We start from the raw sequence: 141,037 nt of genomic DNA on the forward strand, positions 1-141,037 counted from the left end.
CCAGAACAGAATATCGGAATTTATGGCCACCAAGCCAGTCTACAGAGGTCACCGGAAGGACTGGAGAAAAGGATAAATGTACCCAAGAGCCACAGGGGAGAAACAGCACTGGGACTATAGAAAGAGGTCTGAGAAAACACTGAAAACTCAACAAATGACAGAAATTAAGGCCCAGCTTTCAGCAATAACTCTGAATGTCAATCGTCTTAACGACCCAGTTGGTTCTTTTTGTCAAGGACAGTCACAGCAATAAAACCCCAGAGCTTGGGCTGGGGAAATGGCTCAGCATTAGGGGCACATTCTGTCCTAGGGTTTGATTGTCGGCAACACATCGGGCAACTCACAGCCACCTCTAACTCCAGCTCCATGTGAACCAACACCCTTTGTTTGCACACACACACACCACAATATTCCTAAGTCTACCTTCTCAGAGCCTGACAACCACAGGCCTACTCTGATCTCCTGGGAGATCCATTGTTTGTTAGTTTGTTTTTTGGTTTTTGGTTTTTTGTTTGTTTGTTTTATAGCTTTTCAAGTCATGGTTTCTCTGTGTAGTCCTGGCTGTCTTAGAACTCACTGTGTAGACAAGGCTGACCTTGAACTCACAGAGATCTGCCTGTCTCTGCCTCCTGAGTGCTGGGATTAAAGGCCTATGCTGTCACTGCCCATAGATTCCTTTCTTAATTACCCTCGTGTGGGATGGAACAGATTTTGTTCCGTGCCTGACTTATTACACGTGACATGATGTCCTCCAGTTCTAGCCCACATTGCCCCAAATTACACAACTTGCCTTCACCTCGAACAGTAATGTGTAAGCAATGTTGGAAATGGTATCACTGGATGATAAACACATATCTCACAACAGACTTGCCTCAAAATATGCAGTTATTATATGCCAGTCAAGACAGTGTTTGACATAAATATAACTATTACAATTTAGCCAATGTAAGATGTTAACATCTGTCTTCGACTTCTTGTATATCCTAGGTTGCTGCATCCCAGATGAAGATGTTCCTCAGAGGAGGAGACATTTTGTCCACGGGACAAGGATCCGCTTGTGGCCACCCAGCAGGGTGGAGCCCACCTATCCCAATGATGGTCTGTGAAAAGTTCAGTCCTTGAATCAATGATGACTCTATGTAGTCAGGGTCCCTGCCTTTCAGAGAAAAACTGTGACATTTCTGTATTGGACATTTGCAAATGTACGTTCAGTCAGCTGCAGGCAACCTCGGGAAGAGCCCCTATTCAGCACGGGGTGCACCCTGGGCTGGCCTCCAACCTGCAGACAACCCCCTGCCTCAGCTTCTCTCAGCTTCTCAAGGGCGGAGATTACTTGTGTGCTCCACCACAGCTGAGTTTTAACATGGAATTTTTTCCCCCATGGCGTAATTTGACGACAGCACGCTGTTGAGTTCAACTGTGCCGGCCTCTTTGCTGTGGCTGGGTCAGTTGGGGCAGTGAGGTGTTCCTCTTGGACAGTGCGACCATTTGCATCGCTCGGCAGTGCTTTCTAGAACCCCCACCCCCACCCTCTGAGGAGAGCGCCCCAGCAGCAGCAGAGACTGCGCGTTAACGGGGTCACCCCCACCCATCCCAGCTCTGCGTCCGCGCCACACAAGTTCTTATGTCTTTCATCAAGGAAGTCCAGCGGACTGACAGTACCCTGCTTCCTTCCAGTGTCCAACAGAGTCATAATGGAGGTGGTCCCCTGTGCCTTCCCGGAGGAGGAGGAACTGTCTGTCGGGAAGGTAAGACCAGTCCTCCTTTGTCTGAGGTAGACATGCTGTTGTGCTAAACTCCATACACAAAATTCCCTTGCTGGAGGAATGTCAAGAGCAAGTGTATTGCCAACTGATGCCCGATTCCAGATGATCTTCATAAGAATCAGTGTCAGCTACCAACGGGAGGCTCCTGTGTTGTCCTCAAGTGCAGTGACTTCATTTTAGGGACATCGTTGAGATCACTGTTCCCCGTGCAATATTCTCTTCCTTCCTTCCTTTCTTCCTACCTTTCTTCCCTCCTTCCTTCCTTTTTAAAGACAGGGTTTCTCTGTGGCTTTAGAGGCTGTCCTGGATCTCGCTCTGCAGACCAGGCTGGCCTCGAACTCACAGAGATCCTCCTGCCTCTGCCTCCTGTGCTGGGACTAAAGGCATGCGCCACCCCTGCCCGACTTCCCATGGAGTTTTCTAATGCCACCACAGTGAAGGAGAGACCCAAGCAAACGGGACTGGGTGTGATCTGATCCTCTCATTATTTTTCTTCCTATAACCACAGGTGGAACCTTCAGACAAGGAAAACAGTAAGTGTCCCAAACGCATACGCTGAGGGTAATTTTAAATGCTGAAAAGGGATAGGTTTCCCTGCCTTTTTTATGTTGAGAAATCCATCCTGATTCTAGTGCCCAGCTGGTAAGGAGACATGGACGGTAGTGATCCAATGAAAAGTTAGGGCCATCTGCAACTGCTGGAAGCACCTACATTATTTTGGTTTTGTGGGTTTGTGTACATGAAGGTTTGGAAGGTAGCTGTGGGTGAGTCCAAAAGGAATAAAACCCCCACCCTCCAAAACAAACAAAGTAGACACTTCACTTAAGTTTTTATTTCTTCAACCCAAGCATAGCTTAATGTCAAGACCAGTTTCATACACGCAGAGACATTGCAGAGCTGACTGGCCCATGCTCACGGCTCTGCACCATCAGGGGCAAAGGAGGAGTCCCAAGGTTGATGATCCGAGCTTCAGAGCCAAGTTCTAGTCCCAGTCATGGGATTGGCTGTCACCACGACGACAGGGCAAACACCTGGTGTGACTCTACCCTACGGAGTTCCCATTACCGCCCATCATTGGAAAGCAGCCTCGTGTTCACACAATGCAGGCTGCATTTAAAAACACACAAGGAGGCCGGGCAGTGGTGGCGCACACCTTTAATCCCAGCACTTGGGAGGCAGAGGCAGGCGGACCTCTGGGAGTTCAAGTTAGTTCTAAGACAGCCAAGGCTACACAAAGATACCCTGTCTCAACAATCAACCAATCAAACAAACACACAAACAATCAAACCAAAAGAACACACAAACATTTAAACCAAAAGAAGCACACAGAAGTTGTTATGTGAGATTGGAATAGGCCCCGTGGTGAGGTGCCTGTACCCCAGTGTGAGACAGTGTCTGTCAAGGCTGTGTGAGCTCATGGGGTTGTTTGACTGCACATAAGGCGATAATCATCTAAACCCTCACAGACACTCAAATCCCCTAGCAAGCGCATCTGAAAGACCGTGTAACAAAATGCTCTAACTGGCTGATACTCTTGAGTCCAGCTCCTCCCTCAGTGCACACCTGTGCTATTTACCTCAGATAGGGAGCAGAGGCCCCATATGCTAACTAAGCTGCATGTCCCACTGTGGGAGCCTCGCGTGAGCTGGTCAGCCACCAACCCTATGGGTTGTACAGAAGGATGATGAGGAAAACTGTCACACCTTGGAGGTGGTTGTTTGGAAACCACAGCCTTTCATTGTTTCCATAGTTATACATTATCTTTTAAAAAATTAACAGCTAGAGTGTTTTTCTAGAATTTAACCCACTCTCTTAAGAAAGGGCATTTTTTTTTTAAATGAGACAGGGTTATCACTTTGTAGTCCTGGCTAGCATGGGACTATATAAACCAGACTGGCCTCAGACACACAATGTGCCTGCCTCTGCCTCCTGAGTGGTAGCGTTAAAGGCATGCACCACCATAGCTGGCAAAGGTCACATTTTTTTTTCTTTTCCTTGTAAACAAATAAGAAGAGAATGGGTAGCCGCATGTGGAAATCCGGGGAAGGGGAAGGAAAGGTCTCGGAAGTTACCCACAAGACAATGGCAGTTGAGGTCAACTTCTTATGAGAGAGGGAGGCATGGGACTGGGTCCTGGGGTGTGGCTTCATGTTCATCCCATGTAGACAGTTTTGCAAGCTAGGATGCCTTCAACTGGAGAGCTGAATTCCCTGCCTCCCCCCACCCCCCACCCCCGGCCCTGCCCTTTGCCCCCTGTGGGTCCTGCACAACCCACAAACAGTAGTGCCAGAATACTAACAGCGCCTTCCTCTCTTCCTAGTAATCCTGGAGACCTTGAGGGATAACTTCCATCATCACAGAAGATCAGAAGAATCCATCGAATACCCTGAATACCCTAGTAGGTTGATTGCATCTCCGTAGGACACAGAAAGTTGCTTTCTGGCAGGTGTTGTTTCCGACGGCGTCGTGATGTGACCCTGAGAACACAGACATGTGGCGTGGCATAGACAGACGTGGTGAATGGAATCTTAAGGGACCGACATTTCATAGCAGCTTAGTCCTGATACAGTTCTTTCCCCGATAGAAGATAATTTTGCATTAGTCAACAGTAACATGCTTGATGCAGGCACCATTCACGGACACCTAAGGGTTCTTTTCTTTTTTTTTTTCAATTTTGTTTTTCTGTGTATTAGCGTTTTGCATGCATGTATTTCTATTACAGACAGTTATGAGCCATCGCGTGGGTGCTGGGAGCTGAACCTGGGTCCTCTGGAAGAGCTAAGCACCGAGCCATCTCTCCAGTACCACCCAGTGTTTCTTAACAGATGTAGACTGCTCCCCTCCTTTGGATTCCTGTGAGCCTAAGCTTCCTGTGGTCAGGACAGAGACAGACGGCTTCCACTGCTCACTTGCTGTAGGAAATCACCTTCCAACTGGTCTTGTGTCAACCCCACTGATGGACACTTATCTGGCACATTGAAAGTGGATTGAGCCTCCAAGGGCACAGCTCATACGGCTGGAAGGCATTGTTCTTTCAGGGAGGGTAGGAGCAGGAAGGCACATGATTCCAGTAGAGGATGAGCTAGCCTAGTGTACTGATGGGGGACCCCACACCCCAGGTTATTCCATCAGCCCATATGTGGCCCTCAGAACAGAACTTTGAAAGCCTCTGTTACATCCTTACATTTCCACTTCCAAAAACTATCAGTGTCTTCCTCTTCACACTGACAGACTTCCGATCATGACTCTGGCAGCAGGAACAGAGTATCTTCTCCTCCCTTGGCTCAGCCCTAGACAGCTCTCACACTCTTCGTGAGCATCTCCTGAGCTGGGGCGTGGCTCAGGTGTGGACAGCAGACAGCTTCATCCTCAGCCTGTCCAGTGTACTGTGCCCTACACAGGCCCGAATGTCTACTGACGATGCCAGCTCAGGGGGTGAGGATGGCTCCTGAAGTGAGCACCCTGACCCAATTATCTGTTTCCAATGGCTCCTGAACGGGATGCCCCGGGCCTTGCTGGAGTCCAGCTGGCCCTCAAGGTTAATTAAACTTGCTGATTTAGCATCCAGAGGACTTTACAGTCCTTTTGTGTGTGCCCAGGGAGCCTTGCCATGTATGATGAGGTGGTGTGGCAAACTGCTCCTCAAGAGACTGTGAAGGGAAGGGGAGGGGTTGGGTCTCCCTCTTTGCCCTCGCTTTGACATTCAACCTCATAGCCACCAAACCAATGTCTTCTCCGAATTATATCAGTTCAAATGCAAACACTGAGGATCCCCAGCTGCCGCTCATGTCTCCAATGGACAGATATAATAGCATAGGGGAAAATAACACCATAATCTCATGAGCACTTGGCCTATAGTCTGTTCTCTGATCATAGATACTTCAACACACACACACACACACACAGGTACACACACAGAGGCACACACAGGTACACACACACAGGTACACACGTGCACACACAGGTGCACACACACACACACAGAGGCACACACAGGCACACACACAGGTACACACAGGCACGCACACACACACAGGCACGCACACACAGGCACACACAGGTGCACACACACACACAGAGCCACACACACAGGTACACACTACACATGTGCACACACACACAGGCACGCACACACAGGTACACACATACACACACATGCACACACGCACACACACAGTGTATGGGGGGCTTGTTATGTTTGGAAGTAGGAGCGGCATTGGGTGAGGAGAACTGAAATCTGATCCTTCAGCTTCTCTCTCCTACTTGAAGGGTTACAAGACCCCACAGGCTCATACTGGAGGCCTCAGAGTCCACAGAAGCCAGGAAATGTCTGAGAGCCCAGAGAATGGGTCCATAATGAACTAGCAGTCAGTTTCCCATGACCACCACGAAATGCTTGACCTTGATACTGTACAGAGGGAAGTTTAGCTACAAGTCTAGATGCCCACGGTACAGCAACAGTGTCTCCTGGCGTTTGCGAGCATCACCTTGGTTCACTTTCACACTAATCCACATGAAAGAAAGGGGCTGCGAGAGGTAAGGCATGAAGTACAAGGAATTCAGGGTCTGCGGTTCTCTTTTTGGCAGTGCACCGCCCAGACAGGAACTAAGCAGGGCCTGAGCAAACCACAGTAACTCCTCCTCGGCGTGGTGGCCCGATGACCCATTTTCAATGTTCGTTTGTTTACAGTGTGTGAGCGTGGGTGGGTGTGGGTGAGCACACGCGTTGAGGTCAGAGGGCAACTTGTGGGAGTCAGTTTTCTCCTCGCACCGTGTGGATTCCCAAGATCAAACGCGGGTCATCGGGCTTGGCAGCAAGCACCTTTTACCTGCTGAGCCAGCTTGCCAGCTTCCAATAGTCTAATTTCACCCCGCCTGAGGCTACTTCCAAAAGGGTTTACCTCCTCTCAACATGGCTGCACTCAACATTGGAGGGCACACCATACCTCCAAGCCATGCCCCGATGTCACCCATAGCTCCAAACCATACCCCGATGTCACCCATACCTCCAAGCCATGCCCCAATGTCACCCATAGCTCCAAGCCATGCCCCGATGTCACTAAAGAGACACAGAAGGAACGGGGAAGGGCCGTCCACCGTTTGTCTCCCTGGTATGTCTCTAAAGGTTGGAAGGGCCACAGGCAGTGGGACTGGAGCAGCGATGAGGAAGACTTTGAAGGTACGAGACCTCCCGGGGTAGAACTGTGGCGGGGGCGTGGGGTGGGAGGGGTGGTCCCCGGGAGGAGCAGGGGACTCTGGGAATAAAGTATAAAGAGGCAGAAAACAGAACCCGACAGCAGAGATGTTTTACGGTGCAAGTTTCAGTGCTCTGTTGGAGCGTCCTGTCCGCTTTTCTAGTTGACGATGGCCGTCCCCACAAGCCCCGCCTCTCATGGTTCTGCGTCACACTCCTCCACGGTGGACAGTGGCTGTGGGCCATCTGCTGGAGACTGTGCATAAGATATTTGGTCTGGGGTCCATGCCCCCCACAGCTTGAGGACTCTGGAGACACAGGTCTCAGGGTCAGTGAGAAGTCCACCCTCCTTCCCTGCTCTCACTGGACATCTATCTCTACGGACACTTCTGGGAGGGATGAGCTACTAACCAGGCCACCAGGAGGCCACTGCACGCTTCCGAGTCCTGGAGAAGGCTGCCGAGATCATCTTCAATCACACGCCTGACCTCCACTCTGACTCTGTTTCTCATACTGTGGGACTAGGAGCGAACCCTGAAGATATCTCCATCAGGGACTCCTATGTCCAGCGGCCCCTTGAGTCTCCTGAAGGCAGTAGTAACAGAGTGTGCATTGGAAGAGTCAGCGCACACAGGCACTCAAGCCACCACTAACCTTGTCTGGGCAACCACAGACTAAGGATGGAGGCCCTGCCCCGCAGGTTCAAGGGGCCCCATCCGATCCGATTCTAGTACTCTACAGACAGTGGTTCCTTGTCTTCTAATCTTATCCCTGATGCTCTGGCCTGCTGTTCACCTTCTCAGCATGGTGCAAAAACCGTCTGTCCCCTCTTCTTTGGGTCACCACCCATCTGTTTTCTCTACGATGGGTGAGGGACGAGGGGAATTTGGCCCTTTCGTTCAACCTGTCAGCTTGTGTTTACCAAATCCTGTCGGCAATGGAATTGTTGTGACATCCTAACACCCAACTAGGTTCCTCAGGTCATCACAGGCCCAGAACGTTCACCAGCGTGTGTGCTGGGTTGTCATTCTACTGCACAAGACAAACACAACTCCTGGCCCCTGGCAGGGCACTTGTGTGTAAAGGCCACAGTTAATTGAGTAGTTAGGGAGGCGGTAATATACTCCTGATGCTTTCCCCGGTCTTTGGAGAAGTCTATGGGAGCGATGGCAGAGGGGACAGGGGGCACAGGGTAGCACACAAGGAGGGAGGTCACCGCCACGCATGCAAGGAGGGAGGTCACCGCCACACACGCGCCGAGACTCACGGAGGCGTGGCATGGCAGCCCCTAGGAAGAACAGAGCACGGGCACTGCCCCTTGGCGTTATGGTAGAGCCCTGGCTGGATAAAGATCCCCAGATCCTGTCCTGGGTGGCTGGGTAGGGGACAGAGACCCGGGACAGGAGGAGAGGCTGGGGACCTGCAGTCAGGTAGTCCAGCAGAGGCCGGGATGCTGACCGGGATGCTGACCCTCCGCCTTTGCCCCAGGTCACTCCGTCTCTGTCACCGCCCTAGTGCACACCGAAGCATGTTCCTCTGACGCCAAGGAGAAGGCAGAACCAGCCATCATCCGTAAGTAGCCCCCTCCTTGTGCGTCTGATTTTCTCTCAACTCTTTCTCTGTGGCTTTCCTTGCCCCCACCCCACCCCCGCCCGCCCGCTCTCTCACATCCCCGGGCCCTGGGCTCATGCATACACGTGTGGTCCTTGAAGCTGAACTTCACCCTCTTTCTTAGCCCAGCCTCAGTTTCCTTTTGTCTGGTGTGGTGACAGCATACACAGGTAGGACCCAAAGCCTCATTCCCGCCACTGATCTCCAGTTCTAGTCCCTACGGTTTCTGAACGTCACGGGATGGACAAGGTGGCGGTACTCGGCAGTCAGGCATGAAAGGAGAAACTCGGCCCAGGCAGCTGTCCTTGTTAACCTTGGGGGTCTCAGGAAGGACCGCGGAGAGGGAAAGGGTCGTGGTGCCACTCTCTTATCAGGACTGACGGCCTCCATTGAACCCGGTGTGTGGGATTCAGCCTGCCTCTTCCACTATCCCAGAGACATCCTGGCCTCAGGTTCAGGGTTACTGTGTTTCAGGATCCTGGGATGACATCTGCAAGGAGGCAGAACTGTGACCGTGAAGATGGAGGCTGCCGCCGCTCCTACCCTTCCCCGTGGTGGAGTGGGTTACTCTACTAGTTTGGATTTAGGATTTTTGTACATATGTCTACTCCTTTTCCTTGTTACAAATGCTCTGTTTTTACTGTTGGCTATTTAACACTGTAAATACGTTTCCTCTACATTGGTGCATATTGAATATTAAATGAAAATTGATTCCTGCCAGTCTGTAGTAAAAACCTTTCTTGTAGTGTAAGCATTGCTAGAGGAAACCCTGGAAAGAGAAGCCAGTCTTCAGCTTAGTGTCCCGCCCACTCACTGGGCGCCACAGCCACGGCCACACTGTGTCACCGCCCCAGGAGCACCTGTCACCTGTCCTTATGCCCTGTTGCTCTAGGCTTGTGGCTGACTCTGCTTTCTGACTCCTCAGGCAAGCTTTAATAAAGCGTAAATAGTATGTCACTACATCCAGCCTGTCCCGAGGAGGCCAGGAAGTTCTCAGAACTGTGCGAACTCACTTCTTAGGAGGCAAGTTCTAACCCCGGCTGATACCATCTGGGTTCCAAAGCCTTTCCATCCCCTAGTGTGTTTGGTGGCCATAGTCTCGCAGATGGCTCTCTTTAGAAAAGCTCCTCTTGAGGCAGGAGTCTGGGCAGGGCACCATTTCAGGGTGCTAGCTGCTCTTCCAGAGGATCTGGGTTTAGTTACCAGCGCAGTTACCTGTAACTCCAGTTACTTCTTACAGCAACCAAGCCCACCAGCCAGGCACATGGCCTGCAGTGAGCTGGGCCCTCCCACATTAATCATTAACCAAGACAATCCAGTATCTGCACAGACTTGCCTATAGGCCACTCCCAGGGGGCATTTTTAAAATTAAGAATCTCTGTCGGCAGATCTGCCGAGGTTTGTGAAGTTGACAGAGAACAACCCGCCCGGTGTCTCACGTCAGAGAAGCTTGCACATCTGTGGTCTTTGCTGCTCTTTTCAGAGCAAGAAGGAAATGGAATCGGCCTCGATGTCCACCAGCAGTAAAACATATACACACGCTAGAGTTGTATTTGGCTGTTAAGAAATTAAATCTGCCAGGAAAAAGAAATAGAACCGTAAGACTCAGAAAGCAAACACACCTTCTTGCACACATGGGGACCCTTGCGTCTAATCATCACGAGTGTGCAGAGGCTAGGAAACAAGTGAGGGCCTGTGACGACACGGGAAAAGCAGAAATGTATCACAGTTGAAGGGTGAATACTGGTGACGTAAGGACGCGGCAGAGACTCGAGCAAGGGCCAGGAAAGGCATGAGGGTCAGCTAAAACTACAGAACAAGCAAGCTACAGAACAGCAGCCTTCGGGAGCTGGGAACTCAGAGGGTGGATGCTGAGTAATGACCCTCAGCGGAACAACACGCAACAGACACTTTTAGTAATTAAGACAAACAAAAGGGTTTGCCTTTGCCAGATCACCAGGGCAGACGCGATTATCTGGCCAATCGCTGCCACTGGACCGACCGCTGAAAAGACACATTCAGTGTGCACAAAGAGCCTGCCCGGGTGGGGCACTGCTCCTTCCAGACTGGAGGAAGGGAACTTGTTGCCCCTGCAGATTCACTTTCAATTCTCGGGAAAGCCTGGTTTCGGTTTCCAGACTGGCTGGCTGCAGAGCTGAGAAGCAGAGCGTTCGTTGCCTGGAGACACCTTCTTTCAGTCTGTCTATCCCTCGCTCATCTTCCCCAGCGTTTATTTGGAGAAAGGCTGAAAACTTCTCCCCGAGCAAAAGCACCGAGAATTCACTCCAAGGGACGGGGTGATCGCGCAGAGATGGATCTAACCCCTGACCTGTACCAGACCCCTGGGGACAGTCTGGAGCACTTTGTGCAGCACAGCCTTCAGCCCCAGAGGGACTGGAAAGAGAAAGGGAAGGACGCCTGGGGGAGAGTTGAGAGGTTCTTTCGGGACCAATGTTTCCGGGATGAGCTGCTTCTGGACCAAGAAGTCAAGGTGCTTAAAGTGGTGAAGGTGAGCACAAAGGGTCCTGGGTTCAAATCCCATCTCTGTCCTGTGGGATCTGTGACCTTGGGAGATGGGCCACTTCACCCCTCTGAGCCCCCACGCTCCTCCTCTTATTGGGTTTATTATAAGCAGTGAGTGGATAGGACATAGAAAACGCTTTTGTACATAAAATTAGTCTTGCAAAGGTGAAGGACAGCTGGGTGTGGTAGTAAGAATTTGGGATTCTGATCTCCGGATGGACCATAATCACCAGTTTCCATAAAATGTGTGCCTTTGCTTCTTGTTTAAGAAATACTACTTTACCTCTGAAGCCATGAAGGAAGCCCGTTGATCTCCTAAGTTAGTGCCAGTGGCCATGTCAGAAACTACCTAGCAAAAACAGTCCTTGGTGAGCTCAATGGGACTCCAGGGGTACCCGGGTAAGAAATTCAGCATCTACTTAGAAACTGTCTTTTCTGCCGGAAAAGTACAAACTTAAAACACATCCCCTTCGATCAAGATTTGTCTGGATCAGAAATCTGGGTGTCCTTCATTTTCCTAAAATGAAAGACATCTTACCTTAACTGGAGTACATCAGACTTTATCCGGGAACCCTGAGTCACACTTGGGCCACAGAGATAAGAACTGGAGAGAAGGGACCTCAACAGTTGACACCAAAGATTAGGGAGAGCTGTTAGCAAAATGTGTTTCAAGAAAGAAAGTGAAGCTCCTCCTACACTGGCCTCAATGGCTACAACTCACCCGTTTGTATTCCGGCCCCCCAGACCTCTGACTCCACCCCACCCAGGAGCCGGCAGCTCCCAGGTCTACAGCTCCATCAGCCTCTCTTTGCTCTGGGTCCTGAAAAACAAACAAACAAACAAACAAACAACAACAACAACAATAGGAAGTCCAGAGCTGGATGTGGCAGCTCCCACCTGTAACCCCAGCACCCACAACGTTGAAGCAGGAGGATTGCCAGTTTAAGGCTGTCAAGTCTGGGCTGTGTAGCAAGTTCCAGGCTAGTCTTGGCCACCTGGTGAGGCACTGTCTAGAGGGAGAAGGAGATGCTGAGACTCACGGCCTCTCATCTTGTTTGTTTTGAAACACAGCACTGTGTTTCATTATGGCATACCATTTTTCAAACAGCAATTGGTTTGGGGTTGAGGATGTAGCTCTGAGGTTGATATGTTGTTACCCTACTATTGTGGCTCACACCCACCTGTAACTCTAGTTCCAGAGGACCCACACCCCTCTCTGGCCTCTGGGGACAATAGCACACATGTGATGCACAAACATACACACAGGCAAAAACCCACACATACGAGGAGTGTTTGTTTTTCTTTCTTTCTTTTCTTTTTTTTTTTCTAAGTTTAAGGTTTCAGAACATTTGGATTTCTCAATTTGAGACTAGGGATGCTGAGCCTACACTGCCCACAGCAAGGTCCCTTTCATGATGGGGACTGATGGCTTCTCTTTTGTGTGTGGTTTTTCAAGACAGGGTTTCTCTGCTTAACTTTGCCTGTCCTGGAACTTATTCTGTAGACCTGGGTGGCCTTAAACTCATGTACATCCACAGGCCTCTGCCTCCTGAGCGCTGGGATCAAAGGCATGAGCCACCGCCTCCAGCCCAACTGCTCCTTTTAAGGGTTTTATAGGGAGCTTACTGCCGATGCCTTGGACTTACCTCTCAACCTAAAAGCACCAAATCTCAGGATAGGTCACTTTAGTGCTGTCCCCTCCACAGGGGGGCTCCTCAGGAAAGGGGACAACGTTGAACCACAGATCTGACCAGGACATGACTCTGTTCCTGAGCTGCTTCTCCAGTTTCAGACATCAGGCGACATACAGAGAATTCATCATCAAGTTCATTGAAGCAAAGCTGCTTCACTGCAGGAAAAGCCTGGCCTACAATATCACTGTGGTTCACCACAGAGCAGGGAACAGGACCCCTCGCTCCCTGACCTTAGAGATCCAGCCCAGGAAGAATGACGACGTTATTTGGATGGATGTCCTGCCGGCTTACGATGCTTTGGGTAAATCCAGTATTGGGTCAGCCTCAGAGAAATGGTTCTAGGGTCTCCTCTTTCTGGGCGAAGCTACAGAAAGTAGAGACCACTGGAGTTTGCTCTTTAGCGGGGAGGTGAGCCTAGGGACATGTAGTGCCTGCACTACAATCTGCTATACTAATCAGGCGAAGGCCTAGAGATTGAAATAAGAGACAAACCAGCAAGTCATTCAATGAACAGGAATGCCGAATGCCGTTTACTGAGAGGAAGGAGCGGGCTTATACCCTGACTCACAGCACAACAGAAAACAGCAGGGTCAAGGGTCCAAGTTTTCAGGCTTAGCTCCTGCACAGCAGATGTGTGTTAGCAAAGCAGGAAGAGTACAGGAACAACTCCAGGGGGCAGGATGTTCCAGACAAGGGCTTCAGGCTTGCTCAAGGTGCCTGGGGGGGGGTCCATGCTGGCCCCTACAGGAACATACTGTGAAGATGTGTCCCCCTCCATAAATGCCTGGGTCCCCATGTCCCAGTGTTGCATGGGGAACAAATTCAAATTCATCGAAATGAATTCCTACCCACCCTCTGGAAAACACCCGGTCAAACAACCATCCCAAGGCCTTTAGAGTCAACCAGAACTGGATTGGAGTCATCTGTGAAACAAGGCTCTTGCATCTTCACATTTTATAACTTGTATTACCTTGGGCCCACAACTTAGCGCTACCAGGCTGAGCCCACTAACTCGGTGCTCATGATAACGTTGAGGAGAGTCATGGGAACTGACAATACTTGCCCACATTTGAGTTATAAAAGTGGCAATTTCCCATGGTTGCCTTTGAATTTACCTCCTTTATGGAGCTGATGTGAGGATTCCAGACCCCTGTACCCAGGGAGCAGAGGCAGGAGGATCATAAGCCTGATAGCAGCCTGGAATCCACAGAGACCCAGTCAAGAGAGGACAGGAGGGAGGGGAAGGGGAGGGAAGGGGGGAGGGATGAAAGGAGATGAAGGGAGGGAGGGAGGGGTAATGGAGGGGAGGGAGGGGAGGGAGAGAGGGAAGTTTTTCTAGCTTCCCCATCTCAGAAGTTAGAGTTTCCTGACCAGATAACTTTCTCCTCCCAGGATCCTTTTCCCGAGACTCGAAACCAGACCCAGAAATCTACGAAGATCTGATACTGACTAAGGGCAACCCCGGGGAGTTCTCGCCGAGCTTCACAGAGTTGCAGAGACATTTTGTAAAAAGCCGCCCAGTTAAACTGAAGAACCTCCTCCGACTGGTGAAGTTCTGGTACAAGCAGGTGAGGGCTGGGAGAAGAGAGAGAGGGGTGGGCACAGCCGGTCAGGGCTGGGGAGGTAGCTCGTTGCCAGGAAGCTTGCTTGGGATGCATAAGGACCTGGGTTTGTCCTCAGCACCAAGAGCGATGTTGTGGGGGAGGAGAAAAGCCATGAGAGGCAGACTACAGAGTGAAACCGGGCAGACGGAGTCTACTCATGACCCACAGTGCACTGGACATGGACAGTGTCAGAGCCAGGCATCACTGTGCTCACAGTGTCTGTGTCCTGCTTAGCGACTCCTGCTTCCCGTGACAGCTTCCCCAAGGGCAACCGAGCGCTGACTGCTGAGGACGAGCAGGCATGCCGCATTTTGATAAGAGCAATAGCAAACATAAAGATACCAGTAGGAAGTCCTGTGCCCCTGACCCAGGCTGTGCGTGCCACATGATTTCCCTGTTCGGTCTTCCTGGCTGATTCCTAGCGGCTGCAGCACCACCCTCCTTTTGGAGATGAGAACCCGGAGCTGAAAGGTTGAAGGCAGAGCCGAGGCAGTGCTTGACTCCAGAATCTGTGCCCTTGAGTGGCGACAGGGACTGTCCTTTATAACAGTGTTTCTTTCTGGTTATGTGACTATTGCGAAGGTCTCATCATAAAGAAAAAAATGTGGACAAATGCAAAAGGAAGAAAGTGAACTTCACAAGTGGTCGGTCCCAGGGTGAGCCGGCAACAATGGTGTGGCTGGATTTTCATGTTTCGCTTCTGTCTGTGTCCACACAGCTCACGCTCAGGCAATTGGGCACCTGGAATCTTGCCGTGCCACTGTGGGTTTTGGCCCACCCTTTAAACAAACACACCCGCTGTTGACCTTTGGCATCGAATGTGACAGCATTGTCCTGTTATGTCATTTGCACACTTTACTTTGTTATTTCCTCGTCAGCTGTAAGACCTCATGAGCTGGAGGTATTTGCCGTTTTTCCTAAATGTGACAGACATGTTTTCATGGATACACACACCACTCCCCTACTGGCCCTCCCGAGGCCAGCTTTGAGAATGTAATGGGCTGGAGAGATGGTGCAGCACTTAAGAGCATGTATAGCTCACAACTACCAAACTCCAGCTACAGGGGATCCAATGCCCCCTTCTGGCCTCCAAAGGCACTGCATCAAGTGCACACACCTGATCACAGACACACATTTACACATAATTGACAGAAATCCATGGCAGCCAGGCAGGCTGTGCATACCTGCAGCCCCAACAGGTAGGAGACCGAGGCAGAAGAATTGCAAGCTTCGGGCTAGCCTGGGCTACACAGAAGGACCCTGTCTGGAAAATAAAAGTCCTGGATTTTAAATAGAGACTACTGCTGTCTTACTCAATGGACGTGGTATCAGATTGTCTTCTAAACACATGCCATTAAATCCACGGATTAGTGCAGCTCTCTGCTCTCATCAGTCAGGGTTCCTTCCTCCCCCTCTGCCCCCACCCCCCCCCAGGACACAGTGGCTATCACGGACTCACAGAGAACAAGTGACAGGTGGAGTAGCCAGCCCCACGCGGGACATCCGTGTCATCCTGTGTACAAGGCTAAAGAAACCCTGTGCATGAGGAGACAGGAGGAGCCTGAGCCGGAGGTCGCAGGGGTGACTGTGAAATAGTGTCCTCTGGACAGGACAGACAGACTCCCTGTGCTTGGGCGCTCACCGCGGTGTTAGCCCTCTGCCTGATACCAGAGCAAGATGCCAGTCAGCATCCCAGCGTCAACGGGAGAGAGCAGACAGCCGCTGGCTGTCGATGGCAGCTGGGAGAGGGACGGTCAGTTTTCTCCTCAGAGGTCCGGCTGCTGGATGACCCCACATCCACGGACATAAGGCAGCTCCAGATGGACGCCATGGGTTACTAAAAAAAAAAGAAGAAGAGGATGAGGAGGAAGATATTGGAGGGGTGAGAAGGTGCGGGCGGTGAAGATGGATATGATCAAAATACATCGTGTACAGGTATGGAATTCCCCAAGGATGTACAAATGAATAAAATCAATTAAAAAACTGCCGTAAATGTCTTAATTATTTTAGGAGAAATTAAACACTTGATGAGATTCTTTCCTTTCATTCATCTTATTCCATTTTGAGCTGTCTGTACGTTCCAGATTTTTCCAGTTACTTCCTGCATTTGCTGTATCACATTGCCTTCTCCGTTCTAACTGAAAAAACGTGGATTGATACACACAGACGGTCCACAGGAGACTCCAGACCAAAAGTCCACCCAGGTCCCACCGCTTCATGACTCTGTCACATAAAACAACAGAGGGACCCGAAAATTCTTAAAGCATCAAAAACATATTCTCTTTCTCTCCCTCCTTCCCTCCCTCCCTCCCTCCCTCCCCCTCCCTCCCTCCCCCCTCCTTCCCCTTCCCTCCCTCCCTCCCTCTCCCTCCCTCCCTCTCTCGCTCACTTGCTGGCTTGCTCCTTCCCTCCCCCACCCTTCCTTCTGTTTATACCCCTCCCCTCTCTCCAGTACCTGAGAAGCAAGTATAGAAGAGCAGCATTGCCCCCAAAATATTCTCTGGAGCTACTGACCATCTATGCCTGGGAAATGGGTACAGAGAGCAACAACAACTTCAGTTTGGACAAAGGGTTTGTAGCCTTGATGGAACTCCTCAGAGACTACCAAGACATCTGCGTATTCTGGACCAAGTACTACAATTTCCAAAATGAAGTCGTCAGAAACTTCCTCAAACAACAGCTGAAGGGAAGCCGGTGAGTTCATTAACCCCATTACGTAAGACTTTAAGGGATGGAATCCCTGAGTGAAGCAGCTAGCAGCTTGGAAGAATAAGAGACTCAAGGGACTTTTGCAATTGAAAGCATTCAAGTGTGACCAAGGTCTCTTTCCGTGTGAGCTGGTCAACCCCGCCCGCCCCTGGGCTTTACTCTAAGTTCAGGTTTATCCCTTTGAGGTTGTAGTGGTTCTAGCCTCCTCTAGTACACACCTACTTTCCAGTACAAGAAAGGGTATGTCAGGCAAGATTCAGAGATGCAGTCTCACGAGCTTCCTTAGGCTCCATTCCTAATCAAGGGCTTTATTTGAGGCTTCGCTTCTACCCAAAGGTGCATAAAGCCCTGCTCCAGAATCCTGAAGAATATTCTCTGTTGGCCATGGTTTCAAATGAGTGAGTTAATAAGAAGTACATAGTTGGGCGTTGGTGGCGCACGCCTTTAATCCCAGCACTTGAGAGGCAGAGATAGGTGGATCGCTGTGAGTTTAAAGCCTGCCTGTTCTACAGAGTGAGTTCCAGGACAGGTTCCAAAGCAACATGGAGAAACCCTTTCTCAAAAACAAAAATGAAAAGAAGTATATAGAGATCAGAAGTAAAAGGAAAAAAAATAGCAAGTAGATGATAGAGAGGAGAATATCATCACAGCGGATGCTCACAGATCCAGTAGAGACGACGGGAGTAGCCTGAGTGGGAGAGCAAACGAAAGCAACAGCATCAAACCACTTAGGACGCCCTGCAGATGTCAGCCAGGGAAATGGAGGGGGTGTCGGGTTCCCTGCAGATGAGCTTTCCATGTGTGAGCCACAGCTGGGCTTCCAGCGTTTCCCCCCACTCTAGCATGGGGTTAACAACAGTAGCCCCTGGGTCCAGCCGTTCTCAAGGTCCAGTTCCCATGGTTCCCCTTCCCCCTTACAGGGCGGCAGGTGGGAGGGACTGCAGGGCCCAGGACAAAGAAAGAGTCTTGGAAGAACACTTTGAGTTGCACGTTTAGTGGGGGCTGTGGCTCCAGAGCCAGCTTCTAGTGAGCTTAAACGTCACACAGCAATTTACCGTTATAACGTGCTTTACGATTCCACAGACATGAGTGCCAGAGGCGAGGCCAGCATCCTGACCATAACATTCTCTCCCCAGGCCCATCATCCTAGACCCAGCTGACCCCACCAACAACTTAGGGAGTAGAGACGGATGGGACCTGGTGGCCAGAGAAGCTTCCTACTGCCTGCAGCAGAGCTGTTGCTGGACTGGAGACCCCAGAGGGGGCTGGAATGTACCGGTACAGTGTAGTCTCATATTCAGATCTCATAGCAGCTCTTCCCCCAGCACCTGTAAGTGCCAGGGCAGGCAACACAGTTAGGTACGGTAGCCTGAATCTCACCTATAGACGGCTAGCCATTCCCCAGGCTTCCATAGTCACTACGCTGGAGTGTGCCCACGGTGGGTGGAGATTCTGCATTGTTCCACACAGGAAGTGTATCAGTTAGAGTCCAGTTGTTGCTGTGCTTTGGGTAAATGGAGGGACACAGTGTGGCACCCTAAGCCAAGGGAAGCCAAGGGCAGCCAAGCAGCTCTCCTGATGCCTTATGTATTGTATTTACTCAGCATCCCCCAGTTTGTCTCAGTAGGTGGTAAATCCTACCAGGATCTAGAAGGGAGAAACTCTGTCGACAATAGACTGTTCTTTCCACACAGATGCCCTTTTTCTGTCTTACCTCTCTTGTAGGCAGCAAGGGACGTCCATGTGACCGTGAAACAAACAGGGAGAGAACCCTGGAGGCTCTGGGTAGACCCCTATAGTCCCATCAGGGAGATGAAGGCACAGATCAAAAGTACAAATGGCACCTTCGGGGAGCTACGCATCTCCTTCCAGGATCCACAGGGGGACAGGCAGCTGCTCAGCAGCCACAAGACGCTATCGGATTATGGGATATTCTCTAAGGTGACTGTCCAGGTGCTGGAGACCTTTTTTCCTGAGATCCAAGTCTTTGTGAAGGACTCCAGTGGCCAGAGCAAGCCTTACGCCATCCACCCTGACGCTACCATCTACAAACTGAAGGAGAAGATTGAAGATGCTGGAGGACCTTACAGGGAGAATCAGATGCTGATGTCGGGGAATAAGAAGCTGAAAAACAGTTGCAGCCTTGCAAAGCTACAGATAAAAGACTGTGACACCATCCAGGTCATCAGGTTGACCTAGTTGTAGTCTGCCTAGTGCATGGTGTCAACACTTAACGCCTTCCTGCCTCATCCCTTTACCCAGACACTGCGTTCACTTTCACTCTGTAGCCTAAATATCAACATCTCCTTCTCTTGCTTAAAACCCTGTGTTTCCCCACACATACATACAGAATGAAGTCCGAGCTTTTTTGCTTAATAGCCAGTCTAATCAAGCCGAGCCCTACTTCCTTCTGCATCCCCACCCAAAACTCGCACCGAATGCCGAGTCACACGCCCCCATCACTTTGAGTCAGCTATCCTTACCCCTTGACCCGTGCTTTCACGCTTCCAGACTCGGACTTGTAAGGTACTGGATCTCAAAGTGCAGACCTCAGACTGACAAACTCACCGTTACTCCAGGGACCTCTCAAAAAAGAAAACTAACTGGAATCACATAGCCCAGCGAGGCGACAGTCAGTGCCAGGACAAGCCCTCCAAGTTGTTCTGATGCATGCTCAAGTTTGCAAGCAACTGCTGTATAGCCCTTGCAGCTGGCCAGGTCATCTCCATGCAGCTGGCCAGGTCATCTCCATGCAGCTGGCCAGGTCATCTCCATGCAGCTGGCCAGGTCATCTCCATGCAGCTGGCCAGGTCATCTCCATGCAGCTGGCCAGGTCATTGTGTGCTTGGACTCTCTCTCTTTGTCCATAGTAGCCTTGGGAGAGGAGGTGGGGTGTTAATCATGTTTTGTTAGCTCTATCTAGAACAATGAGACTTGATTTTTCTTGAATGCCTTATACCTTGACCCTTGTGGTCTGGAATGGTACCAATCCAGTGTAAATGTTTGACATGTGCCTGCTGAATAAATAAATGAACTAAAGAACGGCGCTGAATCGTTCAATATTTTTTCTTTCTTTCTTTCTTTCTTTTCTTTTTTTTGAGACAGGGTTTCTCTGTGGCTTTGGAACTCAACTCTGTAGACCAGGCTGGTCTCGAACTCACAGAGATCCACCTGCCTCTGCCTCCTGAGTGCTGGGATTAAAAAGCGTTCATCACCAACACCTGGCTATCTGATGCCATTTTAGAGTCCATGTAGTTTGAGGTGGACTTCTCTAAGGAAGTCATTCTCTAAGGATGCTCCCAAGTGACCTTTACAAACCCCATACTGGTGGGTAGACATGGTCTCCCTCTGTCTAGACCCACTAGGACCAAAAGTGATGAGGGTAGATCCCATCCACTGGCTGTCCTTAGCCTGGCACGTATTTCAATCTTGGAAAGTAGGGCCCGGTACAGTAGCTTCCAGTACAGTAGTCAGGATTGAAAGAAGCTAAACAGTCAAGAACAGATCCACCCTTGCTTAGATACAGACAGAAAACCATTCCCCCACAGAACAGAGCCACGCACAGCAAGAGACGAGGCAGAGGCAGACAGATCTCTGAGTTCGAGGCCAGCCTGGTCTACAGAGTCAGTTCCAAGACAGCCAGGGCTGTTATACAGAGAAACCCTGTGTCAAAAACAAACAAACAAACCAAAGTCACTGCAAAAAGATGGATTTCCCATTGAGAGACAGGGCAAGAATGCTAAAATCAAGTCCCTCCTTCCATGCCCCTCTATCTGGGCTACCACATTTTGGGTGGGTCTTCCATATTCAAATGACCTGATCAGTAATAATAACAGTCCCTCACGAGAGTGCCCAGTGGCTTGCCTTTCGGTTGATTCTAGATTGTCTGGCTGAGAACTAAACACATCCACCCTGGGTTCCTTTAGGGTACAGGTGACAGAAGCCTAAACAAATATAGTCTGAGCTAAACTAACTCAAGTTCAGGTGATGGCTCACACCTGTGACTCCAGGACTCAGGAGTCTGAGGCAGGAATATTACAGTTCAGCTAGAGTCTACAGGGGGCCCCTGCACAGTTTGGGAAGCCCTATTCCTGCCTGCCTGTCTGTCTGTCTGTCTTTCCACACCCCTCCAGCTCAGAGAATCTCTGAACAGAGGAAAGGAGCCAAAGCCCAGCTCGGCATTTTTTTTCAGCTGCTGAAACTTCCTCCCCTGTGACCACGAGTCCCCCTCGTCTCCCTCAGCTTTTGACCATACTTGGACACAAACCCAGCTTGTGATGGACACATCATCGCCCCTCACCTACAACCTATAAAACTTTCCTGCCCTTGCCTGGGAGCTCCACTTCTCTGGCCTCGATCTCTGGGACTGCAGAACCTGCCCAGGAGGTGCTTTTGCAGTCAAGCTCGAGCTTGACTGAATCCTTGTCCCTTTTAAAACTTTCAACCGCCATCCAAAGTCTTAGTGGTGAAATGATTGATGTCGCTTGGCCCTCAGGCATTTGGTCAAGGTGGACAGAGACCTGAGCACTTTTGGTGTGAATAAATTATGTCACTAGAAACACGGTGGATGTTTAGTCTTAGTCTGTGTTGACTAAGTGCTTCTAAGATGTGGTAATAAGGTATGACTTAAGAACTAGGTGCTGGGCTGGAGCGATGGCTCAGCAGTTAAAAGCACTGGCTGCTCTTCCAGAGGGCCAGGGTTCAATTCCCAGCACCCACATGGCAGCTCATAACTGCCTGTAACTCCAGTTCCAGGGGATCTGACACCTTTACATATATGCAGGCAAAACGCAAATGCACATGGCATAAAAATAATTTAAAAAAAAAAAACCACTAGGTGCTGAGGATAGACCAGATGAGGGATGGGGGGAGGGCTAGCTGACACTAAGGATGTCTGAAAAGCTGTATAGATGCCTGCTGTTTCATATGCTCATATACATCCACATAAAGTTTTTAAACTAGCATTATCCTACATGGGGAATAACCCTCTTCACAGAAGGTATACGTTGCCTAGGATAATGCCCATCCAGTTGTCAGTCGGGGGCACCCTGGAGACCTCCAAACAATGTAGGCTATTGCCATTGCTCTTCATGCTTCACCAGAACTCAGCAAGACATCATTGCTTGCTGGGTGTGATGGTACACTCCCTTAATCTCAGCACCCAGGATGCACAGGCAAAAACCTGTGAGTTTTCAGACAACCTGGTCTATAGAGTGAATTCCAGACCATATAGGGGTACGTACTGAGGGCCTATGTTAAAAAAAAAAAAAAAAGTTCTATTTTGGTCACAGGACTTGGGAAAGTCAACATCATGAAGCTCCCCTTGGTGGCTAGCTTTCATAGTACAGGAAGGTGCAATGCCAGCTGCTGAGGGTAAGTCATTAGAAATCTTACACACCTGTATAGCCTGCAAGGTCCAGTAACGACCACCTAGCACGATATGCTCATGGGTGTGATGGTGGATTGAGTGTGATAGGGGTGTGCTTCTTGGTTGCATTTAAGGTCTGTTCCATGGGAGAAAACACATGCCCAGTAAACTGTAAACCTAGCCCAGAATCCATAACTGGGGATCTCAGAGGTCTCAAGGGTGAACCTAGTATGATATTCCTAACAAACTCTAAATTCAGATCTCAGAAAGACAGGGCCTACGCAGATGAAAAAGTACAAAAAGGATAAATAAATTCATATCTCTGTACCCAGACCTTGCCAGAGAATTTACGTTATGAAGTGGTTATGCACAAATTCCCCGGTGGCTAAAGGACTGAGAATAAGTGTGTGTGGCATAAGTTCCTCGACACGGTCCAGGAGCCATCAAAGAAACGGAGACAGAGGTCAGAGAAGAGCATCTTTTGGTCGTGACAGGACCAATGCTCTTGTGAAATCACAGAAGCAGAAGCAGTGGCCGCCTGGGCAAGACCTGAACAAAATCAAGCCTGTTGCAGAACATCATTTACAGTGTGCTGCGTCTGTTTATGCTGTGGAACACGTGTTCTCTGTTGCGTTGGTTGACTCTGTGAGGCTGTGATCCTTTGCCTGTCTAAAACTCCTGATGGTCTAATAAAGAGCTGAACGGCCAATAGCGAGGCAGGAGAAAGGACAGGCGGGGCTGGCAGGTGGAGAATGAATAGGAGAAAGAGGAGCAAGAGAAGGAGAGGTGGACGCCAGGGGCCAGTTCCCCAGCTCAACAGCCAGCCGTGGAGTCAGAGCGACAGTAAGATATACAGAAATAAGAAACAGAAAAATCCCAGAGGCAAAAGGCAGATGGGATCATTTAAGTTAAGTTAAGGAAAAGCTGGCTAGAAACAAGCCAAGCTAAGGCCGGGCATTTACAATAAAGAGTAAGGCTCGGTGTGGGATTTATTTGGGAGCTGGGTGTGAGCCCCCCAAAGAGGAAAAAGAGTAAAACAACAACACAAGCTAGTCACTTGCAGCTTGGAGGATGAGGGGAGCTAGCCCAGCCCTTGGCTGATGAGCCAAGGGCAGCTGATGTCTGCTAGGGGAGGAGTCTGTTTTCTTTACGGGTGTGGTCCCTGGTGTGTTGACCATGGTCAACACCTGTGCATAAGCAGAAACCAGGAACTGGACTGGGAGGGGGAGGGGTCTTTAAAAAGGAAAGCAGAAGAGGGAGGGGGAGATCTGGGAGGCACTGAGGACTGGGAATGACTGCTCAGAGCACATCATATGCATGTACGAGATACCCAAGGGATTCATAAGAATATGTGGTTTTTAGAAGCTACCTAAGTGGAGCTGGAAAGATGGCTCAGAGGTTAAGAACATCTGACTGACCTTCCCGAGGTCGTGAGTTCAATTCCCAGCAATCACATGGTAGCTCATAACAGTAGCAAAAATACAATTATGAAGTAGCAACAAAATAATTACATGTTTTGGGGGTCACCATAGCATTATTAAAGGGTGGCAGCCTTGGGAAGACTGAGGTCTACTGGCAAACAGGAAAGAGTTGAGCCATAACAGGAAGGAGTCAGGGGCCAGGTAGTACCAAGGATGTTGCCCCACATCCTCCAAACAGACCCTGCCTTCTGCAGGACCACTACCCCCTGACAGGCAATTCAAACCTTGAATCCATTAGTGGCTGAGCTCTAGAAACGCCCTCCAGACTCACCCAGAGATGGGCTTCACATTTCACCATCTCATCGCCCTGATCCAAAAAAAACAAAGTAACCACTTTGATCACTAGCCACTTCTTGGGTCCTCTCAGACCTCTTTCTGTCTTTATTTATTTATTTATTTATTTATTTTTTACTGCTGTGGTTTTGGTTTTGGTTTTGGAGTCAGGGTTCTTCTGTGTAGCCCTGGCTTTCCTAGAACTCTCTCTCTCTGTAGACCAGGCTGGCCTTGAACTCAGAGACATGTGTTTTCATAAGCATGCAATGTGGAAGATTTTTAACACTAATTTTGTCTCCACCTCTTAGGACAGTTCATCTAGGACCGCGTGCATTTCTTTCCCTCTTCCCATCACCTAAATTTTAGTGCGATTTATCGTCCCTCAAGGTCCCAGTGACCTTCTGTGTGACAAGGAAACCAAATGTGGTCTTCACACGGAGCTCCCCCTTCTTCGTTCGTGGACACCTCCGAGTCTTCACCGAGAGACTCACCCCTGGTCTCCATCATATCCACGGCCCCTTCTTTTCCTGATAGTGGCCCAAGAACCATATCTAAGACGAAGCAGGCCCTGCTTCCTCCTAGAGAGACCTAGAACCAAGTCCAGTCCTGGCCCAGGCCATTGCCCCCCACCCCACTCATTTCTTTTTTCCGACAGGGTCTCATTATGTAGCCCCAGCTGTCCTGGAACTCACCTAGTAGACCAGGCTGGTCTCAAGCTCACAGAGACCTGCCTGCCTCTGCTTCCCTAGTGCTGGGATGCAAGGCGGGGGCCTCCACCAGCCCAGCCCACCACTGTGTCCTATGTGGTCCACCACACAGAGCCCAGACCTACATCTACTCCTGCGTTTCTGCATCCGTCCTCAGAACAGAACGTGGCAAGGCAATTGCCCTGGACCCTGAATTCACTGCACAGTGTGCTCGTGACTGGCCACCGCCTCTGGGACAGAGTCAGGACAGATTCACCTGGCATGTGACCTAGTGGGCCACTTCCTCTTTCTCAAACAGTATTATCACTCGGCTTCCAGAATGTTCTGCTTTTCTTTCCCAGCCAGCTTTTCCTTGTTCTGCTTTGCTGAGCTCCTCTTGAATCTCCCCATGCTATTAATAGTGTGTGTGATGCATGCATGAGTGCATACACACACATTCAAGTTATTAATTAATGAAACAAAAGGTGTGTTTAAAAATATCAGTCAGGGGCTAGAGCGATGGCTTAGGGGGTTAAGAACACTAGCTGCTCTCCCAAAGTGTCCAGGTTCTGTTCCCAGCACCCACATGGCAGCTCACAGCTGTCTATAACTCCGTGTTTCCAGGAGACCTGATGCCTTCATGCACATAAAATAAAGTTAAATAAATTTTTAAAAAGTATCAGTCAGAGCCAGACAGTGCTGTGCACACCTTTAATCCCAGCACTCGGGAGGCAGAGGCAGGCGGATCTCTGTAAGTTCGAGTCCAGCCTGGTCTACAGAGCAAGTTCCAGAACAGCCAGGGCTACACAGAGAAACCCTGTCTCACAAAACCAAAAGGAAAAAAAAAATCAGTCAGACACTACATCCATCCTCTGCTCAGGACTCTCCTACTGTTCCTCATTTCTTTCCGAATAAAGCCAGTCACAACCGTCATCCTCGAGAGCCTGCGGCGTTCGCCTCTCACACTCTGTGACTCAGTCCTTCTTCCCTTTCCACACCCCACCGTGACCGTTCCACTCTAGGACAGACATCCTGATATTCCTCAGACCCAACAAGCACGTTACCACCACAGGGCCTTTGCAAGTGCTCTTACCTTCCGTCTGCTAAAAATGATCTCTTCAGGCTGCCGTACATGTGGCTCACTCTGCTCTGTTTTCTTGTCTTTGCTCAAGCTCTCCTTCTCAAGTAAGCCTGCCTTGATTATACAAACCAAGTGCCTAAATCATATGCACGCGTGCGCGCGCGCACACACACGTACACACACACACACTCATGCACACTCGACCTATTGGCTCCCTTCTCTGCTTTATTTATTTATTTATTTATTTGGCTTAGTTCTCATCCACCTTTTACCTACTCTCACTTTACTTATTAACCCTGCTTGTTGTCTGTTTCTACCACTGGCATGTGAGCTCTCTGGGGACCGGGATTCTTGTGCCCAGAACATAGTAAGTGCTCAGTAAATGCTTTTGGATGGATGAATACTGGAGAGTGGGGATAAGTGAGCACGTATGTATCCATCCCCAGATGTATCCATCCCCTCCTCACCAAAGGCCAAGTCTATTCACCCTGCGAGTCACCAGGCTTGTTCCCATTCTAGGCTTCCACTCCCTCACGCCCGGGAAACTGCGGAAGGTGTCCAGGTTAATAACACAGGACTCCTGCTTGATATTAAGAAGGCTCTTTATTTCATTTTATTTTACTAGCTTATTTTCCCCAGCACCAGATGGAGGAGGGGGAAGCGGAGGAGGCGGTTAGTCATCTTAGGTTCCAAGGATCAGTTAGGGCACTTTCAGGTCTCTGGAAGCCAAAAGAGCATTAGCATTTTGCATTAGAAAGCATGTCTCCTGTTCTCCAGTGGTTACAGCCACCTGCCCGGAGGGCAGCAGGAAGGGGAGTGAATTCTTCCTGAGGTCTTAATTCCTAATTTGTCTGAGTTTGTTGTTCTTTGGGGTTGAGCCTAGGGCTCTCCACATCCTCTTCAAACCTTCTCCCTCCAAGCTACAACATCCCCTTCACTCCATCCAGTCTTTGAGATTCGTGCTAAGAGGTGTTTGCTGGCACTGCCTGAGACTTTAAACAAATTCTTCCTCCTGACTCCCTACCAGATCTCTGTACCCTGGGGCTTCACGCCGAGACTCCAGGAAACTCTGCTCTGCTTTTCTTATTTTGTCTTTCTAGTACGGTGTCTGCTGGCCACTTAATACATGTTTTGCAAGGAAACATAAATTCTTGACCGCATATTTTCTCTACTCAGTATTCTTATGTTTGGCAGCACTGACTTTATGAGGTGGCTCTTATCACTAAACCCAGCTAGGGGGTTAAGAAAGTGTGGGTTGGGGCTGGCGAGATGGCTCAGCAGTTAAAGGGGCTTGCTGCCAAGCATGATGACCTGAGTTCTTCTCCTGGAACCCACATGATGGAAGCAGAGAACTGACCCCTGCAGGCTGTCCTCTGACCCCCCACGTTTGTACCATTGTGTCCTCCCCCACCCCCTCAAAAAAACCCTAATAAGTAAATATGACTTAAAATTTGAGATTCTTTTAAACAAAATAGGAGGGTACAGGAGTCCTTCCAAGTGTCCTTTCCATTCTAGCATCCTCACCCTTCACCACAACCATGAGTAGGCTCTTTCTGTTTCCAAACCTCAGTTTCCATATGATGGGTGCGGGCAGCCGGCCTGAGTCATCCAGGCTAGGTGTCCCCAGAAGGCCACACTCAAGCCAATTTCGGTTTACACACGTTGCAGAAGGGAAACTCCAAATGCTGAGAATCGAAACTTACTGCACAGAAGTTGGCCAGAAGCCAGCCTTGTTAAGGTGGCCGGGACCTGCCGGCCCAGCCTCCTCTCCTCCAGCACACCTCCTGTGACAATAAATCTCCAAGAAAGGGACCCCCAGTGAGCCCATTACTCCGTGTTCCTCTCTTTTCCTATCCTTTTCACCACAAGGTGCTGAAGGGCCTCAGGAAAGGAACCACCTTAAAAAAAAGAAGGTGTGTGCTGGAGTTGGGTGGGTGCTGGCTATATAACCCTGCAGCCCCTGCAGGAGCCGGGCTCTCAGCAACAACATGGCACTGGCCCAGGAGCTGTACAGCTTCCCAGCCTCCAAGCTGGACTCCTTCGTGGCTCAGTGGCTGCAGCCAACCAGGGAATGGAAGGAAGAGGTTCTGGAGACTGTGAGGACGGTGGAAGGCTTCCTGAGGCAGGAGAACTTCCATGGAGAACGCGGCCTGGCCCGGGACGTGCGTGTGCTGAAGGTGGTCAAGGTAAGGCTGGACATGTCCTTTCCCAGCCAGGATAAGGCCAAACCACCCCCCCAAAACAGGGCCGGGGTCCCCTTAACTGGTAGTCCCCAGTTCATTTTTGACATCAGGACACCCCACTTAGCTGTCCACAGCCACTGCCTTGAAAAGAATAAACTGGTAAAGAAGCCGATGGTGGGCCACCTTGGGGGGCCTAACCCTTGACGTTCTGTCTCTAAGGGTAATGCTCTGTGAGGTAGATACAATTCTTTTCCCACTTTATGGATGAGCCCAACAGACGTGTAAGAGTTATAATGAGCACATGCCATTCGAGGCCTCTGGCTGCACCCTGGTGCATAATCTGTAAAATACAGGAGCTGACCTGGGGGGCCACCCCTGCCACCTCAGTATTCGGGAGATAGAAGCCAGCCTGGGTTACAAGTTTCAGAGAAAGAGGGTGTGTGTATGTGTGTGTGTGTGTGTGTGTGTGTGTGTGTGTGTGTGTTTAGAGGCCATTGGTAAATGTTTAATATGAGGTACATTTTGGTAACAAAACTGGTGTTTGTCACGTCTAATGGAAAATGCTGGTGGAGGGCTCTCTTTTAGGGGACAAAGCTCCTTGCTGCCTGTTGAGATGAAGCGAACATGGGGCTGTAGCTCCTCACCTAGCATGGGCAGACAGACAGATGTCGGTTCTGATGTTGCTGGGTGGCTGGGTGATCTTTGTATTTCTACCTCTTTGTCCATGTTTTAATTTTTTTGGTAAGAGAAAGATCTCTATCCTGGAGGCTGAGGGGGGCCATGTGGCTTGCTCAGGGTTGCACAGCTGGCCTCAGGGCTGGAACCCAAGGTGCTCACTGAGATTTTTTTTTTTCTCTCCTTAAATCCCTCCTCCAGCTGCCTCCTCCACCCCTTATGCTAGCTAGGACCACAGCTCCGGATGGGCAGGGTTCAGCAGATCCTGGAAGGGGGTGGAGTGGGGGGGGGTGAGTGTGGTTGCATACATTTAGAACTCCAGCCCTGGGGAGACAGACAGGAGGGTCACCAGCACCCCCTGACCCACCAGCCTAGCCCAACCAGCAAGCCCCAGGCCACAATAAGACACCCTGTGTCAAAAGCCAAGGCAGACATGCTAAGGAATGGCACTCAAGGGTGGCCTCTGGCCTCCACACGCAGGCACACACAACTTGGGAGAATTAGCCTCAGCCAACAACTGTTCATTTAAACACTAAGGAGACTGACACAGAGAGGGTGGCATAGCCTAATGCCACACACCAAATTAGTGGCCACATCCAGACTAGAATGAGGACTCTGGACCCCCAGCCTAAGGGTTTAACTTTTGCTCTTGGGAAGAATTTCGTAGCCTTGAGCGCCCAAGGCTTTCCCAACTCCCTCACCCCCAGCCCCTGCCTCCCTTGCTCCAATCCTGTCTCCAAGGCCTCAGGCCACACTCTTTACAAGTGGCAGGTCCTGGCTCTGTCACTACACAGCCGTGGATTTGTCTCTGGCCTGCCCCTCTCACCTGCTCTGTGACCCTGATGCTCCCATCTGCGTCTCAGGCCCTTGGGACTGTGCCTCTATGATTGTAGCGTCGCGAGCATCATCTTCCACTGCCCAGCACGGAGGCAGTGCTGCCTATCGGTTATCTCAGGGTGCATTCTTAGCCTTCATTGCCTAGGGACTTCTCTCTTGGGCAAGGCCCTCCTCTAGACATACCTAGGAATAGAAAAGGAAGACAAACAGAAGGATGGCGACAGAGCAAGACCCAGAAAATGTACCTTAGATTCAATGCCTTCATTCCCTGCACCCTTGGAGTTGGGGGGGGGGGCGGGGATGGGAGGGCAGGGCTGTCCACAGGACTGAATGCTCATCTAACCAATCAGGTGTAAATAGCTTTCAACAGATGCAAATCCTGAAGTCTGTTCTAAGCTGTCCAGGGGAGAGAGCAGTGTCCATACAACCTGGAGAGGACGGGAAGAGGGCAGTGTAGACAGGACCTGCAGAAGGACCACCCTTTGCCCACAGCCAGCAGGCCTTTCTCCCAGGGCAGGCATACTGAATCTGCCCACTGGTGGGATCAGAATAGAACCGGACAATAAAGGTGGCGGGTGCCTGCTCCGTGGGAACAGTATGGTTTGTGGGCTTCATCCCGGGGGTGGGGGGGAGAGGAGGGAGAGCCACCGCTCTGTCTCCTGACTTTTCAGCTGGCTGGCTGGCTGGCTGGCTGGGAGACCCTGCAAGCAGGTCACACCCCACTGCCCCTGCATCCCAGCTGGGGAGACGGGGCCCGTGACCCATCTCCATGGTGATTAGAAAGATGACGCGCATTAAATGTTCTTGGTGGTTCCAGATATAGGGCCGTGACAGAATTTTAATTTCTGCAGTGACCCCACTGACCAGGAGAGGTAGCCACCCGGACACAGGCCCAGCCCCAGGTAGGGCTGAGTCAGAGAGACGCAGGGCCTTGTATGGCAGGGAGGCCGAACCTGGAGAGTACGTCAGCTGTGTCTTCAGAATCATCCGGCTCTGGGGTCAGCAAGATGGCTCAGCATGGAAGGTGCCTGCTACCAAGCCTGACAACCTGGGTATAACCCCAGGAACCCACATTAGTTATCCTCTGATCTCCACATGTGTGCCATGGCATGCTCTCGCACACCTACACACACACAAATAAATAAAATGAAAAAAAAATTAAATAGTTCAGTCCTCCCCCCCCCCCACTAAGAGACGGGGAGAATAATGAAGGTCTAGGCAGCAGAGGCACCCACTAGGCGAAAGGGTAGAGACACACCGCTGACATCCGGGACTCGGGGCCCCACACCCAGCCCTTGGCATGCAGGGTTTTAACTGGCCTTCCCTGTATTCTAACGACTCAAATCTCATTGTTTTCCTTTACTCTGGTGGACTTTGGGCTCCTAATGATCACATAGCAGATAAACCAGGAGTAAAGTTCAAGGTCAGCACTAGGCACACAGTTCTAGGGCCAAAGTGCTTGCCCTCCATACCTGGAGGCTCCCTGATCCATCCAAATACAATTGGAGGGAGGGAGGGGGAAGGAGGGAGGAAGGGGAGAGAGGGAGGGAGGGAGGGTGATGGATGAGGCTGACCATCTGTTTCACAGCCTGTGCAGCAGATATTTCCACAGGCTGGGAGCCCTTCATCAGATACTTAAGGCCCCGATGTGTTGCAGGTTTCTATCCCTGAACCAGGCCTCGACCTATTTACATAAACATAACAAGATATCTTAAGATAGGAGAACGCATAAGTTCATGTGTTTTCTCGTAGCCCAAAGGCAGTTTTGTAAGATATTTTTGGTCATGTGGGGTCAGGTGTGGGATTTCCTACTGGTGGCAGCAGGTCAGCCGTTAAAAATGCCGTTGGATCTTGAACATTTTGGAATTGTCAGGTTAGGGACACTCAGCCAGTATTTCCTTGGAGTGGGCATTGTACTGGGTCAGAGAAGTCTTGAGTCTCCAACGGTGTTCGGTGCAGTGGGTAAGCAAGGGATGCTATGGCAGAGCATACCCACACCTGTAACCTCATTGCTTGGGAGGCTGAATCAGTCAGAAGGGTCATGAGTTCAAGGACAGCCTGAGCTACGCAGCAAGTTTCAGGCCAGCCGTGAGCTGCCTAGAGAGAGAACACAAGGAAGTCTGGCACCAGAGATCCTGAGTGCAAAATTCATCCCCCATGTGTCTGTACCTGTGACGTGGCATGGCGGTACTTCTCGCCCAGCCCTTGTGGAGAGACTGTATACGAAAGGGATACATTGTGTGAAGAGCCCCAGGGTTGCCGGGCACAGGGCAGAGGGCCTTGGGGTGACAGAGTCCTGTCTTCCGCAGGTGGGCTCCTTCGGGAATGGTACGGTGCTTAGGAGTACCACGGATGTGGAGCTGGTGGCCTTCCTGAGCTGCTTCCACAGCTTCCAGGAAGAGGCTAGGCACCACCACACTGTACTGAGGCTGCTGCAGAAAAGGATGTCCTATTGCCAAGACCTTCTGGACCTCGGGCTCGATAACCTGGGAGTGACCGAAGGAGTGCCCAATGGTCTCAGCTTCACTATTCGGACAAGGGAGACCTGGGAGCCTCTCACTGTCACCATCATCCCTGCCTACAGAGCCCTGGGTAAGGGGAACACACAAGTCCTAGTGGAGACTGTGGCCCCTTCCTTGCCTCTGGTGGCCGGCCACACGCATTCCTCCATCCTTCCCATGTCCTGGGCTGGGGCTGAGCTGTCACAGGATGCTCAAGGCTAACTCTCGGACTCTGGAAACAGAAACTTATCACAGAGGCACACTAAACACATGACAAAAGGTGGGAAAGAATGAGGCATGCTGGGTAACCACCAAATAATGTTCAGGGAAGAATGTTCTGAAAGGCCTGAGACCCAGCCAGGGGAAGCGCTCAGGTTAGGAACTGATACGAGACGCTTGCTGTGTCCGGACACGCACTTCATTCCCAGAAGAGACTTGTGGCCAGGACAGGACTAGGGACACGACACTTCACTAGGAAATTAAAACAGAAAGGGGAAGGCAATAAATGCCTTACTCGGCTGTGAGTAGCTGGCTTCCTGCCCCTGCAGAACTCAAATTACTATGGAAACACCCTCCACCCCGCCCACTATCCCATCCGTGTTTATCATTAGCTGAGAGCAGGGAGGGTAAGTCACACACACTTTCTTCTTGTCCTCAGGCAGAGACTCCTAAGCCTTCACTCTCCACCAGGTTTTACTCTAAGGCCAGCAATACCGGAATCGATGTCAATAAGCTTCAGAACACTGTGACAAAATACCCAAGTCAAGCTACAAAAAGGAGGGAAGCCGTGGTTGGGTTCACGGTGTAGGAGGTTTTCAATAAGCGATCATGCAGTTCTTCCTGTTGTTTCCAGCCTGCATGCCAAGATAGCGGGGAGTACTGTGGGGAGGAAGAGACTTGCTCATCTTCCGGGAAGACATGGTGGAAGAGGGAGCTGTCTTTAAGAGAAGAGTCTCTGTATTCCTGTCAATGACCCGGCTCCCTTCCGCTAGTCTGCCCCTTAACGGTTTTGCTACCTCCCAATGGCACCCCAGATTGACAACTAGAACTTTAGCACGTGGATCTTCAGAGGCATTTGCTATCCAAACCAAGCCTGGAGAGATGGCTCCGTGGTTAAGGGATATTACTGTTGCAGAGGGCCTGGTTTATGACCACAGGGCACCACGCAGCTCCCTGTACTTCCAGCTCCGTGGGATACAGCGCCCTCTTCTGACCTCCTTGGGCTCCCACATACAAGTTGTGCACACACAAACTTGTGCAGGGCACACACACACACACACACACACACACACACACACATATATATATCTCAAGATCCAAAACATAGTGAGTGCCAACTCCCACTGGTTACAGGCTGTGCAGCATTATTCCATGGGTATCAGAAATGGGGTACAGTCTTAGGAAGATAATCATTCATGGCATGGCAGGGACCCAGTTCTCTCCAATGAATAGCAACAGATTTCAATCAATCACTCAGAAAGAGAAGCCGGAAGTGTTGGGGACATTGGGGAGGACCTGAAACATGGAGAGCCCAAAGCAGGCTCTCCTAAGACTCCCCAGGCTGGGTGTGGTGGAGGATGCCTTTAATCCCAGCATTCAGGAAAGAGTATCACCGGGTGGATCTCAAAGAATTTGAGGCCAGGCCAGTCTGTGTAACAAGTAGCCATGGGTACAGTCACCGAAGTAAAATACAACACTCAAGAGGCAAAGGCTGCCTGGTTTCTGTGAGTTCCAGGACAGCTAGAGTTACACAGGGAAACCCTACCCTGAGAGAGAGAGAGAGAGAGAGAGAGAGAGAGAGAGAGAGAGAGAGAGAGAGAATCTCACTGGAAAGCCCATCACCACCATGCAGTCTCGAGTCTCCATGGAGATGTAGCCCTGGAGTGAGCAGGTCCTCCCCAAATGACTACTTGGTCCCCCAGGGTCTTCATCCAGTCTTTGTTTCCACTCTCCTCAGGGTCTCCCTGTCCCAACTCTCAGTTACCCCCGGATGTCTATGTGAATCTGATCAAAGCTAATGGATACCCTGGAGATTTCTCTCCATCCTTCAGTGAGCTGCAGAGAAACTTCGTGAAGCATCGGCCAACTAAGCTGAAGAGCTTCCTGCGGCTGGTTAAACACTGGTACCAGCAGGTAAGGGGGCTGCCAGGATGGGGGAGGTCGCCAAGAGGAGACAGGGTTAGGGGAAGCACTGGAGAATGCTACCGTGTAGTTGCCATTTTCTTTGGACCACCAACCTGCTCCCAAATGAAGACACAGAGACTTATTATGGATGCTGAGCCTTAGCTTAGGCTCGTCCCACTAGCTCTTTTAATTTAACCTGTACACACACATGCATGCATATGCCACACCCAGAGGAAGAAGAAGAGATTAAAAATTAAATTATATTCCCCTAAATTTGAATTCAGATGCAATTTGAAGTCTACTAACCTAGGCCCTTAATCCTAAAATAGGGAAACCAAGGCCCAAAAAGGGGAAGCGACTTGGCCAAGGTCACACAGCTAGTAGGTAAAAAAACTAAGGTTAAATTTTAGACTTTCTGCCCCTGGACCTGATGCCCTCCTTACACTTACTCTTTACATCCCTCTCTGTCTCTCCCCGCTCTCTCTGCAGTATGTACGAGACAAATGCCCCCGGGCCAACCTGCCCCCTCTCTATGCCCTGGAGCTACTCACTGTCTATGCATGGGAAGCAGGCACCCAGGAAGATGCTAACTTCAGGCTGGATGAAGGGCTCGCCACTGTGATGGAGTTGCTCCAGGATCACGAACTCATCTGCATCTACTGGACCAAGTACTACACGCTGCAGAACCCAGTCATCGAGGACTGTGTCAGGAGACAGCTCAAAGGAGAAAGGTACCGGCCTACTGCTGGCCACCAGGGCTGCCCGAAAAAGCAAAAACAGAGTCTGGCGGCAGGGAATATGGACTCTTACGACTTGACTTTACCAATATGCCCTGAGCCTGCCGATGGGGCGGCATGGGCCGTTCCCTCCTCATCTCGGTCAGAGCCTACCTCAGGCGACCTCCCAAGGGCCACAGAGGCCAGCAGACTCCACTCAAGCCAGTAACATTTAATCATTCAGTGTTTGCATACAGAGGAGACATCTGAGAGGCAGCCTGGGCTGTCCCTGCTGAGGAAGTAGAACAGTCAAGAACCTTCTGCATCAACCGTGAGATTTAAGGTCTATGTCTTCATTCCTTCACCTCTAAAATGAGGGTAACAGTAATAGTAAAAATAACCCCTATAGAACTGTTGGGAGATTAAAGCGGGTTCACTCGGGTTCAAGAACACTCAATAGATGTTGGGGGCGTCGCTGTGATCAAAGGCTATCCAGCAAGTCATGACCCTGAGAGGCCTCCCTTGCGGGAGGGGGCATCTGGGGCAGGCACCCAGCAGCCTTATCTTCTCCCAGACCTCATCAATCAACTCCACACCCTTGCTCTTCAGTGGTTTTTTTTTTTTTTTTTTTTTTTTTTTTTTTAGTTTTATAATTGATTTATTTTTAAACACTCAGACAATTTAAATACAAGTCCAACAGAGCCACTGTAAGTCAGCCATGATGCCATCGGGTGTTCTTGGAGTCCTCCTGGTGAGGAAGAGGCTCTTATACTTTATTCATATATGTCCTTCTTATCTACAATGTAATCTACAATATCTCATGGACACATTAACTTCTCTGCATCTATATCAGGAATTTCAAACCCAAATTCGTCCTCCATGCCATAATAATCTCCACTTGGTCCAAACTGTCTAAGCCCAGGTCCTTCATAAAATGAGAATTTACTGAAAGATTTCCGGGTCAATCTTGTTGTAGAGTTTCAAGACATACAGCACTCTGTCCTTGATTCCCTCTAACGTCAAAGGGGGTGCATCACTGTACTGGCGGCATAAGTGTGTGACCCTTCCAGGAGCCTGCGTGAGCGCTAAGACGGGCTGCAGAGTCCCTGGCCTCCTCCGGGTTCCCTCAGAGCAGAGAGTGGTGCTGAGCGGCCAGGCCAAGGCCAGTGTGGGAAGCCGGGGTAGCTAGCGGTGCGAAGGCCACGGGCAGACGACAGACACAGGCGGAAAGGACATGAGCCGCCATGGCTATGCCAACCCAGAATCTTCAGTGATATTTTGAGGCTTTCCTTGACTGATGGATGGACAGATGCTCAGTGACTGGAAAGGAAGGTGTCTGAGAAGCATCTCCCCAGACAATAGCCTCTAAACGGGTATGAGCCTAAGCATCTTCTCTCTCTCTGTTGCAGACCCATCATCCTGGACCCGGCAGACCCCACCCACAATGTAGCACAAGGTTACAGATGGGACATAGTTGCCCAGCGTGCCAACCAGTGTCTGAAACAGGACTGTTGCTATGACAACAGGGACACCCCGGTACCCAGCTGGACTGTGAAGGTAATGCTTCCTCCCAGGACTGTTAATGGCCTGGCAATCGGAACGAACACTACACTACACCTGCATAGTGTTGGTTCCCCCCAAGTTAGGCGCCTGCGGAGACAACACTTGGGAGGCAAGAAGTCTGTGTTACCACTTTCCAGCCAGCTGTGAACTTGGGGCATTCCTTGGCTTCCTAAGCCTTGAGATGCTAACTTTCACATCATTACACCCCTCCCCTGCTGGAAAATCAGGGTCCCATTGTTAGTCGCAGTGTGCACTGAGTACAGCTGGGTCAAGTCACTCAGTAATTAGGCGCCAGCACTAGCCTTGGGGTTGGGGACAGAGGGAGGAGGAAGAGTAGAAGGTACAGGAATGAATGGGACTTGACCTTGTCCTCAAGGAAGGCACATAACGCTGTCAGAAGCAAGCAGGTTTGCACACACCTGCACGGCAGATTACCAGACGAGGGGAGACTCTCCGGAAGTGAAAAGTGCTAAGAAACGCTGTACGATGCTACACACCTCTGACACAAGCAACAGGCAAAGAGCCTAATAATCTAGTATTTACAATTTGCAAAGTGTCCAGGGGCTGCCTCCACTGATCTCCACAGGCAATTCTTAAAAAAAAAAAAAAAAAAAGGTTGACCATTGTCACTATTTTTTATTGTTACTGTAAGTGTGATTGTTTCCATTTCTCAGAAGAACAAGCTGAGGCTCCTGAAGGTAAAGTCAATGAATCACGTTTATAGTGTTAATAGGCAGCAAAACCTGTTAGCAAAGGCTCAGTTTGGTCTTTAATGAGGCTCTGGAAACAGGCAGTAAACACTAGCTAGAACCACTGGGTAAGACTGCCTACTGGAACGTCAATCTGGAGGTGAGCCCGAAGCACCAGACAAGGATATAAATGCTGGTGAGATGGCTCTGTGGATAAGGGGGATTGCTGCTAAGCCTGAGGACCTGAGTTCAATCCCTGATGCCCACAAAGTGGAAGCATCGGCTCCTGAAAGTTGTCTGCCTTCCACACAGACACACACACACTCTATCTGTCTGTCTGTCTGTCTATCTATCTATCTATCTATCATTTAACATCTATCTACCATCTATCTATCTCCCTGGTACAGCAGGTTGAAGAGAAAGGAACAGGAAGTAGGTATTTTGGGAACAGGAGGCTACAGACGGCAGAAATTAGAACAGAGGCTCTAAAGTCAGGTGCACACAGCAAATGAGGGGCTACAGTCAAATAAAACCAGTGGATGGGGGGAAAGGGGTGTCTCTGGGGTTTGCTTATGAAACCAGGACTATGTCGCCCTGGCTGTCATGGAACTCACTCTGTAGACCAGGCTGGCCTCAAACTCACAGAGGTCTGCCTGCCTCTGCCTCCAGAGTGCTGGGATCACCATCCATCCTGTGCCACTGGGATTTTTGAAGCAAAGCTTCACTGTGTATCCCAGGATACTCTCAGACTCACAACCCTTGCGTGCTGAGTGCTGGAATGACATAGATGTGTCACTCTCCGCAGGGCTAAAATATTTTTTTTCCTTGAAAACTTTACAATCCTAGGCTTAGAGTCCTTCCAAAGCCTGCTGTGCCAGCGCAATGAATACTGAGCTCTCCGTGGGGCACAGAGGAGCCCACCTCACGGGGCTGAAAATGTGCTCATGGGAGATGCCCAGCAAGAGCCTACCGTGATTGGCACTCCCTAAACATTTGCTGCTGCCGCTGCTTTTGCTGCTGACGATATCAACAGCGATGCGGAAGCCGGCTTTGCTATCTGGGAAGGGGATTTACAGGTCATCAGACAGACATGGGAACTAACCTCACCTCTCCTCTCTTGCAGAGAGCACCAGATATCCAGGTGACAGTGGAGCAGTGGGGTCACTCCGATTTAACCGTCTGGGTGAACCCCTATGAACCTATAAAGAAACTTAAGGAGAAAATCCGCCGGAGCCGGGGCTACTCGGGCCTGCAGCGTCTGTCCTTTCAGGAACCGGGTGGCCCGCGGCAGCTCCTCAGAAGCCATTGCTCACTGGCCTACTATGGAATCTTCTCCCACATCCACATCTGCCTGCTGGACACCATCTCCCCCGAGATCCAGGTCTTTGTGAAAAACCCGGATGGGAGGAGCCACGCCTTTGCCATCCACCCACTCGACTTCATCCTGAGCCTCAAACAGCAGATTGAAGACAGGCAGGGCCTTCCAAGCCAGGAGCAGCAGCTGGAGTTCCAGGGCTACGTCTTGCAGGACTGGTTTGACTTCAAATCCTATGACATCCAAGACAGTGCCACCCTCGTCCTGTCCAAGAAGAAGGAGGGGAAAGCTCCGTTTGCACCCAGCTAGTTTCCTCTGTAAGCATCTTGGCATTTCTGCTCACTCTCTTATCCTAGACTCAGCCTAGTGGTCCCTCCTTCCAGTCCTCTGCTGGGGTGATTGAAGTCTTCAGTACCCTTGCCAGGACGGAACCAGAAGGGATGTGCAAAGTCGTGTGCCACCAGGCAATAGCCGGGTGCTCTGTGACAGCGGAATTCTGCAGTCACTGATGCAGTCCTCATAACCACACCGTCAGGACTTGGTCAGTAAGAGGCAGTCTCACTCTTAAGTTGTTCAGGGGAAGCCAGGTAGGCTTCTCAACCAACTACATGGGCCCAGCTTCAGGATGACCCATCTCCAACTTCCCTACACCAGCAACCTCCATCAGGGCATATCTGAAGCCTTCCCTGTCCCCCACCCCCTTTCTGCCGGCCTCTGACTACCAAAGGCAAGGTAGGACATCAGGTTCCTTTTAAACTGAGAATAAACAGCCTTTGCATCTTCCCCTTTTAGTGGTCTTCATTCATTCCCACAGATGCCTGTCAACTCTGGGGACTGATAAAAGTAGAGAAAGTGACGTGAAAAGAGGCAAAGTCTCAGAGACTGAAGATGAGACAATGTCTAACAAAATCCCTCTGGGCATGGTAGCAGGCCTTCATCCCAGAACTTAGGAAGCAGAGGCAGGTAGATCTCTGTGAACCGGAGGCCAGCCTGGTCTACATTGTAAGTTCTAGACCAGCCAGGGCTACATAGTGAAACCCTGACTCAAAGTTTTCTGTCCATAAGAGTCTAGAGACAAAAAACAATCTCTTGTTTTTATTACCAAAGGATATTGTGGTTGGGTTTATGCCAAACAGCCTATCAGAGGCCCCCTTTTGACTTACATATCTTCCAGTTCACTTCATAGCTGGTTTTCAAAAACATCCGGGCAATTTAACAGTAATGTTCTATATATTCCTAGTTCTTTTGCCTGCAGGGACTGGAAAGCATCTTTTTTTCAAAGGGTAAATGGGCTGCTCAACCCATATCTTTGTCTACTTCCTAATACAGTGCCTCAAAAAAGGAAAGAACAGGGCTGAGGCAAATCCATGGGTTGGGCATTCCCAAACCAGGTGTGTGGTGCACGGCTACTCCAGCATCGAGGCAGGAAGATCAAAGGATTCAGTCGCCCCTGGTTACACAGTAGGTCTGAGGCCATCCTGAGCTACATGAGACCCTGCCTCAAGAGAGTTAAGTCGACTAGACGAGTAAGTCACTGTCTTGGTCCATTTAGAGTCCTCTAACAGAACCCCATAAATCCAGTGGCTTATAAATTACAAGCATTCATTTCTTACTGGGGAGTTCAAGGTCACTGGCACCTGGTGAAGAGGCCTTGCTGGTTTATAGATGGCAGCTTTTCATGTGTCCTCATGTGGTAGAGGAGAGAAAGGCAGATCTGTGGGACCATGAACAGCAGTGATAAAGGCTCTGTTCCCTGCCAATCATCTCCAAAGGCCTCATGATGGGGGACGTCCTTCTGTATATGTGTTTCTATTATTGGTTGATGAACAACACACCATTTGGCCAATAGAGACAGGAAGATAGGTGCAGCTAGGAGATGAGGAGAATTCTGGGAAAGGTAGGCAGGGGGAGACCTCGAGGACGCCATCTAAAGACCGGGAAGACAGGATGCTCCAGGTAAGATAAGGCCATGTAGAAATACATAGATTAGTAGTTTGGGTTAATAATTAAGAGAGAGCTAGCCAATAAGAAGCCCTAGCTGTCGGCCAACACTTTAATAATTAATGTAAGTCTTTGTGTGTCTATTTGGAGCTGAAGGGCAGTGGGATCTGGCAGGACAAGAGAATCACCAGCAACAGCCTCATCTCTTACAGCCACCAGCTTGGGAGGTAGGAATTCAACAATGGAGTTTTCAGGGGATTCACACGTTCTGATCATAGCAGTGACTTAAAAAAATTTTAAGGCTTATTTATTTTATTGGGTCTGCATAATCGTTTTGCCTGCGTGTATGTATGCGTACCACATTCGTGCCTGATACTCTCAGAAGTGGATGTTGGATTCCCTAGAATGGGAGTTACAGATGATTGTGAGCCACCATGTGGGTGCTGGGAATAGAACCCAGGTCCCTTGCAAGAGCAACAGGTGCTCGTATCGACTGAGCTGTCTCTCCAGAACCTCCAGCCCATCTTTTAAAATTTTTTCCACTCAAGACTGCTTTCCTCTCAAGAAATTTTTTTTCCACATCACCGCAGACACATAAGTATGTAAAACAAGCATGCAAAACAAACACAGGAAGAAAACCATAAAGAATATATAATTTGAAACAATTGTTTGGGACCAGCAAGATGGCTTGGGAGGTAAAAGTCTTTGCTGCCGAGCGTGACAAACTGAGTCCCGTGGTGGAAGGGAAGAGCTGACATTCTCAGATTGTCCTCTGACCTCCACGTGTTTACACATGCACAAATAATGCAATACAAACCTTTAAAGAAAAGTTATTTGGTGTGTATATAACCTTACCATGGACTAAAGACTAAAGCAACCAGGTGTAATTATAAACACAAACCTATAATTCTAACCTGAGGGAAGCTTAAACAAGAGAGGCAATGTAAGTTCAAGGCCAGCCTGGTAGCAAGTTCCAGGCTAGCTAGCTGGTTATATGCACACCTGTCTCAAAAGGGCAGGTGGGTGGGGATATTGCTCAGTCAGTAAAGCGCCTACCTTTGCAAGGATCTGAGTTCCATGACCTGAGCCGACATAACAAAAGCCAGGCAGGATGATGCACACTTGTAATTCCAGCATCAGCAAAGGAGCCGGGCAAACCCCTAGGGCTTGCTGGCCAGCCAGTCTAGCCAACTCAGGGAGTTTCAAAGCCAGTGAGTGACCCCGACTTGAAAGAAACAAGGGAGACATGTGAAAAAAAAAAGACAAAAGCAAGCCTGTGTGTTAGTGAGAGGGATATGTTTACTTTTGCATAAATCTTGCCTAAATATTTGGTACTGTGGGGCACAGAACTTGAATGTTTGTCAGAGTGGATCGATATTTTGGCTCTATGGTCATCAATGCTGAGAACGCCTCTTCTCAGAAATGCACTGTACAAAGCAGCAGACACGTGTTTAAGGCCATTCCAGAAGCTGTTGGAAACACTGTTCTAAACCCAGGGCAGAAGCCTACCACTTTTATAATGAAAGTCAAGTTAGCAACTTTTACAATCAAATATTCTAGTAGAAAACAATCCAAACATGTACTGATTTGTTATGTGCTATGGAATGCCAGTTAGAAAGAAAGAGGAAGGAAGGAAGGAAGAGAGGAAGGAGGAGTTGTTTCCTGCAATTAAGTTGCGCTATTTCATAACAGCAGAAAACTATACATACAGTACAAACACTGCCATTCATAGAGTGCATTGGTGGTCTCATAGCTAAGCCAGGGAGTTTCAACGTTCCCTGCCTGGCATTATGTGGTGTGAAGACATATGCAGTACAGCGTGGATATCATGTGTTCAAGGCTGCAGGAAAGATATGCAAGCGCCGGAAGCATCACAGGTTCACCACACGCTTGATTTTGAAATGCTCTAGCTCTTCGCACATTCAGAAATCTTTACTATTGCCAAATTCTTCATGACGGTCCACATTCAGTTCCCCACAGTTTAAGATACTGGAGTGGGGGTGGGGGTACAAAATCGCAGTATTTCCCGGACTAAACTGTTCACCGAGTCCACCGTAAGTGTCTCCTCGCGCACTTTTCACAGGAGGAGCTCAGGAAACGACCTGCGTAAGTGTCCATCTGCAGCGTCTTAGGGAGTACGTTGCAACTGGAAAGGCCTCCGCTATTCCAGCAGTCATTATCACCTGATTTGTTTTGTCTGTAAGACCCTGAAAGCCTATAGCTCAGCAATCTTCCTAAGATGAAAATATGAACTAAAAAAGGCGGTGCCTTCACCTCCCTGTTTGACTTTAGGATATTATTGTTACATACATACATACATACACACATATATATATTCCCCATCCAGTAAATACTGGAAGCCAGGTAAGGGGATACATGATGCCTGTAACCGCAGACCCAGTATCAACATAAAATAAGGAAGAAGAGACAATAAATGCTAAAGAAAAGAGAAAAGAAAGAAAGGAAAAAAGGATTGGAGAAGGAACTGATCCTTTGGACCCTTCCAGAGCTTCCCTTTCAGGACGCTCCAGGGCCAATGGTGATCTGAGAACTACAATCCCCATGATGCTCTGAGCGTCCCTGGCTCTCACGTGGGTCATGTGAAACGGAGACGTCCAATCAAAAAAAAGGGCGCTTTCCCCACAATGCTTTGCGGCACCTCAAGATGGTGGCGCCCAGCGGCACCATGAGCGACTCTGAGAGCTGCAGCAGTAGCAACAGCGATGCGGAGGAGCTGGCGCGGTGCCGCGAGGCGGCGATGCCCGCCTGGGGGTTGCAGCAGCTCCCGCAGGGAGCAGAGAAGCCCAGATCCGGTAGGGGGCCGTCCGAAGGGCGGGGTTCTCCCCGGGGGCCTGGGAAGGATGGACGGTGGGGTCGCCGCGTCTTGCGGGAGCTTTCGGAAGCCCGGGGACCAGCCGGTGAGATCCATCCACACCGGGGGCGGAGGGCGCATCCATCGCCCTGAGGGGCTACGGGTCTCCTGACTGCGCCTTCGTCCGTGCGTCCTGTCGCCGTTCTCGGGGAAGGTGACCGTGGCCGAATGAGCCCCTTCCTGTGCTCTGCCTTTCCCGGAGCTCATGCTGTCTGTCATCCAACCGCGATTCCCTAGCAAACGGAAAGTGAATCCCAAGTCTGCCACTACAGGGTTCTTAATCATGGTTAGCGAATCCAACAGGCCCTCCGATTTGAGATAGGTAGCAAAAATACTGCATCTTTACGTTCGTTAACTCCTAGTTGAAATTTAACGTCTCCCCCTCGGGCAACAAGCCACAGTCATTGGATAGTACCTGATACTTTGTTGCAGCAGAAGTCATCCTCCCGTTACAATCTTTCGCAGATAACAGTGAAGTATTTTATCCACAATACAATGTTGGAAAGAAATCATTGACACTCTCCTCTGCTTTAAAATTCCTGTACCTTTTAGACCCATTCCTAGGTCAGTAGATGGCTCAGCAATTGCCACACGAGCCTGCAAACTGAGTTGGACCCCCAGAACTCATGGTGGGAGGAGAGAATTGACCCCCACAAGTGAGTCCATTCTTAAACACACAGCAGTAACAAGCATTTCAAGTCTAGTAAGGGGATGGGCATAAAAACAAAGCATATAGTACTAACTGTGAAAGGTGTTTTGTTTGGTTAGTTGGTTTTTGTTTTGTTTTTGAGACAGTGTCTCTCTATATAGGACTGACTGTCCTGGAATTCACTTTGTACACCAGACTGGCCTTGAACTCACAGAGATCTGTCTGCCTTTGCCTCCTCGGTGCTGGGATTAAAGGCGTGTGCTCCCATATCTTTTAAAAAGTGGTCTTTACATTTTTTATTATGTTTATTCTGTGGGTACATACACGTGTGCACATGCACACAGGTGCCACAGTACACATGTGGGGATCAGAAATCACGTCTCTCCTTTTACCATGTGGGCCCTGGGGATCAAACTCAAGTTGTCGGGCTTTGGTGGCAAGTGTGTGGTGAACCGACCAACCGTCTTGCCATGGATGAAAGGTAAGCTCCTCGGTTTATAGATGGGTCAGGAGTTTGACGCTGTTTTCCCTTTCCTGGAAGGACCTTGCCATTGTCCTGTAGTCCTACTGGGAGCTAATCTACATGACTTTGTGTTCTAGAAGACAGATGCCTCTCATGCAGGGGCAGCAGGCATTTGAGAGTGCCCTGACCTACAGCAGGGTATCAGGCAGACGCAGTGTGAACACATTTATGCCCCACACTCTGCACTGTGTTCTGTGTTTTTATACACTGTTGCTATTGTCCAATTTTACATGGTGTTACTGTGTCATTTAGAGTCTGTTCTCACCAGGGACAGAACACCGACCTTTGTCTGAGTGCAGGTGGGTCACCTGACTATTAGTAGCCACACAGCCTTGCTTTGTTAAGTGGTCTCCACCATCAGTGTCCCCAGTGATGGCACAAAAGCCAGTTTCTTCCCCCACGGCATCAGCCCTGCATAGTAGACGCTCAATAAATGGTAATCACGTCACAGTAGGCTTGCCCGTTAAACATTAAGATGCCTCTGGAAGCAAATGGCCTGTACTCTTTCTAGCTTCAATCCAGTTAGCTATCAGTCATGCATGAGCTCAAGGCTAACCTGGGCTATGTAACTACATCTCATTTCAATAGTTTTTCAGCCCTCGACAAATTATTTTATGCGTCGTTGGTTTTATGGCTTTGGCAGATGGGAACAATGGCCACCTCTCAAATAGAAATGGGGGAGGGTGAGCCGTACATGAAATGTACCTAGCCCACAGCCACTGTTGTTCACCCTGTAAACACCTTGCTTTCAATCTCTCCACAGACGCTGCCGGTAAACAAGTACCCGTACCGTCTCAGCGAAGCCTCAGGTACCCTGTTCTTTGGATGGAGGCTCCTGAGCCGTTGGATGAGTGTTGGTGCCCTGTGTGTCCCAGATGCTAGGCTAGACCGCAAGGGGTCAGCGGGAACAAGACGGGTGGCCCCCTCCCCATGGGAGCAGCTAAGCTGTCAGGAAGTGATGTCCTTGTGTGTTACAGGCGTGAGGTGAACCAGCACGATGAAGACGGCAATGAGCTTCAGACCACTCCAGAGTTCCGAGCCCACGTGGCCAAGAAGCTGGGAGCCATGCTGGACAGGTGAGCGGGGTGCGCTTTGTCTCGCCTCAACCGCCCAGATTCTGGGATTACAACCTTGTGCCCAAACCCAGAAAAAATAATAAATAAATAACATAACATAAGAAATTTTTAGATTTAAAAACAAAGGGTGCTTCTGTTGTTGCGCAAAATGTCATCCTAAGTCTGGCACCTTCTCTCCCTCAGCTCCATCGCCATCTCAGAAGTGTGGAAGCCACACAGGGCGGAGGAGCAGCAGGTGACAGAGGAGGAAGGTGGTAAGTCATTAAAGTACTGACAGGTGCTGCCGTCGGGAGCGGCTGGCAGAGCTGTGCGGCAGGGTTCTTCTTGCATCTGCTCTCGCCACGCTCTGAGGCAGGAATTATGGTACTCATCCCCAGAATGAGCTAGCTCTGAGAACCCTCCCTTGCCCTGGTCCCTGCAGAAGCGTTTTGCCTTCTCATCCCACAGTCTGTCTGACCCTGTCCTACACTTGGGCCTCTTTGGAGGCTGCCACAGATAAGACACCCAACTGCTGGCTTCTGGGGGCTTCTGAGGGCCAGGTGTGGTAGTGCACACTTTTAATCCCTGCACTTGAGGCAGAGGCAGGTGGGTCAGCCAGGTTACATAGCAAGCTGAAGGACAGCCAGAGCTACATAGAGAGATCCTGTCTCAAAACAAAGTCCACCAGAAGCTGCTGAAGTTCGGAAACACACATCACACCACCCCCGGCTCCACAGGAGAGCAAGCAAGCAGTTCCTCAAACAAGCCTCAGTTTACATGCACGTGACAGGTGCCTGAGCCTTCACCACCTGACTGGGATGCCCGAGGACAGGCTGTGGCCTCAGCACCCGGAGGAAGGTTCTGTGCCTGCTTCCCCAATTGCTGACTCTGTCCCCACGATTCCTAGGGTTCCGCCTCTTCTTCACATCCATCCCCGGAAGCCACAAGAAGGAAGTTTCTCCAAAACCCCGCCGAAAGCGCCAGCCCCCAAGCTCCAGGTGAGAGCCCACCTCCCCTTCCCTCCCTCCCCTCTCCTCTCATGGCTAATCCAGTGAAGTAGCTAAGTTGCCCTGGTCAGGTCCAGACCAAGGGAAGAAGCCTATGAGATAACAGGGCCGTGTGCCCCAGCAGGAAGTGTGCAGGGTCATTAGGGGGAGCTAAGGCTCTCCACACATCACGAGCAGCCATCTTGGACCAGATTCCTCCCTGTACCGTCCTTGACTTCTGAGGTGCTCCGTGAGGTTTGGGTGCTGTTAGAGTCCTCGATGCAGGTGACAGCATTGAGGTCGGTGAGTTAAGGTCACGTTGCTGACAAGCAGAGAAGCTGACCTTGGAGCCTGAGTCTACCTCACCAGAGCTACTTGTTGCCTCCACCCCAACTGGAGGGACAAGGCAGCTGTGAGGCCCGTCCAGATGGCCGCTAATCTTGGGACTCTCCCTAGCAGCAGCGAGGACAGTGACGGGGAGTGCCAGCGGTGCCGAGAGGCAGCTGTGTCTGCTTCGGATATTCTCCAGGAGTCAGCCATACACCGTCCTGCCGAGGTGCAGGAGCTGGAGAAGAGAAAGTTGAAAAAGAAAGCCAAGGAGGAGATGGACATCGACTTGGCTGGAGCCGCAGGCCTGAAACAGGTGGAGGAGGCCGGCAGCGTCATTGGGGACCCAGCGCCGCTTGGGGTCAAAAAGAAGAAAAGGAAGAAAAAGGCCAAGAAGGCCAGGGAGGCTTCCCGTGCCCACCCGCAGAGCGTCAGCGGCTGGGCCTGAAGATTGACTCCAGGCCATAGGCGCCGCGGCCACTGGCTCTTGAGGATGAGGCACCCGTTGGGTCGAAGGCCATGCTCCCTCCAGATTCCATGCCTCTGCCCGCATGCACGTGACTTTAGTGTGCAGAGAAGCCTGAGCAGGGCCCTCTGTCACCTCAGAAGGGCAGGTTCTTCCAGCTTCTGAGACTGACTCAGAGCGCCAGTGTCCTGTCCCATGTTGAGGTCCCCACTCACCTGCCCAGCCCGGCGTGACAAGTGGCCTTTAAGAGCGAGGGGGTGGGGTCTCCAAGCTACTGAGGAAAATTGCTGTACCTCTCCCCCAGCCCACACAGACCTAACAACGTTGTCTAGAAAAGTGTCTTCCCCCGCTCCTTCTTTTCCCCAGAATTTTCTTACTCCAAATTGCCAATACACTCTTCGTAATAACGTGTCTAAGTCAGCTCTGTTACTGAAAGTCAGGTCCCAGAGTGCTGGGGACCCGCTTACTGGCCGGGTGCAGGCTTAGCTACAGAGCCCCGAGTTCTGTCTCCAGCACCAAAGAGAAAAGAGGAAAAGTCAGGTGACCCAAGATGTAGACTCGTATTGCGCCTGCTCAGTGCTGACCAAGGCGAACTCTTTGTTTGTTTGTCTGGAAGAGTGTCTGTGTAGCTCAGATTGGCCTAAGACCACCAGTCTCCTGCTCCTGCCTCCCAAGTAGAGTAACAGGGATGAGCCATCGGTGCCGGGGATCAAACCTACAGCATCATGCTTACTAGGCAAGTGTTCTACCACTGAGCCACATCCCCAATGCTGAAAGTTAGGGAACATCTTAAATAAAAACCACATGTGCGCAGCTTCCCCCTGCCTTCCCTCCTGGCCGCTGAGGGATACGCAGGAAGCTCCCACACACGTTTCATTGACTTTACTAAAAGTTAAATAAATGTACAGACTTGTCCATGGCTGGCTAAGCTTCGCAGAACACTGGCTCTCTCCAGGCCCTTGGCCCCAGACAGGAGCCCACCAAGAGCCAGGTCCTCTGTAGTAGGCCCAGGGAGATGAGGTCACCTGCTTGCTCTGGGTTCTCACAGCGCTCTGCCCCTCACAGCCCCACTGGCCTCCTCAGAACGGCTGCCAGTCCCCAGGCTCCAGCCCGGGCTGCGTAGTGGCTTCTCCTGGTCTCCGCATTCTCTCCGCCAGACACAGCTCAGCCTCGCCTCACACCAAGAAGGAAGAGTTGCCAGGGCCCTAAAGCCAGAGGAGCTGATGGCCCGGGACATGGCTTCATGGGAGTCAACACCCTAAGGGACAGGGATGACAACCCCTTGCCCTGAAGTGGCCTTTCTAATGGAGGTGCCAGCATCACCAGCTAACCCCTTTGTCCCAGGTGTCAAGTTTCCTATTCTGTGCAGCAGGATGATCTTCCAACACTGTCCAGAATGGGCTGCCTTCAAGACATTTGTGGTCCCGTCTCAGGCCGGGATACCGCAGAGCCACCCCTCTGTGACGCTGGAGGAGCAGCTGTGGAATGAACGGCCAGCAGCCTATGGCAGGGGACACATGGCAGGCTCAGATGTCCTCCAGCCAGCATGGCCCTGGCCCTTCTCTGTCCCCTATGCAGACAGTACAAAATCTGGGGACCCATCACCGTGGTTACTGGGAGGAGGCCATCTGGGTGGAGATAAAAGTCTCGATGACACCGTGGTTGGATGGCAGCAGATGGCTATGCCCGTTGGTGGAGTCAGAGCTCTGGTACAAAACCAGGCTGCTGGAGGACACTGCAGAAGCAAATGCGGTCACTGGCTGTCGGCCGAGCCCCCTCTGACCTCCACCCCACCTGCCCATCCCTAGGGATGCTCCAGAGGGGAAGGCAGAGCCTCACATCCTGAATCACAAGTCAGCCCTCTCCCCTGCAGGGCCAACAGGGAGCCTCCCAGATGCTGGGCTGAGTCAAACAGTAACGTGGCCATTACCAGAAAAGTTGCTTTGTTTTGCTTTTGCGTTACCGGGGATCGAACCCAGGCCCTCGTGTTTGTATACAGCCCCTCAGAAGGTTATTTTGTACATGTGGTTAACAGTGAATTGCTAACAGTGAAGTTACCCTTGACCACGTGGACAGGCCAAGTCTAATCAGAAGGCTGGGACTAAAGAGAACCCTGAAGCTTCCTAGAGAAACTCTTCTTTGAGGTCAGTTTCCTCCTGCCTGCGCTGGCCCAGTGTGTCCCAGTCTGCTGCTGCCCTGCAGGACGGGTGGCAGACATGCTTCCCCCACAGCTGTGATCCACAGTGTGAATGCTATTGGCGCTGTCTCGAGAGATCCCAAACTGATGAAAGGTGACAGGCCGTGAGCCCTGGGTCCGACCTGTCTACCACCACAGCTGTGGGAATGGTTCCCTCGCCTCCTTGAGTGTGCGTTTGCCCACCTGTACAATGAGGCAGGGTCCCAGTAACTGATGTCAGCCACAAGGGCCAGCTGGGGCATCTGAGGCCCCAGAGGACAGCAGCTTTCCTGAATCACAAAATTGGGGCTAGAGGACACCGCAGACCTCAGCCCTGCAGCCTCCATGACACTGTAGCTGTGAGCTTAGATGGAGGGGCTGAGGGTGCAGGCCGTCTGCTGTGATAGAACGTGAGTCCTCACAGCTTCCCAGACTCCTAGGTGAAGGCTGAGCTCTTTGGTTTTCATTGGTTTGGTTTTTCGAGACAGGGTTTCTCTGTGTAACAGCCCTGGCTGTCCTGGCACTCACTCTGTAGAAACCCCCTGCCTCTGCCTCCTGAGTGCCGGGATCAAAGGTGTATGCCACCACCGCCCAGCAAAAGCTGAATTTCTAATGCTGGCTGCTTGTCCGAAGAATATTAAGCACTGAGCCCTGGGGAGATGGCATGGTGGGGTGAAGGGAAAGAAGCAGATGACCTCAGCTCAATCCTTGGGACCCACCTGCTGGCTAGAGAACCAGCTCCTGAACGTTGCCCTCTGACCTCCATTCAGGAAGCACCGCCCCCCTCATCCGCCCTCAATCCATCATTGAACACACCACCTCATCCTACTGGGAGACAGCAGACCGCTCACCGGTGGGGCTGGTGCTGAGCCGGTGGGCCGGCTGCAGGTGCTGGATGCTCGATGGGTCCTGGCTGGGGATGTGGATGGTGGTGGCTGGAGATGACGGCTCATGAAGCCCGGGCTCACTGGAGGCCTCTGTGTCTGAGGTGAAGACCTAGGGAACCAGGGTAACGCCCTGAGCCAATGGCGTGGAGGTGTGGGGCTCCGGGCTTCAGGAGGCAGGTCCTTACCTGCTTGGTGGGCGTGAGGCTGGCCAGGGCACTGAGGTTGGTGTCCGTGATCAGCATGGTCTGTGGAAGCAGACTTGTGTGCGTGTACTGGGCCACCTCAGGCTTGTGGCTGTAGAGGGCTGGGAGGGGAGGACACGGATGGATAGATGGGGCTTGGAGACCCAGATGGGAGAGATGGATCCCGTCTTCCCATTATAGGGGCCTCAGCTAAGCGGGATGGGGAGCAGCCAGACGACGGCCCAGCATCAACAACAGCTCATCTTGTGTTCGTTCCCCCACTGCCCTAGGTGGAATACAGCCCAGCTACGTAGAACAAAGGAGGAGCCAAGGCAACGGGCCTGTGCCCAGCACGGGGTGTATTAGACACGGGTACTGCTGTACTAAACGTAGGCGGTACTGTTGTACCAAGTGCAGGTGCCGTGCAGTGCTGTGTTCTCTGTTACGCTGAGCAAAGGGACCACAGTAGCAAGCACAGGTGCTGTGGGGGGAGGGGAGCACAGGTGCTGTAGGGGGGAGGGGAGCGCAGGTGCTGTAGGGGGAGGGGAGCACAGGTGCTGTGGAGGGGGAGGGGAGCACAGGTGCTGTGGGGGGAGGGGAGTGCAGGTGCTGTAGGGGGGAGGGGAGCGCAGGTGCTGTAGGGGGAGGGGAGCACAGGTGCTGTGGAGGGGGAGGGGAGCACAGGTGCTGTGGGGGGAGGGGAGTGCAGGTGCTGTAGGGGGGAGGGGAGCGCAGGTGCTGTAGGGGGAGGGGAGCACAGGTGCTGTAGGGGGGAGGGGAGCACAGGTGCTGTAGGGGGGGAGGGGAGCGCAGGTGCTGTAGGGGGGAGGGGAGCGCAGGTGCTGTAGGGGGGAGGGGAGCGCAGGTGCTGTGGAGGGAGGGGAGCGCAGGTGCTGTAGCGGGGGAGGGGAGCGCAGGTGCTGTGGGGGGAGGGGAGCGCAGGTGCTGTAGGGGGGAGGGGAGCGCAGGTGCTGTAGGGGGGAGAGGAGCGCAGGTGCTGTAGCGGGGGAGGGGAGCGCAGGTGCTGTAGCGGGGGAGGGGAGCGCAGGTGCTGTAGGGGGGAGGGGAGCGCAGGTGCTGTAGGGGGAGGGGAGCGCAGGTGCTGTAGGGGGAGGGGAGCACAGGTGCTGTAGGGGGGAGGGGAGCGCAGGTGCTGTAGGGGGAGGGGAGCACAGGTGCTGTGGAGGGGAGGGGAGCGCAGGTGCTGTAGGGGGAGGGGAGCGCAGGTGCTGTAGGGGGGAGGGGAGCGCAGGTGCTGTAGGGGGAGGGGAGCGCAGGTGCTGTGGAGGGGAGGGGAGCACAGGTGCTGTAGGGGGAGGGGAGCGCAGGTGCTGTGGAGGGGAGGGGAGCACAGGTGCTGTGGAGGGGAGGGGAGCGCAGGTGCTGTAGGGGGAGGGGAGCGCAGGTGCTGTAGGGGGGAGGGGAGCGCAGGTGCTGTAGGGGGGAGGGGAGCGCAGGTGCTGTAGGGGGGAGGGGAGCGCAGGTGCTTTAGGGGGAGGGGAGCGCAGGTGCTGTAGGGGGGAGGGGAGCTCAGGTGCTGTAGGGGGAGGGGAGCGCAGGTGCTGTAGGGGGGAGGGGAGCGCAGGTGCTGTAGGGGGGAGGGGAGCTCAGGTGCTGTAGGGGGAGGGGAGCGCAGGTGCTGTGGGGGGAGGGGAGCGCAGGTGCTGTGGGGGGAGGGGAGCACAGGTGCTGTAGGGGGGAGGGGAGCACAGGTGCTGTAGGGGGAGGGGAGCGCAGGTGCTGTAGGGGGGAGGGGAGCTCAGGTGCTGTAGTGGGGAGCACAGGCGGGGAGCACAGGCGTATGCAGCAGACTGCTGGCCCCCAGCTAGCAGGGCAGAGGCTAGCCATACCTCTCTGCAGGACAACTCTGACATGAAACACAGTTTCACCTCTAGACTTGAACTCAGCTAAAAGCAGATTCACTTTCAGCCTCACACAGGTCCCCACTTCCACAGCCCCTGGCTCCACACTAAAGTCCAAAAGGTCTGAAGCCAAAGCGTAGCATAAGGTTGTCCTCCATGGCCCATTTGGTGGGCAATGCAGATCTGGTGTGAGGCTATGTGAGGGTGTGTGGGTGTGTGCGTGCGTGCGTGTGTGTGGTGCCACCCACCCTGTTTTTTGAGACTGTCCTCTCAGTGGCCTGGAGCTCGCCAAGTAGGCTAGACTGGCACCGGCCCCAGGGATTGTTAGTCTCCACCTCGTCAGTTCTGGGTTACAGGAAGTACAGGCTGCCATGTCCCATGCATGCCCCATGGCTTGAGGGATACGTCTTCAGCACTTCACTGACTGAGCTGTTTCTTCCTAACCCTGTGAGGATCTTTAACCTGCTGCGAGTAGTCCCATCTTTTATTGCAGAAATAGCAATGCTCTGTGGACAGGCGCTGCCCATGCTGACTGGGAATAATAAGTAACACGTGATATAGCCACAAGCTACCTTTCTAGAACTGGGAAACTCATAAACCGAAGTGTGCATAGCCCCAGGGTTCAGATGATAGGCTGTGGCCTGCATCCTAGCACCCAGACAAACCTGGGGACATGACGGGTGGACACCAGCATTGCACACATTGAAAAGCTCCTGTGCACACACACAAACAGGTTGGTGGGCCCCCTGTACCACACACAAGCAGACCACAGCACCTGCTACCTGCCCTGTCTTGAGCCTACCCACAGCCAACCTCTAGCCCACCTCCCCTAGGCCAACTCGAGGGTTGCTTACCATGGGGGCTCTGCAGCTGGGCCATGGTGGCCATGAAGGGGCTCTGGGCCACGTGGCTCTGTACAGGGGGTATGAGTGGCTGCTGGTAGGTGGGGTGCAGTGGCTGGGAGAACTGGACCGGCTGCAGGGTGGTCAGGCTGCTGCCCATGCTGTTGATGACCGGCACACTCTGTGCCTGAGTGGAGGCCAGACCTGGTGCAGGACAGGCAGGAGTCAGCCAGACCTCACACCCGACAGTTACCCTGTGTCCTCCCTCCATCCGGCCCAGACCCTCTGAGGGGCACTGTCTTCCCAGTGTGTGGGTTAAAGAGGGAGGGGACGGGTTCACAAACAGCCCTGCAGTAGGACAGGCCACAAACAAGTGGTCATGAAAAGTCATCCGTGCCTTTAGCTCCTCAGCCTGCCTGGCGGGAAAGGCAGGCGGGGAGTAGACTAGAGGCGGCCAGGCCAGCTTCCCTGGAGCCCTGGGCAGTGGCAAAACCCCCCAGCTCACTCTCTGCTCCCTGTGTTTTAGATATTGAGCAGCAGTTTCTGCATATAAAGGGTTTGTGCCTTAAAAAAACAAAACAAAACAAAAACCTAGAAAATGTCACACACATGCACCCTTACCCTGCTGTTTTCCCTATGGTCTTAAGACTATGATTTCAGGTAATTTCTACACTGTATTTGTTTGGTCCACTGTCTGGGATCATGAGTGCCTGGCCATAGGCACTCAGGTGTTGGATGGATGGATAGATGGATGATGATGGGGATGGATGGATGGATGGATGATGATGGGGATGGATGGATGGATGGATGATGGGGATGGATGGATGGATGATGATGGGGATGGATGGATGGATGATGATGGGGATGGATGGATGGATGATGGGGATGGATGGATGGATGGATAGATGGATGATGATGGGGATGGATGGATAGATGGATGATGATGGGGATGGATGGATGATGATGGGGATGGATGGATGGATGGATGATGATGGGGATGGATGGATGGATGGATGATGATGGGGATGGATGGATGGATGGATGATGATGGGGATGGATGGATGATGATGGGGATGGATGGATGGATGATGATGGGGATGGATGGATGGATGGATGATGATGGGGATGGATGGATGGATGATGATGGGGATGGATGGATGGATGGATGAGCCCCTGTGGCTCTTTCCAGATCCCAGGCTGCAGGAGGCCCAGGGGTCCCCTCACCCCCACCTGCTTACCAATAACCAGGGTAGAGGCGCCTGTGTTAGTGAATGTGGGCCCCAGGGAGGCAGGCTCTCCAGGCCCAATGGTCATGACCCCAGGCAGCGAAGCCATGATGAGGTTCTGCGGCTGCTGGTTGAGACCCGGAGATGTCTGTTCCAAGCTGTGCAGGGCTGTCAGGGTGCTGACTGGAGGCAGGGGACCCCCAGTGGCTGAGACCTGTGAGGGTAAGTCCGGTTGAGTCGGAGGGTCCCCACACTGCCTCCTAGCCTTAGAAAATGGGGGTGGAGCAGCTCACTCACCAGCTTGGCCTCGGTGCTCAGTAGGCTGCTGCTGGGCTCCAGGCCTGTGGGGGACACTTGGTGCAAGGCCGCAGACACTGTCACTAAGGGGCCACCGCTGCTTGAGGGCGCCTCGGCTGCCTCACTGGTCGCGGAGTGTCCGTACCGCACACCTAGAGTGGGGAGCAGCGTCTAGCCTCAGCACCCCCCTCCTGCCCCCTCCTGCCCCCCAGACCTCACCGCACCACAGCCCACGGCTTCCAGCTCTTTCAGTTCAGGTCCTGCGGCCCCCACTGCCTGCTGTGTCCCCCTCTGGGTAGGGACAATGGGACTGAGCTGCACAGTGGCTCATAAGAACTAGGTGGAAATTAACCGAGCTGAGCAGAAAGGACTGCAATTGGCCAAATTAAATTAAGTCTCCCTAAAGGGGGCCGGAACTGAGGCGAGCTAGATTGAGCTTTTGCTGAGCGGATCAGAATCCGATTGAAGTGGACTACACTGAATTGAGCTTCACAACCGGCCCCTTATCCACAGGTGCTGCAGCCTCAGATCCGACCAACTGCTGGATGGAAAATTGAAAAAAAATTCCACATTTGCACTAAACACATGTAGTTCTCTCAGCCAATGCAGTATAGTGAACATTGTAATTGCACCTGCATTGGGTATTGTAAGGCGTCTAGAAACGATTCAGTATACAGTAGGATTCACATGGGTGTGAGAGAAAGACCATACGAGATACCTACAAGAGGTTCTGGCCCCAGTTCCCAGTCACCAAGGGGTACACTGTGCATAATGAGCTGGGTCCCGGGAATCAGCTGGTCAGACTGAATGGTCGGGTTGGCCCTGATCTGAACATGAGTGAGCTGAACGGAAACGGCTGGAATGGATAGATCCCGAGTGGTCGTGTTGCTCCGGAGTAACCGGGGGTGGGGTTGGGTGGGGTGGGGGGGTGGGGGGTTAAGGGTGGGGGGGTGAGGTCTAGGTTGACTTACAGAGGGTTGGATGGGAGGGACAGCGGTTTTTAGTGAGTGGGCGGGACGGTGTGAACCAGTGTGGATAAATGAAGTGGTTGGGTTCACAGTGTGAACTGGGGTGAGGAGAGAGGGGGAAGGGAGTGGGAGGGAACAAAGTCCAGGTGGGGACACCGTGGAGGAAGTGAGGGGGTGGGGCGGGGAGGGGAGGGGAGCGCAGAGTACGTGGGGGTGGTTGCCACCGCCGAACCCTCCAGCCCTTCTGCCCACCCCGTTTTGACCTCCTATCCCGGGTCCCCTCCCCCACAGCGCTCACCCTGGACCTTACTGGGGGAGAGGGCGGTCGTGGGCAGGCCGGGGGAGCTGTGAGCGGGCAGAGCAGGGCCCGGGCCTGGCCCTGGCGGGGGTCCGTTGTATGTGTCCATGGCCAGCTTGTGCCGAAAGGCTTCCTCCTTGCGCCGGTTGGCAAACCAGTTGTACACACGCACCTCTGTGACAAGGTTGGAGCCCAGCCCCTGCGCCTGTGATGGTGACACCCCTCTCTGGATGCACTCCGCCCTGCAAAGACGGTACCCATGAGCCTCCAGGCCAGGCTCGGAGGAGGCTGGGGGGCCCCGAGGTGGGGTCTCCCCAAGTGCGGAACCTGACAGGCCTGGGTTACAGTACTAGTCCTGCTGTGTGACCTTGGACGGGGGACCCGGCCCCTCCAGCCCGGGTCACGATGTGAAGGAAACATCCATAGAGGAGATGATAGGTGAGTGGCCCCCAAAAGTGATGCCCACCCGGGTGGGTGGGGGAGGCCGAGACTTCACTGCAAAGCAATGGGGAGGACCGATTCCTCTCCACGCTCAGCCCCCATGGGAACCAAAGACCCCTTCCCTCCCCGGCTTGGCCGTGGCCCTGGCTGGACGCCCGCTATACCTGTTGCACTCCTCCACCAAGGTCTCCCGCTCCTCCTTGCTCGGGTTCTTCTGCCTCTCGTAGGCCTGGAACAGGATCTGCTGGGACGCTGGGCCCCACTTGAACCGGTTCCTCCGCCCCTTTTTGGTCGGCAGCTCATCACCTGCGGGCTCTTCGATCAGCCCGCCCTGTCCCGCGTGGGTGAATTCTGCCGGGACAGAGAGCAGTGAGGGGAATCGTGCCCACCTTCACGGTCAGCTCACCTGACCGCCCCGCCCTCTGTCTCCCATGAGGTGGCTAAGGCTGAAGTCATCTAATCTGGACTGGGAGTCGGTCGGTGGAGAGCCTGCATGAACTCTTGAGGCCAACCCAAAGCCAAGCCCCTCCTTCTGCTAAAAGAGGACTTGGTGCTATAAATCCCAGCCCTCAGGAGGCAGAGGCAGGCAGATCTCTGTTGAGTTCAAGGCCAGCCTGCTCTGCATCCCAAATTCCAGGTCAGCCAGGTCTGCACAGAGAGACCCTGTCTTAACAAACTAACAGAACAACAAACAATTCATTAACTTGGCCCGGAGTACAACATTCTCCATAGCTGTGGCCCATTCACACCCACTCACACTGCCTCTGAGGTCATCATCTCGTGAATGTGTACTTCTTACAGATGAATCCCTGTAACTATGTGAGAAGATCAGTGTAATGAGTTATCCCCCACAAATAAAATTAAACTTAAAACAGCAATACAGCCAGGCGGTGGTGGCGAACACCTTCATCCTGGCACTCAGGAGGCAAAGGCAGGTGGATCTCTGTGAGTTCAAGATCAGCCTGGTCTATAGTATGAGTTCCAGGATAGGGCCCCAAAGCTACAGGGAAATCCTGTCTCGAAAATCAAAAATTAAATAATGTTCCTTAGTAAGTGGCTAGTTAAACCATGGTATCGTCCACTAACCACCAACTATTAGAAACCTTAGAAAAAGGGATACCAAGGTGGATGTAGCAGAACGCACTTACCATCCTAGCACTTGGGAGTCTGAGTCAGCAAGGTCACAGGTTCAAGGCCAACCTGGGCTACATAGTGAGACCCCCCCATCTCAAAAAGTAAACAGAGGGCTGGGAGTTTAGCTCTGTGTATGGTAGAGCACATGCCTAATGTATGAGGCTTTGTGTCCAATCGTGCGTGTGCGTGTGTGTGTGTGTGTGTGTGTGTGTGTGAGAGAGAGAGAGAGAGAGATCAGCTTGTCAGCCGTCCTCAACCCGAGGGACCCAACCCCACAGGGGTTGCATGTCATATATTTACAGTATGATTCATAACAGTAGCAGTTACAGTTATGAAGTAATTTACAGCTGGGGCCTCACCACCACCACACGAGGACTGTGTTAAAGTGTTGCTCAGTTAGAAAGGCACCCTTCTTTACACCTCTATGGGGACACTTTACGACCTAAGTAACGGTCACACACCCCACGGGACCTTCCAGAAGCCTCAGCTCCCTGAGACAGGGGCTTACTGTCCCCTCCACAGATTCTGACCATTTACTCAGCCCTGAACACAGCACACAGCAAGTGCCAATTAATACTATTGCCGGGATTCGTCGTTAGCTTTTGTAACCCACGGCTCACTGTATCGTAGTGGCCTCTCTCAATGTCCTGCAAGGAGAGATCCACTATGCGTGCCCGTAGATTCCCGGACCCACCGACCGACCCTCCTCCCTTCCCTCGCTGCCGTGTGCAGGGTGGGCAGTGAATTTGGGGACGCCCTTGTGGCTTCCCCTCACTTGTCTGCGGACAGGGGTGGCGACGCCCCCCCCATGAGCTGTGGAGAGCTGTGGGCCCTGCCAGGGGGGACGCAGGCTGGGGTCGTTACTTACGCTGAGCCACCTCTCGCTGCTTGCGGACGTACCAGGTGTACAGAGCGGCCCGCTTCTGCGTCTTCATGGGGGTGCCCTTGTTGAGGTGCTGGGACAGGTGTGACTGGTTGAGGCCGGTGGTGTCGACCACCTCCCGCTGCGGGATGTTATGCTGCTGCAAATAGGACTTGACCATCTTTGCCACGCGCCATGGATCGTCTCTGGAAGGGAGCAAGGGCACAGTCTGCTCGCCATCGCAGGTGAGGCTGGGGTCCTGGGGACTAGTGGGTAGGACCTGTGCTCAGGTCCCATACTAGGGCACATGTACACATGACCAGATTCCCCCCAGAAGCTATGCCAGTCAGGTAGGGGAGACCCTCACCTGAGACTCCTCCAAAGTCCCTCCCCTCTTCTGGACCTGCGCACACGTATGGGCGTGCGCGCGCATGCGTGCATGGGCACAGGCGTTAGTGTGTGGAGGTCATTTTCTCTTTCTGTGGGGGCTGCAGATGGAACTCTAGCCGCCAGGTTTCTGCAGCAAGTGCCTTTACCAGCTGGGCCATCTCACAGGCCTTGAAAAGTGAGTTTTAAACGACTGGATGACTGTTAAGGGTAGGAGACCTGTCTGGTTCCCAGAACCCCAAATGGCCTGACACAGAGCAAGCCATGGATGACATGGGAGTGAATGGGTGGGTGGAGGATGGAAGGGGGGTGGGGGATGAGGGATGATTGCTTTGGTAGATGGATGGCAACCTGTTTGGCTGTTTGGTTTCACTTTTTTTTTTTAGACAGCTTAACACAAATTAGAGTTATCTGAGAAGAGGGAGACCACAAATTGGGGAAATGCCTCCATAAGATTGGCCGATGGCTGGGCGGTGGTGGCACACACCTTTGATCCAGCACTCAGGAGGCAGAGGCAGGCAGATCTCTGAGTGCAGGGCCAGCCTGGTCTACATACTGAGTTGCAGGCCAAATGGGGCTGCACAGTGCAATTCTGTCTCAGAAAATAAGAGGAGGGGGCTGGGACCGGCATAGCGCCTGCGCACACTCTCTGTCTACTTTAGTCAGCTCCGATTGTAACAGCGCTCCTACCAAACGGCCGTCTTACCGAGTGTCTAGAAAATAGTGACAAGGGAAAGAAAACAGTCTAGCTGGGTGGTGGTGGTGGCGCACTCCTTTAATCCCAGCTCTTGGGAGGCAGAGGCAGGCGGATCTCAGTGAGTTCGAGGCTAGCCTGGTCTACAGAACGAGTTCTAGGACAGCCAGGGTTCCACAGAGAAACCCTGTCTTGAAAAAAGTAAAACATAATCATTACGGAAGCAATTAAACAAGCTATTTTCAGCCCCCAACTGGTTGGGTTTTCCTGTTTGGTACGCAGTGACATAGAGGACTGGCTGCATCTTACATTTCAAGCTGAACTACAAACCGAAGCCGACAGTTCTCTCCGTCCCAACTTCAGCTCAGCCTCACACCCCACAGCCCGCTTCTCAGAGACAGGGCCTCCTGACCCCTTTCACAGGGATCCCCTAAGACCATGGGGAAACAGAGTTACAAGACTATTCATAGCAGAAGCAAAATCACAGCTATGGAGCAGCAGTGAACATAATGTTATGGTTGGGTCACCCCATGAGGAGCTGTATTAAAGGGCAGCAGCTTTGGGAAGGTGGAGAGGCACTGGCTTAGGCTCTCTGACTCCCCGTTTATCAGCAGTTACCAGACCGGCAGGGGTGCAAAGGAGTAATCTAAACTGACACAGCACATAAAACAGGCAAATGACCCCCAGGGGTCACTGAGAGCTGCCTGAATCTCACAGTAAACCCGGAAGTCCGGAAGTACGTTTCCTTTGGGCTCCTCCTCTGACAAAGCTCTGGTTCAGGAAAGTGAAATCTTGTCCATTGATGATCTAGCCCCCTGCCCGCCCGAGAACATTCCTCATCCCGGGGACCCCCCCTGCAGACCCCTCCCTGCCTTCTCCCCCGCCCGCCCCGTGTTCAGGGCCTCTTGGAACCCCACCCCTCCTCCCTTTCCTGGGTGCCAGGCAGGGCTAGGAGGGAAGCAGGGACAAAGTCCAGCTTGGGCTTCTGCAAACATATTTATCTGGTGGCCTCCCTTCTCCGGCAAGGGCAGCCCTGGGCCTCCCCCCCCCCCCCGTGCCCTCTTCCCCTCCCTCCTCTATGAGGAGAATGGCCACTTAGTTCAGGGCACGGGTGGGGCTTTTCTTATGTCCTGCTCTTCTCAATCTCTCCCTGTAAAATTCTCTCTCCCTTCTTCCCTCCCTTCCTCTCTCCCTCCCTAACCCCTAACCTCAACCCCCCCCCCATTTCTATCTCTCTTGATTTCTCCTGTACTAGGGTCAAATAAGATAATAGACAGAGCCGCCACCGTGCACAAGCACACACCAGGCAAACAGAACAGCTCTGAGCGGAAGTGAAAGTAACCCCGCATGACAAGAACTTTTGTTCTTTTAACATCAGCAAAAAGGGATTATAAACTTCCTGGCAGCAGCCAGGCGAGGTGGCGCAGGTCTGTGATCTCAGCACTGGGAGGCCGGCTCAAAACATAAATAAATAAAAATAAAAACCGCCAGAGATGAAAGGGCTCATTTTCTATCTTTGGGAGAAGTCGTCGTCTGTGCCACTTTTTTTGGGGGGGGGATGTTGCTGGATTAGTCTGTTTCTCCCTCCCTCCCGCATGTGTGCAAGCCTGTGCGCACTCATTCTGACTCTGCTGGAAGAAGAAAAGGAATCCCCAGTGGGAACGAAGGTTTGGAGCACAGCCTGGCCCACAGCAAGGGTCCAGTAAGTGGATGCTATTGTAATAACCAGTGTGCTCCTGTCTCCATGGCAGAGCCCAGAAGAGTGAAGATGGGCCCTCAGCTTCCCCTCTCTGTTCCAGCTTTAGGCCCTTGGTTCTCTGGTACCCAGAGCCATGGAGCCAAGGGACTAGACTGAAGGGCCACTCCCCTGGAGAGGAAGCTGAATTTTCAGGTGGGGCTGGGAGTCAGGCTTAGATCTGCAGAAGATTCCCAGCTCTGCTACCTACTCTCTGAATGGCTTAACATCTATGTCCCCACCCTACCCCACCCCAGCCCACCCCTGTTCCCTCAGATATAAAGTAGAACTAAAGACATTTCCTATTTCTCAGGATAGAGTTCAGTTGGGAAGTCCTTGCCAAGCACAAAGCCTAGGATTCCATCCCAGCATCACATAAAACCAGGAGCCAGTGTTGTGGCACACACCGTTACTCCTAGCCTTCCAGAGGCAGAGAAAGAGGCAGGTGGATCTCTGAGTTTGAAACCAGCCTGGTCTACAAAGTGGGTTCTAAGACAGCCCAGCTACACAAGCAACCCTGTCTCAAAAAGTCAAAACAGGTATAGTGGTATAAGCTTGTAATCTCAGCCCTTGGAGATAGAGGCAGGAGGATTAGGTGTTCAAGGGCACATATACTTTGAGGCTAGTTTGAAATCCTGTTGTGGTGTGTGTGTGTGTGTGTGTTTCAGAAATTGTTCAGAAGGAAACCCAAGTTTAATACATCTTTAAACCCTTTGTGAGTGCTTTCTTATTTTGTTTTGTTTTTTCTTGGGGGGGGAAGGGTTGTTTGTTTTCTTTTTTGTTTTTTGAGGCAGGGTTTCTCTGTATAGTTCTGGCTGTCCTGGAACTTGCTCTGTGGACCAGGCTGGCCTCAAGCTGAGTGATCCTCCTGCCTCTGCCTCCTGAGTGCTGGATTAAAGGTGTGTGCCACCACCACCTGTCTGAGCAATTGATTCTTAATGCTCTAAGCCATGCCGGTTGGATACTGCTCAGCTGTGTGTCATGCTGGTGACCTTGTGGCTGAATATTGTCCTCACTGTTCTGCAGAAGGAGCTGGGACTTGGGGAACAGCCCACCTAGCTGTCTGGAAAGGGACAGAGCTGCGATGGGAACCAAGGCAGGGCACTGTCCCATGAAGCATGCTGCATGCTGCATGCTGCTGTGTTCCGGGCTGGAAGAACCCTGCACTTGACAGGGAGGACCAGGAAACAGCAAGGTTGGGGTTTAAGCAGTTGGCAGCCAGGATGGAGCTCTGGGTCCCCAGTGCTCCCTAGGGAGGAGAGGGGTTGCCCTCAGGGAACTCTCACCCCTGTCTGGTGTCAGGGCTCGGGGGGGGGGGGGGGGGGGGGCCAGAGTGGTGATATCACAGGTTTCTCCCTGGAGACGTTTTCACATCAGGAGGCAAGAAACGGACAGAGACAAAATAACGAAACAAATAAATATCCAGAGGGACTGGCGAAGGAGAGAAAGTGGGGCACAGCCCACCTGCAGACGGGGGCTCAGAGCCAGGGAAGAAGGGAGCGCTCCGGAAGTGGGGGCATGCGGGGTCCTGAGCAGGAAGAACAGGACAGGCAAAGGCTAGGAGGTAGAAATCAGCTTATGCATCCAGGACCAACAAAGTCAGCATCCCATGGACCAAAGGGGGGGGCTGGAAGAGGAGAGGGGAGGAGGGGGAGGGGAGGAGGGGGAGAGGGGAAGAGGAGGGGGAGAGGGGAGGGGAGGAGGGGGAGAGGGGAAGAGGAGGGGGAGAGGGGAGGGGGAGAGGGGAAGAGAGGAGGGGGAGAGGGGAGGGGAGGAGGGGGAGGGGAGGAGGGGGAGAGGGGAAGAGGAGGGGGAGAGGGAGGGGGAAGAGGGAGGGGAGGAGGGGGAGGGGAGGAGGGGGAGAGGGGAAGAGAGGAGGGGGAGAGGAGAGGGGAGGAGGGGGAGAGATTTGCCCCAGGTCACACAGTAGAGACCTGAAGGAGAGCTGGGATGTCCCCTTCTAGGTCTTTGACCCATCGGCTCCCATGGGGAGCTCACCATCACCTCTCCCAGCCTCAGCCTCCCCACTACCCAGGCCTTTATGGGGTCCTCCAGGCATCTCCCCAGCGTCCCCAGCCCCGTCCTGACACGAGAGGCCCCGCTTGCATCCCTGGGACATATTCAGGTCCCCTTTGTTACCTGAACAATAAGTAACCCAGGTAGTTAGTTATAAACTCCGCAGGAACAAGGAGCTGGTTGATAATTTATAGCAACATCTCGAATTTAAATGGAAAGCAAATAGCACGCTGTTAGCATTAAAGAAAACCAACCTGGGAGGGAGGACTCCAGCCTCCTCCCTGCTCGGCCTCTCTCCACTGCCCCTTCTCCCAGCGAGACCCTCTCCCTCCCTGGCTCCTCGCTTTCCCAGCTGCCCCAGCCCTCTCCCTCCTGTCCTCTCCGCTGCCCCTCTCCCTGTCTGTCCCCAGGACTCTGCTGGCCCCCAGGGAGCACTTTGACCTCTCAGCTGCTTTGGACCAAGCCCCACTCCAGCCTCTATCTCCCTCACCATGGGGGCTGCTGACCAAGAGCTCCACCAACCCAGGTAAGAAGGCCCTCGCCAAGCCCTTGCCACCCTGCCCCCTGAGCCCCTGGTCCCGTCTGGGGCCCCTGGACAGGTTAGGCCCAGCCCCACCCTATCCAGGGTTCTTGTGCCCTGGGTCTGGCGGTACCTGGCCCTTTGCCCCTCCCCTGCAGCGAGGCAGCCCTTTGCCCTCTCTTCCTGCCAAGCCAGGGGGCCTGACTGCTTCCCTGCCCCTTGCCCAAGGCCCGGGGAGGTTCCCCAACACTTCCACCAGCCCTCCCCCACCCCAAGCAGGATCAGGACCTTGGACAGAAAAGAGGCTGCTTCCTGACTATCCTCCCAAGACCGCCAGGCAAACTCCCCAGCCCTCGGAGCCTCAGTCTCCCATCTGTGAAGCTGATTTAGTAACAGCTTCCTTCTGGGGACTCAACTCCATATTATGGGAGTTCAGGCACCCTGAAATCCCAACAGAAAGTAGCCAGCAGGGAGATATTTGAATGAAAATGGAGGCTTTGGGGGGGTTCCCCACAGCCCCCAGGTCACCCTCCGCCCCCAGTATCACCTTTCTCCACCCCACCCCCCACTGGGCATCTCCCAACCACATCCCTACAAGTTAATGATCACAGGCCTTATCAGAGCCTTTTGCTATTTATAAATTTATAAAACAAAAGAAATAATAAAGTGCATGGGTAATTAGTAACCAGGTCAGCTCTGCTGAGGAGAGAGGCCGCATCAAGACTGGGACCCACCCAGCACCCCAGGAGATGGGGAGTCAGACCACAGATGAGGGGGTTAGTATGGGGAGGCCGCTAGCCCTGCTACCCCAACGGTGGGTGGGGGGTGTCACGTGGCCACACAGGGACGTGGTCCCTCTGCCTCAGGTAAGAAATCCCCGCCTTACCCAGTTTAAGGCCCTGGTGCATCAGGAAATCCCCTAAAACCCCAACCTCAGCCGCCCTCCTAAGAAGTTGTGGACCCAAACCTGGGACCTGACCACCCAGCCGGGAAAGTGGAGTTTGTGGGCTACAAAGGACCACACGGGCTGGTTGTTCAAGCATTTTGTTGGAGCTCGGTTTCTTTGTCCTTCGTTTCAAAGTGACCTCCCGCCTGCGCCTCCTCCCTAAGGACCGGGCTGCAGACAGTAGCCCACAGAGGAGTAGGTCCAACGAGGGCCCCTTGATCTCTCTCCGCTCGTGACCGCCAGCCTGAAGGTCACAGCTGCCGGGGACTCTAGACGGGAAGTGGGCCGATATGGGGACAGGGTGGGACCTTACTGCAGAAGTGACTCCACCACGGCTTTCTGGTGGGCTGCCTCCTCCGGGCTGAGGTTCTCCAACTCTTTCAGAATGGGTGGCGCGAAGTCTTCCCCATCGTCATCCGTGTCGTCTTCCGAGCCACGCGTCTCCCCCAGGCCATTGGGCAGCTCGGCCAGGTCCCCTCGACTCCCACCGCAGGCCTCCCCCTTGTCCAGGGGAGCATCTCCAACCATCAGGTAGGGCCCCGGCTCCCCCAAGGCCTGAATCAAAGCCTCCTTGCTCAGGCCGGACTCGAGCAGGGCAGCCAGGAGCTCCGTCTGCAGCTGGCTGAGCTTGGAAACCATGGCTCCACCACCACCAGGCCACGCGGCCCAAGGCCACTGAGCTAGCCGCCTCCCCCACCCACAGCCGGTGTCTACTCGCCCGCAGGCTGGCAGTCACGAACCAGGCTTGCTGTACCCACTGCCCCCCCAAATCCCACTAGTCAAGCCCTGTGGGCACCCCCAACCCCCAACCCTGGCCCCAGCGGCCAGTGAATCAGGGCCCCTGCCTGCTCTGTTTACATTGGAGCTGGGGAAATTCTCCAAGGTTCATATTTATCCGTGTGCTTAGCGAAGGGACTGAACTTTGGACTTCAGCCTTGCAAAGTGCAGGCCTCATGGCAGCGAGAGGACCAGAAGCCTCGGCCTGCAATTGGGAGTGAGGAGAAGGCGGGTGGAGGAGGTGGAGCGGGGCCGGGCGCAGGAACAGAGGAGCCAGGAGGCCCTGGAGAGCTGTACTGGGCCCCACTGCCCAGGGGTCTCAGTTGGTTTCCGCCCTGGCTGGAGAACTCTAAAACCGTGGTTTCTTTGGGCGGCTGAAGCAGCTAGAAGCTCTGGCCCCTGGGCCGCTTCTCAAGGATAGAGTGAGGTCACACTCTCTCCAGCCAAGCCCAGCACCAGACAGACACGCGGAGGGGAAGCTTAAGACTGTGTCCCAACAATTCAAACTATGCCCGTCTCATCACTGTATGATCCCGACCAGGAGGGAGGGGTGTGTGTGTGTGAGAGAGAGAGACAGAGAGACACACAGAGAGAGAGACAGAGACAGAGAGAGACAGAGAGAGCGCACTCTGTGTGAGCTCTGTGTGGAGGTCAGAGGACAGCAGCAGGAAGCTGCAGGAATCGGGGTTCTCTTCTACCGTGTGGGATGGTCAGACTTGGCCACAGCACCTTTAGCTGCTGAGCCATCTTGTTGTCTTTTGACATGTTCACTCAGCAGTGTTTAGTGCATCCCAACCCTGCCTCATGCCACAATCAATCCCAAGAGAAAATGCACACCTACAGCAGCTGCTCCCCATGCAGGCCTCCAACCCAGCCTCTGGCAGCCAGGGACCCACCTGCCCTCCTCCCCTCCCTCCCTCCCTCCCCCTCTCCTTCCCTGGGTTTGCCTATTCTTAGCATTCTGTTTTCAAAGCTCACTCATCCAGAATACAAATTTACACCCCCCCCCCAGTGAAGAAAGGGACTGCAGGGAGTCATGGCCCCTCTCCCCCTCTCCATGCAGCCATGGATGACTGATTATGGTCCCCACCTTTAACTAAGGTGAACAATGCTGCTTACGGTACCCACATTCAAGTTTTTATGTGAATGTGTGTTTTCCATTCTTTGGGGCTTTTCAAATATATCACACGGACAAGGAGTTCTAGACCAGCCTGGGCTGGCTGCACACTATAAAGTAATTCAAGCCAGGAGGTAGTGTACACATCTTTAATCCCAGCACTCCGAAGGCAGAGGCAGGTGGATCCCTGTGAACTTGAGGCCAGCCTGGTCTATAGAGAGAGTTCCAGGACAGGTTCCAAAAACTACAGAGAAACCCTGTCTCAAACACACACACACGCGTGCACGTGCATGTGTGCATGTGTGCGTGCACACACACACACACACACACCCCTGTGAATAAAATAGCAATCTTAGTCAGGCCCATCCTTCTATCACCTCGTCCTAGCCAGGCCCCACATTCCTCCCGTGAGGGAGCCAGGCCCCATGTTCCTCCATGGGGCGCTGCCCCCAAACTGGGCTGTTTCCAGAACCTTCTGGGTTCTTTGGAGCCAGGCTCAAGTTTTGCAGTGCAGGAAGAGATAGCCAGAAAGCCTCCAGGCCAGCAGCAGGCAAGAACCTGTGTGGTGAGCCATGTACCAGAGACAGTCAACTGTGTCCCTGTCACCCTACCAGTCACCTGTGAACTCGAGTGGTGGCTAAGACCTCTGGTTGAAATAGTATTATTTTTGATAAACTGGGTTAAATTTTAAAATAAAGATAAGATGAATTGTTAAAAGTGCTGGAGATGTAACTCAGTGGTAAATCTCGTCCCTGGCACGCATGGGCCCCTGAGTTTTACCCCTCCATGGCCTCTGTGTCAGTGGCTGCCTCCAGGTCCCTGCCCTGGCTTCCCTCAGTGGTGGGGGTGACCTGAGAGTTTTAAACAGAAAGAAGACCCTTCCTCCCCAAAGTGCTTTCAGTCATGATGTTTTATCACAGCAGCAGAGACCTTCGACAAGAAGTGTCTTCACGTTCCTTTCTTTCTTTTCTTTCTTTTCCTGAGGACAGGGTTTCTCTGTGTAACAGTCCTGGCTGTCCTGGAACTCACCCTGCAGACCAGGCTGGCCTCGAAGTCTCAGAGATCCACCTGCCTCTGCCTCCCAAGTGCTGCAATTAAAGGCGTGCACCACCACTGCCTGGCCTTAAACACACACACACACCAATATATTCGTCTTTATTTTATGTGCATTGGTGTTTTGCCTGCATGTGTCTCTGTGTGAAAGCATCAGATCTTAGAGTTACAGACAGTTGCAAGTTGCTATGTGGGGGCTGGGAATTGAACCCAAGTCCTTTGGTAGAGTAACCAGTGCTCTTAACCACTGAGCCTAAATTCCATTCCCAACACCCACACGGAAGCTCTCAGTTGTCTGTAACTCCAGTCCCCGGGATCCAGTGGCCCTTCAGGCACGAGGTACATGCACAGAGCACTGTATTTGCTTTTAAAGAGTTTCATTTCTAATTGTGTGTGTGCGTGTGCATGTGTGTACGTGTGCATGTGTGTGCGTGTGCGTGTGCACACGTGCAGGGAGAGGAATGTGCACCTGAGTGCAGGTGTCTGTGGGGACCAGAGGGTTTGGATATCCCTGAAGCTGGAGTTACAGGCAATTATGAGCTGTCTGACATAAGTGCTGGGAATTGAACTCAGGTCCTCTATAAGAACTCATATCCACTGAGCCATCAATCACTCCAGCACCCAATTTTTTTATATTTTACTTGGCACATAATTACTGCACATTTGTTGGGTTTAGTGTGCTGTGTTTTGATTTGTTTTTTGAGACAGTGTGCAGTATGCAGCCCTGGCTGTCCTGGAACTTACTCTGTAGACCAGGCTGGCCTTGAACTCAGAGAGATCCATCTGCCTCTGCCTCCCGAGTGCTGTTTTTTCTCAACCCCTGTACGGATGGCCTAACTGTATGTGAGTGCCTTGTGACTGCTTGGACCTTGTCGTTAGATTAGAGTCTGTCACCTTCCTGTTCCGGCTCTGTGACCATTTCTGCCCACCATTCTTTATCAAAAGGACCATAAAGCTGGTCTCGCGAAGAGGTGATATCGTGGGAAGGAATGAGGATTGCTTCCGGGGTCAGACTGAAGGACCTGGAGTTGGCAGCTTTTAAGGCACACAACAGGTTACCTTCTAGATCTCTCTGAGATCATTCTGTTGTGTCCCAGGGTGCATGGTTTGGGGACTTCAGACCTCCGAGGACATAGTAAGGGTTGGAAAAACATCTGTGAACACAGGAGGGTTAAACACCAAGAGATCTTCCCTTTGACCCAGCAAAGGCAGATCGGGTCAGCCGATCTCAGAGCCGCCTTGGCTTGACCTCACCCTCCTATGTATGGGTCTGCACCTGGCTGTGAGTGCAGATGACAAGAGCCTGTTCCCTGCTGCCCATCGATGCGGATACGAGGCTGAAGAAGTGTTTTCTGAGTAGAGTCCAATCTCTCAAGTTCTGAGTGCTTCCGTGATGCCTTTCTTGTCCCCTGCACTCACAGCTGGGTGCAGGTCCTGAGACCTCCAACAGGAAAGAGAACCCTGGTGTGCCTGGCCCTTGAAAAACGTCGTTTATTATTATTATTATTATTACTATTGTTATTATTGTTTTTTGAGGCAGGGTTTCTCTATGTAGCCCTGGCTGTCCTGGATCTCACTCTATAGACCAGGCTGGCCTTGAACTCACAGAGATCCACCTGCCTCTGTCTCTGGAGTGCTGGGATGAAAAACATTTTTTATTATCGTGCGTCGTGGGGTGAGCGTGTGGAGGTCAAAGGACAATATGTGAGCGTGGGCTCTCTCCTTCCACCATGTTCTCTCCCGGGTTTCCTGAAGGAGTGTTTTCAGTCTGGTTTAGACGTACCTCTAGGCTTTCCTTCACCCCCCTTTCCCAGCTCTGACCTGGCCAGGAAAAGCAGTGTCCTTCCGCGTTGATGCAATGCTCTTCTTTAGCAGCAGAGGGCGCTTGAACTCCATGCTCCAACGCTTCCAGCCATTCGTTAGCCTAAGAATGCCCAGTGGCATCCACACACCTTATTCCTGGATCAGACACACGCCCCCCCCCCCCCCCCACGCTCGCTTCCATCGAAATGGCAGAGAATCTCTTGTCTGAGCGAACGATCTAAGCAGTCTTGCGTGGATCCCGCCTGCTTCCCCGCTCTCCAGGTGCTTTTAGGAGACAATCTGGTCCCCACAAGCAAAAGCCCAAGGACATCTATGCTACAAGATTCCAATCAAAGTGAGCAATAAAGTGAAGCGCGGGCTACGCGAGCTCTGGGGCATGAGTTCGGATCCCTAGCGCTCAGGCAAACACCTGGGTGTGACTTTTCATATCTGTAGCCACAGAGCACAGAGCTGGGTAGCAGAGAAGGATCCCGGGGCTCACAGACCAGGCAGTCTACTAGAAAAGTTCAGTGAGATACCCTGCCCCCAAATACTGGAAAGCATGATAGAAGAAGACACCCACCACCAACCTCTGGCTTAGAGAGAGAGAGACAGAGAGAGAGAGAGAGAGAGAGAGAGAGAGAGAGAGCTAGGGCTTGGGACCTGTGGAAGGCACCCCCTGGGCAGAAAACTGCAGGTCCAGCAGATGCCGTGGCCACTCTGAGCCTCAGTTTCCTTGTCTGTCCAAGAAGGATAGAGGTTGTTGCAGAACTTCTTCAACTTGTAATTCAGAGTGTTGCCTAGCAGAAGTCAGAAACTTCCAGAGCGGGGCTGACGTGAAAGCCTGGCATCAGGACTGCCCACGGCATGGAAGCCTGCCACCATCAAAGCCTGCGGGAGCTGGGACACAGGAACTCGTATGTATCTAGTCCTCTACTCACCACTGGGGTTGAGCCTGCGCCTCCTGCCATGTGTGAAGCTTCTCCCTGCCTCAGGACCTTGACCTATCCAGGTCTGTCTACAGGAGCCACCCCTCCAAATGTCCCTGCCCATCTAGATCTTCCACTACAGGCAGGTATTTATGCCCCGCCCTGATTCCTGATTCCCGATGTAGTGACGTAAGAGGTGGCGCTAGAGAGGGGCAGTTAGCGGATTGAAGAGAGGGCCAGTGAGTTCATGGCTGCCACTCTAGCCCGTCAGCTCAGAAAGTAACAATAATTTGGTAGCCGTGCATAGCAGAAAACTCGGGCACAGTGGTACCCCAAATATGGCTAGTTCCTTCTAGAAGTAGCACCAAAGGCCCCAAATGTCACCATTACCCTTTTACCCTACTTTCTTCAAGGGATGAAGGGATGGCCAGGCTCTAGGTCCCAGGAGACCTGTGGGGCTGCCACCTGCCAAGGGTCTTATTACACTCATTTGCATTTTCTTCCCCTCTGCTTAATATACATAGTAAGCCAGGTGCAATGATAGATACATGGATAGATAGATGATAGATTAGATGATAGATACATAGATGATAGATTAGATGATAGATACATAGATAGATGATAGATAGATTAGATAGATAGATAGATAGATAGATAGATAGATAGATAGATAGATGCCTATAACCCCAGCTACTCAGGAGGTTGAGGCAGAGGGATTGCAAGTTGGGGGCAAAAGTTGGAGCAATTCCCTAGGCAGCCTGGGGCTATGTAATCGAGATTTTGTCTAAAAAGAAGGGGGTAAAATGGCAGGGGTGGCTCTTGAAACAACCAAAAAAAAGTTCAGGTTGTGAGTAACAGGAGGATTTCAGTCTGAGTCAGAAACCTCAGCCTTCAGGCTGGGATGTAGCTCCGTTGGCAGAGTGCCTGCCTGGGGTTACACAGAGCCCAGGGTTCAATCTGCAGAAGGCTAAAACTGGCCACAGTGATGCCCGCCTGTGAACTCGGGCGGTGGAGGCAGGAAGATCACCATTTACTGAGGTCAGCCTTGGGCCTGGGATGCATGCGACCCTGTTTCTAAAACCAAAATAATCCTCAATGCTCTACCCTCTGGGGACAGCCAGCCGCGATCTTTGGGATAAATTCATTGGCTTTTTTTTTTTTTTTTTTTTTTTTTCTTTTTTGAGGCAAGGTCTTGCTATGCGACCCTAGCGATCCCCCTGCCTCAGCCTCCCCAGTGCTTTGACCTAACCCTGCACTCTCCCACAAGTCAGTTGGCCTTGACTTCAATAAGTTTCCCCAGAATCATAAACAAAAACATTACTAAGGTGGGGTGTGGTCCCTACTTTTCTGTGATAAAAGGCCCAGGCCTCTCAGGAGAAATGGCTGATCTGGGGCTTGAGGTTCCAGAGCCGATGATGGTAGAGTGAAGTCAGCAGGACAAGATGCAGAGCGAACGCTAACCGGGAATGGTCCTCGGAAACCTCGGAAACCTTGCTGTCTGCTCCCCAGGGCCACAGTCCCTCCAGCAGGGTCACACCATCTAACCCTCCCCAAACAGCCACGATGTGTTTGAAGGCCCCACAAAGCTTCACAGGGAAACTGCCACCACTAACAGAGGCCACCTACAAAGAGCAAGCCCTCCTGCCTCACATGGGTCCACGGGCCTAACTCTGAACCAGCCACCAGCAAGAGGATGGCTGCCAGGTTTCTCAAGGTGGAGCTTGTTAAACATGCAAATCCTCCAGGCCCAAGTGAAGCCAGATCAGAAACCGTGGACCCGGCCCAGCCCAATTCTAAAGGGGCGCTCCTGTGGGAAACCCCACCTTGTAAAAGCCTATTGCTCCCTTGGTTTACTTTTTGGTTTTTAATTTTCTTTTTTTTTAACAATTTACTTGAGGTAGTGGTTGGGGGAGGCTTGCATGTAGAAGTCAGAAGCCAGCCTCTCCTGTGGGTCCTGGGGATCGAACTCAGGTCCTCATGCTTGACAGCAGGCGCCTGTACCCCTGAGCCATCTCCCCAGCCCTTGTTTTATTTTGCTTGTTTGCCTTTGTTTTTGTTTTGTTTGAGGCAGGGTCTCAGAACGTAGCCCAGGCTGTTCAAGCAACTTGTGACAGCCCCTGTCTCTAACTCCCAGACTTTGGGATGACAGGTGTGTTCCGCCACACCAGGTGATGGCATTTCATCTTGTACTCGTCATGGTGGGCAGGTGTGATTAAATTCCATTTTGAGTAATAAGGAAATGGGTTCAGAGACGCCAAGGCTGCCTAACAGGTCTGGGGGGGCCATTCCTATATCACCAGACATACAGACTCTCCCCCTAGTGACCCACCAATGGCGAGCCAGCGGGGGACACAGCTGCAATGGAGATCATTTCCTCTGGAAAACTAAAAAGCAACTAAAATTAGGCTATCAAGATGGCTCAGAGGATAACGGTGCTTGCTACCAAGCCCGGTGGCCTGGATTTGATCCCTGGGACCCACATGGTGGAAGGAAAAACCATTTGTGTATGCAAGAGCTCCCCCCCATCCCTGTGTAGACTAAATAAAACAAAAAATTTTAAAAGAAAACAAGTAAAAACCAGTTTTGTATTTTATTGCTGCCATACTGTAGAAATGCTATGCCAGTGATAAAACTCTCTATACCTGGTTGGTATGTACCCAAACACTGATGGCAGTGTGTGGATGCCTAAGGATGCCAGAAGGGGGTCTCCCGACACCTGGAGCTGCACTCGGAGGACACCGGATGTGGATGCTGAGGACTGAACTCCAGCAAGCAACCCTAACTGCTGAGCCACCCTTCCAGCGCCTAAAACCAGCCAGTTCTGGTTTTCCGTTTAGTCTGCATGGAATTACCTCTCACACTGCCCCCCTGTCTCAGGGGGAATCAATTATGGACAATTGTCCAAGGCAGGTTTGTAATACTACATAATTGCTGGGCACGGTGTAGGAGTCAGGTCCCCGTATAAAGATGCCTGCACTTAGACTGCACTTAGACTATAGATTTCTCTTTAAGTGATAGTTAAGTTGCTATTTCTCCACCCGAGTCTGTGGGCCCATGTCTGTGAATTCGACCAGTGGCAAGCCAAGAATTGCTGTTTTAAATACAACATCTGTACTATGTGAAGAATTCTGCTGTCATTATACTGTAAGCAGTATGTTAGGAGAGCTGCTTAGACTGTGTGTCCACCGAGGGCACTGGCCTGTAATGCCAGCTACTTGGAAATCTGAGGCAAGAGGACAAGTCTCACCGGGCTACAGAGTGGGTTCAAAGCCAGCTTGGACGACCTAACAACAAACGTTTGTGTTCGTTCATTTGTGCTTAAGCTGGTGGTTGTCAGCGGTAGAATGTTCACCTAGCATGTACGAGGCCCTAGGTTTAAACCTGAGTAGGAAAGGGGATGGGGGAGGGAGAGAGAGAGGGAGGGTGTACGGGCTGTGGGCGCCTCCTGTGTGAATCAGATCAGTCTCTTAGGTTGGTATCTGACCGAATCCAGCCCCCAGAGACCCAAAAGGATGACAGTAGAGTGGCCGCAAAGATGGAGGGAAAGAGCTGAGCCCATTTCAGGCCGACCCTTCTCCACGACTATTCGGGGGGCTCACTTTAGTTTAAAAGTTAAAGCAAGGGGCTGGAGAGACAGCTCCACGGTTCAGAGCACTTGCTGCTCCTGCAGAGGACCTGGGTGGCTCACAAGCACATGTAACCCCAACTCCAGAGAATGTCACATCTGTGTCCTCCTCATCTGCCTGCTCTGTGCCCACATATGCATAATTAAAAATAATAAACGTTTAAAATGTGAAGCAGTGACATCGAGACCAGAAAGATTGGACGGAGTTGGCTTTTATTTTCAGCGCTGTCGTGATTTGTAGTTGTTTGAGACAGCATCTCACTGTGTAGCCCATGCAGGCCTGGAACTCAGGATCCCCCCCCCACCAGATGTTAACACATCTGGCCAGCATAACACTTTCATCTAGTAAAGTTCAGGAATGAACAGGCTTGCTGAGTTTATTTATTTATTTATGTTTTGTTTCTTCAAAACGGGGTTTCTCTGTGCAGCCCTGGCTGTCCTGGAACTCACCCTGTAGACCAGGCTGGCCTGGAACTCACAGAGATCCTCCTGCTTCTGCCTCCCGAGTGCTGGGATTGAAGGCGTGAGTTACCACCTCCTGGCAAGGGAATTGTTTTTTAAATGAAAGAAGGAATGACAATCAAGAATCAGGAACATTACTGATCACTCCATGTGTAATTCCCAAACGTCTTTATCTGCTTACAGGTTGCAGGTGTGTCTAACCTGAGGCCTGGGAACTTTGTGCACCGTGGATTAGGAGGTGAGTCTGTCTGTCTGACTGTGAATGTGTGTGTTTCCTTTTGTGTAGCTCAGTTAACACCGTTCTTCAGCTGGAACTCGGTAGCATCTTCAGCAGGGTTAAGACTACGCCAGAGAGGGTGGAGCTCGGCTGGTAGACAGCTTGTCTGCCGGGAGCAAAGCCTCAGGACTGCATTGAAAACAGAACTGGTGTGGTTCACACCTGTAACCCCAGCACGTGGGTGGCGGAGGCCGGAAGACCACAAGTTCATGGTCACCCTTGACCACACAGCGAGTTCAAGGCCAACCTGTGCTACCTGAGACCCAGTCTCCAAAAAAGTTAAAAACTGAAATCAAATAAATAAAAGTGTGCCCCAAGGGACCCTCGGCCCCTGGAGGCTGCTGACTCAGCAGCAATGTGATGACCCACCTTCCTAACTCGGTGACTTGATCCCTTTGTCCGTCATCTGCTGCCATAGTTCAGATGCTTCACTCGCCACCCCCTGGGGACTCTAGAGCCTTCTGGGGGCCTTCGGAGATCTGAGTGACAGGACCAAGTCAGACGGGCACTCGGGCCTGGGATGGGGCCGGGTTACCTGGCAACTGACTCGGTCATTTCCTCATGGATCCAGCGCTTTTAATCTGGGGTTAATGTGCGCACTGAGTTTCTAGTCTTCCCCACCTTCTGAAGGGACAGGATTCTTGTTCATTCTGCTCCATCCTGGCCTTTATCAATGGCCGTGGGCTGCGTCTTGGGACAAGGAACCGAGTTACAAACCGGAACATCCGGCCTGTGGAGGGAGAGTTGGATTTGGTTGGTTTCAGGGGTTCGTTTGCTTGCTTGGTTTTGTCTTTTGAGACATGTCCTCACAGTCTGGCTTCAGCCCAGACACATAGACTTCCTGCCGCGGCTGTCGGAGTGCCAGGGCAGACAGGTGTGTGGCGATGTCTTTCTTGCGCAAATAAAGCCTGTGTGTGTGTGGGGGGGGGGGGATCAGAGAATGGAGCTTGCCACTAGCTAACCATAGAGGTCTGGAGGTCTGTACAGACAGACAGGAAGTGAGGTAGCTGGGTGGAAACAGGATATAAGCAGGGAGAAACAGGAACGCGCTCTCTTCTCTGCTAACTTGCTAGGAAGGCGATGTGTGCGGTGGCTCTCTCCTTCTCTCCGACCTCTCAGAATTTCCCTCTCTATCTGACTCCAGCTTTTTATTATCTAGACCAATTAAGAACTCCCTTTGCACAGGTGCATGGTACCATGCCTCACCAAAGTATTTTAAAGACGTCTCTCTCGGAGACTCGGTTGCCGAGTGCTTGTCTGGCAGGCCAGAAGCCCTGGATTCCGTCCTCAGCACCACGTAGCGCTGGGTGTGGTGATTGCTGAGTGTGATCCTAGCTCTTGGAAGGTCGAAGTTGGAGGATTTCAGGTTTGAGGTCAGCTTAGGATGTGTGAGAAGACCCTGTGTTCAAAAGAACTTAAATATATAGCTATCATGATCCGACCATTCCATTTGTGGAATGTTCTGAGGAGAAACGAGAGAGCATAACCAGACAGCAGCCGCACACAAAGGTTCTTAGCTGCTAAAAATAGAAACAGCGTACATGGATGAAGATGTCATCAAGGATGGGCATGTTATCTCAGTAACATGTCACACAACACACGTGCAGTGGTCACACACACACACACACTAATACACACCCTTAGACTCACATCGCATACACTCACACACATTTAACACGCACACACATGCACGCACTCGCATGCACTCAAACACACACAGTTGCCTTACACGATGAGATACCACTTAGAAGAGTGTCCGTGTAGGGTAGGCTTTGAGGCCACAATCCATTTCCTGTGTCCTGCAAGATGTAGGACTGTGAGCTCCTCCTCCAGCTCTGTGTCTGCCCGCACGATGCCACGTCCCGCCGTGACAGTGGACAGAAACTCTGAAACTAATTTCACCATAATTAAGTGTTCTCCTTAAGACCGGCTTGGCTGGTTTGCTTCTCTGATCTTCAGCTTGAAGCTTGAACCCCAAAATCAGTCTCTGGGGTTTTAATTATGTTACAATTAAGAGTTGTCATGGTCATGGTGTTTCTCCACAGCACTATAAACCCCAACTAAGATATACAGTGGACGTTGTAGTTGTTGAAAATAGAACTATGCAGGGCTGGAGAGATGGCTCAGTGGTTTAGAGCACTGACTGCTCTTCTAGTGGTCCTGAGTTCAATTCCCAGCACCTATATGGTGACTCACAACCACCTGTAATGAGGTCTGGTGCCCTCTTCTGACCTGCTGTATAAATAATAAATTAAAAAAACTATGCTTTATGGAAAGCCTGACTACAGAAAGCAGGCGAGTGGCCCCTTGGGATTAAAACGGGCAGCAAAAAGTTCACATTAGCCTAGAGGGAAGTTCTGAGAGCTGTACAGCGCTGTACACTGTACACTGAATATGTACACTGCTTCTGTACACTGTGAACATGTGTTGTTCTCATTGGTTAATAATGAAAGCTGTTTGGCCAATAGCCAGGCAGGGTAGGGTTAGGCAGAACAATCAAACTGAGGACTTGGATGAGTCTGGCAGAGTCCCCACATACTTGACAACTGGCTAGGAGCCTACATTACCTCGAGAGGCTGCTATTGTGCAAATATCATAGAACATGCTTGCACGAGCCAAGGTGGCTCCTGCGTCACATTGTCTCACAGGACTCCTGCTGTGTCTGCAGTCTGTCCAGACCGGAGATGTTGTTTCCTGTGACTCCTGTGGTGATGGCATGACAGATGTGTGATTTGGTCGGAAGAACACACAGTGTATTGTAGGACTGTTACACCTCCACAAAGACCTTGGCATTTTATTTACTATCATGATGATTGTGTGTGTGTGCATGCGCATGCGCATGCCTACGCACTCCGGTGAGTGTAGGATGGATCCTCGAGGTTACAGACACGTCAAGCACATATATGGAGAGAGCAGTCTTCAGGGTCCAGTGCCCGCTCTCCTTCCACCATGGATGTGGGGATCAAACCCAGGTTGCTGGGCTGGGTGGCAAGCATGTTCTCCCACGGAGGCAGCTCACCAGCCCCAGAGCTCTTCTTACAAACGTCCCTGTCTAGGGAATAAAGAACTCAGGGTCACTCTCGGCTACATAGTGAATATGAGGCCGGAGGAGGCTTCCAGAAAGTTGACCTTTTAAAAACGTGCTGCACTTGTTGATGAGGGCATGGCTCAGCGGTGGAGCCTTATTCAAGCCTGTGCAGGGTCCCGCCAAAAAGGGAGAGGAAAGAAAACTACTCATCCTGGCATTTTCTGAGAGACTGGGAAAAGGTTTTAATTACTTCCCAATTATATTTTTCTGCCAAATCACTCACCATACTGAGGACAGGCAACGAGAAGCCCTGGTTATATCTGGCTTACATGTATTATGCATGGGGCTTGGTGTCTGTGGAAATAAATAGCCCTGGCTGGGATGATTAATGTGGTCCTCCCAGATGCCATCTGACAAGCAGAGAGGAGAACTCTATCCAAGCCAGAAGTGGAAGCTTGGGAACTCGAGAGGCAGGTGGGGCAGAGCAAGACCAGCTGTGACCCTAGGCGCCACCAGAGACTTCAGCAACAAGGAACTTAGCTCTGTCAGATGCTGGAGTATGTGCGTTAGTGGCCGTGGAGGGGAGCGGGGGGGGGGGGGGCCGGGCAGGTCTCCACGGGGCCACATCAGCAGCCCTGACTACGCATTAATGAGATGCCCTGCGGCCTGGCTGACAACAGCTAACTGGTGCAGGATGCTTTTCTTTGTGCACTCCTGTTCCTGTGTGCTGGGTAAAGAAAGGTTTGTTTTTGTTTTCAAGACAGGGTTTCTCTGGCTCTGGCTGTGCTAGAACTCACTTTGTAGACCAGGTTGGCCTGGAACTCAGAGGTCCTCCTGCCTCTGCCTCCTGAGTTCTCGGATTAAAGGTGTGCACCACCACCTGACTGAAAATGTGTAGTTTTAAAATCATTAAGAGAGAGAGAGAGAGAGAGAGAGTGTGTGTGTGTGTGTGTGTGTGTGTGTTTGTGTGTGTGTGCGCATGCACGCAGTACCTGCAGAGGCCAGAAGAGGGTGTCATGTTCCTGGAACTGGAGTTATAGCAGTGAGCCAAAATATGGGAGCTGGGAACCAAACCTGGCTCCTCTGTAGCAAGTGCCCTTAACCACCCGGGCCATCCCTCTAGCCCCGTTGTTGATTTTATTTGTGGTATGTGTGTGCCATGGAGGTGTGTACGGTGCCTGGGAAGGCCAGAAAAGGGCAGCGACTCCTGGAGCTGGAGTTCCAGGCAGTTATGAGCTGTTCTGCATGGATGACGGGAACTGAACCCAGGTCCACACTGCTCTTAACTGCTGAGCCAACCCTCTAGTCCTTGGAAGTGCTTTCTGTTTTGTTTTGCTTTCTTTGTTTAAGACATTATCACACGTAAGTGCTCTATTGCTGTGAAGAGATGCAATGCAATGTGCACAGCAAGGGTTATAAAGGGAAGCTGGCCTACAGGCTCAGAGGCGTAGTCTGTTATCACCGTGGCGGAGCATGGTGGCATGCAGACAGCCATGGTGCTGGAGAAAGCTGAGATTTCTGCATCCGGATCCACAGGCAGCAGACAGAGCTGGGCCTGGCTCGGGCCCTTGAAACCTCAAAGCCCACCCCAGTGACACACAACAATACCACACCTACTCCAGCAGGGGGTGCCGACTAATAGTGCCGCTCTCTGATGGCGTAGCAGCCAAACAGATGAGCCTGTGGGGTACCGTTCTCATTCAAACTGCCACACATAGCTGTTTTCATGCATGCCTTTTATGATTATTTGACACCAGTCATTAAATCTAGTCGGTTCATTTGTATGGGTGTGTAATGTTCCATGACGACAAAAGTAAGAAGAAAGCCGGTGGGCTGAAGAAATGGCTCGGCCGTGGCTAGGCTCACAACCGCGTTTATGAGAAAGCTGATGGGAGATGTCATTCAGTAAATATGTTTCTTATACTGGTTAATGAATACAGCACTGTTGGCCAATAGGAAAGCAAGATAGGCGGGACTAGGAGACAAGGAGGAGAGAGGAAATAGTGAGGAGTCAGGATGGAGGACAGAGAGAGCAGGACGCCAGCAGGCTCTACAGTAAGACCATGTGTAAATACATAGATTAACAGAAATGGGTTAATACTTAAGACAGAGCTAGCCGATAAGAAACTAGTACCTGGCCAACAGAATTATATCAAATACAGAGTCTCGGTGTATTAATTGGGGCTGGCGCGGCGGTGGGACAAGGAAGCGGATGAGACAGGTCCGAGTCCTGTTTTTGAAGGACTAAAGGTGCGGTGGAAGAGACCATTGACCAAGGTCACACAGTCAGGTCGCTGTGGCTTGGCTCTACTTTGCCCCCAAAAGGCCTCCGCACACCCTGTGGTGTTACGCTCTTCCTTAGGCCTCGGGAATGGATTTCTTCTCACCACAGATAGGGTACTGGCAGCACAAAACCCTGAGGATCCCATCAAAGCCCGACTTGGCGAGCCCTGCGGGGCTCACAGGAGTATAGATGCGCGGTTACTGCAGGAGCACGGTGACTGGGAGGCTTGCTGCTGTCCCTGGGGATCATCCCACAGTCCTGGCATCTCCAATATCCTGGGGACTCTTGCAAATGAGGCTGCATCACCCAAAGCCCGCCCCAGCATGGGTGAAACTCCCAAAAGCTGGAACCCTGGCGCTCACTTGGCAGCTGCAGGAAGCTTGATAGGTGTGGGTGCAGCCTCTGGGCAGTTTGGCTGGCCTCTGCCTCCTCCAGGCACCTAGGCTGGTCTGAAGGCATCTTATAGCCGTCCTTACAGCTTTACACTTGGGATGGGAGGGGCCTAGTGAATACAGTTTGGTTTCAGGGACTTCCTGAGGTTTCTGAGTTGTTTACTTCCTGAGTCTTAGGAGCTTTCCTGGGAATGGAATGTTTCACCTCCTATAGAACACTCTGAGTTGTTTCGTTTTTGAGATAGGGTTTCTCTGTAATTTTGGAGCATGTCCTGGGACTCTCTCTGTAGACCAAGCTGGCCTCGAACTCACAGAGACGTCCTTGTTTCTGCCTCCCTCCTGAGTGCTAGGATTAATGATGTGTAGCACCACGGCCCAGCTAACATCCTGCGTGTTAAGCTTTCCTCCAAGATGGAATTATGAACTCTGAAGGAAACTGCTACTCATCAGCCCCCATGTGACAGTATTGAGAGGGGTGGAGCTACTAAAGGTAGGGTGTAGTGGAAAGTCGTTGGCTCATCAGGGTTGATGTCCTTGGAAGGCATTAATGACGTCTTCACAGGGACCTAGTTAGTTCTGTATCGAGTAAGTTGTTATAAAAGGGAACAAAGCCATCTCTCTCTGGTCTCAGGCTTCCTGTCTTGCAAGGGAGCTGCATTTCCCTTTGCATACACCCCCATCCCAGCCATACCGTGTACCGTGAAGTGACGCAGCAGGGCAGGAAGGTGGCGTCTCACCACAGTCAACCAGGTGCCAGCGGCGTGTTCTCAGACCTTCAGAGCTGCAGACTAAACACACTGCTTTGCTTTGAAAAGTATCCAGCCTCAGGCGTTTTGTTATCACAACTGAAAATGGCCAAATAGGCAAGGGGGGTATGCGGAGGCGCACAGGGAAGTGATTAGGCACTCTTGGTGTGTCCGTCCGTCCATCCACTAGCATTTAATTCCATCATTTCCATTAGCAGGAGCGGGAAAGGAAAGTGCTGGCTAATTCTTGTGTAAGATACTATTCAAATCTGAGTTCCCAGGGGGAATCTTGAGAGAGGATTCCCCGAGGAGTACAAAAGGAAGCAGGAGGGCCCTTGGGGAGGGTCCAAGAAGGGATTTATTTTGTATTATAGTTGTTTATTTAACGGTATGTGTGAGCACACACGTGCCGTAGTGTGGATGTACAGGAGTCTGATAGAATTGGGAAGGCCGCATACCCCCCATCCCTGTGGGTGCTGGGGACTTGGATTTGGGCCTTATGCTTGCACAATAGGTGCTTTACTCCCTGAGCCATCTCCCTAGCCCGCCCCCTTTTCTTGAGCTCAGCCTTGTCCCAAGAACTCCTCAAGGTCACTCTAGGCTCTTGTCTTTGCCAAGTTTAAATCCTGCTTGCCATACCCAAGCAGGTGACATGCTCTGAGACTCCAAGTCTGAGGGCTCAGTGACATTAAAATTCATCAAGAGCTCAGCCGAGAGCTTAGCACATGGGACTGTTAAGTGTTTGTGTGTTTGTGTGTGTGTGTGTGTGTGTGTGTGTGTGTGTGTGCGCGCGCGCGCGTGCATGTGTGGGTTGGTTTTGTTTTTCGAGACAGGGCTTCTCTGTGTAACCCTGGCTGTCCTGGAAAATGCTCTGTAGACCAGGCTGGCCTTGAACTCACAGAGATCTGCCTGCCTCTGCCTCCTGAGTTCTGTGAGTAAAGGCGTGAGCCACCATGCCCAGCTAATTAGATGTCTTTTTAAGTCACTTCGACACAGTGTGTTTCAGGTGTAGTCCTTTAACTCTAAAACAAAGAAGAGTCTCTCTAAAACAAAAAAGTCCAGTTGTGTTAGAGAGGCCTCAGTTGTTAAGAGAAATCACACCCATGCTCTCCCAGAGTACTTTGTACAGGGAGAAATGACCACACGCATTAGAAGTCTGATATTCATCACCTGTCAGGTAATAAGTGTTCCAGGAAAAGAAATCGCCTAGAAAAGTCATGAAGGGAAGTGGTGACAGGGACAGTTTAAACATAAACTGTCATAAAACCGCTGGGGGGGGGGGAGCGGCAGCTCAGTCAGTCATGGCTTGCCGTGCAAGCATGAGGCCCTGAGTTCAGTTCCCCGAAGCCCCTGCCCACAGCTGGGCGTGGTTAGGAGAGCTTGTTGTTCTCCTAGAGGACGGGCTCAGTCACCAGCTCTCCGTCAGGTGGCCTCCAGCCACCTGTTTCTCCAGACTCAGGGCATCTGATATCTTCTTCTGGCCTTCACAGCTACCTGTGTACATGTAAACACATGCACACTCATGCATGTACACACACATACACACACACACATAAAAATAAACTAAATCCTCCACAGGCCAACCATTTTCTGGATGCCACCCTCCTGCAGGAATCTGGATTTTTTTTAAACCTCACTTGTCCCAGAAAAACAAACAGCAACAACAAATATACACAAACCAGGCCAAACCTCAGATTTGTAAGCAGAATTCCTTTCTGAGTCCGTAGACATCTTTTGTTCAGGGGCCAAAGTGTTTGCCTCTTGTAAAGGTCCTGAGTTCAATTCCCAGCAACCACATGGTGGCGCACAACCATCTGTAATGGGATCTGGCGCCCTCTTCTGTCCTGCAGGCACACATGCAGACAGAACACTGTATATGTAGTACATGTATCTTAAAAAGTTTCAGATTTATAAATTTTCACGAAGGAAAAAAATCCAAGCTGACCACCCTGAACGTGATCCTACGCGACAGTGTTTATTTGGAGCCCAGTGGCCTGGACCACCCGACTCGTCATCGTCGTCTCTGTGGGTCTGGGGGCACTTGAGCGGAAAGTTCTGGTGCCTTCCTTATGTCCTGCAGTCTGTCTGTATTTGCTTTTAAGCGCATGAGTGTTTTGCCTGTGTCTGTGTGCTGCTACTCTCTCAGGCCCTGGTGCCCACGGAGGCCAGGAGAGACTTGAATCCCCTGAAAATGGAGCGTGCTAGGAGTCAAACCCGAGTCTTCTGGAGGCCTAGCCTGTGCTCTTAGCTGCTGAGCCATCTCTCCAGCCTCTGTCTGGTTTTCAGTGGCTTCAGTTGAGACAGAAAGTGAAAGCTCTGTAATCACCTCCTGCGTGACCTTTCACTTCAATGAGTTTTGGTTTCCTTAACTGTGAATGGGATACACACGCACACATACACACGCATACACGCACACATGCACTCACACATGCACGCACACATACATATAACACACACATGCATGCACGCACGCACACACGCATACACACACATATAACACACACACACATATTGCAAACTGCAGTCTGGGAGATGGTTTAGTTGGTAGCATGCTCATTTGGCAAAGAAGAGGACTTGAATTCCATCCCTAGCACCCACATTTAAAAGGTGGATTCCTTTGTGTTTGAGACCAGCCTGCTCTGCGTACTGAGTTCCAGCCCAGCCAGGGCCACTCAGGAGACCCGAGTTATACAGTACTTTGCTCCAAGCGATACTGCCATGGCTCTTGGGAGTTCGTGTGGGCCTGTTCACAAAAGCTCACAGTAGCTGGGCCTGTTGACTGTCAACTTTCCTTCACAGAAGGAGGGGGCGGGAAAGTCACGGACGGGGCTCTCACCTGAGGATCCAGCCACTCCTCCCAAACAGTCATGAGCAATTCTGCCCTAATTACATGTGGTCTCAGGAGACGGAGGGGGTTACAGAAGGAGCCATTTACCCAGCCATGGGGAGTCATCATCCTGCTGGGGTAAAGACCTTTCTTTCATTGTGTCTGCTTTAAGTTCACCCACGTTTCTGCCCGTGACCCATTGCCTATAAGTGAGCCTCATGAGCCCACTGGCCCCCAGGGTGAACTTGGTGGGAGAGTACCTTGGTTTGTTGTTGGGATAAGGGGGTGGGAGGTAGATTTGTTTATGTCTTCCCCAGGGAAGGAAGTTTAGCAACACCCTGCCTTTAAACAGAACAGAACAAAACAAAACAAAACTAAACTAAAAACCCAGCCAGACTTAGTGGTGTGTTTCTAACCTCAGCATGGGGAGGGTAGGGACAGGTCACCCAGACTAGCAGAGACAGCAAACTCCGATCAGAAAGAGAGGGGAGAACCTATCTCTGCATAAGGTAGAGGGCTGGTGAGCAGGCTCAGCAGGTAAACGGGCTTGCCAGCTGAGTTCTATCCTTCCAGAACTCCAGGGAAGACACAAGGAGAAAGCTGACCCCACCAAGCTGTCCTTGAACTACAGAAATTCACTGAGACAGGGTCCGTACAGCATGAGACTTTATAGATGTCCAGGAAGTTTGTTGAGGATTTAGGAGATTCTGAGAGTTTAAATTTGGAGGGGCCATCAAGATGTTTGGCTCACAGCAGGGGCTTGGGAAATAAATGTCCACTTTATTTGTTTTCTGGTTGCACGTATTTGTTGCGCCCATGCGGGCATATGTGTGGGAGTCAGAGAGCAACTCTCAGAAGTTGGTTCTTTTTCCTCCTTGTGGGTCCCAGGGATAGAACTCAGGCCGTTAGCAAGCACCTTTGCCTGCTTAGCCTCTCTCCAGCCCTGTTTCTTAAGTGCTGAGTTTTGTTTGGATCTGGGCCAGAGCTGAGTAAGCCAACGATGCAGTGGGCTTGGGAAGGGGCCCTGTGGTCCAGGGGCAGCCAGGTTCCCGGGCATCTATGAAGTATGGACTAGATGAGTGGCGATGGCCCCTCATGGCACACATTCAGTCGCATCCTCTGGTTTACGTGGGCTTTGGGGGACAGGCAGGGCTGCTATGCAGGTATCTGAATTTGGGATTACGACAGGCCCAAACCAGCCCTGTGGGCTTGGCAGAATTGGGTAAAAGCTGGATGAATAGAAGCGAGAGGTCTACGGAGAAAAAACTCAAGAGAATACCGGTCTGAGAGCCTGAAGGAGGGCTGGGCCTAGCTGGGCCTGGCTGGGCCTGCAGAATGGAGTTTTAAGATGTGGTTGTACACACCTGTAATCCCAGGCTGAGGCAGGAGGATCACCTCCAGTGTAATCCAGTGTATATTATACAGTGAACTTCAGAGCAGGCTGGGCCACGGTGTGTGAGACCTTGTCACAAAATGAAACAAAAACAAGCAAACCCTGCCGGGAGCCCAGTGTGGCTGGCTGCCCACACCTCAAGTGAGTTTGAGAGTTCCAGGCCCGTCAGGGTTGCTTAAGAAGACCCCGTCTCAACCCTATTCCCCACCAACAAAACAAAGCAAAAGACCCCACCCCACACCCGCAAACAGTGAAGGAGGAACAAGAGCATGCACAGTACAGGCGTGGGTACCAGCAAGGAAATTCACGACGGCAGTTAAATGGCGGGGGCCAGGCAGCCAGATGATCGTGGGTAGCAGCATGAGATGAGCTGGGAGAGCGGGGAGAGGGGTCACACCGGTGCCATTGGCTTAGGGACCACTACTCTCAGACTTTGTCTTCTGGGGGGCGTCTCTGTGTCACCTGAGGAATCAGATCTGTAGACTGTGTGGCCCCTGCAGGGAGACGGCCCTGGGGAGCGTCCTGCCACAAAAGGAGGCAGAGTGGGCGAATGTTCCTAGTGCCAAGAGCGTCTGGGATGTGCTCCTGCCTGCCCAGGGAGGAGGCACAGGCTCCTGGGAGTGGGCATGGCCTGTGACTCACTGTGAGTGTGAGGTGAGGCAGGCTCCAGGCCCAGCCCAAGGCTGGAGTTGGTGGTTCACTCTTTGTGTGGGAGAGGGGCGTGGTCCTGAGGACATGGCTGACGCCAGCGCTTCTTGGAGGCCGTGGGTTGAGGCCGTTTGGCAGCGTCTAAGACACTTGTTCTGTGGGGTGGATGCTTGACAGCAATCCCATGACATACGTTCACTGCCTTTGCCCGTTCATGCCACAAAACACCATCCTCGACACACGCTCCACTTGCAGCCACGGGATGCTCACGGGAGGAAGACAGGGTGGGGGGTGGGTGGGGGATGGGTGGGGGTGGGGTGGGGGTTCTGAAGTGACTTAGAGAACGTGGTATAATTGACTACAGACACCCCAGGTGATATGTCAGACATTGTGACAGAGGGAGATGCTGTTAAGATTTGCATCCTAGGACTGGAGAGATGGCCTGCTGGATAAGAGCACTGGCTGTTCTTGTAGAATGTCGGCTGGCTCCTAATGGCTTCCTGGGGGTGGGGTGAGAAGGGGAAGGTATGGCCTCACACAACTCCAGTTTCAGGTGATGTGACAGCCTCTTCTGGCTCCCTTGGGCACCCAGCATGAGCATGGTGTACACGCATACATGCAGGCAAAACACTCACACACATACATAACATCTCAAAAGTAAAAATTACAACCTAGTCTGGGCATGTCGATACGCACCTGCAATTCCAGGACTCGGGAGGCAGAGGGAAGCAGATCTCTGAGAGAGAGAGTTCAAGGACAACCTGGCCTACATAGCAAACTTCAGGAGAGCCAGGGCCACTTAGTGAGACCTTGCTTTGAGAGAAATTTCATCCTAGAGGGCTGGAGAGATGGCTCAGTGGTTACGAAGACCAGAGTTGGGTTCCAGGTACCCACGTCAGGTGCCTCGCAACTGTCTGTAACTCTAACTGCAGGGCTATCCGATGCCCTCTTCTGGCCTGCACAGGCAATGCACTGACATGCACAATCGGCCCCACTCCTAACCCTAATCACAAATAATCTTTTTAAAAAAGGATCTAGTATTATGTAGTGTTCTGCCTGCATGTGTGCCTGCGGGCCAGCAGAGGGTGCCAGATCTCGTTACAGATGGTTGTGAGCGGCCATGTGGTTGCTGGGAATTGAACTTGTCATTTCTCCCTTGAGTTATTTCACCACAGACCCGTGAGGTTGGTGCCAGTTTTTAATCTTCACTTTAAGAGGAGAGTCAGGGATCCCAGGAAAAGAGCCACTCTTTCCTGATGCCTCACAAGTAAAGAGACAGGACCTGTCTGCCCCAGGAGTGGTTGTAGAACCGTAGCCCTTGACACCTGTGTGGGTGAAGGGTGATGGGAAGGTCAGGCTCTTGCACAGGTGGGGTTCCCTCCTGGCTGAGCTCTGGAGAGGCAGAACACATCGCTGATTTCCCCCTCTCTCCTGCAAAGTAGATGAAGCATGCTGTCCCTGTCTTGCATGGACTCTCGAATGACTCGTGATTGACAGATCACCTCGCCTTACTCTAAATCAGGGTCTGGAGAGCTCTCGCCTCCTCTCGTCTGACAAGGATCTTCCAGAGGGGTCCAGGCTGCCTTCCAAACTGCTCTGAAGGTGTATCGGGGAAGTGAGGGCAAGGCATGGTGATGAGGCGGGCTTAAACCCTGGCTCCGTCCTGCGGGGGCTGAGCTCGGTGCCCTTGGACGGATAGATGGTTTCACGGCTTCCTTTTCCAGTGCGTCCGTTTCCTCGGCTTAGAAATGGGAGGCAGCTAGCTATCCGAATGCTTAGTGAGCTGGACACAGCGCTGTGTGACTGTGACCTCGGCACTGGGGAGCCGGAGCGAGAGGACAGTGAATGTGTAGCTTGCCTGGGTTACACGGGGAGTTCCAGGCCAGCGTGAGATACACAGTAAGGCCCTGGCTCCGGGTGGGGGCTGGGCTTTCAAGTGAGGTTTCTGGATCTAATAACACTTCCCTTAAAAAGGCGAAACATCAGCAGACCTGTGTTAGAGGAAATAGGGAACCAAGCCAGGCATGCATGCCTTTAATCCCAGCACTTGAGGGGCAAAGGAAGGTGGATCTTTGAGTTTGAGGCCAGCCTGGTCTACAGAGTGAGTTGCAAGACACCAGGGTTGTATAGAGAAACTCAGCCTTTAAAAAAAAAAAAAAAAAGTAGATTGTGGCAAGTCAAAAATCATTCATTCTTACTGTACCAGCCACTATAAAGCAATTTAAAGAACATAAAAGGGACAAAGAGTGAGAAAAAAAACAATTAAAGTAATTAAAATATAATATTAAAATTATTCAAGTCCCACACTAGAAAATTAGGAGAGCAAAACAAAGGGAAAATAACAATTAAAAAAAAGATATAAGATTGGCTCAGCAGATAAGGCATCTGCCACAAAAGTGTGTGGACCATGGAAAACACTTGGTGCATGAACCACCTATAATCCCAGCCCTGGGGAGGCAGAGGCAGGGGGATCTCTGTGAGTTCAAGGCCAGCCTGGTTTACAGAGTGAGTTCCAGAATAGACAAATAGACAAAATATATTAGTACCAGATAAAGAAAATTCAAAGGCGAGATTTAACAGAGACTCTTAAGTGTGTATTACCTAATCGTGTAGTGTCTGGTCTGTGGCTGGAGTACCTGCCTAGCCTGTGTACAGCCCTGGGTTCAATCCCCAGCAACACACACACAATAAAGATGTATTAAATACATAAAGAAAACTGGATAGAATTAAAAGAAGTAGGCAGTCATGATGTGTGTGAGCATGTGGTGTGTGTATGCACGCGTGTGTGTGTTCGCATGTGTACGTGTGTGTGCCTGCGAGTGTGTGTGTGTGTGTGTGTGTGTGTGTGTGTGGTCTGGGTTAGGGGGATTCTCTGCAAGTTCCACTGCTGGCAGACAAATGAAAGACAAAAGGGAACCCTGGTTTGACTCGACTTGGGCCGGGACAAACTTCTGGAGTCTGACCCCAAGCAGTTACGTGTTACATAGTTAAGCACAGTACAACTTTGGAGGAGATTTCCCCATGACAGTCATCATAATAAAGCGTGGGGGCAACTACATCAAAACTGCTTTGTGCAGCACCAGTCACCTCTTCCACAAGAGTGGGTGCTGTTGACTGGGAAACGAAGCTCGGGATACGTGGAATCCCAGCGAAGCCTGGCTCCACCCGCTCCCACCCTTCCGCATGCTAAACAGGTGTGCACATCCCTCCCGCTCAAGAGAAAGCCTGTGTGTGTAGCAGTTCTGGTTTCTCTATGTTTATCTGTGAGCACATGAACCTTGTGCCCTCTACAATAACAAAATTACATTTGCTTTTTAATAGCTGATTTAGGGAGCTAGAGGGATGGCTTTAGCGGTTAAAAGGACTTGCTGTTCTAGCAGAGGACCAGAATTTGATTCCCAGCACCCACATAGTGGCTCACAACCACCTCTAACTCCAGGTTCAGGGGATCTGATGCCCTCTTCTGGCCTTTTCGGGTTCCTGCACCCACATGGTGCACATAAGCTCAATTGCATGTATACATAAATGAACATAAATTAGTCTTTAAATATTGCATTGCTAGAATGTGGCTAAAGCAAAGATCTTCGGATAATGGAACCAGTTCAACTACTACCATCACACACACAAATCAGTGAAGGTAGACTATATGAACATTATTGACCACCTTGAATTAATTTGGATAGAATACCAACCCCCCAAATAATACAATTCTAACTGAACAAAGAGTATTTGCAAAAATAAATCAGATACCGGGTCATAAGCACATCTCAATAAGCTTCAGGACATTACGATCTTACAGAATATGTTAAATTTGAAAAATTCAACAATAAGATATCTGGGAAAGCCATAAGTGTTTGGGAAATTAAACAATATGTTTGCAAAAAACCAAATAAATGGCACATATGCCCAAACAAAGTCTGCTTGTGAATGTTTATCATTATTTTATTCATAATTTCCAACACTTGGAAGCAGCCAAGATATCGTTCGGTAAGAGAACGTATAAACAAGCCCTGGGATTTTCACATATTAGAGGATCTCGTGGCGACTACAGAGGGTCTGTGTCTGGACACTGATGTGTGCTTGTGACGCAGGCACTCAGGCCCCTGACCCGGCACATGTACGTAAACACTTTGACGTGCACATGTGGGAGTCAGGGTCTTTCTGGGGGCTGGAGTTCCAGGATCAAACGCAGGCCGTCAGGCTGGGCAGCTCAGTGCCTTTCCCTGCGGAGCCATCTCACAGGCTTGGTTTTGTCTTGTTGTTTTTGGAGGTAGCTCGGGCTGGCCTCCAATTTTCTGTGTGTGTGTGTGTGTGTGTGTGTGTGTGTGTGTGTGTGTGTAGGGGGATGACATTAAACTTCTGACCCCCCGCCTCCACCTCTCAGATGCTGGGATTACAGCCTTTTATGGGGATCAAACCCTGGACTTTTGTCATACCAGGCAAGGGCTCACACTTTACCACCTGAGCCGTGTTCCCAGGCCGGGCCTGGATTATATAGCAAAAACCTGTCTCAAACTAAATAGAAAATCTGGGGAGGAGAGGGCTCCACTGTTGAGCCCTTTCTGCTCGTTTGGAGGACTCAGGCTCTATTCCCAGCTGTGATGTATAATTTCACCACCAACCTCTGTGGCAATGCATCCCAACCTTCCTGTTAACCCTTTAACGAAGCTGCTCATGCTGTGGTGACCCCAACCATTACTGTTGTTGCTACTTCATAACTGTAATTTTGTTAAATATCTGATATGTGACCCAAAGGGGTCTCAGCCCACACACAGGTTGAGAACCAATGCTCTGTGGGCACCAGGCTTGCACTCGGTACACTCACATTCAAGCAAAACACTCACACAGATTAAAATAATTCATCTTAAAAAATAAGTGTTTTTCAATCTGTGAAGAAGCCATAGCAAGACTTGCAGAGGGCTGGGCATGTAGTGGGGTTGGCAGAGTCCTTGCTGAGCATTCATACAGCCCTGGTTAGATTTCCAAATGACCCGGGTGCGTAGACAAGGAGGCCCCAGCAGGAGGGGTGGGAAACTCAATCCTGCCTAGGATGCATGAGGCACAGAGGAAAGCTACACGTCTGTCCCTAAGTGATACAGGGCTTGAGAAACTACAGGTATGTTTCTTCTAGGAGATGAAGGGCCCATCCGAGGGAGCTCCATCAATGTGTGGTTCTAATCACGTGACGTTCTGGAGGAAGCGAAACTATGGGAACAGTAGGAACATCCCTGGCCAACAGCTGCTGAGGGACAGGCACCACTTGGGGACTTTCAAGACAGCACTGACCCAGACGACACTGTAGTGGCTTTACATACCGTGACAAGCTTTCAAGCCCACAGAACTTACAGTACAGGCGGGAAACGTATGCTGTTACTGGCAGGTCAGTTAGGGAAGTTGTGTGTCAGAGTGCTCTGTACTTTCCCACGATTTTTGCTGTAGCTTCAAACCGTTCCCTTTCCATATGTGTGCGTGCGTGCGCGTACGTGTGTGTATGTATGTGTGTGAGTGTGTGTGTGTGTGTATGTGTGTACCAGTGTATGCATGTGTGCTTGCTTGTTTTTCTTTTGGTACTGGAGATTGGACCCAGGTCCTTGTGTGTGTAAAACACATGCCCTATTACAGAGCTACTACACCCTTCCACCCCGTGGTTAGGGCCGGTGAGGTGGGTCTGTGGGTAAAAACACCTGTTTCCAGGCTTGACGGCCTGTGCTGACGGCCTGAGTCGGGTCCCCAGCATCCACCGGCGCAGAAGGAGAGCAATGACTTCAGGAAGTTGCAGGTGGCTACAACGAGGAGCCCACCTGGCCTTTATCACAGATAATAGAAGCGAAAGAGAATGCAGGCCATTGGGGAAGTGAGGACGGGCTGGAAGGGGCAGGTGGGGCTCACCCCGGCCAGAAGCATGCCTGAGCCAGGCCTGGTAACGCTTGCTCTCTGGAGTCTGTGCCTAAGGCAGATGATGCATCTTGGGAGGCTCTCCAAGTCTCCTTTGAACACACTCAGTGGGTAGAACCATCCTATAATTACCATGGGGATAATTAGAGGCACTTTCATGGTCTCTTTCAACAAATATTACACAAGCTATGGCCCTCTCAACTTGGGGGTAGGGTTGGAGGAGAGTGAAGCACCTCTCCTGGGGGATAGCCAACACCTGAACCCTTGCCAAACACACCTGACTCCCCGGGCGAGGCCCAGAGTTGCGCGGATATGCCTGGGGCGGCTCCAGCTCTAAGTACTGGCACAGGCACTCAAGCTGGGGAGCTTCCAGCCAGTGCTCCGGCTTCTAGTTTATTGCAGAGTGGCCTCCCCAGAGGATTGCAAGCTTGTGGAGATCTTGACGGTTACCCAGAGATGCCATCTACATACTCTTAGCCTTGGGTAGTCTAGGCACAAGACTCCGGGATCTCTTCATCTCCGGGGCCCATGTTCACAGGGCTTCCAGGGTCTGGATGACCTCCCAGCCCTACCGAGTGCTGTCGAGTGCTGTCTGGTACTTGCCATAGACCTCATGTGTTTTCCTAAGATACACTTGGGGAGCCCCTGGTTCAGATCTGTACCCTATACCTCCATCAGGTCCCATTTCCCTCCTTCCTTACACCATCCCCCACTGCGTAACTGGGTAGCGTGGAGTCTTCAAAGGCTTTGACATTTTCTCAGCCACTCCTGTTCCGTTCACCTCATCCTAACTTCTCGCTTGACTTAATCTCTGTGACTCACTGGGAATCAAAGCCTAGGAGAATTGCCCAGAGCACCCGCTTGTCATTTTTGTTTCATTAGCGACATGTCTGGTTTGTTTTGTTCTTAGTTCCCCTGAGAAAGAGCTTTGGCGCCTCCCCCAGCCACTCCTGCTATGGCTTTGGGCCTTTCCCATGGGATCTGAAACCTCACTCGCTGGGCTTGGAGACTCAGAATGACCCTGTGTCACGCTTAAGGTCACAACTGGCTTTTCTGTAGAAGGTACCTAGGAGGACTGTCCGAGTTCCACAAACGTCAACAATTTGGGCTCTTTGCTGTCCCCCACCACCGTGACCCCTGTGGGGGGCGTGGCTGGGCAGACGCTTCAGGGCTGGCTGGTACCTTTCTGAGTGGTTCAAGAGGCCTTGGACTAAACTCTCCCAGACAGCTTTTCTTGGGCTTTCTCTCTGGTGACACTCAGAAGGGGACACATAAGAGGCTGGTTCTGGCGCCTGGCCGTTGACGGAAAGAAGGAAGGCCAAAAGTTTGCAGGAACTGTGTCCTTGGCCATCTCATGAAAGGCTTCCCCTTGGGGACCAGGCAAGCAGTATCTGTATGGGTAATGGCCGACTGATCTTTTTTGGAGATAGCTTTGGGGTGTGGTGTTCCCTGTAAGCCTGGGCAGGCCCTGGGAAACTGGCCTAACACTGGGTGAGCCGCAGAGGATCCTGGGTGTGTAGGTCACCAAGTGTGCAAGCAGTGCTCTCCGTGAAGGGGGAAGAAAGGGGACCTCCAGGAAGAGCCAACCGTGTTTCTGGAACCTGATCATTTTCAATCACAAGCATCATAACTGAGAGGCCTAGGGAGACCCTTCAAAGCCTGGCCTCCACCCTACCCACCCTTTTAGTGTCTTAGGTCAACAGCCTATAGCACAACTCGTCCATCCCCCGCCTGGTTCCAAGCTCAGGCCAGACATTCCCATTTCTGGGTCTCGCTGTGTGCTGCTCTCTTGCCAAAATGATTTTTCTCTTTGTAAGCCTCTTGTGGTTTTAGGCTGTCTTTCTCCTGAGAAAATGTTCTCCAGTGCCTAAGGGGAAGGGTGTGTGTGTGTGTGTGTGTGTGTGTGTGTGTGTGTGTGTGTAGGGGGTTCAGTTCCTTGCACCATGCCTTTTCTACCTAAGGCCTAGGTTCCTGAGGTTGGTCTCTGGTCTATTAGATGACCTTTTTTACTGGTCCCATAGTTACTTTTTCCAGAACTTCATGAAATCAGAGACGTACACTATGTAGCTTTCTCATAGTCTTATATTTAGATGTATGCTTTTCACTTTTCTCCCTGACTTTCTTATTCATTTGCTACAGCGTCTCTCTATGAAGTCTTGGCCTGCCTCTGCCCCTCATCCTCCATCCCCTGTCCCAACCAGCCCCTGCCTCCCGAGTGCAGGAATCAAAGGCCTGGACCACTACACCTGTTCTGTTAGTTTGTTTTTCCTAAGAGGGTCTCACACAGCACCCTACACACTGAGCCATGCGCCCATGCACCCCATCTAAAGCAGCCTGCACCCTTCCTTCCTTTAGCCTCTGTCCCTTTACTCCATAAATAGCTTCATAACTCTGAACCGATCTTCGTGCTCCGGCCGGCCCGAACAACCCACGCCTCTTCCCCCACCCGCACCCCGAAGGAGTCTGCAAGGACCGGGGCCCTTGCAGCTGTCGGAGCGGACGCCTCGCTGTCGCCCAACAAGGACCTGCTTGATCGCTTCTACGAAGACAAGCATGTGGCGCCTGGCTCGGCCGGGGGCCGCCGCGTGGGGCATTTGCAGAAACCCACGCGGGCCCCGCAGCGCGGCGCTCTGGCCCTCCCGATGACCGTTGCCTGGCAGTTGGGGGGGACGCGGGCCAACCGACCCGGGAGGGATGAGTGACAGCCGAGAGCGGCGCGCCGGGCCGGCGGCCTGGAGCGGGGCCGGGCGGAGCGCAGCGCAGCGCGCATGGGCCGCGCGCGAGGGGCGGGGCGGGGCGGGTCACGTGAGCGTGTTTTGGGCACGTGACGCGCGGCCCCGGCTCCCTCCCCTCCCCGCCCCCGCCCGCCCGCCCGCCCGCCCGCCCCCTCCTCCCGCGGCGGGTGCGCTCCGAGCGGCCTCGCCTCCGCCTGGCGCCCCCCGCCGCCGCCGCCGCCGCCGCCATGTCCCCCGGCCGCCGCCGCCGCCGCCCGAGCGCGGCGCTCCCGAGGCCCGGCGCGCACTGAGCGCGGGCCCGAGCCGCCGTCCGCCCGCCCCGGGCCCTTGTTCGCCGCCGCCGCCGCCGCCGCCGCCGCCATGTTGGGTTTGGAGCCGCAGCGGAGCCGCCGCCGCCGCCGCGGCTGACGAGGCCGAGCGCGGAGCCCGGCCCGCGCCGGGGCCCAGGCAGCGGGTTCCCGTCCGAGCCCCGTCGGAGCCCGAGGGCCCGTCCGCCGTGCGAGCGAGCGTCCCGGCCTCCGGGCCCGCGGGCTCCGGCCGCGCCCTCCGCCGCCGGCCGAGCGAGCGAGCGAGCGAGCCAGCCGCGGAGCCCGGGAGAGGCAGCGCCATGGCGGAGCAGACCTATTCGTGGTGAGTGCGGGGCCGGGGCCGGGGCCGGGGCCGGGGCCGGGGCCGGGGCCGGGGCCGGGGCCGGGGCCGGGGCCGGGGCCGGGGCCGGGGCCGGGGCGGCCGGGCCGCAGGTGCGTGCGTGCGTGCGGGGCCCGCGGGGCCCGCGGCCGGGGGAGGGGCGGGCATCGGGCGGCGGGCACCGCGGCCCGGCCCGGGGGAAGGTGCGCCCGGCCTGCCGAGAACAGGCGCGGGAGCACGGCTTGCAAGGGCCGGGCGGCCGGGCGGCAGCCGCAGGCCCCGCGCCCCGGGAGCCTGGCGCGGCGGAGGGCAGCGTGCGCGGATGACCGCATCGCGGGGAGGAGGTGGCTGGTAGCGGTGGGGCACGGCAGTCTTTTGTAAGTGAGGGTCGGCTGCCGACACGGGCGGTGTGCGAGTTTAAGTCCCTTTTCCGTGGCGCCCTCCGGCGTGTTCACGGCCGGGGGCGCTTTTGCTCGTAGTTTACAGGGCGTGACAAATGCGTCCCGGTGAGGGAGTGCCAAGTTTGGGGTGCGGGGGTGGGGTGAGGGGTGCAGAGGTGTGGAGTGTGTGCAGGGGAGGGACGTTGGCCGTGCTCGGGACACAGTGGACGTGGTGTGGCGGGGGTGGGGGGGATGAGCAAACGAGGGATGGGTGGTAGGCTGCAGGTGTGCGGCGGGGAGCCTGTGGTTGCAGTGTGGGGAGGCTGGAAGCACCTGGTTTTTGTGACAGAGCTGCAGACTTTCCCTAGGGTTAGTTAGGGTTGAAGGTCCGCTTGGTTTTGTCATTGGAAAGGTGAGGTCTTGATTCCTTTCCCCTGAATTATAAAAGTACGAGGGTTACCCTTTGAACAGCCTGTGCGGGTTAAGTGGATACCTTCACAGACTGCCGAGCGTCAGAATTATGATGGAGCTACCATCGTCGTCGTGGGGAGACAAGAGAAATGGGTTATCTGTGAACACAGATCAGGAACTCATCGTGGTTGCAGAGAATTCAGTAACGCAAGCTTGAGCGATGTATACACAGCCTCAGAAAGAAGATGACTGAGAGGAAGTAACTAAGAGAAAAGTTAGGTTTTGGTTGACCACGGTTGTGTTTTAAAAGGACAAAGCAATGGATACTTTTGGGCAGCAGTGGGGGCAGGTGGTGTGGGACACGGGGTTATAGTTTGCTTTCCTGAGGTTGGATAGGAAGGGAAGGTGAAGGTGATACTGAGAAAGGGCTGTGGGAAGGTTGAAAACATAACACAGTGCTCAGGAAATGGGGAACCTTCTGTACTTGGTGGTACACAAGCTGGCCTGGGCTACGAAGAGATAACGCTGTCTATTAACACGGAAAGCTAAAGTGTCTTCCGGTGCCACTCGTGGGCCTACCGGTTAAGGGAGACTGTGCCATCCACTAGTAAGGGGGAGCCTGCTTGTGAAGGCTGAGCATTTACAAGACCTGGTCTCTTGAGATGCTTCCTTAGGTCTCAGCTGTTGACTTTAGTCCGGGAAGCAGCTTTGGCATCAGGATGCTCTGCCTGTCCATTCTAGCATGTGTTCAGGGGCAGACAGCCCGAGGCATCCCATCTGGACAGAGGGTGGGGAACTAGGCTCCTTCCCTCGTTCACAGTTCTTCCCAAGCCAACCAGGGAGCGGAAAACTAAACCGTGTTTGCGTGCAGTTGCTTAATCACCACTTGTCTGTAAGGTGGGGAAGTCATCCCCTTTTTCAGAGGAAACACGCTGAGGGGATCAAGAGAAAGGGCCTGACTGTGTGGCCTGTGAGTTCTCTCTCCACTTCACCCACTCTGACAGAAATGCCAGTGAGGAAGGTGTATGCTAGATGTACATTTAGGAAAATGTGTAGTGTGACCCTGAGTCCAGAAGGAATGCAGTATTTAAAAATAGGTTTATGTTATAGAGTGACATGTAAGTTACATACAAAACAAGATTGCTAGGATTGATAAATACTGCGATCTCACATGTTCGTTATTTTACTCTGTTGATTTGTGCATATTTAACTGTTTTATAATAAAATTTAAAAACTTGAACTCTGCCTGTAGGATTGTATGTTCTAGTTTCTTGTAAATGCCTGTTTCCTAGAAGATGCTCGAGTCCCATCCCAGTCACGGTTCTTTCTGCTCGCTCCTGAAGGTGGTCGGTTGTCTCAGTTTAGCAATGGGGCCCTGGCTGCGTCTTCACTCCTTGCATCTCGTGTAAAAACAAGCTCACTAAAGTGACACTAACCTTTGTTCCCTGGTGCCTAATGCACTGGCTGGCACACAGCTTCTGCCCAGCAAACACTGTGATTGACGTGAGTTATCGTCCCTTGAAAGAGCGATGAGTAGGAGGCTGGGCCACTGCAGGACTCCTATCTGCTGGCTTTCCTGATGTCCCTCCGTTCTCACCAGAGCACACACACACTGACCTGGAACTTGAACTCATCTGGATGCTGGGATGGCAAGCCTGCAGCACCCCCACCTTTTAAAGTGGGAGATAAAAGCTGTTGACAGAAGTTAAAGCAGTTGATAGGGACACCAGGGTCTTCTTTATGTAGCTAAGACTGACTTTGAATGGCTGATCCCCCCCTACTCTGTGTAGCTCTGTAGACCAGGCTGGCCTTGACCTCACAGAGATCCGCCTGCCTCTGCCTCCCGATTGCTGAGATTAAAGTGGGTGCCACCTTACCTTTTCCTCTTCGGTGAGCACCGGCACAAGTACCACATTGGTTCACCAGGGGCTGGGATTAGACTCAGAGTTTAGTCATTCATGCTAGGCAGGCAGGTACCCACTGAGCCACATCCCAGCCTCACAAGGGCCTGTCCACAGATTAACTGCAAGGCTGGTTTCCGTCATTTTTACCCACAGGGAGGAAGGAAAAGGACACATGCAAAAGCAAATTGAAAGTTAAAGGACAACGCCTGCCCAGCGTATACTTATGAGCAGTTGCTTCAGTGTCAGGGCTGTGAGAAGCCCCGGCGGAGCTCTTGGGATGAGTGCAGCCCTTGTGCGGGGTTGTACTTGAACCTGCTAACGGTTGCTCGTGCCTGCGCACTGTTTCTGTAGGCCGTCTTCCTGAGACATAAGCGAGTCTCATTACCAAAGAACTAGCATATAATTCATTTTTTTCCCGTGTGTTCATGATTTGAGGATTGCAAAGGCAAAAACTGGGTCCCAAAGACTGTAAGGAAGGGCTGATCAGTCGGTGAAACTGACTGCCTTACAGGCCTGGCTGTCTGTAAATACGGGAGAAGAGAGCCAACTCCACAAAGTTGTCAGTGCCACATCCAGACAAAAGGAAAGATCCTAGAAGTATGTAAGTAACTCACACAAGGATACAAACCATAAAAGGGTTCAGAGTCATGACTGACTGACAGTAATTCAGGCAGAGACATCTGAGCAGAAGGTGAGCCTGGTCTACACAGCCAGTTCTGGGACAGCCAGAGCACATAGAGACCTGAAGAAAAGAGCAGAGCAAGGAAAAGCGAATAATCTGTAAACACAGAGCTTAGGACTCAGGGCAGAGGCAGGAGGAGTTTGTGTTTGTGTGTGTATGAGAGAGAGATGGAAAGCTTTTGCCAGGCAGTTGTGTGTTAAATGGAATAAGGCTTTAATAGGAAATCTGGTTAGTGATTAAAAAACACCGAGTCTGTCTTATATGTTCCCACAGTCATTTTGTAGTAGCTTTTGTCATGGTGCGCCTGTATTGGCCTCCTCTTTGAATGGCTGTTTTCCTGAGTGGCCTTCTAATGATCTAAGTTAGATTATAGCAGTCCTAGGCTAGTGGTTTTCAGCCACATTTGAATAAAATTCCAATTCCTTAGGACATCCCTTCAAGGTCTAGCCTTGTTTCTCTCTGAGAGATGACAAACACCGAAGTAGCTTACAGAAGGCTAAGTTTTTGTGCTCTGTCAGTGAAGAGTGAATGTTGCTGAGCAGACAGATGAGCAAGAGTGCCTTGCAGGCGCTACTGTCTAAACTCAGGTCCAGCTGTGGAGCTGCACCCCTTTGTGGTTTGTGACGGTGGACATTGTCATGTGCAGAGAGTGAAACGGAGGGAGGTCTGCAGAGCTGGAGGTCAGCTTTAGGCTGTCGTATTTGGTCGTCACTGCGTAGCAGCTGCAACTTGTTCAGAACATAGGTTAATTAAAACACATGGGGCTGTGGACTGATTTATTCAAATGTGTTTGCCTGTAGGTTAAAGTGGTAGGATATAACTCGGGTAATACGAGATTTAAACAAAGTTAACACCTTCAATTTGTTTTTAAATCACTTCTCGATTTTATTATGAAGTCTTTGAGGGGAAGAGAAACTGGAGACGGGTGTGTGTGTATGATCATTTCCTTTATAGATAGCAGATGCCGCTGCAGTGTGAGATGTCACACAGTTGCATGTTTCTTCAAACCATTTGATGCAGAATGAAAGGGTGTTTTGTTTTGTAGACCAGGCTGGCTTTGAACTCACAGCTTCACTTGTCCCTGCCTTTGCCTCTGGAGTGTGAGGTTAGAACCCTGTGGGAAAAGTGTTTAGGAGTAACTGACCAGTGTTGCTTTAGTTTGATATTGACATCTGAACACTTATGTAAGTTATTTCCCTGACAATAAGGCTTGAGCGCAATTTGACTTTTAGAGGACTGTAATTTTCTTTTAAATGTTTTTAAGAAGTTTTTTGTTTGTTTGTTTTGGTTTCATTTTGTTTTGAGACAGGATTTCTCTGTGTAGCCCTAGCTGAGGTACTATTGTACCTCGTTTTGTAGACCAGGCTGGCCTCAAACTCCGCTGCCTCCCAAGTGCTGGGGGTTTTAAAGGCAGGAGCCACCACCACTGGCCATGGTCTTGAAGTTTAATGGGTCTTTCTTGGGAGTTAAAATATTGGTTTTATGTGATTCTATAAACTGAGAAGTATCTGTATCACATTTTCTAATCTTAAGGAGTTAGTAGCAGAATGTCTTAAGAGTTTTAACCTTCTAGGTGTCCCAAGGCACTCCCAGGTAACCAAATTCAATTTTAAAGGGAAAAATTTTGCAGTTAGTTCCTAGGACCTTTGGAAAGAATTGTCACCTTTCAGATTTTAGTAATCACTCTCAATAGGGCTGTATCCTTTTTTTTGGGGGGGGTCTCTGAGGCTTTAGAGGGTGTCCTGGAACTAGCTCTTGTAGACCAGGCTGGCCTTGAACTCACAGAGATCTCTGCCTCCCTAGCGATGGGACTAAAGGTGTAAGCCACTACCGCCTGGCTAACTAGGGCAGTATCTTTAAAAAGGAAGGCTACCACCTGGCTAACTAGGGCAGTATCTTTAAAAAGGAAGGAAGGAAGGAAGGAAGGAAGGAAGGAAGGAAGGAAGGAAATCTCCCTTAGTGATGGAGCCCCTATAAAAAACGTTGTAGCTTTAAAAAAAAAAAAAAAAACAAAAACTGTTAGACTAGTCGCTGCTTTAGCCTGCTAGAAGCCTTCAGAAAAATTTTGATTTTTGTTTTTTGTTTTTTTGTTTTTTGTTTTTTTTTCTTGTAGGAGTTATTCTAACCTGTAAAAAAGTTGAAGATCAAGTCTTGTGAAAATCGAGCCACCCCCTCTAGATATGTTGCCTAGTTCTCTCTGCTGTGAGTCCCAGCAGCTGGCCACCTCTCACTGCATTTCAGTTTGAAAACCTAAAACGGAGCTCTGCTCTTGGCCGGGAGTCTCCAGTGTGAGGGTGGCTCTGATTGACTGTGGTCTGGCTGTGTCTGAGGCCCACTCTGTGGTCGGGACTGTACCGCTGAGCACCCACCACTCGTGCTTGGGCTGCAGACGCTCCAGACAGTTCTTCCGTATAGGAATGCTTTTTCTCATTGACAGGCTGACCAGCATTGAAACTCTTGAGATGTCCACTTTATCAGGGACACCAAGTGAAGATAGAGCGAGTAGAATAGAAAAAAAAGCAGAGTAACTGAGTAGTCAAGTCCAGCCTTTCACAGGTCTCATGCCCACCCCTGCAGGTCACAACGGGAGACAAACCTTAAGGCCACCTTTATCTTCGTGTAGTAATTATTTGGGTCCTTTGAGGGCAAGTGGACTTTGCCTGGATTTCTCTGTTATGTACAGCAAAGTTTTCCACTCTTCCAACGGCCCGGGCAAGGCTTTACCAGTCTCTTATCTGTTTCCTTACAGTGAGTCTGGAGGCACGCCCATTTCCCTCCATCCAGCCGCTGGCCTAGACTCCACGCTTGACCTAAATAGGACATGCCTGTACAATCTTGTCCATTGTTTCTTCGGCCTGGCTATACAGACATTCTGTTGTCTTTGTTTTGTTCTTGTCTTAATTTGTCCTCAATATCATTGTCTAACTTTACCTTCAAAACTTGAAAATCTTCAGGCCTTTTTTTCCTTTAAAAAGATGTTTTGCTGCCATCCACAGGTCTTTTTTGATGTTCTAAACATCCACACATTTAAACACATCTCTCAGAAATGTTTATAAAAATCTTAGAGGTCTTAGAAGTAAGAATTAATTGTAAAGAACACATTCTCTTATCTTTTCCCTGGTCAGTGCAAACATTTTCAGCAGTGCTGTGTGCTACTACAAGCCCAGTCAGTGAACCAAAGACTAGAGAGAGATAAGGTCATTAACTGAGTGAGGGCAAAGACCAGAAGACCAGACATTCAGAACACTTGGGAAACTTTCACAGTGCGGAAGAGGACAGGAATCAGAAGCCTGTGTGCGGTAGAGTGATCAGGAGCGTGAAAGGCACAAAATCGGTTTTAGGGGCAGGGCTGTGAACGGCTTTGGGACTCTGGGGGTGACAACAACAGACCATTGACTTTGCAGGGCAAGTCCTTAGTGGATGTGTGCTGGTGAGGTCAGAGCAGCGTGTGTGTGTGTGTGTGTGTGTGTGTGTGTGTGTGTGTGTGTGTGAGAGAGAGAGAGAGAGAGGGAGGGAGGCAGGCAGGGAGGCCGGCCGGCCGCCGAGGGCCGGATGGTGGGGGTGTAAGAAGGAGGAAAGGGGTGGCTGAACACCAGCCGGCCATAAAGGGTTGGTTTTCACCGTGGATAAGAGAGACCGTGTGTTTGAAGGCAGGAGGAAGAAGTTGATTTTGGAAAGAGAAAAGACTTTGTTTTTGTTTTGTTTTCCATGTAGTTTAAGCTTATTTTTTCTTTAAATTATTGTAGCTATCGTCTAAATTACAGAGCACTTAGTGGCGATGTTTACTGGGTACACCTTGCCTTTGTCCCTCGTCTCCATTATGCTGCTGCTAGGTTTGGTTGTTTTATATTTAGTAATCTCTTTTCCATTGGCCGGAATATAATATTCAGCCTCTTTCCATCTGACTTTTGAACAAGTATGGCCTTACAATCCCATTTCCTTTAATGTTGCTTCAGGTAAATGGAATGACCGTTGTTGGTGTGGGCACAGGGACTTTGCAGGTGGGTCTTGTCTCTGTAGATAGGTAGGCCTTGCTGAGATGTCCTCTTTAAGACTTTTACAGTTTCTCTTTACAATTTGGCAAGTGTAGTGTGATTTTGTGTGAAGGTCAAAGGACAGCTTTGGGGAGTTGGTTCTTTCTGTCTACTTATGCATTTGCATGGCTCCAGAAGGTGAGCTCAGAACCAGCCATCTTGCTAGCCCTAATGCTAGCCAAGGCCTTTTGGTTAAACCTAGAGCCACTTGTTTGTTGTGCCATATGGGCAGCGCCTGCGCTTTGGCTTTTTTTTTTTTTTTTTTTTGCCTTGGTATTGATTGTATTTAATATGGTTCTTTTCTCACTTTGTGACAGTAAAATTATAAAAAAAGTAGGATCAAAGCTATTTGTTTTGTGTTGTAAGGACCTATACAGAGTAGGTGCTCAAAGTTTTTATTTTTACTTTTACCTTTTTGGTGTTTGAGACAGGGTTTCTCTGTGCCGCCCTGGCTGTCCTGGATCTCACTCTGTAGAGCAGGCTGGTTTCTACCTCTTGAGTGCAGGGAGTAAAGGCATGCTCCACCACGTCTAGCTGCGGTTTTGTTTGTTTTCTGTTCCTAAATGTTTCCTTTCAAAAGTTGTTTCCTAAAGCCAGCCACGGTGGTACATGCTTTTAATCCCAGAGTTTAGAGGTGGGTGGGTCTGTGATGAGGCAGCCTGCTTGATGTAGATAGTGAGTTTTTCTTGTATTTTTATGTTATGTGCATCGGTGTTCTCCCTCCATGTGTATCTCTGCAAGGGCGCCTGAAACTGGACTCACAATACAATTATGAGCTGGACTTATACGTGTAGATGCTGGGAATTGAACCCAGTGCTTTTAGCTGCAGAGCCATCTCTCCAGCTCTAGGTAGTGAGTTCTAAGACAGCCAGAGATACATGGTGAGACCTCCTCTCAAAAAAGTAAATGAATTTGCTTGCTATGTTTATTCTCTCTCTCTCTCTCTCTCTCTCTCTCTCTCTCTCTCTCTCTCTCTCTCTCTCTCGTGTGTTGCACATGATGTGTGTATACAAGCTAGAGGGTGGGTCCTGTCTCCACCATGTGGGCTCCAAGACTGAATCTAGTCCACTTCTCCTGTTGAGCCTCCTCAGAGACCCTGAAGTTTCCCTTTTACACTTCTTTTGTGTTTAATCATCCTTATCCAAAAAGGGTGTGACGTGTGTGTGTACTGAAGCCTTCCCAATTTAACTTACTAGTCTTCAGTCTTAGGTCATGGTTTTGTCCTCTTGGCTCTTGTGTTTTTACGCACGATCACTTTCTCTTAAAGTTTGTCTTCTCTCTGTCCTTTTTTCCACCCAGAGGGAGAATATACTCTCTTTCCTATACTTGCCTCTTGCAAGAATCTCGGGAATGTTTGTTTGTTTTTCCACAGGATCTCACACTGTAGCTCAGGCTAGCCTAGAATTTGCTCTTTGATCCAGGCCAGCCTTAGACTATGGGTATTCTCACCACCTCAGCCTTTCATATGATGGGTTACAGGAGAGAGCCACAAACTAGTCTGTCCTCCCCAAATGGGTGCCTTCCTTGTGCTGAGATTATAGGTCTGCACCACCACACTTCACTTGTGCATTCTTTTTTGTTTCAAATCTAAGGACACAAAGTTAACTACTAAATTGGTGAGAAAGGATGAATTTATAGGTTGGCTCATCTGACTCAGATCAGGTGTGTAGGAGGGAGGGAGGGGACGGAGATGACGGAGGGGTGGGCCATCACTCCCCCTTCCCTGAAGCCTACTGGAGGGCAGTCACAGAGGTAAATTGAACGTGACTAGTTTCACCTGTCCAGGTGACAATTACTGAGCTGTAGCTTATTTCAGAGCATATGACATGTGAAAATTGTACTGCGCGGGAACTAGGACTCATTGAGAGCCGATTATGGGAAATAAGCTGGGCCGGGAGTCCTTGTCTCTTACAGCTGGGCCGGGAGTCCTTGTCTCTTACAGTGATGCACGCAGCTTCTGCCACACGTTTATTCCAGCTGTAGCACAGACAGATAGCAAACTGACTTAAGAATTGAAAGACTGTTGATGCACTATTTGAATATTATATCTAACATTATTAAAATTATTTATATTACATCTTAAGTAATTACAATAAATCTTATTTAAACAGTAATGTCAAGAGATGGCCAGCAGATGAATGACTAGTAGCCCCTTTGTGTTGAGTCATTTGTCAGCTTTCTGGAGACTGAGGGAGGCTATGGGAGCATGTGGTTTGGTTTTGGAAGACAGTCTTAAGAGTCTAAGCTGGCCTTAATATGTATGCTATGTAGCTGGGATGACCTTGAGTGTGAGATTCTTTTTGTACTTCCTGAGTTGTTGGCTTACACCTACCTAACTGGCTGGGTGTTGCTTTTGGTGTTTCATTGGGCTGACTCTGTCTTTGCTGGCTTTTCCTTGTTTTGAGGCAACATCTTATACTCTACCTCACAATGGCTGGAACTAACTCACTGTGCATCCCAGTAAATCCTTGAGCTCAGGAAGCTTTCCTGTCTCAGCCTCCCAAGTGTTGGGTTACAGGTGTGAGACTCCACGCGCTCACCTCCTAGTTTGTATAGAAGGTTCTTTGGTATTTTGCCCATTTATTTTTCCAACTTTCCAAGTTCTGTCAAGTATCGTAATGTTACATTTGGACATTCACTATAGTTGTTGAACTCACAGTCTTCATGATGTAGCATACTCTTTCTCCACAACTATCAAAATTTTTTCTGTTAAGAGTCCGGAAAACTTATAATCACAAGTTAATTACATAGTGTTCTGTGCCTTTGATTCTGTCTTAATGGAGATATTTCCTCAGCCTTTGTTTTTTTTTTTTTTGTTTTTTTTTGTTTTTGTTTTTGTAGTTGCTTATGAATGACTCAGAACTCTCCTTGTAGCCCAGGCTGATCTTGAAGTCGAGACCTTCCTTTGCCTGTCCAGTGCTGAGATTATAGTCATGTGCGAACATGAGCAGCCATGCATTTATTTTGTTAATCTGTGTCTTTAAAATATTTCTTGATGGTAGTCTGATTTGGCCGTCTTTTCCCTACTTTGTGGTCTTACCAACACCAACCATTTTCTGCCACTGAGCTATACCCGGCACAATGTTTATTGCCTTTTAATTGAAGAAGTTAGTTTACATTTGGTGACATTACTTAATATGCTTATATTTGACTTTTTTTTCTTTCTGAAAATTTTCTGTCATCTTTCCCTTTCTTTCCTTTCCCCTTAACAGGAATTGTGGGTTTTTTGTTTGTTTGTTTGTTAGAATTACATGTGTGTGTGTGTTTGAGGGTGTATGCACATGAGTGCAGGTTCTGCAGAAGCTGGAGAGGGCTTGGGCAGCCCTGGAACTAGAGTTGCAGGTGGTGTTGAATCTTCTGACACACGTGCTGGGAACCAAACTTGATCTGGAAGAGCAAGCAACACTTGGATTTAGCTTCTGAGTGTCTCTCTCTTTTTTTCAAGACAAGGTTTCTCTGCATCCCTGGCTGTCCTGGAACTCACTCTGTAGGTCAGGTTGTCCTCAAACTTACAGAGATCCACCTGCTTTGCCTCCTGGGTGTTGGGATTCATATTGGTGTGTATATAGGAATGTATCCTGTGTATGTAGAGGCCAGAAGTGGGTGTTCCATCCCTGGAGCTGGAGTTACACAGGGTTGTGAGCTGCCCAACGTGGGTGAATCCGAACCTGGGTCCTCTGTAAGAGCATGGTGTGCTCTTAACCACTGAGCCCCTCTTTAGCAACACCCCCTCAATTACTTTCTTATCTTTACTGCCCCTTTGTATGCATGCACAGAGTGAATTTTGTGTTTGACTGGATGCTGACTTTTGCTGTTTCCTTCCATAGGCAAATGGCCTTGTGCTGTACTTCACCTTTGGGTGACTGAGAGGCTTTGTTAGGGTTTTCACAGCAGTCGCTATTTGTTCGGGCACCGATTGAGCTCCCACTCCCAAGGGTCCCTTGCAGACTCTTATAGAGGCTGTGGTGTTGGGTTCCGTGGTGGTTTCTGTATTCTGACCAGTGGACCACACACTGTTTCCAGTCCTTTGTCAAGTCTGGTGTCAGGCACTTGCAACTTAAGGGAATCAGCAGACTGCAGGCTTTCTGTGCATGCAACGCCTGCCTTCCTCACAAGTCCTAGTTGCTTTTCCCCCAAACTCAGCCACATCTCAGTTCACTGAGACTTTCCCAGTCAGGGTTCTTGCCTTTCTTTAACCCTGACTTCTTTATTTTTGTGTTTATATACAAGGGCTGGAGAGATGGCTCAGTGGTTAAGAACACTCACTGCTCTTCCAGAGGACTCAGGTTCAATTCCCATCACCCACAAGGCAGCTCACAACTGTCTTTAACTCCAGTAACAGGGAATCTCACACCCTAACACAGATAAACATGCAGGTAAAACACCAATGCACATTAAAAAAAAAAAAAATCAGTATATAAAATGATATATTTTTGTTGACAGAACAAAATGGTTTTTTATGGTCTACTCTTTAAGAACCAGCACACTTTTTTTTTCTTAATGTTAACACTATTTTATTACCTTTTTTGAAGAATTTTTCACAAATTTTAAACTTAAATAATTTATATTCTGAAGTAGTATGATGGCATCACTGTTTTTTTTGTTTTGTTTTATTGCCTTATGACAGAGTTTCATTTTAGACAACATACTGGTCCAGCAAGCAGTTTCCGAATATTCTTGTGTTTTTCTCAGCTTTGTGTTCCTTTTTTATAACCATGTGTTGTTTCAGTTGTCAGTTGTATTTGACTTGTGTTGGATTACACATACTTACAGTGTATGCATTTACAGTATTTGTTTCTGCACTCGCAGCTTCTTCTGAGTTCTAACTACAGAGCCATGCTTGCTTCCGTAGGTGCCAGGGCTGTGTGCTCTCTTTCCTAGTCACACGGGTCCTTTTGTAGTAACCTTCTTTGGGAGAAATTACTGAAGTCGAGTTTGTATTTGGTTGTTGCAGGCATTTAGTGGGCAGGGCTAGGTTGTTAGTTTTTGCAGTACGGAGACCAGCATCCTTGGTGAACTATTCTGTCTGTCTTGTGGTGGTTGAGTCTCCTTTGGTTCCTTAGGTCTAAAATGTTTTTGCATAAATAGGAAGCATTTGACATGGTGCCTACATGCTATATGTTGGAGTACACTGTCCTAAGAGTTTGGCCAACAGCTGAGCATTTGGAAAAGCATGTCATATGCACGAGTGTTCATCTTGATGTTCTAGTCACAGCTTAGCTAGAGTTAGAACATTATCATTAATTTGTTTCCTTCTTCTCTATTTTGAGACCAGGTTTCACTTTGTAGCACAGGCTAATCTTGGATTGGATTCATGGCAGTCTCCTTCAGACTCCCCCATAACCTGAAGACAATGCTATACAAGATTTTAAATAATGTCTTTTTCATGAAACAAGTTTGTGTTTGTTGAACGGGTAGAAAGCTACAGTGCCACCATGTTAGCACTCTGGTGCAGTCTGTGGTTGTTTACCAGCCTAGTTATCCTTGATTCTGAATTTAGGGCTACTAACTAGGAATCATTGTTTTGCACTTATTTGTACTTGAGTAGTTGCCAGTAAAAATCAAGACACATGCCTGCACTGATTGATGTGTATAAGAAAGCTAAGAGCTGTGTGGCTGCAGTCATCAGAGAACCCTCTTCACAACGGCTCAGTCACCAACCAGCAGCTGTCAGTCTGCGCTCTGCAATGCTGTGAAAGGCTACTGTGAGCTCTGGTTTAGTGGCCCTGCAGTGTGCTCTGCTGAGTGTTTCCAGTGCCTAATAACAGCATTTATCTTAGAAGGCTGGTTTTATGAGTTGCATTATTGCATGCCTGTTAGGAATGCGTGTGCTCTAACCCTTTGATAAGCACCACTGTTTTGCATTATTAAAAATACCATCTTCTGCCAGGAGTGGTGCTGCACACTTTCAATCCCAGCACTTGGGAGGTCAGAAGCAGGTGCATTTTTTGTGAGTTCGAGGCTAGCCTTGCCTATATAGTTGGGAGACAGCTAGGGCTACATAGACGTAGTCCCAAATAAATAAAGAAATAAAGAAACAAATAATTGTCACTTCTGAACCCCCCCCCCCTTCTGTAGTGCTAAAACTTTTTTTTTTTTCTTACTTTCTTGCTAAGCTGCAATACCAGGTAGAATTTTATTATACCTGTTGTCATATTCCTGAGAAAGGAACAAAAAAGGGCTAGAATTTGGGTGTTAAACCGTCAGTAAGACCTTGCTGGGTAAGCTGCTGCCTGTAAAGATAGAAAAGAGAAAGGTTAGAATTTGAAAATTAATAGTGACAGTGCTTACCAGTTCGCAGTTGCCCACAGAGTGCAGTGGTGTCTCTGGTCTGAGCTGAGATGGAAATCTGGGTGCTGAGGAGTTTAAAGGTAGAAAAGTCAGCCTTAAAGGGCCACCCCTTACCCCACCTGAGACAGGGTCTCCCTCCTCCAGGGTTGGCCTCAAACTCTCTGTGTCAAGGTCGAGTATGACCTTGGAGTTGTGACTCTCCCTGCTGCAGCAGGGAGTGCTGGGTGGTGCTCCTGGGAGGGTGCTCCTGGGAGAGTGCTCCACCACACTCTGTTTACAGGGCACAGCTGGGTCTAACCCCCGGACTCGATGCATGCTAAGCAAGCACTGTCCCTGTTAGCAGAAGTACATGTTCTTGTCATTGTAATCACCTTTGTAAGTGTTCTTCAAGGACAGCAGGTGACAAGGACAAATCTCATTTTCTTCTGTGCAGACAGGATTCAACTGCCCTCAGTTTGTTTACAGTATGCCCCACATTTAAGAAAATGATAGAATTTTGATCCAGTACTCCATTCAATTCCACTGATCATCCACCAGACCTTAAATGCATGCCTGTAGCACTTACCAAGACTTCTAGATGGCAAAGCAGCTCGCTATCAAAGTTTTAATTTAAGGGGACAAGACACAGACATTCTACTGTCCCTGTAAAAATGTTGGATATTGGCTAAATTGTGTCCATAATTAGAATTTGATCCCCCACCCCAGTGACGTTATTGTGCTGCCTCTCCCACGAGTTTTCCGGTTGCAGGGACACTTCTTCCCCTCTCCAGAGGGCCCTGGGCACCAGCTCAAGGTGAGCAAGTCAGAGAAACTACAAGGAGTAGTGCAGAATTTGGCGACACTTAGTACACGCAGTCCACACTCGCACACACTCACACACTCACACACTCGCACACACTCGCACACACACTCACACACGCTCGCACACACACACTCGCACACACACACTCACACTCGCACACACACTCACACTTGCACACACACATCACACACTCACACACACTCACACTCGCGTGCGCACACACACACTCGCACACACACACTCTCACACACTCGCGCGCACACACTCACACACACTCGCACACTTGCACACACACTCGCACACACACTCGCACTCACACACACTCGCACTCACACACACTCGCACACACACACTCGCACACACACACACTCGCACACACACACACACTCGCACACATACACTCACACACAGCTTTAAATTACTAAGGATGCACAAACTCACTGCTCTGTTTGCGTTGAAAGTCATCTCATTCTCATTGGAACCCTCCACCCCCATCCCCCAGCCTTTTGTTTGTTTGTTTGTTTCTGTGGCCCTGGCTGTCTTGGAACCCACTCTTGTGTACAAGGCTGGTCTCGAACTCACAGAGATATGCCTGTCTCTGCCTCCTGACTGCACTTGGAGCTACGTGTAGGGTTTTGATGGGCATTCCCAGGTTTCCTTTGAACCATAGGGATTCCACAGGGAAAAGGGAAGGGTGGGGCTCAAGAGTCTCCTGTGTGCCCTGTTGGACAAAGTGTAGACCACCCCCGACCGCCTGCACTGCTGCTGGTGCTGAAGTAAAGCCCTTGAGAGTTCTCCACACAGAGCCCACAGACCGTGCTGCAGAGATAACTCACTCTGCCGTTAAGAGCGCTGGGTCCTGTAACTCCAGCTCCTTTGGAGTTGAGAAAGGTGACCCTACAGTCCAATATGGTGGCTGGAATCTGTGAGCTGCTCCACCTTCCTGGAGAACAGCACTTCCAACACTCAGCACTCAGGGCCCTTGGCAAAGCACCTCCTAAATATGTCTAACTAGATGAATGGGAGAGAGGTTGGGTATTCATTTTCTTTTTTGAGATTTACTTATTTTTTACTTTGAGTGTGTGGGTATTTCTCCTGCATCACGTGTGTAATACCTATGGGAGCCAGAAGCCGGGATCAGATCTGTGGAGGCAGGCGTTACAGATGACTGAGCTGCCCTGTGGGTGCTGGGAACCGAACCTAGGTCCTCTGGAAGAGCAGCCCGTGCTTGTGACTGCTGAGCCGGCTCTCCAGCCCCAGTGGTGCATCTTTGTGCCTGGTGCAGCATCGCTTGCTCAGCAACCGTCGATGCTCACAACTGTATCTTGGCATCAACTGCAGTTGAACTTTTCTTTGGATTGCCAACCAGCTCCCAAACAAAGACACAGAGACTTAGCAATTATGAATGCCTGGCCTTGGCGTAGGCTTGTCCCACTAGCTGTTTTAACCTAATTTAACCTGTTTCTAGTCATCTAGGTTTTGCCTCGGGGCTTTTTACTTTTCTTTCATTCTGTATGTCCTACTTGCTTGCTTCCCCTGTGTCTGTCTGTCTGGCCCCTGGTGTCTCTTTTTCTCCCCCCCTTTTTTTTTTTCTAGATTCCTCCTCCTACTTCCTCTCCCCACCTATAACCCCTATCTCACTATTGGCCATTCAGCTTTTTATTAGGCCAGTCAGGTGCCTTAGGCAGGCAAGGTAAAACAGCAACACATCTTTACACAAATAAATGCAACATATCATTGCATAATTAAACGATGCAACACATCTTTACATAGTTAAACAAATATTCCACAACAATCAGCCCTTACCTGTCCTGAACTTCCTAGTACAGAAAATCCTTTCCTCTTTGGCCTTCAGACTTTTCCAGGGCTCCCAAAAACCTTTATGGTTGTCATTCACAAGCAGGCAAAGGGGCCCTTGTGGAGCCTGTAGCACTTTCTGCCCAGGTTCAGACTAAAAGAACAGTGGTTTCACTCCTCGCTGGCCCAGGGTCACTCTGTCCCCTTGAGCCACGAGTTGTGTGGTCGGACTAAGTCTTCCCTAATCTGGAAAAAGATTAGGTGACCCTGTGATTCCAGAGTTGACTTAAGATTCAAGGCCCCTGCCAAGAAGGAAGTTGTAGGCTCTAGATCTTGAACCTTTATCTTCTGTTTTGGGGAGCTGGGTCTGGCAGGGGGAGCTGAGTTTGGAGCTAAGGATGGTCGGTGCTAGAGTGAGGGCACAGTGAAGCCAGATAGGACGAGACAGCTCTAGGCCTCTGTGACCAGAGCCAAGTATTGCCTGAGTAAATAATACCCTGCTGTATTACATACAGTGTCTAATAGGCTTCTCAGCTCACATTCAGAGCAGGTGTGGAAAGGTAGTTGGAGGTAGGCATACATCCCAGTTCTGCCTCAACAAAATGTAATTTGGCAAACTCATTTACCTCTTTGTTTGGCTTCCTCCTTTCCAAGGGGCAGTGAGAGCCCTTGGCTCTTAGGGGCAGTTTGGAGATAAAATGAGATGCTGTGTTCAAAGTGTGTAGTAGGGTATTAGACACCTTATCAGAGAGGCCAGCAATTAGTTAGCCTTATCCTAAGACCACTAGTAATGTTCGGACTAGAAAGGTTTTTGTTGTTACTTGAATCAGAAGATGTTGTCGAAGGATACAGTTAAAACAGATGTAAAGATCTGAGTTGATGTCACCTGCAATTCTTCACTCCCATAGAGAGTGTTCCTGTGTGCTAAGCAGACGTTAGTTTACAGGCTGAAGTTACAGTGATGCTTTGTCAAGTTTGAAGCAGAGGGGATTTCGTTTTCATGCCCACTGAAATGGGCCTGTTTGGGAAGCCGTGCTGTCTTGTCCCATCACCTTCTAGAAGGATCTCTGTTTAGTTTGATAAAGTGGGACTTCTGTATTGAGTGCCTCTGTGTTCACTCTCTCCCTGTCCTTGTAGGGCCTGTTGTAGGCGCTTCATGCAGATTAGGTGCTCCTACAGTGTCTAAGATGAGCAGTTTCGTGCATGCATGACCACTACCCAGTAGATGCTGCTATACTGCACTTGCGATGGAAAGAACCAAAACTGTATGCAGATAACACCGGGTGTCTTCTGAAGGGTGAACTGCTTACCTCTTTTTGAGCAACCACCCCACAGCCTGGGCTGAGAACTTAACTCCCTTAGCACTGTGTGTTCAGGCATTCTGGCCCACTTAGCGATGAAAGGGTGGGGTGGCCTCAGTTAGAGATTGTACTAGCTCAAGGGTAGACTATGCCATAAGTGTGTAGTCAGCTCTGAGAGCCAAGGAGCTGGATTTGACTCAGAAATTGACCTCAGTGTTATGCTTTATGTACAGTGAGGTCCCAAGTTAACACTTGGGCTTTCTTTTTGCAGTGTTAGTGCAAAAATGGAGGCACTGTGCACAACAGGCAAGAACTCTACCACTGAGCCTTGACTCTCATCATGATAGGCTCTGAACAAAAGAGCAGGCAGTAGGACCTGGTTCTGGTATTACATTCAGGGGGGAAAAAAATCTGACTGTCCAGAGCTTAAGAGACTTTTGTTCAGACCTTCAGTTAAGATTACTGAGGGGCTGGAGAAATGGCTCAGCGGTAAAAGAGAGCTGGCAGCTCTTCCAGAGGACTCAGTTCCCAGCACCCACATAGTGGCTCACAACTGCCTGTGACTCCAGTTCTAGGGGATCTGATATGGGGCACTGATACGGTGCACAGACATACGTAGAGTCAAAACACTCACATTCATAAAATGAGTGTGTGCTTGTGCGTGCGTGTGTGAGAGTGTGTGTGTGTGGGTGTGTGTGTGTGAGGATTACTGAGTGATTTTTGAAAGCATGCCTGTCATACTGTTGAAGGTGATATGGAAGTAAAGTGGGCAGTCTTTGTAAAACTTGTGTTCAACAACACAATAAAGATAATAAGCAAGAATAAATAATCTGGCCCTGGCAAGTGAAATAAATAAAAGTAAGAGAATCAAAGTTGACAGGATGGAAAGCTTTACTGCAGTACACTCCCAGGAAGGCCTGTCTGAGAAATGCCCTTGGAGCCTGGATGTGATGACCCAGCTCCTAGGCCGAGGGCCAGCTTGGGAAGGTGGCGCACACGGAGATCACTTAGTGCGTGCTGCAGTCGTCTCCTACTAGAATCGTAGTTGAGACAGCGATGGATGGCCAGTTAGGTTGTAAGGAAAAGCTGGCCGATTTGTTAATGGGTTGTATACAGAATAGGAGTGAAGGATAGTCAAGAGAGACTCCATCCAGCTCTGTGACAGGAATGGATCCTGATGCAAAGGCTGGTAACAAAATTGTTTGTGCCATGGTTTGGTTGAGGTACCTGTTAGACATTCTCAGTGGCAGTGTTAAGTACCCAGTTGCATATGTGTTCTTCAGCAAGTGCAGCCTAGAGATAGAATGTAGGGAGTCATAAGCTTATAGGTGATATTTGAAGTGATGGGACCTCATAAGAGCATGACCAATGGCAGGGGTGGGGGGGTATTAATGCTCACTCAGTTTTCATTTTCTTCTGTGCATTTACTATGGACCAACTTTAAACAAGTATAAAGTGTAGATGGACTTGGCACCTGCCTGAGCAGCAAGTCCCATTCATTATACATTCCAATGATTAATCTCAGCAGTCAGCTGTGGTGGACTGGGAGCCACCTAGGTAAGTAAAACTCACCTTCGTGACGGTGATCCAGAGACCGTGGGCTTTGGCCTGATGGATGGGCTCCTTGACAACACCTAGACTTGACAAGTAGGAACTCCGCTTTGGGGGGCAGTAATGTTACTCAGGATGTGTCCTGCCCTTCCTGTCTTCCCTGCTCTGCCTCCTGCCCTCCACGAAGTGAGCAGCTCGTCTCTGTCACAAATGCCATCTATCATGTTGTGCCCAAGCACCCAGCCCAGTAAACTGGAGTGAAGTTTCTGGAACTGAGCCGAAACAGGACTTCCTCCTCTGAGCTGCCTTGTTTTCCCAGGTGTTTGGAAAACCTGACATGTTCCTGAGCAGCTGCTTGGTATAAGGTGCCGTGTAGGTGCTTGGGATGTAAGGGGGGGGGCAGACAACACGAAGTGATGAAGCCAGTGTGCAGAGAACTTTGGAGCCCTTTACTAAGCTTGGATCAGGCACGCAGACTTCACCCTGAGACTTGGTGGCCCTGAAAGATACCTGGGGGCTCACGTGACCAGATGGCCACTGGGTCGACTAGGGATCAGAGGGCACCAGAATGCCAGGGAAGAGGCTCGTAAGGCCTATGTCTTCTCGTTGCTGTATTTTAAACACGTGTTGCAGCCTGCTTGTGGTGATGCTGGTCTGTAATCCTAACCCTGGAGCTGAAGGAAGCAGGATGAGGTCAAGGCCTTTGTTGCCTAGAGTTCAAGGTCAGCGTGGGCTATGCTGTCAGACCCTGTCTAGACATCTAAAACAGATGATAAGTAGGAACTCGCGTGTTTATACAGCCCACAGTTTTGAGGGAAGGAGGTATTCTCAGTAAATGCAGGGCTCCTGGTGGTCCACTGAGTTATTATTTGGGGATCATAAAGCCAAGGCTTAAGGCCAGACATACAATCGTATTTCTTCTGCAGTGGTACCGGCTCATTCATGAGCAGTGCTAGAGCCTCTGTGACCATATTCTATTTGAATTTATAAAATCTCCCCTCCTGGACTTGCTTTAGAAGTAAAGTAATGAAGTTAGTGCAGCCACTGGGCAGGCCTGTCCTCAGATCTGCTACCTGTTGCCCTGGGAACTACCTGTGGGGGCATTAGCAGCTTTCTTTCCTGGCTCTCACTTTTTAACACAGGGTCTCATTATGTAGCCCTAGTGGGCCTTAGACTTCCTGTGTAGGTCAGGCTGGCTTGGAACTTAATGAGACCGACCTGCCTTTCCGGTCCTGAGATTAAAGGCGTGTGCCGCCATCCCTGGCAGCAATTATAAAAATAATAAATGTGCATGGGAAATGATATGGGGAATAGGAAGAATACATGATAAAGATAAATGTTGACTACACAGAGATGGCTATTAATGTTGTACCTTTGATAGCTAATTTCTGTGTGATGTCTGTAACTTCATATTTTATCTATTGTTTCTATTACTTTTAAGCTTGCCACAGGTCAATTTATAATAGTTTCTTAATAGTTCATAACAGTTTTTCCACCCATTCATTTTTTAAATCCCTTGTGTTGGATACATTATTTTCTCTTTCAGTATTATAAATATTACATATGGGTATGTAAGAGTCCCCCAGTGGTTAAAGGAACCCCTGTTTTAAGTTGACTTTCCAAGTTTGCCCACTGTATAAAAGCCAGAGGGAATTTAGAGCCTGAAGGCAGAGTTCCTAGTAATCTTACAACTCACAGATAACTTACACATAATTTTAGAGAGAGGATCTTTTATGTGTGTATGAGTGTTTGAGTCTCCCACTGAGGCTGAGAGCCAGACACGCACACACGCACAGACACGCATGCACACACACCGAAGGAGGACACAGGTTAGCTGGTCCCAGTGTCTTTGTCGAGGAGCGGTCTCAGCGGTCATGTGGGAGGAGGAAGCTGTGGTTGATGCTTTGTGCACCCGGGGGAAAACCTTGACACTCCCATGGGTCTAGAGCACTGGAGTCCTTTACGGCCATGCTCGTGCCATGAGTGCTCATTCAGAGGGGCCTTACTCCCCTGCAAAGATGCTGAATGCTCTTTGAAATGCTTCCCTTACCTACACCTTTGCTGCCACAGCATCTCAGCTCTGCCAAGAGTTGCCCTACTCACTGCCTCCTTCCACTCTGTTTCATTGCACCAAAACAGTTTCTCAGCCACCAGTGACCATGGTGCAGCTGAGTGTAATTGGTCAGTTACTTCTCCCTCCATACATTGAACATTTGTTCGCAGTTGCCAGTCCTTCTTTAAGAGGCCCGCTTGGTCCCAGGGTCCCACACTGTCATTTCTCTTGTGTCACTGATGTACCTTCTCCGTTTACTACGTTTCCCAGCTCCTCTCAGCCTCCTGGCCCTCGCCCTCCTTAGCTGCGCTCATTCTCTGCGTCCTGCATTTTCTCGACCTCATTTACTGTTCCTGTGCTCCTGTGCTCACACCTTAGCGCCCACGTCTGTCTGCTCCCAACTTACCCTAGGCACTCAGCCCATACGTCCATCCTCGGCCAGACAGTTGTGGACTAATACCGTTTCACACTCAGAATCTATCAGGGCTACACCAGGGAGGCAGAGGCCGGCAGATTTCTGATTGGAGGCTAGCCTGGTACGCGGTTCAAGTTTCAGGCCAGCCACGGCTACATAGTAAGACCCTGTCTCAAGTCAAAAGCGAAATACCTGATGCCTGGCGGTGTTTCTGAACCCTGAGCTTCTGATGCCACCACCTCCCACTGCTGAGGAGAAACTGCTGCCATAGTGGGGCAGTGGTGGCACACCTTTAATCCCATCGCTCGGGAGGCAGAGGCAGGGAGATTTCTGTGAGTTCGAGGCCAGCCTGGTCTACAGAGCGAGTTCCAGGACAGCCTCCAAAGCTACACAGGGAAACCCTGCCTTGAAAAACCAACTAACCAACCAACCAATAAATAAAATCTGCCTCTTAATGTTTCTTGGAGGCACAGTAAAAGTTTCTGTATCTATAAGAAAACTTAAGAGGTAATGTAAGTGAAATATGCAAATAGCCAGGCATCGCCGTCAGGCAAGCCCTGTGTGCTGCTTCCTCCTCTCCTGTCCCCTCTCCTCAGTGAACACCATCACAGTGACGTGCACGCCTCAGAAAAGCTGCCATTGCTATAATTCATCTAATTCATTTCTTAAATATTACCAATACAACAATGTTTTATTGTAGTAGTTGTCAGTTGAGCTGGCTTCTGTTATGCCAAAAACAACGTGCCCTGTTCTAGAAACTATTCTGAGCTATTGTTTAAAAGAATCAAAAAAAAAAAAAAAATTAATAAGTAAAAGAACTAGCAAGAAGTTCAAATCCCATTCTGCCATATAATGATTTCTAGACTTTATGGCATCCAAATTTTAGGTGGATTCAATTAAAAGCCATTTGAATACTTGTAATATTACTAGAAATGTTTTTGGCTTAGTAAAACATGAGACGTATCTTCCCCTCCCTCCCCCCGTTACAGCTTTAATGGAACCCAAGGCTCTTGGCCATCAGTTACTGTTGAGTGTGTTAAAAAGGGGGTGACTACAGCATTCAAGGGAGGAGGGATCTGTGCTGTCTGTCTCCTTCTTTATACTTTATAAAAGTTGAGTGCATGTTATGAGCATGTGTGCTTATGAGCATTCACACGTGCTTGTGTGCTGATATGTGCCGTGGTGCTAATGTAGATGTCAGAGGACAAGTTTGTGGAGCCCGTTCTCTCTCTAGCTTTACTTGGGTTGCGCTCAGGTGGCCGGCCAGGCTTGCCCAGTAAGTGCTGTACTCACTGACCCAGCTCACTAGCCTCTCTGTACTGTATATCAATATCAGTATATCAATCAGACTAGATTTAATTGCATCCAACTATTAACTAGCATATATAATTTAATAGGTGCTTACAACTTATTGGCGTCTTCAGCATTCTAAAGTAATTAAATATATCTTATCATTGATGTTTTTCATTTTGTTTAAGTATAATATTCTGTGAGTTTATTTTGAGGATTTTATACATGTTCACGATGTATTTTTATCATATTCATTCCTCACTCCTCTCCTAACTCCTCCTAGATCCTGCCACCTCCTTTCCTGCCTCACTTTTGAAATATTGCGCACATAACCACGGGCATACTACAGTGTGCCTGACGTAGCAGGGGCCATGCCTGTAAAGAAAACGGACTATCCTTCCCCAGGAGTTATCCATGGCTCCTTAGTTAGGGGCGGGGCTCATGAGTCCTCCACCTCCAAACTGGAATGCGGTTGGCTGGACCATGTGCAGGTCTTGCGCGTCAGCTGTGGGTTTGTGAACACTGTGGGCCTGTGCGTCAGAAGGCAACCTGTGGCTCTTACAGTCCTTGTGCCCCCTCTCTGATGGCCCTTGAGTCTTCAGGAGAGGCCGTACGGCAGGGTAGGTGTTCCTCTTGTGCTCAGGCCTTCACTCATTCTCTGTGCTTTGTTGAGTTATGAGTTCCTGTGTTAACCACTGTCCACGCACAGAGAAACTTCTGGTGAAATCTGAGAGCCTTGCTAATCTATGAATACAGGCATATGCACTTAGAGGGCAGTTTGATATTATGTCCATTTAGCAGAATAATAGAAGGCGGACCCCTGGGCTCCGCAGGCTCCCTAACCATGGGTGTTGGCCAGATTTGCAGCATCCGGCATGTTTTCCCTCTGTGGAGAAGCCATCCCTCCAGTCAGGGAGCAGTTGGCTACCCCACAACACTCAGGCCACTAGCACTCAGGGATGGGAGGATGGTCTCTGGTGATATATAAATGCAGTTTTAGTCTATTAATATAAAGAAAAGTTATAGTTATCAAGTGTGCGTCAGGCCCTGAGTGAGTGAGAGTAAAACAGGATGAAACGTAAGTGAGAGATGGCTCAGCACCGCTCTTCCAGAGGCCCAGAGTAATTCCCATTGCCCACGTGGTGGCTCATAACTCCCTGTCTCTCTAGTTTCAGGAGATCCGGTGCCCTCCTCCGGTCTCCACGGGCACCCGGGTATGACATGGTGCAGAGACATACACGTAGACAAAGCACATTACATAAAATAAAACATTTTTAACTGTTAGAAGTTGTTTGAGTGAGTTGAGGCCACCCTGGTCTATAGAGCGAGTTCCAGGACAGCCTCCAAAGCCACAGAGAAACCCTGTCTTGTTGCACATATTGTTGACTAAAGAATAGTTTGTAGCCAAGCGCAACAGTGCAGACCTCTTTTCCCAGCACTTGGAGAATAGAAGGGTCAGGAAAAAAAATAAGGTTACCCTCAACACACATCATATTCAAGGCCAGCCTGAGCTATATGAAGCCTCTCCAAAAAAAAAAAAAAGAATTTTTATCTTCAGTGTTTGCTTACTTTCCATACACATCAAAAAACATGAGATCTGCCAAAAAGACTGGCAAATTAAGCCATTTTCTCTATGTACCTTCTGGATATATGTGAGATTTGGGGAAAACGGAGTAATCAGTAGTAGTTAATGAAATTTATAAATTTGGCTTCCTTTAATCATAAATACATAGTTCAGTTACACAAGTATATGTAAAATTTGCCATTTAAAACAATTTAACAATTGTAAAATAATGCTTGTTAAGCTAGCTCTAGGCAGGGGCCAGCAAGGGACTTAGGGAAATAAACCCTGCCATTCTATCAATGGTTGACCAGTCCGTGCCACTTGGACTAGCCTGGAAGTAACATCTGCCCCACACAGCCCCCCCCCCTCCTTAGTTGAAGCTCATTAACGAGGTGGAGTGAGGATAGAAAGTTCTAGATGCAAACCTACCCCTCAGGTGGTTTTAGGACTGTTGGCTGTGGACTAGGCTATGAGGTGTCCCGACATTTATATTCTGTTCCTGGTTTATTAGGAGCTAGCTGGTGAAGAAAATGAGATTAAAAGCACACTACTTAATTACCTCCCCAAGCTTACCCAGAGTCCTCTGTCACAAATAGAGGGCTCAAAGAATCTGCCACACCTTCACACGCTCTTGGCTTTTCTATTCTTGTCCTCTGTCTGGCAAACTAAACCACAAATCTGTTCCGAAACCTTCTGTGAAAGCAGTTAGAAACTTGGGGAAGGCTCCGGGTATGCTCCAAAGTCTGGAGTTTCTGTTACATTTTTACCAACTTTATCCACACGTGTTACTCTAGAAAGCTCTGTCACTCACTGTCTCCTAAGAACTTTCAGTTTGTTGGGGGGGTGAGAGACACTGAGCCGGTAAGAGCACTCACAACCACCTGTAACTACAGTCCAGGGATCCAACATCCTCTTCCAGCCTCACAGCCTTCTGCATGCACAAGGAGCAGCTATGTTCACTCAGGCACACACACACACTACATGTGCAAACATGTATAGCTCACTGTTCTGTCTAGACTCTGAGAAGTCTGTAGTAGACCATGGCCAGACACTAGAATTCTGGGATGACTGTTTTAAACTGAAACAGTTGCCGTGTAAGCCAGACACTAAGTTTGTTTCACTGATATAAAACAGGAATTCCATTGCTTTTAATACAGTTAAAATCTGTTTGAGGAGACTGGGCATTGGTGGCGCACACCTTTAGTCCTAGCAATCAGAAGGCAGTGGTAGGTGAATCTCTGTGAGTTCAAGGATAGTCTGGTCTATAAAGTGAGTTTCAAGACAGCCAGGGCTACACAATGAAACCCTGTCTCAAAAGATAGATAGATAGATAGACAGACAGACAGACAGACAGACAGACAGACAGACAGACACAGAAGCATACATACATGCATACATGTAAACAAAGAATCAGTCCATTGGGGGCAGGAGAGATGGTACAGAGGTTCAGAGTACCTGTTGCTCTTGCAGATGACCTGAATTTTATTCCCAGCACCACATGGTGGTTCACAGACACTTGTAACTCCAGTTCCAACGGATGTGACACCCTCTTCTGATCTCTGCAGCAGGCACACTCATGGTGTGTATACACATACATGAGGTAAGACACTGGCAACTTGAAATGCTCCAAGCAGATGTGCGGTCCCTTGTACATGTTTATAATGAATTAGTGAAACGAGACTATTGATTCCCTTGATGTCCTCACAGCTCAGTTATCTAATCATTTGTAGTGTTTCTCAAGTTCATGCTGTGTGTCTGGATGCTGTCATGCGCACTCTAATTGTAACAGTGAGCTGCACGTCCTCAAAGCCTCTGCTCTCACGGAGCGCATAAGCAAACACAGACAAAGTCAGATAAGTAGGACAGTGTGATAGAGTGATTGGAGTAGCTTGTGGGAAGTATTGTCGGGGTAAAAAGATAGATCAGAGGAAGCAATGTCTGTGCACAAGGATTAGTCCTAATGTAGAGTTGTGTGATGTTGATAATGATATCCTGTCAGGTTAGCGTAAGCTGTGTATAATTGCACATGAAATGTGTTTTATATGTGTGTTTTTGTATAGAATGAGTCAATAATGTTGTTGAGTAACTTGAACTTAAATAAAAAACACTGAAAGAAAACTGACAAGCCATGTTGTTAGGGTTGGGGAGGGTGAGATGGAGGCCAAGAATAAGGATAAAATTGGGGACTAGAGATGTAGGCAAGAGCTTAGATTTTATTATTATTATTACTACTATTATTATTGTACATTTAAAAAGATATGTGTATCACAGTTAAATAAGGATCAGGATAAACAAATAGGCCGAATAGATGTTTATTCGGGGAGAAATAACTTAGGGAGAAATAACTTAGAACCTAGACAGATGAACACCAGCAGGTTCCACCGGATGCTCTCCTCTCCACGTCCCGCCAGCAAGAGAGCGTTCCCAGCTCCTCCTCAGACCTCCTTCCACAGGTCACTTCTGCCCCTGGTGACATCAAAGAAACACATTATGGACTTTACTTCCAATATGGCAAGACTAGCCATTTGAACAAGATAGTGCTCTTGTCTGGACTGTTTGATTTTATGCTGTATAAACTGGACATGCAGGACCCACAGAAAAGTGACTGCTGATTCAAAATGGACATTGCTACAGAGTTCCTGCTTCATGGAAGAGTCTGCCAGACAGTCTGCAGGACACAGAGAAAAGTGACTGACAAACTGCCAATACAAGAAGACAGTTTAAAGTTTCCTGCTTTGCTGAAGAGTCTGTCAGACACACTATGGCCTATGGGCTGAAGATGGAAGATTACAGAAGAACTTTGGGTGACTGACCAGGCATTTCTAGAGTTTATATATTATCCTTCTGTGGTCTTTGAGGGAGTTGAAGACTAATAGTTATAGTTTTCCTTAGTTAGGATTAAAGATAAGGTACATATAGGACTTTAGACTCACAAGATAAGGTAGATGATGAAATATTTTCTTCAAATCTTGCTAAATGTTAATGGACTAAATATTGTTAACTGTGATTCTTATTTGATAACTGTTGTGTGATATATTTTGCTATGTTAAGGTTAAAACCCTTCTTTTTATTTAGACAGAAAAGAGGAGATGATGGGAGATGTCATTCCGTAAATATGTTTCTCATACTGGTTAATGAATAAAGCACTGTTGGCCAATAGGAAAGCAAGATAGGCGGGGGACTAGGAGACAAGGAGGAGAGAGGAAGTAGTAAGGAGAAGCCAAGATGGAGAGACCAGGGAGAGCACAACGCCAGCCCATTCCCCCGGTCAGATGAAACCACGTGGAAATATATAGATTAACAGAAATGGATTAATATTTGAGACAGAAGTAGCCGATAAGAAACTAGTACCTTGCCAACAGCATTATATCTAATACACAGTCTCTGTGCGTTATTTGGGGCTGGTGCGGTGGCTGGACAAGACCAGCGGTGGGCAGAAAAACCTACTCCTTACATATATGTATGAGTGATTTGTTTGCTTTTATAATTTCTTTATTTCTAAACTTAGATAATTTCCCCCTTCCATTTCCCCTCTCCAACTCCTCCCATGAATCTCTTCTCAGTTAAGAGCTTAGACTAACAGTACAGCAGACAGCCACTGAGGGCCCTAAACAGTGACAGCAGCCTCTACCATAGAGTTGAAGCTGGAGGCAATGGCTGACAGATCACTTAGGAGCTTGTGATAGACAGCTTCCGACAGGCTGGCAGTGACTTGACATTAGGTTCTCGTGGTAATGGAGATGGAAGAAGCTGGTAAGTTTTGGAGGAGATTTTACCTTGATTATCAGGGTGGAAGGTATCTTTGTAAACCAGGCTGACCTTGAAATTACAGAGACATACCTGCCTCTGCCTCCCGGTTGCTGGGATTAAAATGCCGCCATACCCAGATACTCTATTTCTTTTGTAAGGACTTTATCCCCCCCCCCCCCCCCCCCCCGTCCCAAGCCTATGTGTATTTTTAAACACACTATATATGGTTTAGAGGTTTTTGGTTTTTCCCTCTGAATCTGTCTTTACTGTATATCTCTTTTTCTGACCACAAGTCTTTTATCTGCTGAACAGCATGGCTAAAATTTTAGGTACATGTCACCACCAAGAAGCATGGGGCTTGTTAATGACACCAGGACTGGGGTTGTGATGTAGTGTATCTCCAGTTAAAAATGGCATGGAGAGATTGTGTGTGTGTGTGAGCTGCCTCTGCAGCTTCCATACCTCATCAGACAGGGTACTCGGCGTTGAAGACAGAGTCTTGTTGGCACTTTTTCCTAGTGAGGGCCCATGTCTAGATGTTCTGTACCTCAGTGCTTGTAATTGGCCCCTCCCCCAAAAGTCAAGCTTGCCCTTTAATCCCCCATGCTCCCCATGCGGTGGTGTCAGCGAGGTCTTAGGGGCAGGGACTATGTGGTAGGGGATTATAAATGGGCTTCAGTACCCTTATTCAAGGGTTTGAAGGGCTCTAGCAGCGCCTTCTCCACCCAGGTAAGCACACACTGAGAAGACAGTGTCTCCGAATCAGTGTGATCAGCACACACAGGTGCCTCACAGCCATCATAACTCCTGTCCCAGGGGATCTGACACCTTCTTCAGGGTTCCGTCAGCACCACACACATATGCACATATGCACATATGTACACTCATGCAGGTAAAGCACGCATACACATTAAAAATAAATAAATCCTTTAAAAATACAAGGAAAGGGGGTGTCCTGGAGAGATGGCTCAGTGGTTAACAGCAAGAGATGGCTTGCTCTCCCAGAAGATCCACGTTCGTTCCCAGCTGCCTCATAGTGACCGTCTCCTGCGTCTTCCTATTTTTTTTTTTTTTTCTTTTTTGAGGATTCTTTACCTGTCTATGCTTTTTTTATGTAAATATTTATTACATTTGAAAATTTATTTAAATTGTGGGGACAGCACATGCCATAGTTCATGTGTCAAAGGACAGTTTGTAGGAGTTGGTCCTCTCCTTTCAATCACATGGGTTTGGTGGCAGGCACCTTTACCTGCTGAGCCATCTTGCCTGCTAAATGTTAGTGTTGTTGCTGTGACAAAAATCACCTTAAGCAAGGGTTTACATTGGCTCGTGGTTTCAGAGGTTTTGATCTGTGACTGGATGGCCTCATTGCTTTTCAGCGTACAGCAAGATTGGGTTGTGGTATGGAAAGCACACGGAGGATCACCGGGCGCTGCGAGGCAGCTGGGAGGCAGAGGGACAGGGGGGAGCCAGCAACAGCACATCCACCTAAAGGCCCCTCTGTGGCTTCCTCGCTGACCCCCAACTCCTGATTCCCACCTCCTCCCAGCAGAGCTGCCTGGTTATGTAGCCTTCTGCTGAGTAGGTCATCATTCGGTCACTTCTTGGTTAAGCCACCCGCTGAAGACGAAGCCATTAACGCACGAGCCTGCCTTTTCTGTGGGCACTTCCTACCCAGGCCATTGGGGATATTGTGCTGTATGCAAAAGAGGAAAAGGCCTTGTTTTCTTTTTAAGAAGATTTCCTATTAATTTCACACAGTATTTCTACTATGCCATCTTGGTATTGTGAAAATTTAGTTTCCTTGTTACACGTGGCTGCAGGCAGATTTAGAGGTCATTTGGTCGTCTCCAGGGCCCCTCCCCCACAGTCGGGGAGGGAGGGTAGAGGTGGAAGGGGAGCTTTGGGTCTCCACCCTGCTGGAGCTGTGTTGTTTTCTTTTGTCTTGTCCTTTGTGAATCTACAGCGCAGGTGCACAGTGGGAATTTGGGGCATGCTCTGTAGGTGGCTGCCTGCTAAGTTGGCTTGATGGAGTTCATGTGTTCCCTTGCGAGGGCCTCAGCTCCTTTCCACAGTGATGTGTAGTCAGCATGTGAGTGAGGGGTGGGTGCCGATTCCACAGGGAAAAATTAAAGACGCTGCGAAACGCAGCTAATCTGAACTCAGAAGAATGAATTCAACATTATTTGTTCAGCTAATTGAAGATTGACTTTATGCCGCTAAAGAAAAATAAGCTGCCCAATTTTAAAATGTACTTCAATTTCAAAGTTGCTAAAATGTGGAGCCAGAGTATCTTTGTTAGTTCTAACCTTTTCCACGATTGGCTTTGGTCTCCGTTTCTTTGTAGCCCGGCATTGAGTTGAGGACAGTGTGGTGACAGCAAATGTTGTGTCCACTTTTGAAATGTGAATTAGTTTAACACCCTATCTATAAAAAGGAAGAAATAGAATGTGATGGTTGCACCGCGTCCTTTTGCAAACAAGTGCTTCATATAAAGCAGTTCTGCAAGGCGGGTGGTGGTAGTTAAATTAAATCCCCAGCTATGTTGAGGGATTCCAAGGTGTCTGTAGTTTTACAGAACAGATGATTGCTTCAGGTGCCTGATAGGGCGTGAGGAATGACTCACTGATGTCATTTCCCCAGGCCAGCTGTTTCTTGTGGTCTTAAATAGAGGGCGAGGCTTGTGGACATAGTTTCAGATTCTGTGGCACTAATACTGGAAGACCACACACATTGGGCTGTCCCAGGTAAGGCATGTGTGGATACTGTTTATAGCTTCACAGAACAGGCATTTTAAGAGGTTAAAGAAGGAAAGAGACTTTTAGGCAACTAATTGAAATTAGGAAAGCATTTTCTCAGGATTTTCTATGAAATGTTAATCTTAATTTTGCTGTGAAAGTGATAGTAGAGTGAGATCATAGGTTTAGGTCAGCTTCTGTAGCAGATTGCCCCCCCTAGTGTGTGTGTGTGTGTGTGTGTGTGTGTGTGTGTGTGTGTGTGTGTGTGTGTGTGTGTGTGTGCTGCTGGGATTACAGGTGTCCCCTACCTTGCCAGATTTACATATCACAAGCTGTGGAGCCCAGAGCTTTGTGAATATTAGGTCAGTACTCTACCAGCTGAACTACAAACAACCTAGCCGACTTTGGGAGATCTCCGTTGGTTAGTTTCTTGTTGTGTGTACATATGTGGTTTATGTATGTAAGTGTGGACATGCTCCTACCACCTTGCAGGGGTGGGGTCAGAGGGTAATTTGTCCTCCCTCCTTGTGGGCACAGGAGTTCAAACTCAGATCATTTGGCTTGGCAGCAGGCAGCCTTATCTGCTGAGCCATCTCTCTGGCCCTGGTATTGAATTTGGTTTTAAACCAGAGTTTAGAATAGTGTTTACTTGACTATGAATTTCCTTCCTGCCTTCGTTTTTGGTAATAAGTTTCACAGACATTTACAGTAGTGTCCTCTTGATGGAATTTTCTTTTGCTGTGATCTGTTTTCCCACAGTAAAAAGGGTGGTAAGCATAGTACAGTAAGATTCAAGAGAAACCATATTTATGTAACTTATAAAGTGCTATAATGTTCAGTATCTTATTTGCCTCATTTATAAAATAAATTATCGTAAGTGCTCATATTGGAAAGAATGTATACTACCTGCCATTCTTGGTGTCCACTTTCCTTCTCGGGTGTCAAATGGGCAGGGATAGGTTGTTGTCACCTTTTCAGCCTGCCTGCTTTTACTTAGCACAGTGTATTTAAGATTCCATATAGCATCTCCCATTAATTTGTTTGTCTTTATTACACATTATTTATTAAAAGTGCTAGAGTGTTCATCCCTTACTATTTTTTTTTTATAGATATTTAGGTTGTTTCCAGTTTGGGACAGTTCTGAGTAAAACTGCCATAAACATTTATGTTTAGGATTTTATGGCAACATTTTGTTTTTAATGTTATGTGTGTAGGTGTGTGTGCATGTGTGAGCATGGCATTCATGCATGAACACTTATGGAGACCAGGGGACAAGGTCAAGTGTCAACCCTAAGAACAGGTTGCCCTCTGACCTTTCTGTCAGCACCTCTCCAGTGCTGGGGCTACAAATGAATGCCTCCAGACTTGACAAGTGTATTTTTTCCCAAGTTTTTGCTTTAATTACTTGTATATGTATGCGTGTCCTTGTGGCAGTGTGTACCGGCACAATTGCCCAGGGAGGCCAGAAGAGGGTGCTGGACCCCCTGGAGCTGTGTGAAGAATGGTTGTCAGCTACCTAATTGTGAGCGCTGGCCCCAGAAGACTTAGCAGGTGCTTATCCGTTAGGCCGTTAACCCTGCCCACACCTGGCATCTTTAGGAGATGCTAGTGATCGAAGTCAAGTCCCATGTTTCCACAAGCGCTTCGCCAGCGGAGCTTACCAGCTTTATCTGATGGGGGCCATTGCAGCATTTCCTCTCCGGTGGACTTTTCATTCTCTTTCTCGTGGTGCTGAGGACTGAGGACTTTCTCCCGTGTTGGGAAAGAGCCTTACGGCCAAGGTATACCCCCTGCTCTACATGGTACAGTCTGAGCCATGGTAGGAGACAGCAGAGCTGAGAAGGCACCCTGGCTGCTCAGGGCACGGCCTCTGCACCTGGGGTTAATGGAGCTGGACTATTGGTCGAGCTGGACTGCTGGCATCCAGACGCCAGTCCTCTCTGGGTTTCTGGCCTGGGGCAAAGGGCCTACTCCTCCACCTGAGCATCAGCTCTGAGTTCAGAGTGAAAGTTCCTCCTCAGAAGGGTGGTGCTGAGATGAAGTGAGCTCAACAGTAGTGGCTTGTATGGTGTCTAGTAGTCCTAAGTAGTGTTTGCTGTTATTGTTGTCATGGCAGCAGTTTGATTTCTGTCTCTAGGTCTTTCATAGAGGGTTTGTTTGGTTGCTTAGGTACTTTTCAAAGAGTTTCTCCCCCTTTTAAAATATTTTCTTTGTGTTTATTGTATTTGGGAGGCCATACATTTGTTTGGATGTTGTGGTATTCCTGTCTTAAAAGTTTGGAAACTATGTAACTCAAGCCTTTAAAGTACTAAATACAAATTCTACCAGTGTTTGACAGTCAGTTTTCCCCTGAAAACATTTTCAGGGTTGGCAGACATTTCCACTGTGGACTAAAATCCAGCAGTCTTGATAGTTACCAAGCAAAAATAATCTTTTCTTAGAATGATTTTTAAATTTTGACATTTGTTTTATGAGTGTCTCTTTTTATCAAAATTAATAGAAAGTTCATAAGATTACCTAGAGCCTCTCGCTCCTCTTCCAGCTTCCAGTTTTGTGTTTGTATTTACACTCTGACTGTTGTAGATGGCACTTGTCTATTCTGAACCTTGTGGGGGGGAGGCATGTGCATATATGAGTGTGTGGGGCCACGTGTGCGGACAGACATCTGGGAAGATGTTGTTTTGCAGCTTCATTTGACTTGAGACGGGGTCTCTCACTGAAATGGAAATTCTTACCTTTTTGTCTGGGTCAGCTGGCCAGGAGGTGTCCGAACCTGCCTGCCTCCCCACGGCACACAACCATGCCTAACTTATTATGTGCATCTGCAGATTAAAACTCAGGTCCTGTGTTTGTAGAGCAAACACTCCTACCCACTGAGCCATGTACCCAGCCCTTGATCTGAGTCTTTAGAGATATAAAGGTGGCTTCATCCCAGCTAACCACCTGTCACAGATCGTTGTTACACCTCTGAAAGAGCAAGTATTGATTACTTTTGTCTTTTGTTGTTGCTAAGGATGTAGAACTGTCTTCTCTCCATAGCTGAGCAATGTTCTGGACTCATCCTGTTTCATGAATGAGTCCACACTCTGAACGCTGGCTTTGCAGACAGTCTCACTCATCTGAGTGTTCCTTCTGTTACATATTTCATGGGATGATAAGTAATGACATTTGAGTTGTAAGTAACGCTGCTTGCACTAATAGATACCTAAACATTAAGGGTGGCTGCTGTGCTGGTTACTTTGTATTCAGTGCTTGAGTCAGAAGTTTTCCCTAGCTGTAGGTTTTAGGAAATAACCCTTGGAAAAAGGCTTCCCAAAGTATATATTCTAGAATACAAAATCTATTAGATCCTCTTAAGAAAAGAAAGGAGGAAGTGCGGGTGAGATTTGTGGGCAGTATATATCGGAGAGCACTCTACTAGAAAAGGCCAATAGTCTGGCACTTAGCCAAATGTATTCGTCCATCACTGCTGTTGGGCACATTAATCAGAGACCGGAGATAGCCCAGTGGGTAAAAACACTTGCTGTTCAGGAATGGAAGACCTGAATTCAGACCCCCTACATAGAAGCACAGGGAGCTCAGGCAAGTGAGCAGGGCTCTGGCCAGCTCGTTTAAAAAAGCTGGAGCAGCAGTGTGCTCCAGTGTCGTGAGAGGCTGTCTCAAAGTAAGGGGGAGAGGGATTGAGGAAGTCCTTCAGCATGTGTGTGGGTGAGCACCCCCACCAAAAAAAGAAAAATGAAATTAGCAAACATTTGTCTTACAGAATCTGCTTTGAGAATCATTGTCTAAGAACACTGAGTGGTCAGCAAGGCGGCTCTGTGTGTGAAAGCACTTGCCTCCCCTGAGTTTTATCTCAGCCTCTGTGTGATGGAGGGAGAGAGGGAGAGGGAGCCACAAATACACACGCGACCCCCACAATACACAAGTAAACACATGGAAAAATTAAACCACAAATACACACACAAGCCCCTCCCCACAATATACAAGTAAACACTGGGAAAATTAAACCACAAAAACACACACGACCCCCACAATACAAAAGTAAACACTGGGAAAATTAAACCACAAATACACACACAAGCCCCCCACAATATACAAGTAAACACATAGAAAAATTAAACCACAAATACACACATGATCCCCCCACACAATATACAAGTAAGCACTGGGAAAATTAAATCACAAATACACACGTGACCCCCCCCCACCACAATATACAAGTAAGCACATGGAAAAATTAAAGATTTCGTTGACTGTGTTGCAATTTGCTGAGTGTTTGCATAGTATCAGCTTTATTTTAGCCTTCCTATTTCCATTCCCTGTGGTCACTCAGCCCTTGGTATGATCCAGGTACCTTAAAATAGACCCTGAACCTTGCTACATTGGGAAGCCACTGTTGTGGATGCTTGTAGATGAAGCCAAGGGAAATTTGAGATTCAAAAATGAATTTAGTATAAGCATTTACTATCAGGGGACAGTGATGACAGCAAAGCCAGAGCATTTGTAGTCTTTGAGTGCTGCACTGTCCATACCTTCCATTAATGAACGCGGACTTGAGTGTTAGCCACATTTAACGCAGTAGGAGTAGACGACCACTAGATTCTCAAGTCAGCCCTCAACATCCTTGCTGCACGCTGCAATCCCAGCACTCCAGAGGCAGGAGGATTGAAAGTCTTGAGGTCATCCTCAACTGCATAAGAAAGCAGAGGCCAGCTTGTCTCAAGAAAGGGACCCTCTGGAGCTGTAAGCCCCCAATCCCATGCATTCTTGGTCATGGCGTGTCTTCACAGCCACAGAACAGACTCCTTTTCAGCTTTCTAGTTAATCTTGATAAAGAACAGACAAGCAGCAGAAGTTTCAGGACTTTAATGACTCGCCCCTTTCCGCCTTGTGCAGGAGGGTGAGCACCAAAGAAGATGCAGTGTCTTCTTACAGTCTAGACTTTGTTTCTGACGTCACTGAATGGCACAGGCTATTCGTCAGTAAGACTCAACGGTGGTGGCACTGTAGGACAGTGCTCTTGTACTCTGTAAACATTTGTCAGGAAAATGCTGATTGGCCAGTAGCCAGGCAGGGACAATAGGCAACCAGATGGGGGGAATTCTGGGAAGAGGAAAGGTGGTCGCCAGCCAGAAGCAAAGGAAGCAAGATGAGAGCGCCTTACGGAGAAAAGGTACCAGGCCACGAGGCTGAGCACAGATAAGAGTTATGGATGGATTTAAGCCATAAGAGCTTGTTAGTAATAAGCCTGAGCAACAGGCCGGTTATAATTACTATAAGCCTGTGTGTGTTTATTTGGGACTGAATGGCTGTGGGACTGGCGTGGATAGAAACTTCTGTCTACAGTGGTGGTGCACACCTTTGATCCTATTGCTGGGGAGGCAGAGGCAGGTGGGTCTCTGAGTTCAAGTCCAGCATGGTCTACATAGTGAGTTCCAGGACAGCCAGGGCTGCTACACAGAGAAACCCTGTCTCAGGGAAAACAATAACAACAAACAAACAAGATTTAATGGTAAAAGCCAATTATGCCGCTGGTTATAAGAGAAGTGATTTTAAACTCCCCCTTAATTTTTATTTAAAAAAAAAATATTGTGATACAGTATACAGAACCAAAACTTCAACACTACCATATTGGCTACGGATCAGTACAACTCAGAGGCAGTAGTCTGTTCAGTTATGTTTGGTGTAGCTATTCTCCCTAAGTGTTGTCCGCCCCCAGAACTGCACATATCAGTGACTCACACATCCTGACCTCCTTTGCACCGCCCTTCCTATCTCTAAGAATTTGATGTTTTAGATCCCTTATGTGAGTGAAACCAATCTTATTCTTTCGTAACATGATCAGATCTCCTTCCTACATCCAACTGGCACTCACATGTGTACCCACGCCTATCCACTCACAGGTCAGTGGCTGGCTTCTGCCCTTGAGGGGCTGTGAATGACACTCATTACGGAAATTGGTGTATCTGAGCACCTGCTCCCAGTTCTTTGGGAACATGCATACCCAGGTTATATTATTTTTTTATGAGAAGTTTTGAGACACTCAGGAGTTGTTTCAGTCATGATGTATGACATCTTATGAAGTGGGGGGACCCATGTTCAACCTGGGGATGCCCTCTGGCCTGTATGAAGGACATGGAGGAAGGAAGCTTGCTCTCTGCCTGGTTCTCCGCGCCTCCATTGGCGTTAGAGCCCACTTCGTGAGGGTTCATGGGCCTGCTGAGACATCCATCCCCGTGGACTGAACAACTCCTGGATTCTTGGACTTTCCATGCATTGGTGGACAGACAGGCATTGTCACAGGCCTGTAAGCCATTCTTATAAATCCCCTTTTATGTGTGCTATAGATTCACTCTAACAGTTTTGTTCTTGTAGAGAACCGTGACTAGTATAAATTTCTGCAAGTTTTCAAGACTTATTCTGGTCAGTTCTAAAACGGTTTTGAATAAAGGCATAAAAACAGCTTTTTTTTTCCTCCAGTGAGTAAGTGGTTTGAATAGTGTGATGTGATAGCCATACTCTTCCAGTTTACATTTACTGGTCTGTGGTAGTCAGGGTAGGACAGTCTTTAGCTGTGTGGCTGGATATAGCCTCACGACACAACTAAAAAGGACATGCTTTTGCGTCTGTACCCTGAGGGAGCACAGGCTCATCACAGGGAAGAACTGTAGCAAGGGCCTCCACGTGTGCTCTGCTCTGCACATCCGTCCTTATCTGCAGACACCGGTAAAGAACTTGCACAAACCAACTCTAGTTCATCTCTGTTGCCTTGGAGTCTATCTTTTTTCATCTGAATTTGCTCAGTCATTGGTATGATTGATGGAAGTGCTCTTTTTTCTCCATGTTGGCTTGTAAATGCCGGGCTAACATACAGTGTACTTTGTGTATGTTGCTTCCAAGAAATGTTTGATAGTCCTGCTTGATATGTAAGGTATAAAGTGATGTAAAAATTACAATAAGAAACAATAAATTGTTTGATATTTACAAAGGGATGATGATATTTTGAAACTTGGCAACACTGTCGTATGATCTGAGTCTAGGATGCTGCGCGCACACGCGCGCGCACACACACACACACAGAGTCCTCTTATGTTTTGACTCTAGGATGTTAACAGATTGTGGGTGCTGTAAAAGTTAATCCACAGGGAGGAAGGGGCAGGTTGTCCTTTAACTTACTGGCTGTCATAGCCAGGTGTCCTTGTTGAGAAAACAAGAGGACATGGCAGTGTCTGCAGACTGAAGTGGCAGCCTGAGCAGTACATAAGGGATTGGACTAGTCTCTGTTGGCTGTAACCCTTGCCTGTAGTCTGCTGGTCCCCTGAAGTGTGGTAACCCACCCCATCCCATAGTGCTTTCCTGCTCCCTAAACTTCATTCTGCTGCTTTGTATTGTGTGTCTTCATACGTGTGTATCGCGACCTTCCTGATATTGTGTGTCCTCATACGTGTGTATCGCGACCTTCCTGAGTGCTCTACTCACTCTTTGTACTTGGCACATAGATGATTGATTTGTTAAATTTTTATTTGATAAGACACTGGTTCTGTCAAGCTTAGAATACAGACACATTGTGTAATTGTTGTGAGAAGTGTCATTGTGCAGACATCTCAGGCTGTGCTTGCACTGACTTGAGCTGTCTGTGGTTTTTGACCAAAGTGTCACTAAGTGGCATAGTCCATATTGGAATCCCCCCCACCCCAAAAAGTGAGGGGAAATGTGGAAAATAATTATTATGGGCATTATAATGTTAGACAAGTTGTTTAAGTCAAAATGGTGGGCTAGCCAGGCCATCCCACTCGGGAGGCAAGGCAGGTGGATCTCTGAGTTCAAGGCCAGCCAGGTCTACAGAGTGAGTTCCAGGTCTGCACGGAGAAACCCTGTCTCATAAGACAACAGCAACAAAATGTTTGGGCTGAAAGATGGCTCACCAGATAAAGGTGCTTACTGTCACAACCAACACCCTTTTTTAATCATTAAGATTTATGCTTAGGCTTGTAATGTGTCTGAGTGTTTTGCTCACTTGTATATCTGTACTTTGTGAGTCTGCCTTGCGCCTCATGAGGGCAGAAGGTGCTAGAGGCCTTGGAACTAGAATTGTAGATGTGCTCTGTGGGTGCTGGGAATCAGACCTAGATCCTGTGATTAATTCCATCTCCAGGGCATACATAGAGGAAGGAAAAAAACAGTTCCTGCAAGTTGTCCTCAGACCTTCATACCACACTGTGACCCATGCCCTCCCAAACATGTGCATGCATGTATACAGACACACAGAATGAATACATGTACTAAGAAATGTAAAATGTCAATGGCCTGTATTGTTTGGAGTTACCTACATACCCACCAGCAAAGCCCCACTGTGGTTCACAACCCAGTGACCCCTAAAAATATCCACTGTGGTCATGTGAACCCTGTGGCCCCTAAAATAAAAATCCACTGTGGTCATGTGAAGCCAGTGGCCCCTAAAATAAATCCACTGTGGTCATGTGAAGCCAGTGGCCCCTAAAATAAAAATCCACTGTGGTCATGTGAAGCCAGTGGCCCCTAAAATAAATCCACTGTGGTCATGTGAAGCCAGTGGCCCCTCATTGTACCTTGGCATACTTATGGTGTTGTTCAGTGGGCGTGCAACTTTTGTTCTTAAGGCCAATTTCACCCTAGAATGTTCTTGATGAATCGATAAAGATTCCTTAGTTAAGTCTCAATCCTTATACACGTTTTAATGAGAAAGTGGGGATGTGACATGGCGTCATCACTCATCTCTAGCAAAGCGCCTGTGCAGCTGTGGCCACTCGCTGGGGTAGACACTGCTGTCCTTTTGGGGGAGGGTGCTAGTTTTACTTGTAAGAATATGGTAGACAGACTACATTCAAGGCAAAATAAGTCTTGCTAATGGTAAAATTCGAGCTTTCAAATAGAAATAAGAGTTTTGGGGGGATTTTATCTACTGCCACGAGCTTCAGGAATGATTTTAACAGATAGGAATTTCCAAATATTGTGTAAGGAAAACTGAACAACTTTCAGAAGAACTTAGGAATTTAGTGCACCAGCAGCTTACATATTGCTTGCATCATTGTAGTGAGATATTCACTTACCCGCACCCGCACAGACCGTGCCCATTGGGGGTGGAGACAGGGGCAGACGTTACCTGGGGGAACTAAGGCTGAGGAGGGGGGCTCTGTGAGCTCTCCTGCTTCCAGCATGGGGACAGGAGGACATCAGGAAGCATCCTTGGAACCAGGGACCTGCTGGTGTTCATCTGTCTATGTTGTAAGTTACTTCTCCCTGAACAAACATCTAATTCGGCCTATTTGTTTCTCCTGATCCGTATTAAACATCATGTTTAATCATGTTACAATCAATACATCATGTTACAAAACCTTCCGTGGATTAAAAGGTCACCCAGAGTACAAAATAGGCCATCCAGTTCAGATATAATCTATTCTTGTCATTGTGGTTATTCTATAGAGAGGATTTCAAATCTCACCTATATGAAAATCACTCTAGTCAAGTGTGGTGGCTCATGCCTGCAATCCCAGAGGCCAAAGCAGGAGGATTGTGATTTCAGGGCTAGCCTAAAGTGGATAGATAGTGTGACCCTGTCTTAATAAATAAAAACCAACAAATTACCCCTTGAACATCAGAGAAAACTACCCCACCCCTATTATTTGGGAAAAAAAAAAAAACTGTTTAAACATCCCCTCTTCTGCAGCTGCATGCCTGAGTTTTGGCTGGGTTTTCACCGTAGAGTGCAAGCCTATCAGTGTGCCGGTAGATAGGTAAAGTGTAGATTATACAGAGAATCCAGCTATGCTTCAGGACAGACGCTGAGGAAGCCTACAGAGATGTTAAAAAAAAAAAGAAAAGAAAAAAGGAAAAAAGGCCCTTGTCAGTTTTGTGCTGTTTAGAAAATGTTATTTTTCCGTTTAAGGTGTTATTTATGTTCATATACAGTAATTTCATTTTAAGTAAATTAATCAGTGAATATTTTAAACTTCTCAATTTCTTGGGGTTTTTGTATTTTGTTTTGAGATGTTACCAGGTAGTTTAGGCTGGTCCTGAATTTCCACCTCTACCTCCCAAGTACTCTACTTACAGAATCGAGTTATTCAATTTCTAATATAGTAAATACCATAAACCACAACTTGCCCAAATAAAAGCTTAAGGAGTGTAAATGGTCACACAGCCAACTCTGAGGCAGCGCATCTTCAGTGTTGGAATAGGAAGGAAAGGACGGTTTGTTGATGTACAAGAATGCTCTCCTTGTACCGCAGCAAGATGGATGCGTGGGGCGTGTGACTCAGTAGTGCTCTCTGTGTCTTGGCTTGGCAGGACTTTGCACTGCTATTCACACTCACTGGTAAAAGTGTCTCGAAATAGATTTAAGTGTCCGAGTTACTGAAGTCCAGCATACGTCTTAGATATCAGAGGACTTCCTGGCGTGTCTATTAAAATAAAGACCTGGTGGGTTATAGTTAGAGAGGGCGTGCTTTTTGTGCAGACCCTCAGATGTTTCCACTCATCACCTGACATGCATCACTGCCCGCGTTTTCCCTGTCTGCGTGAAGGATAGTAGGCCAACTGATTTTAGCATGTTTTCAATGTATGTAGTTTATTGTTGCATTTCATACGGGTTTGTTTATTTCAGAAAACAGCCAAGTTTTCTGTCTCTAATATACATTCACAGTCTTTGAAACAGACTCAAGGCCTGAGGTACAACAAATTCATTTCCAGGAATGCTCTGACAGTCTGAGATGGAGGGCAGGAAGAGGCTGCGGGCAAAATTTCCTACAATTCCCCAAACACCCACCCATTTTCTTGACAGAGCTACCTACCTTTCCCCCTTCATTCTCTCTGCCTGTCTGAGCCATTATTACCTTTTAAATAATGAGAGTGTGGCTCGAAAAAATAAGACTACAAAAGCCAAGTCATTGCCATAAACCACCATCCAGAAGTGAGCCCTGAGGAGAGCTCTTTGTTATATCTCTAGTCAGGAAAGAGAACAATTCGAAATTGCTTTTCAAAATACCATCTACAAAAGTCATATAAGCAGTTGTCTAACCTCATTTTCAACCAAATCTTAAATTGTGAGTACATCAGAGATTCAGTGCAATGGAAGTCATACTAGCTTAGCAGTTTTCAGAGCGATGGAGGAGACGGGAACTTGAGTCCATCCCTGCTGTGGTGAACGCCTCTTGAGCAGTTTGGTAAGGTCTGTCACATCGCAAAGGTGGTTCCCTTCCTTGCTCTGCTCTTAGGAACTGCGTACGTATGCATAGTCTTACAACTTTGCAACCTGGGTACAGCTCTCAAGTCTTTCATGCAGAACAGTTTGCTCTAGCAGAATTTGTGATTTTTACATAACTTTTGCTTTATGTGCGTGCAGGCTTTGTGTGCTTGTATGTGTGATGTGCACCACGCGTGTGCTAGGTGCCCACGGAAGTCAGGAGGCGTGGGGTCCCCTGGACCTGCTGCCGCCCTTTGGGTCAGGTCAGCTGGAGTAGGAGTTGAAACAATTGCACTTTTGTCTTAGGGATGGGGTTGGGGAGGACAACCAGGATTGGAGATTGTTCTTTCTAGGGAAAGGAGTTTGGGTCCCAAAACCAGTTTACCAGCTGATTTGTCTTGCCAACTCTCATACTTTTAATTCTAATCTAATTGTTGCCTGTCTCAGACTTTGCCCTGGGTTTTGCCAGAGTAAGTGGGGTGTGTCTCAGGGAAGTGCTTGCCTGGTGTGTACAGCGTCCTGGGTTCAGTCTCCAACAAGAAAGAACAGACAACTAGCAATACCGAATCTTCTGTAAATGTTATTATGTGAGTGCATGGACGTGGGCAGTAAGAGATCACCTTGTAGTAAGTAATAGGTTCTCACCTTCCAACTTGGGGGGATTGAACTCGGGTTATCACGTCATCTTCTCAGCCATGACTCTAAAACAAAACAAAAGGAAAATTTTATCATTGAAAATTTCAAATATATGCAAAAAGTGGAAGACTAATAAAATTCTCTGTACTCGCTAATCTAACAACTATTTCCCCCTAGTTTTTGTTGTTGTTATGGTTTTGATTTTGGTCTATCCTACTTTTTTTTTTCTCTTGAAGCATTTTGTATTTTAAAAAAGGATATTTTGCTTATCAAAGGGTAGACTTAGGTCTGTTACCTTCTCATTTGATTTGGGAGCCTCATTGATGACAGTTCAGGTAGGCAGAGAGGTCTGCATGAGGAGTTCCAGGGCAGCCAGGGGATACTTAGACTTTCAAAAACAAACAGATACCTTTGAGACATTTTTCTAGCCCAGGCTGACATTGAATTCTCTAGGTAACTAAAGATGACCTTAAACTTGTAACCTTCCTGCCTCCCTCCCAACTGCTGGGATTACAGGCATGAGTCACCAAGTCTAGTTTAAATAAGTGTTTCCAAACGCAAGACACCCCCACCCCCCCAAAGAAAGGTTTTTTGATTAGTTAAAGTAGAAATTCCCAGTTAGACATTAGTTGGCATCTTCTGATTGGATTATAGCTATCAAGGTTTGATTTTGTTGAGGTTGGAGCCATCTAACCCTTGTGAGCTTCTGACTAAATTGTGTTTGTTTAAAATACACCCATAAGTGCTTGAAAGATTTGTGTAGCTACTGCTCAGAAACTGATTGTGTGGCTGGCTGGGTAGCTCAGCAGGTAAAGAAAGGCACTGGTCGCTGATAAAGGGTAACCAGAGTTGATCCCCAGAGCCCACATCGTAGAGGGAAAGAGTTGAACCCTAAGGATCTCACATATCTGTGTGTACAAATACACACAGAAGTAGGTAAACAAATAAATGTAATGATAATTTCTAAATATAGACTGTGGACCCCAATGTCTTAACATAAAGTTGCATTGGCTGCCTTACTAGGAGTGGGGGCCTGGCATTGGGAGCATCTCCTATAGATCAGACTTCACTTTGTAGCCAAGTGTGGTCCTGGGCTCCTGGTTCTCAGCTTCCACATCTGAAGGGATGCTGGGATTGCAGGTGTGCACCACTAAAGGCCAGGTCGTGTAGCCTTCCCTCTTTATTCACTGTGAGTACAGTCAGCATACAGAAAGGGCCGGGTGCCGCCCATCTCTTCAGAACTGCAGGGTTAAAAAACACACTGAGACACACACTCACACACACACACACACACACACACACACACACACAGACACATACAGACACACTGAGACACACAGACATAAACTCACACACTCACACTGAGACACACACAGACTGAGACACAGACTCTCTCTCTCTCTCTCTCTCTCTCTCTCTCTCTCTCTCTCTCTCACACACACACACACACACACACACAGTGTCTTACATCTTTTCTTAACTTGAATTTCTTACCAGTCCCTGCCTGATGCTCGTCACCGCATTAGCTCTTTGCCGGGTTACCACCGCATGTGACACAGGTGGAGTGACTAACCCTGACTCTGACCCGTCCTCTGTAGAGTGTTACTGTTATCCAGTTTGCGGGTGGAAAGGATGGCGTGAAAGACGATGGGTAGCAGCCCAGGTGGCCATGGATTGCAGCTCAGCGCTGTCTAACCCTGCCTGCCACCTCTCTCCATCTGGGTTCTCTCTCCAGCAGTGTCTCCCAGCTGATGCTCTGATTTGGAGGGTTCTCAGGCCACCATCTCTGGCCTCTTCCCACTGCTGTTAAGACACTCACCCACACCCATGACTTAGGAGGAAGCTGTGAGCTTCCAGCATAGAGCAGCTGTGGGCTCTGCCTCTACGGCTTGCTGTCAGGTTGCTGAAGCTTCACTCTGACTCCCCCTCCTGTGTTGTTTGCTCAGATGCTCAGTAGAAACCAGGGAATCGCCTGTAGGTCCCCATCTCCCAGTTCCCACAGTCACCACCCCAACTTAGAGGAGGTCAGCCTCTGCCGCACTGCCCATAAGCACCATTAAACATTGTCAGAATTAGTAATTAGTGGGCAGGGGATGCTGATGGGTGATAGAGCACTTGATTTCAAGTGCGCACCGTGTACTGAGCTCAGTCTCCAACATAACAGATTCTTTATCTGGTGGCACACACCTTTAATCCCAGCACACAGGAGGCAGAGGCAGGCAGATCTCTGAGTTTGAGGCCAGCCTGGTCTACAATAGTGAGTTTCAGGACAGCCAGGGCTACTAGAGAGACTCTTTTTGCAGAAATAATTAAAAAAATAAAAGTAATAAAGACACTTGTTTACTCGGGACTAGGTAGTGTGAATGGGGAATCCCTGGAGATGCCTGAGAAGATGATTTTTGAGTAGGTGATTAGGCGCTAAGTTGTTGGCGGTGAGACCAGAGGTGGAGGGTGTGGAATGGCAGGGCTGCCTTCCATCCATGTCATAAGAGAAGCAGCCATCAGGGAGATGTCAGTTTCCTTAGGCAGTCGGGAAGAAAGTACAAACTTGTAACTAGTTTTAGACCCTCTGTATTGCACCCGGATGGCAATAATCAGACATTGGGAAGAGATGTAGTCTTTACCTCATCATTAACTCAAACCAACAAAGGATTATTGGTTGTTCATTGTAAACCTATAAAAGTTTAAGCATCAAGATGTTTTTTCATTGGGAT

At 49.8% G+C, this 141,037-nt stretch overlaps 5 protein-coding genes and 1 pseudogene across 6 annotated transcripts in view; 4 read left to right on the plus strand and 2 right to left on the minus strand.

Moving 5' to 3' along the window:
* Positions 1-10,690: 10,690 nt before the first annotated feature.
* Positions 10,691-20,147, plus strand: LOC127215976 (2'-5'-oligoadenylate synthase-like protein 2). The gene is made up of 6 exons (XM_051176485.1): positions 10,691-11,080; positions 12,801-13,089; positions 14,181-14,356; positions 16,845-17,086; positions 18,238-18,379; positions 18,827-20,147. Exons 1-6 carry the CDS (start codon positions 10,883-10,885, stop codon positions 19,298-19,300), a joined length of 1,521 nt encoding a protein of 506 aa, XP_051032442.1. The 5' UTR covers positions 10,691-10,882; the 3' UTR covers positions 19,301-20,147.
* Positions 20,148-27,808: 7,661 nt separating this feature from the next.
* On the plus strand, positions 27,809-39,376 carry Oasl (2'-5'-oligoadenylate synthetase like). Its single transcript, XM_051176484.1, has 6 exons — positions 27,809-28,176; positions 31,995-32,277; positions 34,144-34,319; positions 34,800-35,041; positions 36,436-36,583; positions 38,402-39,376. The coding sequence occupies exons 1-6, from the start codon at positions 27,979-27,981 to the stop codon at positions 38,900-38,902; spliced, it is 1,548 nt and encodes a 515-aa protein (XP_051032441.1). The 5' UTR covers positions 27,809-27,978; the 3' UTR covers positions 38,903-39,376.
* LOC127215990 (acyl carrier protein, mitochondrial-like) lies at positions 35,674-36,272 on the minus strand (annotated as a pseudogene).
* A 3,812-nt stretch (positions 39,377-43,188) lies between the features above and the next one.
* CUNH12orf43 (chromosome unknown C12orf43 homolog) lies at positions 43,189-48,273 on the plus strand. 2 transcript variants are annotated; one of them, XM_051176494.1, is made up of 6 exons: positions 43,189-43,347; positions 45,342-45,387; positions 45,556-45,654; positions 45,838-45,908; positions 46,541-46,631; positions 47,076-48,273. In XM_051176494.1, exons 1-6 carry the CDS (start codon positions 43,200-43,202, stop codon positions 47,392-47,394), a joined length of 774 nt encoding a protein of 257 aa, XP_051032451.1. In that variant the 5' UTR covers positions 43,189-43,199; the 3' UTR covers positions 47,395-48,273. The 2 variants fall into 2 exon arrangements, with proteins under 2 accessions (XP_051032451.1, XP_051032452.1); XM_051176495.1 differs by having other exon boundaries at positions 47,079-48,267.
* A 742-nt stretch (positions 48,274-49,015) lies between these two features.
* Positions 49,016-65,524, minus strand: Hnf1a (HNF1 homeobox A). Its single transcript, XM_051176508.1, has 10 exons — positions 65,199-65,524; positions 58,594-58,793; positions 56,756-56,942; positions 56,151-56,392; positions 54,885-55,036; positions 54,600-54,801; positions 53,374-53,565; positions 50,661-50,779; positions 50,440-50,584; positions 49,016-49,147 (listed from the first exon to the last, which is right to left on the minus strand). The coding sequence occupies exons 1-10, from the start codon at positions 65,522-65,524 to the stop codon at positions 49,023-49,025; spliced, it is 1,890 nt and encodes a 629-aa protein (XP_051032465.1). The 3' UTR covers positions 49,016-49,022.
* Positions 65,525-95,100: 29,576 nt separating this feature from the next.
* The window catches only part of Sppl3 (signal peptide peptidase like 3), a 76,561-nt gene continuing 30,624 nt past the window's right edge, over positions 95,101-141,037 (plus strand). Inside the window, exon 1 of the mRNA XM_051176486.1 lies at positions 95,101-95,506. Coding sequence (XP_051032443.1) covers positions 95,484-95,506 — 23 coding nt within the window. The 5' untranslated portion in view covers positions 95,101-95,483. The remainder of the gene's footprint in view (positions 95,507-141,037) is intronic.

Source organism: Phodopus roborovskii, unplaced genomic scaffold (genome assembly GCF_943737965.1).
Source record: "Phodopus roborovskii unplaced genomic scaffold, PHOROB, whole genome shotgun sequence".
In the NCBI taxonomy this organism is placed as follows: domain Eukaryota; kingdom Metazoa; phylum Chordata; class Mammalia; order Rodentia; family Cricetidae; genus Phodopus; species Phodopus roborovskii.

Excerpts from the sequence above, each read along its gene's own strand:
- LOC127215976 (XM_051176485.1), top strand. The coding sequence starts at position 10,883 with ATGGATCTAACCCCTGACCTGTACCAGACCCCTGGGGACAGTCTGGAG. Across the intron at positions 13,090-14,180 it reads GCCGGCTTACGATGCTTTGG|GATCCTTTTCCCGAGACTCG; the intron begins GTAAATCCAGTA and ends TTCTCCTCCCAG. Across the intron at positions 18,380-18,826 it reads GAGGGGGCTGGAATGTACCG|GCAGCAAGGGACGTCCATGT; the intron begins GTACAGTGTAGT and ends CCTCTCTTGTAG.
- Oasl (XM_051176484.1), top strand. The coding sequence starts at position 27,979 with ATGGCACTGGCCCAGGAGCTGTACAGCTTCCCAGCCTCCAAGCTGGAC. Across the intron at positions 34,320-34,799 it reads TTAAACACTGGTACCAGCAG|TATGTACGAGACAAATGCCC; the intron begins GTAAGGGGGCTG and ends CTCTCTCTGCAG. Across the intron at positions 36,584-38,401 it reads TACCCAGCTGGACTGTGAAG|AGAGCACCAGATATCCAGGT; the intron begins GTAATGCTTCCT and ends CCTCTCTTGCAG.
- CUNH12orf43 (XM_051176494.1), top strand. The coding sequence starts at position 43,200 with ATGGTGGCGCCCAGCGGCACCATGAGCGACTCTGAGAGCTGCAGCAGT. Across the intron at positions 43,348-45,341 it reads AGCAGAGAAGCCCAGATCCG|ACGCTGCCGGTAAACAAGTA; the intron begins GTAGGGGGCCGT and ends ATCTCTCCACAG. Across the intron at positions 45,909-46,540 it reads GGTGACAGAGGAGGAAGGTG|GGTTCCGCCTCTTCTTCACA; the intron begins GTAAGTCATTAA and ends CACGATTCCTAG.
- Hnf1a (XM_051176508.1), bottom strand. The coding sequence starts at position 65,524 with ATGGTTTCCAAGCTCAGCCAGCTGCAGACGGAGCTCCTGGCTGCCCTG. Across the intron at positions 54,802-54,884 it reads TGAGCACCGAGGCCAAGCTG|GTCTCAGCCACTGGGGGTCC; the intron begins GTGAGTGAGCTG and ends TTACCCTCACAG. Across the intron at positions 50,585-50,660 it reads GCCTCACGCCCACCAAGCAG|GTCTTCACCTCAGACACAGA; the intron begins GTAAGGACCTGC and ends CTGGTTCCCTAG.